General features: G+C 32.8%; 9 protein-coding genes across 22 annotated transcripts; 4 read left to right on the top strand and 5 right to left on the bottom strand.

Moving 5' to 3' along the window:
- Positions 1 to 504: 504 nt before the first annotated feature.
- On the bottom strand, positions 505 to 4,563 carry LOC109793194 (mannose-1-phosphate guanylyltransferase 1). 4 transcript variants are annotated; one of them, XM_083071372.1, is made up of 6 exons: positions 4,402 to 4,563; positions 3,381 to 3,615; positions 2,457 to 2,586; positions 1,866 to 1,928; positions 1,522 to 1,761; positions 505 to 1,446 (listed from the first exon to the last, which is right to left on the bottom strand). In XM_083071372.1, exons 3-6 carry the CDS (start codon positions 2,565 to 2,567, stop codon positions 775 to 777), a joined length of 1,086 nt encoding a protein of 361 aa, XP_082927498.1. In that variant the 5' UTR covers positions 2,568 to 2,586; positions 3,381 to 3,615; positions 4,402 to 4,563; the 3' UTR covers positions 505 to 774. The 4 variants fall into 4 exon arrangements, with proteins under 4 accessions (XP_082927498.1, XP_082927497.1, XP_020208249.1 ...); XM_083071371.1 differs by lacking the exon at positions 3,381 to 3,615 and adding an exon at positions 2,711 to 2,803; XM_020352660.3 differs by lacking the exon at positions 3,381 to 3,615 and having other exon boundaries at positions 2,457 to 2,581.
- Positions 4,564 to 10,293: 5,730 nt separating this feature from the next.
- On the top strand, positions 10,294 to 11,642 carry LOC109793192 (blue copper protein 1a). Its single transcript, XM_029270309.2, has 2 exons — positions 10,294 to 10,512; positions 10,906 to 11,642. Exons 1-2 carry the CDS (start codon positions 10,347 to 10,349, stop codon positions 11,223 to 11,225), a joined length of 486 nt encoding a protein of 161 aa, XP_029126142.1. The 5' UTR covers positions 10,294 to 10,346; the 3' UTR covers positions 11,226 to 11,642.
- Positions 11,643 to 13,105: 1,463 nt separating this feature from the next.
- On the top strand, positions 13,106 to 24,347 carry LOC114915501 (blue copper protein 1a). The gene is made up of 2 exons (XM_029270310.2): positions 13,106 to 13,514; positions 23,509 to 24,347. Exons 1-2 carry the CDS (start codon positions 13,349 to 13,351, stop codon positions 23,805 to 23,807), a joined length of 465 nt encoding a protein of 154 aa, XP_029126143.1. The 5' UTR covers positions 13,106 to 13,348; the 3' UTR covers positions 23,808 to 24,347.
- A 225-nt stretch (positions 24,348 to 24,572) lies between these two features.
- Positions 24,573 to 27,626, bottom strand: LOC109793196 (wall-associated receptor kinase-like 20). The gene is made up of 3 exons (XM_020352661.3): positions 26,741 to 27,626; positions 26,594 to 26,656; positions 24,573 to 25,838 (listed from the first exon to the last, which is right to left on the bottom strand). The coding sequence occupies exons 1-3, from the start codon at positions 27,609 to 27,611 to the stop codon at positions 24,775 to 24,777; spliced, it is 1,998 nt and encodes a 665-aa protein (XP_020208250.2). The 5' UTR covers positions 27,612 to 27,626; the 3' UTR covers positions 24,573 to 24,774.
- Positions 27,627 to 43,072: 15,446 nt separating this feature from the next.
- On the bottom strand, positions 43,073 to 49,397 carry LOC109788020 (ultraviolet-B receptor UVR8). Of its 3 annotated transcripts, XM_020346644.3 has the most exons (12): positions 49,055 to 49,397; positions 47,840 to 47,913; positions 47,667 to 47,751; positions 47,297 to 47,428; positions 46,830 to 47,054; positions 46,423 to 46,662; positions 45,966 to 46,009; positions 44,973 to 45,155; positions 44,688 to 44,778; positions 44,490 to 44,531; positions 43,849 to 43,892; positions 43,073 to 43,665 (listed from the first exon to the last, which is right to left on the bottom strand). In XM_020346644.3, exons 1-12 carry the CDS (start codon positions 49,242 to 49,244, stop codon positions 43,543 to 43,545), a joined length of 1,473 nt encoding a protein of 490 aa, XP_020202233.1. In that variant the 5' UTR covers positions 49,245 to 49,397; the 3' UTR covers positions 43,073 to 43,542. The 3 variants fall into 3 exon arrangements, with proteins under 3 accessions (XP_020202233.1, XP_020202234.1, XP_020202235.1); XM_020346645.3 differs by lacking the exon at positions 44,490 to 44,531 and having other exon boundaries at positions 49,055 to 49,396; XM_020346646.3 differs by lacking the exons at positions 43,849 to 43,892; positions 44,490 to 44,531.
- Positions 49,398 to 56,533: 7,136 nt separating this feature from the next.
- On the bottom strand, positions 56,534 to 62,201 carry LOC145956607 (uncharacterized). 2 transcript variants are annotated; one of them, XM_083072154.1, is made up of 7 exons: positions 61,440 to 62,201; positions 57,802 to 57,881; positions 57,642 to 57,719; positions 57,457 to 57,566; positions 57,257 to 57,335; positions 57,100 to 57,164; positions 56,534 to 57,006 (listed from the first exon to the last, which is right to left on the bottom strand). In XM_083072154.1, the coding sequence occupies exons 2-7, from the start codon at positions 57,817 to 57,819 to the stop codon at positions 56,832 to 56,834; spliced, it is 525 nt and encodes a 174-aa protein (XP_082928280.1). In that variant the 5' UTR covers positions 57,820 to 57,881; positions 61,440 to 62,201; the 3' UTR covers positions 56,534 to 56,831. The 2 variants fall into 2 exon arrangements, with proteins under 2 accessions (XP_082928280.1, XP_082928281.1); XM_083072155.1 differs by lacking the exon at positions 61,440 to 62,201 and having other exon boundaries at positions 57,802 to 58,622.
- A 5,006-nt stretch (positions 62,202 to 67,207) lies between these two features.
- Positions 67,208 to 74,779, bottom strand: BPM3 (BTB/POZ/MATH-domains containing protein). Of its 2 annotated transcripts, XM_020346628.3 has the most exons (5): positions 74,112 to 74,779; positions 72,711 to 73,056; positions 71,871 to 72,147; positions 68,318 to 68,335; positions 67,208 to 67,950 (listed from the first exon to the last, which is right to left on the bottom strand). In XM_020346628.3, the coding sequence occupies exons 1-5, from the start codon at positions 74,516 to 74,518 to the stop codon at positions 67,736 to 67,738; spliced, it is 1,263 nt and encodes a 420-aa protein (XP_020202217.1). In that variant the 5' UTR covers positions 74,519 to 74,779; the 3' UTR covers positions 67,208 to 67,735. The 2 variants fall into 2 exon arrangements, with proteins under 2 accessions (XP_020202217.1, XP_020202219.1); XM_020346630.3 differs by lacking the exon at positions 68,318 to 68,335 and having other exon boundaries at positions 74,112 to 74,775.
- A 7,840-nt stretch (positions 74,780 to 82,619) lies between these two features.
- On the top strand, positions 82,620 to 87,877 carry LOC109788019 (S-adenosyl-L-methionine-dependent methyltransferases superfamily protein). Of its 2 annotated transcripts, XM_020346641.3 has the most exons (9): positions 82,621 to 83,420; positions 83,797 to 83,946; positions 84,047 to 84,317; positions 84,521 to 84,631; positions 85,119 to 85,278; positions 86,187 to 86,444; positions 86,533 to 86,655; positions 86,818 to 86,895; positions 87,295 to 87,877. In XM_020346641.3, the coding sequence occupies exons 1-9, from the start codon at positions 82,773 to 82,775 to the stop codon at positions 87,500 to 87,502; spliced, it is 2,007 nt and encodes a 668-aa protein (XP_020202230.1). In that variant the 5' UTR covers positions 82,621 to 82,772; the 3' UTR covers positions 87,503 to 87,877. The 2 variants fall into 2 exon arrangements, with proteins under 2 accessions (XP_082927495.1, XP_020202230.1); XM_083071369.1 differs by lacking the exon at positions 84,047 to 84,317 and having other exon boundaries at positions 82,620 to 83,420; positions 83,797 to 83,896.
- Positions 87,878 to 93,263: 5,386 nt separating this feature from the next.
- HESO1 (Nucleotidyltransferase family protein) lies at positions 93,264 to 104,965 on the top strand. 6 transcript variants are annotated; one of them, XM_020346637.3, is made up of 10 exons: positions 93,270 to 93,419; positions 93,933 to 94,019; positions 95,107 to 95,294; positions 96,423 to 96,587; positions 97,543 to 97,721; positions 97,806 to 97,901; positions 98,514 to 98,583; positions 103,473 to 103,603; positions 103,924 to 104,034; positions 104,247 to 104,965. In XM_020346637.3, exons 3-10 carry the CDS (start codon positions 95,156 to 95,158, stop codon positions 104,727 to 104,729), a joined length of 1,374 nt encoding a protein of 457 aa, XP_020202226.1. In that variant the 5' UTR covers positions 93,270 to 93,419; positions 93,933 to 94,019; positions 95,107 to 95,155; the 3' UTR covers positions 104,730 to 104,965. The 6 variants fall into 6 exon arrangements, with proteins under 6 accessions (XP_020202227.1, XP_020202225.1, XP_020202226.1 ...); XM_029269154.2 differs by having other exon boundaries at positions 95,086 to 95,294; XM_020346638.3 differs by lacking the exon at positions 93,933 to 94,019 and having other exon boundaries at positions 93,264 to 93,419.
- The last annotated feature ends 24,070 nt before the right edge of the window (positions 104,966 to 129,035 follow it).

Here is a 129,035-nt window from a genome sequence, read left to right as displayed (position 1 = left end):
ATTCTTACATAAAATAGAAGTTCTTATTTAATATACAAGAAGTTCTTATTTAATATACAAGAGTTGATTTTCTCACGATTGTATAATCGTGTGTTTTGTCCATTTTAGTATTAAACTGTCACGATTTTATAATTTATTTGTCATTTTTGCTTTATAATTTTTTTATTCTACCGATATGAGAGGAGCTTGTTTGTATCGGAACTGATTAATCATTTATTGCTTTATTAGTTTGCTTTATGTGGACTAGGATTCAAGATATTTTCCGGATAACATCCAAATTGGGTCTCGTGTTGTGGTCCCAGGGTGGATCCTACACATAATATAATACAATGAAGTGCAGAACACGTATGCATACCCTTTGGGGCCGTAATAAGGAAATCTACCTAGTATTAGAAAAAATTCCCTTGGTCCTTCCGTTTCATGACAGAGGCCCACCATATCTGGTTCTTAGCGAAATTTATCTCAAATAATTACGTAAAAATCTCGACTAAAAAGAGAAAGGGATATAAATAACTTAATTTCTATACATAACACTGGAGATTACACGACTTAGAGACAGTATCCAAGTTTATACCCTTTACAAATACATAGACCTTTCGACATTGTAAATTATGGCATCACTCAGTTCTAATCGAAACTGACTTGTACAATATGTAGCAAAGAGAAAAGCATTGGGATGCAAGAAAAAAAGAAACCAAATTAAAAAAACAAACTCATTTCGGAATCAAGAACTTACTACCTCCTAATACATGCAAAGAATTTAAGACAGTAACCTCACATGACTATCTCTGGCTTCAGAATGTTTGACTTGATCTCCTTGTGGGGCAAAACTACACCACCATTGCTGTAAACTTCATCAGAAACATGGACATCTTCTCCAAGGATAGTCATATTCTCCACACGAGCCCATTGCCCAACAGTGGAGTGCCAGCCAATGATACTACTGGATATGCAAGTATGCTTTTTAATCCGAACTCCTCGCATGACTGTGCAGCGTGAAAGCCTGACACCTGACTCAACAATACAGCCAGGACCAATTGCAACATCCGGTCCAATGAGACATCCCTCGCCAATTTTGGCAGTCTCATGCACAATGACATTCCCCACAATGTGAGGACCACTGGCCAATTTAGAAGGATTCTTTTTCCTCAGTGAGTCCAGGTAAAGTCTCAGGCCAGAAATATAGTCCCTTGGCTGTCCAATGTCCATCCAGAATCCTGGCAGAACCATTGCATATAGCTTTTTCTCTGCTGCAATCTTTGGAAACACCTCTTTCTCGATAGAAGTGGGCCTCAGCTCAATTCGATCCAAAACTGAGGGGTTCAATAAGTAGATTCCAGCATTAATTTTGTTACCAACAAACAACTTTGGTTTCTCTACAAATTTCTCAACCTGCCCAGTAGTCTCCTCCATCACAACCACACCATATTTTGATGGCTCATCAACCTACACAAGGAGATATAAAAATATTGAAAACTCTAATGTGATATATATCTATATATTCTGTTACGATTCGGTTACCTTTGTCACCATTATGGAAGCCTCTCCTCCATGGGCTTTGTGAAATTCAATCATTTCTTTAAGCGGATACTCACTGATAACATCACTATTGAGAACAAAAAATGGCTCTCCTGAGTCATCTATCAGCTTATCCCTGGCAAGTGCCAAGGGGCCTGCAGTTCCCAGTGGTTCAGTTTCTTGAGAACAAGTGATTTTGATGCCAAGTTTTTCCTCAAAATCTTTCAAGAAATTCAACATCACCTACGAGAGGAAGTTTTACCGAAGTCAAAAATATAGAAAATTTATTTACATGAATCTCTTTGAGAGTGACTGCATGGTGTGGCAAGGAAATACAGAATTCTTACTTCTGGCTGGTAATTGATAGCTAGAACCACTTCACTGACGCCAATGGCCTTTAGAGCCTCTATCTGTAAAGCAAGTATAATTAAAAGGTAAATCAGTAGGATGCTCTACTAAGCAGTACATACACAGGTAGTGATAGGATGGTGTGGAGAACTAAAATTTAGAGAATCTATAATTTGACACACTAAAATGGTAAAAATAGGAAAATAATCAAAATTTTGATGGAAGTCAAGTTTTAGAACCATCATTAGTACCAAGATCATGATTAGAATGACAAATGTTGTTTTTCTTATCATATTTCTAGATGTGTTGCAAATCCCATAAAAAATACCAGAATGTTCACAGCATTCAGCTAGACTCAAGATGATTTGTTGGATAAGATAAAATAGTATGGACCATTCATCCATCTAAGAGTGCACAGACATGCAAATTTTGATTCAGTCAAAATTCTGGAAAAAGTAATTCTTGCTATGTAGCATTCTCCAAAAACTTTGATCAATCATCAATCCATTAAAAACAAAGAATATTTGTAATTTGCTCGTGTAACATAAGAAAGGTAAGACTTCAAGAAAAGAGACTTCAAAACGCCTTACCTGATGCAAAATCATGGGCTTGTTAGCAAAATCAACAAGAGGCTTGGGAACACTAAGTGTCAATGGCCTCAACCTTGTTCCAAACCCTCCAACCAGAATCAGCGCCTTCATTGTGATACAATGCCCTTTGCTTTTCCAACAAATTATAAATTAAAAAGCAGATCAAGAAGGAATAAGAGAGAACACAATCACAAATATGAGAAATAAATTCCACTCGGTTCTATAATAAATATGCATGCTAGGAAAGAACTTACACGGAACTCTATAGTGGCGTGTGTAAAAATAAAACTGGCATAAAATTTGCCCCCGAGTTGACGGGTGTTCAAAGGTAGGTGACACGAATACAGCTAAAGATGGTAACCGAAATGATCCGGAAAAAAAAAAAAAAAAAGAGAGTGCAGTCTGTCAAGGAAGCTCAAGAAATAAGACCCTGAAAAACTTTACACTCGTCCAGAATCCAAAAGAAGCAACAACAAGATCAAAGTTATGTGATCATTACACGAATCAAAGATCCACAAAAGAAAGTAAAGTGAAGCTGAAGGTTTATCCAGATATGAAAACAAGGACAAAATCCAGCTATACAATGACACTAGCTTTTAATGAGAAGGACAAAAAACGGTTTAACCCAGTGGAAGGTTTATCCATAAACGGTGCTATAGATAAACCGGAATCATGACGCATGGTTAACACTTGGCATTCTGCTATAATTTCAGTATGAGCATGTTTCCTTCTTTCAAATTAAGAAGATTTCCTACATAGCTTTCATGACAAAAAGATCTCCACCTAAAAAGCCTTCAAACTAAAGTGCATTGCATTAATTCTATATTAGAGAAACAAATATGCTAAAGATAGGGATATAAGTTTGGCTACTAGGAAATAAATCTTAAAAACAGCTGTGATATACTACTAATTCCAAATGTTCACCTTTTGTTGCATTGCTTGCTTTGTCAACAAATTTGAGCTAGAAACAAAATGCAAGAAATGGTGGGTGTATGTGTGTGTGTGAAGCATATTGAGCATGCTCTCTTAAGGGGAGTTAGTCTTCATCATCACCATATCTAGATGGTTGATATTGGATTTAAGGAAAATCAATCTTGACTATTCATATATAGTTATATCGTCAAGATTGGCTCTTATCACTCTTTCTTTTATAAGCCTCCTATATATATGCACATCAAACAAAAGGTCGAGTCAGGTTAGGTCAAATGTACTGGACAGCAGTAGAGCAAATATAATTGAGTATACTGACATAATCATATCAACATCGGGAAAAGGCTCCTTTATATCATTTTCAGGAATAAATTTCTCAAAAAAAACACATCTTGGAAAAAACATACAAGGGAGAGTTATTTATCTAGCTGAAGCAAGCTAGCTTTACAAATAAGCATGCACTGTATGGATCTCCTAGATCCATTGGATCCAAGCGCAATGTAACCAGCCCAATTTTGCATTGCATATCACTACAGTTTACAATTTACCCTTATCTCATGCACGGAATCAGAAATTTCACTAGTATTTCTATTTGAATAATAAAATACCACAAAAGCCTGAATTGAAGCAATGCTGCAAAGGCACCAAATCCATGAAAATGGAAATCAAATTACCAACAGATAAACCAAAAAAAAAAAAAAAAAACCGCAGGAATGAAACATTAACTCAGGCACCAGATCTGACACGTACACAATTGTTTTCACACAATTTAACACATAATGAGAGTAAAACACAATACAATTACGCAAACACCCTGTGAATTCGGAAAAAAAACCAAAACAGAGTAAACACGAATTCAAACAGGAACCGCACAATTGAGAACCAAAAGCGACGCAAATTACATTGTCAGGTAACTCATTCACAACAGCTCAATCTATGCAGAACACAAGCACCAGAAATTTATGAAAAGCAAAATAAGAAAACAAAAATCGAAAACGTAGACAGCAGAATTCACCTGGGAGAAAATCGAGATCCGTCCGCGGGCGAGTCAGAACCCACCAAACTCGAGCGAGTCAACCCAGCGAGTCAGAGTGGGTCTCGAAGAACAACCCAACGGTCCAGTATGTGAGCTGTTACGATGGCGTTGGTCACCGCTCGTCATCGTCCTTCTTTATATACGCGCCAACCATGCATCTATAATTACGCACAAGTTTTTTTTTCTTATTTATTTTAATTAATTAATTATTCATTAATTGGATTTCCTTTTGAGTCCCTCAAGGAACCTTAGGCCTTGTTTGGTGAAAGCGTCGGTGGGTACGGATTTCGCCCCCTGTCTCTTCAAAATTGGTTTTTGTTTTATGATTGGGTTGTTATTTCATTTTCTTCCTTTTTTCTATCTATTCGCAATTATATTTATGTTATTGTTTGTGATTGATTACAAAGGATATTAAGTTAGGGAAAGATACTACTAAACAAGTCATCCAACGTTATTTTAATATTTTTTAACCGCAGTGGTAAGTTTTTGGTCAACCAAGCATATTCCTAGAGATACTAGATGCTTTAATATTTTCTTGTTTATTGCCCAATGCAAAACCAGTTGCAGCTTCATTTCAAATTATTTTCAACTGTTAATTTATTTAAATTTACCTTCTTTTTTTTTACTATGATTACTTAATATAAAAAGAGTAACATTAATTACATGTATACTACAACTTATACAAGATCACTTTTGAATCTATTTCTCTCTATTATTAATAATATCTCTCTACAATAAATGAAATATTAAAAAAGATAAAAACAAAAATAATGTCTTAAGAATTATTTTATAAATTTTTTTGTATAAATAATATTATTTCAAATTAATTGTATACTAAATTTTTTAATTAAGGGAGAAAGAGAAAAACAGTTAAAATATATAATAAAAGATGAGTGAAAATAGATAGATACCTAAGATATATCTATCAAAAATTAAATATAAGAAGAACAAAATCTTATAAAACATAAACTAAAATATAAAATTTAATTAATTTTTATCATAATTAATATTATTATCTCTAAAAAAATCTTCATTTAATTAAAACCATTTTTAATTTATTTATTTTTATATATTTTTAATATTAAATTTCAATAAAGGACAGTATCAGAAAATAATATTTGTAATTCAGATTGACAATGAATTATATTAAAATAAAATTTAGTGCAAAGTTAGTTAATTTGGTTTATAACTGAATCCGAAAGAAACACTGTATAAATTGTTCTAAGTATATCATAACTTATACTTACTTGGATAAGATAAAATGCTAGTCTCAAATAACGAATTTTGATGCAAGATTGTTGTATGTAATAATAAAAATAAAAATAAATCGGTTTTTACGGAATATTCGGTAGCATGGAGAAAATCACGTAATAAGCAAACGTTTAACCAATAATTACTTTTATTTTATCTCACACTAAAAGATCTAAAATTTTGTCTTAAATTAATTTGACTTGGTCAAGATGTAATTTAATAAAGATTATTTTTATTAAGGATCTCAAAACTATTATTTTACGTGTTTTTATTGTTTTAAATGTAATAATAATAATAATAATAATTTTCCTCATTCATGAAACAGATTTTCAACAGGGTTAATATATAATTTTATATTTGAATGCTTTTTTGTGAATTTCATGAAAAATAATGTAAATTATATCGATGCTAAGATTGTGTAAAATTTACATAACTTAATATTAAACATTTTGACAAAAATGAAGAAAAGCCTTTGATGTTGCTTCATCTGAAAGACCCCTAAAAGGTAGCAAGCATCCATGGTGTCAAGTGGTTTAGACTCCAGCTATTGTTCATATTCATCCCTAAAGGCTAAAAGCCGAAGCTAGCATTTTACAAATAAGCATGCACCGAACCATTAGATTTTGACTTAACATTCGGGGGTATAATGCACTTGATTCAGAAAATTCACATGAATTAGGGTAAGGAAGTTATATATCATTCATTAGTAATAGAGATGCATAAAAGACCGATCCGATGCAATCCAACTTGACTTGTGGGGACCAATATGTTAATGTAGACTGCTTCAGTTGGATCCAATTTTTTCAATGAGTTCTTCTTTTTAACTTTTTTTAAATTCAATTGCAATCCTAATTTTTTTTTTCTTATTTTCATCCCTCCGATTTAAAGATCCTTCACTTTTGGACCTCAAAACTGTTATAATTAACATTTAATTGTGGTTACTATAAAATATGCTTTGAGATAATAATAATAATAATAATAAGCATTTTCAAATTTGAGAGATAAAAATAAAACAATTATTTTTAAAAAGATAAAACTAAATTTCTAAAATAATTTAAAGGGACGAAAACATAATTTAAAAAAAAAATGGTCAGCTAGTTATATAAGTTTCTTTTCTGTTATCTTTAAATTGCAGTCAAAGGCATCAAGGTTCATGTAAACCAAACTACGCGTTGACTTTTGGCTTTTTTCCTTTTGCAGAATAGCAAGCAAATCTTAAATCTGGCCATTCGGCAGCTTTCTTTTTACTCTGCCGCAAATATGTACAAATTAATAAATAATATTACTTAAATATTAATTAAGAAAAATAATTAAAAAAAACACTAGATAGCTAGATGCGGGAAATAAATTTGATATCTTACTTTTCATAATGTATAAATGCTAAGTATGTAGGAATGGTAAATTGGTATTGAAATTCTAGTAAATGATTGTTGAGATATAAATAAAATTTTATATTGTTTAAATAAGAGAATGGATATTAATTTATATATATATATATATATATATATAATTGTCTTTATTGATAAAAGATCTTTTATTATTGAAATACAAGTAAAGTTTTACATAATTCAAACAAAAAAATGAACATAAATTTATATATACATAATTATCTTCATTGGTAAGAGATCTTTTAAGTGATGTCCAAAAGAAAAATCAAGAGGACTTAGATTCGAAGCAAACAATATCGTGTGTGTGAAAACCTTTTAGTGCACAACAAATGATTTCAAAGTCGTTGGTTCAACTAATGACCGACTCGACGGGTGGATCTGGATATAAGATCTATTGTATTGAAAGTTTTCATAACAGTGAATCTATATATATGTGGAAGAAAATCTCCTCGATAATATGGAAGATTAGGAGGCGTGTAACACGATGGAAAGCAGCGGTGTGTAATTGAACTTTATAGGTCACTATCAAATAATACTTGTGTCGATGGTTCAATCAGGTGACTGGCTTGATGAACATAATGGAATTGACTAGTAAATTAGAGTATATGATCTTTTATATCAAAAGTCTCCCTAATAATAAGTCCATATGCTAGAGAATTTTTCTAATAACATGAAGGATTAGGAAGTGTGTTTAACTATCGTAAGTTAATATGATGATGTACTAGTAACCATGATTTAACTTTATGAACCATCATCAAATAATACTCATGAATTAGTTTTCATTGATATATATAAAAGTAAAATCATAAAGACTTTGACCTAAAATAAAAATATCTTAGTAAAATAGGGCCAATGTTTATGTGAAAACCCTATGACACAACAATCATCAACTTTTTAGAACCTTCTAGGCGTGAGTCGTGTGACAAAACTAAAGTATGGTTAATTGCACAAGACAAGGGTCTTATAATTTCAATTCAAATATTTCGAGGGCTGATAAACTTTTTGACATCCTTCAATAGAATATTTACTTCTTAAATTTGTTACACGTGAAAGTTATCCTTTTAGCTAGAATTATAAGTTTGTACAAAAAGAAATGTAAGTTTGTGGGACGTCATAAGCTCTCATTATTATTCTGAGTTAGAGAAAACTGTTGAATATACTGTGAGATGGGGCCGAAAATAATTTGAATGCCAATGATACATTTTCCAATTTTCGTGATGGAAATCTTCACGGAGGACGGGATATATAAAAAATGTGAGAAAAGTAACAATTAATTAATTAAAGGTTTGGTTAATTAGTATGGTAGAATAGTCCTCCACAAAATGATTTTAGTTACATCACTACAACAAAATTTGTTATTAATGACAATTATTTAATGACAATACTTTAATTGCCGCCATATGTAAAAATATTAATGATTAATGTATAATAGCCACTAAAAATGTATTTATATTATACTAAAGTTTACTATTAACGATAATTATTTATTAGAAAAAACTTAAGTCTCACATCAATCAGAGATAAGATAATTAAATAGTATATAAGTGAGTAATAACTATTAGCTTACAGGTTCATTTTATAGAGTTGACTCTTAATTCACTATTCTAAATTGGTATCAAATTACTCATTGTTACCAAGTTCAATAGTGCTATAAAACAATTAGAAAGCAACTTTCATCTTATAAATCTCACATCTCTTAAAAGACAAGACAATTAAAAAAATAAATTAAGAAATATATAAATAAAAGACAACTCTCATCTTACAAATCCCACATCGAGTAGAGATAAAAAAAATATATAAGTTATGGATTTAGAAAATGAAATTATAGAAATAAATTATTTAAAATAAAGGAGACAAATGAAAGAAATAACTTTTAATAGCTTTTAAAATGGTTACTAGAATTTCCACTAAAAAAAATAAGTTTTTCCGACAATTTAGTAGATTTTTACCGATATTTTATATAAATGCCAATAATAGTGTTAGCGACACTGGATACACCAGCCATTAGTTAAATGCTGGTAAAAAGAATAATAGTCATTTATATGACCGCTAAATAATAAATTAATTGTCACAAAAAACTAATTTTAGTGTAGTGGATGTTTTGTCATAACCCGTGTTTCTATTATGATTGATTTTTGTATCAAAAATGGCACACAAAAATCACCTGCAAATAAGAATTAGTCCTTAAATGTTATTTTTTGAGACTGCGTGTGGATCATATCACTAAAAAAAAATTTGTTTTTTTAACATTAATTAGAATGAAGTAACTTAATTTTCATTTTTCTAAAAAAATCACAGTAAAAAAGAAATATGAATACAGGAATTATATATATAGCATGGGGACTATTTTGCTCTCTTCTTAAATTTGAATATAATTATGAACTAATTAATAATTATGTAAATATTTTTTCAAAATATTAATCCTAAAACCCCAATGTAACATATACTTAGAATCATGATTAACTTGTTAAAATGCTTACATCTTATTAAATAACTATAATATATGTAAGAGTGTTACTATACACTTAATTAATAGTATAGTTTGATAATAAATGCTGACAAGCTTATTTATAACCAATAATCAATAGGTATTGCAAAGTATACCTATAAAAATATATGATAGTAATCTCCTCGCGGAATGAATTTGCTATTTTACCTAAGCTCAAATATATAAGCTAAACTTTTTTAAGAGAATGATTAACGAAAAAAAATTACTATTTTGATGGGCAAAAAATAAAAAATAAAAATAGAAGTCATTACATAATAAATTAGTCCTGCCTAGAATAATAATGGTTTTAAAAGGATGTAATTGGTAGAAAAAAAAATTCCATATGAAATACTTTTTGTTAACACATAAAAGTTTTATATATCTCTCTCACTTCATTTTGAATTATGTAAGAATTTGAACACAACCATATACAACTAGTTAACTGAATCTGTTTAGCTTTGAAAACAATTTGAAACATGAATGATATTGAACTGGAACTGAAAATGAATAAAGATGATCGGGAAAGTAAAAATTCATGTAAAATAAGGTCATTGTAAACAATAATAAAAATATATATATGTAGTTATGGAATAACACTAGGGTTCGACACGTACGACGTAACACTAACACACATGCACATGGTATTGGTAATGAAGTTTATTCTCTTTTCGGCATACCGTCCGTCCATTGCCGTCCGTGTCTGCTCTCTTCTTCCAACCTTTATATAATGCTCAAACGCCACATTTCATGAGCAACAAAGATAATCGATTAACAACACACAAATCAAATTTTCTTTTATGGCTCCTTCACCACTCATCATGCTTGTGGCCATTGCCACCATCTTCCTCCCATCCATTGCTATGGCCAAGGAATTTGTAGTTGGTGATAGTCATGGATGGACACTAGACTTTAATTACTCAGCTTGGGCTGCTGATAAGACCTTCCAAGTTGGCGACACTCTTAGTAAGCTCAACTCATCAAATTATTCTATATATACTTTATTTGCATAAACTAATTGTGTTCAAGAATTTAACTAAATAATGCAATTGTAAATATTTGTAATATTTTCATCTAATCATGAATTGTCACGTAAGATAATAGTAAACTTCTCCAAAAAAAAATAGGAAAGGAAAATAAAAAAGAAAAAGAAAATCATTTTTATAAGTTAAAATTAGCTTATATAATGTATAAACTATTTTGTAAAAATTTTCTTTTATTAACTTTTCTAAAATCTTTTTTTAATTCACTCTAACTTAATCCAAAAAATATAACTCTTATTATGTCATGTTATATATTGGTCTAGGTAGAGTAAAGTGTTTCATTATAATTAATAGCCGGTTCATTATGTAATTGCAGTATTCAGGTATGCTGTTGGAGAACACAACGTGTTCAAAGTGAACGGAACATTATTCCAGAGCTGCACAGTTCCTCCAGCGAGTGAAGCATTGTCAACCGGAAGTGACCATATTGTATTAGCAACTCCAGGCAGAAAATGGTACATATGTGGTGTTGAGGGTCACTGCAATGCTGGCCAAAAACTTGTTATTACTGTTCAACAACCACAAACACTGCCTCCAACACCATCACCTGCTGCTGTTCCTGCACCTTCACCTCTTCATCATCGCCGTCACTTTGGTGGATGGGTGCCTAAGAAGTTATTTAGAATTTTTCATTAAACTTCACTGTTGATTTAACTAAGTTATGAGCGATTGATGTTCTTTTATAAGCTTTTGGGAGAGTGATATTAGTGCCTTGTTAGTACCGGAGGTACTCAGAATAAATTATTATTGTTTCTAGTTCAAAGTTCAAATTGGAAGTTTGTGAATGAGCTTATAAGCGCAATCCAACTACCAGTTAAATAAAATTGAAAATTTATGTGCCATTCTGCTCTAATCTTCTTATACCATTGAATCACTATTGTAGTTTTTATTATAATTTTATCCATTTTAACAGTCACTATTCCGTTACATCCCTCATAAGCATACAGTACTCTTGGTGAACATCTTGATTTATTAAGTTAGAGTAATACATGGCATCTCTAAAATAAATGTTTTAATTTTTATCATTAGATCTGATATTTGTATATTTAAAATTGGAGAATATCTTATCCATTAATGATAAGATATTACCTATTTAATTGAGAGATCATCTTACCAATTAGGCAAAGATGATGTGTCTAACTAGATGATGATTTAGAATCTTAAGAGATAATTATGTGAAGATATTTCACTAACTGTTAGGAGTTAATATTCGTTTAGAATTTTATTTTATGATAATGGGATGAAAGTTTAACATGAACGAATAAAAAAAGAGAACAACTTAACTTATATGAGTTACATGGTGCAAAAGCCTTTTTTTTATTATTATTTTATTTACTCATCATGATCTCATAAATCGATTTTAACATGATAGATAAAAAAATGCCTGTTTTAATTTTTATAAAGGAAAAAGGTCGTATACATTGTCAAAAAGACATTGTATGTTTGCAAAAAGACTCTATATGTATCTTTCTCATTTAAAGAAAAAATTACCACTTAAAACTAATTTTAGGCCTCACATATTGTTGAGTCAACCTTATCTTTAATTTACTATCTTATTGAATTAAAGTGTTCAAAATTGAACCAACCTTATTATAAAATTAAAAGCTAATTCAAAAACCCAAAAATCGATAGAAAATAAAAAATAGTGATTTTGTTCAAATTTATTATTTCACTAAATCACACAAATCAATTTGGTTCAACTTCTGACTTAAGATCGTTAAATAGATCCAATCTGAATCATAACTTATATATAATTTTTTTTTTTTAAATATACGGTGTAGTACATGACACATTCAAAATGACATCATGGAGTTTTACCCAAAATAGTTTGATCTTTCATGTTATTTTATATACAATATATACTTATATATAAAAGTGGTTATCTATTTTCTTGTATATAAATTTTGGACTATTTATTTTAAATTTTTAAATAATAAAAAATAATATTAAAAATTAATTATTTTTACAAACCTATGACCTTGTGGTTCAAGAATTAGACATAACATCGGTTAATTCAACAAATATTAATAACTTTTAAATATATTTAAACAAATATAAAGATATTAAGTGTCTCGGCTGCACTAGTATAAAATAATTATAATAAAGTCTTAAACACATATTTTATGTTTAAAAGTTCCAAATTTACAACTGTGAATTGTGATACTAACTTGACCAGTAATCGGTAACAATTGAATTTAGTTTAAGTTTTGATGAATAAAGACTTAATTTTCTTATATTTATTTTTAGTTTTTTTTTATAACTATATAAGTGAAAGTTATTGAACTAAATTTTAGGATGAAAATTATGAATTATTTATAATATAATAATATATTTTTTTTTTACTTAATTTTTAAATAACAGATTTTTAAAATTACAAAAACTTAATCAAATTGTAAAATATTATTTTAGTTAAGTTTGAATTATTATTTTAGTTTAGTTCGAATTTCATAATAATTTAAATTGAACCTTGTATGATTTTTAAGCCAAAGATCAAGCTGACCTACACTAGAACACCCGTAACTAATAACAAATGACAAGGTGATTATAACAATGCGAAGGACACATGACACTTTATTCTTCTTTCGGCAAGCCGTCCATGGCCGTCCATGTCTGCAGTTTCCAACATAGAATCACAGCATTGGACTTATCTTCTTCCAAACTCTATATAAGTAATGCTCAAACATACACTATGCCGCATCATAACACAGATAATCTATTAACAACACATATATAATAACACAGAAATCAAGTTGTCTTTTATGGCCCCTTCACCACTCATCATGCTTGTGGTCATTGCCACCATCTTCCTCCCATCCATTGCTATGGCCAAGGAATTTGTAGTTGGGGATGATCATGGATGGACAATAGGCTTTAATTATGCAGCTTGGGCTGCAGATAAGACCTTTCAAGTTGGGGACACACTTGGTAAGCTCAACTCATCAAATTGTTTTATACTTTGCTTCAGCTAGTGTAAATATATATTTGTAATATTTTCATCTAATCATGAATCACATGTATATGATAATAATTAATATACAGTATTGATTTTTGGAATAATTACTTTAAAAGTTATATCTAGAGCAATTTCTAATCAGTACCTTTAATTGTTCATCAGTTATAATTAAATGTAAAAATTGATCACTCTTAAGTGATGTTATGGATACTAGAGTGTGAAGGATCCAGCCAAAACAACTTTCGGTGGAGCAGATTTTTTCTGAAAAAAATCTAATGGGTAAATTACGATTTTGCCCCTAAGCTTTAGGATATTTACGAGATTGTCCTTGGAGCTTCAACTATAAATAGGCCTCCCCATTTCACTTGTAAATCAACTCAGAAATTACTCAAAAACACAAGTTTCCTCTTGTAGAGTGAGTGTTTGTTGAGTGAAGAGTTCTGTATTCCCACAATTTGTGGAAGGTGGTAATAAAATATTTTCGGAGTTGGTCCCATGGATGTAGCCCTAGTGTAAGGGTGAACCACGTAAAATTCTTGTGTTGTCTACTTTCTTTTCTTTCTTTGTCTATCATCATCTAGCTAGTTTTATTTATTTGTTGCCGCCTATATGGCTGGATCCGCCTAAATGGCTGGTTTTATTAACATGTTTCTGTTTTCTTTCCCAACAACTGGTATCAAAGCCGGTTGTTTCTGCTAAACAGCTGGCGAGAGTACTGTTCAAGTAAATAGTATTTTGTGAAAAAAAAAATACTATTTACGTGAATAGTGAATAGTGCAAATTGGTCTTCATCACCAATTTGGCAGAAGTTTGCAAAAGCGATCCGAGAAGAAGCACATAAGTCATGGAGAGCAACACAGGCACCATGGTGAAATTGACGGCAACAAATTATTCATTGTGGAAGTCAATGATGGAGGATCGTCTTAATTTATTGGACCTTTACGATCCAATTGAAGGCGATGGATCGAAGCCCGAAAAGATGTCTGATGGTGATTGGAAGAAATTAAAGAAGAAGACTTTAAGTACCATCCGTCAATGGGTGGATATTACTCTCTATAATCAAGTGTCCAAAGAAACAGATCCCCAAGTTCTTTGGAAGAAGCTAGAGAGTATGTACGAGACAAAGAATGCTCAATCAAAAATATTCATGATGCGAAAGCTCATGAATTTGAAACTACAAGAAGGACGAGCCGTAGCGGAGCACCTGAATGACTTCGAAGGCCTAGTCATGCAACTAATTTCAGCAGGCTTAACGCTTGAAGATGAGATGCAAGCATTGCTACTCTTGGGGTCATTACCAGACAGTTGGGATACTTTAGTGGTATCCTTAAGTAATTCTGCACCAGAAGGCAAAGTATCATTGAATATGGTAAGAAATAGCATACTCAATGAGGAGATCCGAAGAAGAGATGCTCCCAAAAATGAGACTCATGCTCTTGTCACAGAACGCAGGAGTCGAAGTAAAAGCAGAACACCAAGAGGGCATAGAGATCATTCCAAGTCCAGGGAGAGACGCAGTTGCTACAACTGTGGCAAGCCAGGCCATCTCAAGAAAAATTGTAGATTCCTGAAGAAGGAAATCCAGGACAAGAATCAGGCAAATGACAGAAACACTGCAGCAGCAACATCAGCCAGTGATGATGAAATAACACTCTTATGTAATCAAGGAGAGTGTTGTCATATTGCAGAACCAGATGAGGAATGGATTATCGACTCGGCTGCCTCATACCATTGTGTTCTCAAGAGGGAATACTTTACCACCTACAGAAAAGGAGATTTTGGCCACGTGAACATGGGGAACAAAAGTACTTCACAAATAGTGGGAATTGGTGACATCCACTTACAAACTGGTGTTGGGTGCACATTAATACTAAAAGATGTGCGGCATATTCCAGATATACGTTTGAACCTGATTTCTGTGAATGTGCTGGACAAGGAAGGATATGAACATTCCATGAAAGGTGGCAGATGGAAACTCACCAAGGGAAGCTTGGTGGTAGCAAAAGGGAAGTTATGTTGCACGCTTTACAAGACATATGTAAAGGTGTGTAAAGGACAACTAAATGCAGTGGAAAATGATGCTTCACCTAATTTATGGCACAGACGACTGGCGCACATAAGTGAGAAAGGATTACAACTTTTGGCCAAGCAGTCCCTTATTCCTCAAGCCAAAGGAGATTTTTTGAACCCTTGTGATTATTGCGTATTCGGTAAGCATCATAGAGTATCATTCAAAAAGAGCTCCAATCGGAAAAAGAATAAGTTGGAGCTAGTACATTCTGATGTATGTGGTCCCATGGAGGTAGAATCACTTGGTGGCAATAAATACTTTGTCACATTTATTGATGATGCTTCACGAAAGACATGGGTATACCTGCTACAAGCAAAAAGTCAGGTATTCCAATGTTTTCAGCAGTTTCATGCCATGGTAGAAAGGGAAACAGGAAAACAGTTGAAGTGTATCCGAACAGATAATGGTGGAGAATACATCTCAAAGGAGTTTAAAGATTATTGCTCCAAGTATGGTATTCGTCACGAGAAAACTGTTCCTGGCACACCTCAACACAATGGCATTGCAGAACGGATGAATCGTACAATTGTGGAGAAGGTACGATGTATGCTCAGAATGGCTAAACTACCAAAGCCATTTTGGGGAGAAGCTGTACAGACTGCTGTCTATCTCATCAACAGATTACCATCAGTACCATTGGGTTTTGATATTCCAGAGAGAGTTTGGGCAGGAAAAGAAGTAAGTTACTCTCATCTGAAAGTCTTTGGCTGCAAAGCATTTATGCACGTGCCAAAGGAACAAAGATCAAAGCTGGATGATAAAGCCATTCCTTGTGTTTTTGTTGGATACGGAAATGAGGAATTTGGTTACAAGCTATGGGATCCAGAAAGGAAGAGAATTGTCAGAAGCAGAGACGTAATATTCCATGAGCACGAGACGATAGAAGATCTAAAAGGTGGGGAAGCTGCAAAACCTATGGAAGATGGTGTTAATCCAACATCTCATGTTCCATCAGAATGTGCCACTGATGGAAGACAAACCCAAGAACCAGAACATGAGACAGAAGAGCCAGTTTTTGGGGATGAAGAAAGCGTAGATGAAGAAGTTGTTGTACCTGATACAGAGGCTAATGAGCAGGGGGAGCCATCCTATACCTCTGGGCAAGTAGAACCACAAATAAGAAGATCTACCAGAGAACGCCAACCATCTACAAAGTACCCCAATTATGAATACATCCTCATTGCTGATGAGGGAGAGCCTGAAAGCTTCCAAGAAGTGCAGTCTCATAAAGACAAAGGCTGCTGGGTGAAGGCAATGCAAGAGAAGATGGATTCTTTAAAAAGGAACAATACATATGAATTAGTACAGCTGCCAAAAGGAAGAAGAGTACTCAAAAATAAATGGGTATTCAAACTAAAGAAAGATGGTGATAAGCTAGTCAGACATAAAGCGAGACTCGTGGTAAAGGGTTTCAGCCAAAAGCAAGGTATTGACTTTGAAGAAATTTTTTCTCCAGTTGTTAAAATGTGTTCTATCAGAGTCATACTAGGACTAGTAGCAAGCATGGATCTGGAGTTGGAGCAGCTTGATGTAAAGACAGCTTTTTTGCATGGTGATTTAGATGAAGAGATCTATATGGAGCAACCTGAAGGCTTTGAGGTCAAAGGAAAAGAAGATATGGTTTGCAAGTTGAAAAAGAGCTTGTACGGATTAAAACAAGCTCCACGACAATGGTATAAGAAGTTTGACTCGTTCATAAAAAGTCAAGGTTTCAAAAGAACAGATGCAGATCCTTGTGTGTATATCAACAGATATCCAAATGGTAAATTCCTTATCCTTCTCCTATATGTGGATGATATGCTAATTGTAGGCCAAGATGTTCAAATGATCAAAAATCTAAAAGTAGAATTGTCAAAGGCATTTGACATGAAGGACATGGGCGTAGCAAAGCATATCTTAGGAATGGACATCATCAGAGATAGGAAAGCAGGAAAATTGTGGTTATCACAAGAAAGATATATTGAACGGGTTCTAGAGAGGTTCAATATGAAAAATGCTAAGCCTGTTATTACACCACTTGCTGGGCATTTCAAACTCAGCAAGAGATCATGTCCAATAATAAGGGAGAAAATGTCAACAATTCCATACTCTTCAGCAGTCGGAAGCTTAATGTATGCTATGGTGTGTACAAGACCAGATATCGCTCATGCTGTTGGCGTCGTGAGTAGGTATTTATCAAATCCCGGGAAGACACATTGGGAAGCAGTAAAATGGATCTTGAGATACTTGAGAGGAACATCCAAACTGTGTTTAAGATTTGGAGGAGCCAAACCAATTCTTGAAGGCTATACAGATGCAGATATGGCTGGAGACCTTGATGATAGAAAATCCACTTCAGGATATATATTTACTTTTTCAGGGGGAGCTATATCATGGCAATCTAAGTTGCAAAAATGCATTTCCTTATCCACAACTGAAGCAGAATATGTTGCGGCTACTGAAGCTGGAAAGGAGATGTTGTGGATGAAGAAATTTCTTCAAGAATTAGGGTTGAAGCAAGAGGAATACATAGTTTATTGCGATAGTCAAAGTGCTTTAGACTTGAGCAAGAACACTATGTATCATTCTCGGACCAAACATATTGATGTAAGATATCACTGGATTAGATTGGCCATTGAAAAACAGTTATTTCAGTTAAAGAAGATTCATACAGATAGAAATGCTGCTGATATGCTAACAAAGAATGTGACCAGAGAAAAGCTCAGACAATGTATCGAGCTTGTCGGAATGACTATTTAGAATGTTTGGAAAATATGGCTGGAGGGGGAGATTTGAAGGATCCAGCCAAAACAACTTTCGGTGGAGCAGATTTTTTCTGAAAAAAATCTAATGGGTAAATTACGATTTTGCCCCTAAGCTTTAGGATATTTACGAGATTGTCCTTGGAGCTTCAACTATAAATAGGCCTCCCCATTTCACTTGTAAATCAACTCAGAAATTACTCAAAAACACAAGTTTCCTCTTGTAGAGTGAGTGTTTGTTGAGTGAAGAGTTCTGTATTCCCACAATTTGTGGAAGGTGGTAATAAAATATTTTCGGAGTTGGTCCCATGGATGTAGCCCTAGTGTAAGGGTGAACCACGTAAAATTCTTGTGTTGTCTACTTTCTTTTCTTTCTTTGTCTATCATCATCTAGCTAGTTTTATTTATTTGTTGCCGCCTATATGGCTGGATCCGCCTAAATGGCTGGTTTTATTAACATGTTTCTGTTTTCTTTCCCAACAACTGGTATCAAAGCCGGTTGTTTCTGCTAAACAGCTGGCGAGAGTACTGTTCAAGTAAATAGTATTTTGTGAAAAAAAAAATACTATTTACGTGAATAGTGAATAGTGCAAATTGGTCTTCATCACCAATTTGGCAGAAGTTTGCAGAAGCGATCCGAGAAGAAGCACATAAGTCATGGAGAGCAACACAGGCACCATGGTGAAATTGACGGCAACAAATTATTCATTGTGGAAGTCAATGATGGAGGATCGTCTTAATTTATTGGACCTTTACGATCCAATTGAAGGCGATGGATCGAAGCCCGAAAAGATGTCTGATGGTGATTGGAAGAAATTAAAGAAGAAGACTTTAAGTACCATCCGTCAATGGGTGGATATTACTCTCTATAATCAAGTGTCCAAAGAAACAGATCCCCAAGTTCTTTGGAAGAAGCTAGAGAGTATGTACGAGACAAAGAATGCTCAATCAAAAATATTCATGATGCGAAAGCTCATGAATTTGAAACTACAAGAAGGACGAGCCGTAGCGGAGCACCTGAATGACTTCGAAGGCCTAGTCATGCAACTAATTTCAGCAGGCTTAACGCTTGAAGATGAGATGCAAGCATTGCTACTCTTGGGGTCATTACCAGACAGTTGGGATACTTTAGTGGTATCCTTAAGTAATTCTGCACCAGAAGGCAAAGTATCATTGAATATGGTAAGAAATAGCATACTCAATGAGGAGATCCGAAGAAGAGATGCTCCCAAAAATGAGACTCATGCTCTTGTCACAGAACGCAGGAGTCGAAGTAAAAGCAGAACACCAAGAGGGCATAGAGATCATTCCAAGTCCAGGGAGAGACGCAGTTGCTACAACTGTGGCAAGCCAGGCCATCTCAAGAAAAATTGTAGATTCCTGAAGAAGGAAATCCAGGACAAGAATCAGGCAAATGACAGAAACACTGCAGCAGCAACATCAGCCAGTGATGATGAAATAACACTCTTATGTAATCAAGGAGAGTGTTGTCATATTGCAGAACCAGATGAGGAATGGATTATCGACTCGGCTGCCTCATACCATTGTGTTCTCAAGAGGGAATACTTTACCACCTACAGAAAAGGAGATTTTGGCCACGTGAACATGGGGAACAAAAGTACTTCACAAATAGTGGGAATTGGTGACATCCACTTACAAACTGGTGTTGGGTGCACATTAATACTAAAAGATGTGCGGCATATTCCAGATATACGTTTGAACCTGATTTCTGTGAATGTGCTGGACAAGGAAGGATATGAACATTCCATGAAAGGTGGCAGATGGAAACTCACCAAGGGAAGCTTGGTGGTAGCAAAAGGGAAGTTATGTTGCACGCTTTACAAGACATATGTAAAGGTGTGTAAAGGACAACTAAATGCAGTGGAAAATGATGCTTCACCTAATTTATGGCACAGACGACTGGCGCACATAAGTGAGAAAGGATTACAACTTTTGGCCAAGCAGTCCCTTATTCCTCAAGCCAAAGGAGATTTTTTGAACCCTTGTGATTATTGCGTATTCGGTAAGCATCATAGAGTATCATTCAAAAAGAGCTCCAATCGGAAAAAGAATAAGTTGGAGCTAGTACATTCTGATGTATGTGGTCCCATGGAGGTAGAATCACTTGGTGGCAATAAATACTTTGTCACATTTATTGATGATGCTTCACGAAAGACATGGGTATACCTGCTACAAGCAAAAAGTCAGGTATTCCAATGTTTTCAGCAGTTTCATGCCATGGTAGAAAGGGAAACAGGAAAACAGTTGAAGTGTATCCGAACAGATAATGGTGGAGAATACATCTCAAAGGAGTTTAAAGATTATTGCTCCAAGTATGGTATTCGTCACGAGAAAACTGTTCCTGGCACACCTCAACACAATGGCATTGCAGAACGGATGAATCGTACAATTGTGGAGAAGGTACGATGTATGCTCAGAATGGCTAAACTACCAAAGCCATTTTGGGGAGAAGCTGTACAGACTGCTGTCTATCTCATCAACAGATTACCATCAGTACCATTGGGTTTTGATATTCCAGAGAGAGTTTGGGCAGGAAAAGAAGTAAGTTACTCTCATCTGAAAGTCTTTGGCTGCAAAGCATTTATGCACGTGCCAAAGGAACAAAGATCAAAGCTGGATGATAAAGCCATTCCTTGTGTTTTTGTTGGATACGGAAATGAGGAATTTGGTTACAAGCTATGGGATCCAGAAAGGAAGAGAATTGTCAGAAGCAGAGACGTAATATTCCATGAGCACGAGACGATAGAAGATCTAAAAGGTGGGGAAGCTGCAAAACCTATGGAAGATGGTGTTAATCCAACATCTCATGTTCCATCAGAATGTGCCACTGATGGAAGACAAACCCAAGAACCAGAACATGAGACAGAAGAGCCAGTTTTTGGGGATGAAGAAAGCGTAGATGAAGAAGTTGTTGTACCTGATACAGAGGCTAATGAGCAGGGGGAGCCATCCTATACCTCTGGGCAAGTAGAACCACAAATAAGAAGATCTACCAGAGAACGCCAACCATCTACAAAGTACCCCAATTATGAATACATCCTCATTGCTGATGAGGGAGAGCCTGAAAGCTTCCAAGAAGTGCAGTCTCATAAAGACAAAGGCTGCTGGGTGAAGGCAATGCAAGAGAAGATGGATTCTTTAAAAAGGAACAATACATATGAATTAGTACAGCTGCCAAAAGGAAGAAGAGTACTCAAAAATAAATGGGTATTCAAACTAAAGAAAGATGGTGATAAGCTAGTCAGACATAAAGCGAGACTCGTGGTAAAGGGTTTCAGCCAAAAGCAAGGTATTGACTTTGAAGAAATTTTTTCTCCAGTTGTTAAAATGTGTTCTATCAGAGTCATACTAGGACTAGTAGCAAGCATGGATCTGGAGTTGGAGCAGCTTGATGTAAAGACAGCTTTTTTGCATGGTGATTTAGATGAAGAGATCTATATGGAGCAACCTGAAGGCTTTGAGGTCAAAGGAAAAGAAGATATGGTTTGCAAGTTGAAAAAGAGCTTGTACGGATTAAAACAAGCTCCACGACAATGGTATAAGAAGTTTGACTCGTTCATAAAAAGTCAAGGTTTCAAAAGAACAGATGCAGATCCTTGTGTGTATATCAACAGATATCCAAATGGTAAATTCCTTATCCTTCTCCTATATGTGGATGATATGCTAATTGTAGGCCAAGATGTTCAAATGATCAAAAATCTAAAAGTAGAATTGTCAAAGGCATTTGACATGAAGGACATGGGCGTAGCAAAGCATATCTTAGGAATGGACATCATCAGAGATAGGAAAGCAGGAAAATTGTGGTTATCACAAGAAAGATATATTGAACGGGTTCTAGAGAGGTTCAATATGAAAAATGCTAAGCCTGTTATTACACCACTTGCTGGGCATTTCAAACTCAGCAAGAGATCATGTCCAATAATAAGGGAGAAAATGTCAACAATTCCATACTCTTCAGCAGTCGGAAGCTTAATGTATGCTATGGTGTGTACAAGACCAGATATCGCTCATGCTGTTGGCGTCGTGAGTAGGTATTTATCAAATCCCGGGAAGACACATTGGGAAGCAGTAAAATGGATCTTGAGATACTTGAGAGGAACATCCAAACTGTGTTTAAGATTTGGAGGAGCCAAACCAATTCTTGAAGGCTATACAGATGCAGATATGGCTGGAGACCTTGATGATAGAAAATCCACTTCAGGATATATATTTACTTTTTCAGGGGGAGCTATATCATGGCAATCTAAGTTGCAAAAATGCATTTCCTTATCCACAACTGAAGCAGAATATGTTGCGGCTACTGAAGCTGGAAAGGAGATGTTGTGGATGAAGAAATTTCTTCAAGAATTAGGGTTGAAGCAAGAGGAATACATAGTTTATTGCGATAGTCAAAGTGCTTTAGACTTGAGCAAGAACACTATGTATCATTCTCGGACCAAACATATTGATGTAAGATATCACTGGATTAGATTGGCCATTGAAAAACAGTTATTCCAGTTAAAGAAGATTCATACAGATAGAAATGCTGCTGATATGCTAACAAAGAATGTGACCAGAGAAAAGCTCAGACAATGTATCGAGCTTGTCGGAATGACTATTTAGAATGTTTGGAAAATATGGCTGGAGGGGGAGATTTGAAGGATCCAGCCAAAACAACTTTCGGTGGAGCAGATTTTTTCTGAAAAAAATCTAATGGGTAAATTACGATTTTGCCCCTAAGCTTTAGGATATTTACGAGATTGTCCTTGGAGCTTCAACTATAAATAGGCCTCCCCATTTCACTTGTAAATCAACTCAGAAATTACTCAAAAACACAAGTTTCCTCTTGTAGAGTGAGTGTTTGTTGAGTGAAGAGTTCTGTATTCCCACAATTTGTGGAAGGTGGTAATAAAATATTTTCGGAGTTGGTCCCATGGATGTAGCCCTAGTGTAAGGGTGAACCACGTAAAATTCTTGTGTTGTCTACTTTCTTTTCTTTCTTTGTCTATCATCATCTAGCTAGTTTTATTTATTTGTTGCCGCCTATATGGCTGGATCCGCCTAAATGGCTGGTTTTATTAACATGTTTCTGCTTTCTTTCCCAACAGAGTGAAGTGTTTCATAATAATACCCTATTCATTTTGTAATTTGCAGTATTCAATTATGATGCTGGAAAACACAACGTGTTCAAAGTGAATGGAACATTATTCCAGAGCTGCACGGTTCCTCCAGCAAGTGAAGGATTGCACACTGGAAGTGACAGTATTGTATTGGAAACTCCTGGCAGAAAATGGTACATATGTGGTTTTGTTGGTCACTGCAATGCTGGCCAAAAACTTGTTATTACTGTTCAGCCCCAAAATCTGCCTCCAACACCTGCACCTTCACCTCTTCAACATCACCCTCATTTTGGTGGATGGGTGCCTAAGAAGCTATTTAGAATATTTCATTAAACTTCACTGTTGGTTTAACCTATGCTTTGAGCGATTGATATTCTTTTATACGCTTGGGAGAGTGATATTAGTGCTTTGTTAGTACCGGAGGTCCTCAGAATAAATTATTATTGTTTCTATTTCAAAGTTCAAATTGTAAGTTTGTGAATTAGCTAATAAGCTCAATCCAACAACCATTTAAATAAAATTGAAATTTACATTCCGTTCTGCTCTGATCTTCCTATTCCATTACATGACTGTTGTAGTTTTCATTATAATTTTATCCATTTTAACAGTCACTAGAATTTTGTCAACTTTGTTTGTTATTGATTGAATATCTGTGAAAGAAAGGAAACTAAAGAGAGGCTAGTTTCTCTCATTACTTTCTCCTACGAGAGAAGAGTGAAAAAAGAGGTTCACTGAAAATGTCCATAATCCGTAATGTACAACAGTACAAGTACTTGTCTGTTCAGTTAAAGAATTACAAGCTAACTGAACCCACTAGGCCTTATAAACTTGAATTTATTTCTCAAAGATTGCGAATCCTTTTGTTATGCACTTGTGAAACGATATCAAATGTCAAACCCAATAAATTATATGTTGCAAATCCTCCCGAATAGAGTTTAGGACAACACGTTGAACATCAGTCTCCTTGCAGTTATGCAATCCATTATCCAACACCGGTTATTGTTTGTATTTAAACAAATAAAATCAAAGCAAATGAAAAACCTTGAATATTTAATGTTTCAGCTTAACAAGACGAGGATGCAAAACAACTGTTACATATTGTGTTTCACAGCAGAACTTCTTTTCATTCAGCAAAGGTAACAATACATTTACATAATTACATATACATATACAAGTGCAAAACAAGAGAATTCCAAACATAGCCTAGCAACTACAAACACAAACACAAGTTCACAACTAAAAAAATCCAAAAACAACATGATACAACTCCAAAACTTCACCAACATGAAAAGAAACTAAACTACTTCTCCACTACCTTTGCAGAGGCAATACTAATGATATACTCAATCTCCTCTGCTACCTCTTTCATGGAAGGCCGGTTCTGTCTCCTCTCCTCCAAGCACCCCAAAGCCAGAAAAGCCACGGCCTTCATAGTTTCTAACTCAATAGTGGTAGCTCCATTCTTCAACATTGGATCAATAATATCCATCAACTTCTCCTCGGCCACAATTCTATGCACATAAACCGCCAAGTTGACATCATCCGGTGCCCTATGAAAATCTATAGCCTTCTGAGCCGTCAAAAGCTCAAGCAGCACCACCCCAAAACTATAAACATCACTCTTATCAGTCAACTGATAGTTCCTATAATACTCAGGGTCAAGGTAACCAAGGGTGCCCTGAGCACAAGTAGAGATATGACTCATATCCGTTTGAGCCAACCTAGACAAGCCAAAATCGGAAACCTTGGCACTCATCTTGTTGTCAAGGAGAATGTTGCTGGACTTGACATCTCTGTGGTAGATAGGAGGCACAGCCATGAAGTGAAGGTAAGCAAGAGCCTCAGCAGTGTGACGTGCAATTTGAAGGCGATGAGTCCAAGTGAGAAAAGCACGTCCCTTTGACATTTGATCTTGCAAATGATCAAGAAGGGTACCATTTTCTATAAACTCATAGACCAAAATAGGTTGCTCTAGTTCGACACAGCAACCAAGTAGACCAACGAGGTTGCGGTGGTTGACTTGGCACAATATGCGAACCTCGTTGAGGACTTGGTCGGTGCCTTTGGGGTTGCCAAGCTTGGCGCATTTGACGGCCACGACAGTGCCGTCTTGGAGAGTGCCCTTGTAGACTTCGCCGTAGCCTCCGACGCCGAGAAGCCTGTCGCTGGAGAAGTCGTTAGTGGCTTTCTTTATATCTCTGCCGCTGAAAAGTTTGGCGGCTCTGCCACCGCCACTGGCGTTCAGAATTCCTTCGCGCTCCTTGGCTAACCGTGCTTGTGCTTCTTTCATGCGCTTCTGCCGTTTGTAGAGGAGAATGGCGATCGTCGCCAGGATAACTGCAGCTCCAACCCCGCATACTGAACCTGCACATAGTTTATCAATAAATACTGCATACTATCATTCAAAGGAGGCCACAGGAACTGGAGTTGACATCCAAGTTTAGTGCATCATACAAAATTAGATCTTTTCTTTTCTTTTCTTTTCCTTTCCTCAATACATGAAATGTACTGCCAATTTATCAGCACTGAATTCACATCAACTTATCAGAATATACTTTTTTTTGTAATGAAAATATACATATTTATTTAGTTCTTTTTATATATAAATTAAAACTTTATCTTTTCTTATAACGTACTACTCTTCTGTAGATTCCTTTAATCAGTATTTAATCTTCAACTGCCAACTATGCAATTTATACCAATTAGACCTCCAATATTGACCAGGACTTTTAAGTTCACATAAATGATGAATTGCTTCTGGTTTTCTGACATTCTAAAATATGTTGTCTCTCAAATTTAATATCAGTTTAATGTTGGTCTCTCTAAATTAAAAAAAAAAAAACTTATTTTAGTCTCTTTGTCTAGTCTTCTAAATAAAACTCACTTGTTAATGAATTTATTCCATAAATTCACCTACTAATTTCTTTATAATTGAAAACTTCACATTAAAGCAACAGGATTAATTCCATCTATCTTTTTGTGATGTTACAAATGGTTCGAAAACTAAAGCATATTTTTTTAAAATTATAAGAAACTTACCTAGATAGACGAACAAAGAACATATTTAATTTTTTAAAATAAAAAAAAATGTAAAAGTGGAAATTAGATGGGTAGTGTACCTGCTATTATGGCGGTTGTGTTGGTTGAGTGGTCACAACCATCGGGATTCTGGCAAGTAATCTCTGCAAAAAGAAGTCAACGCAGCCACCAAATGAGAAAAGTTGAAAGAAAAAAAGTTAGGTAGAATCCCATAAAATACAACTCACTTTTAGCACAGAGCCCCTGAATAGGGTCCCAGACGAGCCCATGGTTACAGAAGCACCTCTTGATCCCACTTCCGGAAGAAGCATCGGGCCCACAAGTGGAGGTGGCAGAGTCACAATCCCCCTGGGACCCACACACAGTTTCCCTGGGCGACAACCACTGAATCTCCAAGCCCGGTTGGGGCCAGCGGTTGACGGGAAGACCCGAGTCCAGGTTAACAAAACTAGAGTAAGCACTACAGCCAGAGTCCCTCACGCGAATCCCGTAGGAGTTGCTAGAGCCGCCGGTGCGGTAGGTGCAGCAGAGGGGGGCGTGGGAGCAGGCGGAGGCGGAGGCGGTGGCGTTGATGTAGCGGTGGCAGGCGCTGGCGGCGGAGCAGTTGAGGGGGGACTGGAGGAGCGAGGTGGTGCAGTTGAGGTAGACGATGGTGTTGGAGCTGGTGATGTTGAAGGGGAGGGTGTTGTTGAGCTGGATCCCCTGGTGGGCTTTGTCGGTGGTGACGCAGGTGTTGGAGAGGAAGGGTGCGGGCTGGATGACGAGGCGTTGGGCTTTGGCGTTGATGGAGAGGATGGGGTAGGAGTTGTTGAGCGTGTCGAAGAGGAGGCTGTTGCTGCTGCTGCTGCTGCACCTTATTTTGTAGGAGGGGTCGCCGCACGAGGGGGTGGTGCTCAGGGGGAACGGCACCGTCGTGTTGCCGCAGGGTGGGCATGGGCTCCATGACCTCACGTGAGTCGCGCGTGAGAGCAGGAGAACCAGGGGTGTCAGCAAGAGGATGAGCCTCGCCATGGAACCCATTCGGTTGTACTGCGTCTTCATGCTCGTCTTCCTGCCTGTCTGTCTATATATATCTATTATATGGATGAATGCTGCCATTTTTCTTTATGTTTGTTTCACTTTTTTTTTTATGATTGGTTTTAGTGTTGGAAAATGTTTCTAAATATGGGATATACGGCTACAAAGATTTTAAGAAAAAAATATAGAACAAACAATAGCTCATTTTAAATAAAATAAAAAACTATAATTTTTTAACATGTTATATAACTTAGTTGACCACTCTTTCCATCCAAATCACGTATTTCTTTATATATATGACTTAAATATAAGATCATACTTGAGAGAATTGTGTTTGGTATTATTCATATCAACAATTTTTTTTTTTTTTAAAAAAAAATTGAATACTTCTACTATCGTTTAACACATAATAAGAGAGGAAAGAAAAAATATATTTTTTAATAATTCATCCTGTGATAAAAGAAAGACATAAAAATATAAGAAACATTGATAAAATATTTTAGAATATAAAATTTTATTAGTCTTAATTTTTTAATAATTATATTACTGGTATAAAATATTCATAAAATTCATTTATCATTTTTATTTTATGTATAATGATGACAATTTCTGGTGATATATTCTAATAAATGATTATTGGAGTGTCTTCCTTATACAAGTTCATAAAATATTAGTTGCTAATGCTTAATCATTATAGTAAGGAGTTAGGGGATAATTTACATAATTTTTTGTATTTTAATTTTGTCGTCATTATAAAAAAAAATAGTGCTTAATGTATGTAAAATAAAAATAATGTTAAATTAAAAAAGCTTTTGCAGGTGTGTTTGTATTTTTTATGAAATAGTGATAAAATGTAATTAAGAATATGAAAGTAATTTCTAATGTTTAACAAAATTTATAGTTGATTGATTAAAGAAATGAGTTACTTGAATTATAAAATAAAATTGAGTAATGTGTAATAATGGAATCTATTTAACCTAATGATTTGTAGATAAAGATAACCAAATAATTTATTTATATGAAAAGGAAAGAGAAGGGAAGATAATAAAAAGAAAAGTAACGGGTTACATTATGAGAATTGACTATACGTATTTATAATTGGTATTTTTCAATAATATAGTGCCACTATCATCTGTGTTCACCATTTTCCTGCTGTTGTTTCTTCAATTATTGTCATTACTTGCCACATACTGTAGTGTACAGTTATCTTATTGGAGGGTTACATAAAATCTGTTAAAAAAACTCAACATGTTATTTTTAAGTTTGTTTTGTTGACTAAATATGTAAGTTGATTTAATTTTTTTGAGTTGTATGAGTTATGAAGCTTTGTTTTTTTTTTTTCCAAGGAACGCGTCGAATTCAAACCTTACAAAAATGAATGTTAGGAACGACTTATTATATATATATATATAAGAGGGTTATAATTACACTGATATAACTTTTACCAAGTGTTACACTACTCAATAACTTTATATTAAATATGAATTTTGTAAATCTAACCGTTAGATTGAGTCATATCACTTTATATGTGCATATCAAATTTTGTTAAAATTAAATAATAATTTGAACGTGATCAAAGTGTTCATATTTTAGTATATTTTGAAATGAATATATTACGTCAATCTTGTTTTATAAAAATGAAATATCAAATCATCTTGGATTAATATAAAATTTTGTATATATGATCTAAGTTATATGAATTTTCAATCTAACGGTTAGATTTACAAAATTCGCATTTAATATAAAGTAATTGAGCGGTGTAACACTTAGTAAAAGTTACACCGGCGTTATTATAACCCCCTTCTATATATATATATATAAAAGAAGAATTTATTTATTCCAAAAGTCAGTCTACCTAAATTTACTTTGTTCAATAACTCATGTTCTACATCAAATTTTAACGATTTAATCGTTGAATTTAAAGTTCTTAATGCATAGATCAAGTTTGTAAATTTTTTAAGAATTTAAAAATCATTTGATACTTCATTTCATTAATTCAAATTCACACACACACACACATACACACACACACACACACACACACACACACACACACACACACACATATATATATATATATATATATATATATTTTGATGCGTAACTCAAGTTATGGGCTCTCTGTCATGATCATGCTAATTAAGCATGCGATTGACAACGACAAGCATTGGTTACTACGGAGCTCCCTATTTTAATCACGTCGAGCAAAAAATGAGTGACATTAGACCTAAAAACTCGAGAATTCTCTAACTTGGTGATACTGAGTCTCAAAGATGTGGCGCCAAGCATCATCAAGTTAGTGGATATTTGTCTAAATGACATCGAGAGTAGGTTGAGTAGTGTCAGACATGAATTAGGTAGTGTAGACCCCTAAAATTGTCCGGGTCGGAAATAAAGCTTGAAGACTCTCGAAGACTGAAGGAAGATCAGCCAGAAGGACTCCTGGAAGGCCCTAGGAGGGTTCTCTGTAGGTCTAGAGGTCTTAGAATAGCTCAAAATAAGGAAGTGGAGGGAATGAAGCCCAATACGGCCGTACTGAACTTAATACGGCCGTATTGAAGCTTCAATACGGCCGCAGTGAACTCAATACGGCGTATTGAAGTTTCTGAAACTTCAATACGGCCGTACTGAAATCAATACGGCCGTATTGAAGCTTCAATACAGCCGCAGTGAACTCAATACGGGCGCATTGAAATTTCTGAATTTCAATACGGCCGTATTGAAGTTCAAAAATTTCAATACGGCCGTATTGCTCCTGTAGGCCGTATTGCGCCTATTCCCTATAAATATGACGTCAATTGGACGTCATTCCACACTTTTGAACATAGTTTCAACCCTCTCCTTGAGTATTCTGGGGTTTTTGAGCAGTGTTCTACCCTAGAAATCACTCGGAGAGTTGATCCGACAAAGTTCTTGAGCCCCGAGCCATTTTGCTTGAGGATCGAACCTAGTCGAAGGGAAATCCTCCGGATTTCCATAGTTAAAAGTTTTTAGGAAGGAGCGAGCGAGCTTGTAGAGCGAGGGAACGCCAAAAAGCTTCCCAGTTTTACTCAATATATAAAAGCACGCTTCAAGAGGTTTCTTCTTAAATCCTTCCTTTTACTGCTTTCTGTGTGCATATTTAAACTGTCATCATGTAGATAGTTAATTTATAATTGCTTAGAATAAATAGGGGTAATTTAGTAATTTTACGCTGTTATTTTAGAAAATAATCTGTCATAGGGAACCCGAAAGGGGCGCTGTGGGGTGCTAACACCTTCCCCACGCGTAACCGACTCCCTTACCCAACTCTGGTTGTAATGGCCAAAGTTGATTTGTAAAATCAATTGCCTTATCCCTTTTTCCAATGTTTTGAGTAAAACATTGGTGGCGACTCCACGAACCCCTCCTTTTGCGAAAACCACTAATCCATGGAGGGTCCCGCTTGGGATTAATATGGATTGGTGAATCATTTAATAAAATTGCTCGTTTGACAAGGTCTCAGTTTGAGAATACGTCATTCTAGCAATCCATATTTTTAAACAAATAAACGAGTCCAACCATCCTTCGCGAATGCCGAAAGCCCGTTTGGGCCGGTGGCGACAGATGGCGACTCCACTGGGGAAGCTTCGAGAGTCAGTCCCATTTAGTGACAGATTATTTTTAACAAATGATAGTTAAAATTACTTTATTACCCCTTTGCTTGTATGATAACATGCTTTATATATTTGGCTTTAAATAACTGTTGTTTGTTTAAATTTCCGCAATTGTTTGAAATAAAAATTGCACACAAACCTTTGCACACAACAGTTCCCTCTATACCCGGGGGCATGAGTGGTAATCCATAGGGAGTGGATGTTAGTACGGCCGGTTGAATGGGTCCATAGGAGCCTACGAGACCGTTGTCGGAAAAACATCACTCAAGGTGATAACCATGAACTTGAGTCCGACAGTGCGTTGGAGCTTTCCATCGACTTACGACGAGAGGAATTGGGTCCCTATAATGGGGGCACCTTGGGGGCCTTTGACCAAGTGAGAACAGTTAGATCCTCCTTGAATATGCACTTTTCTGCAGGAGACCCCTACCTCGTGGTTCGCTCGTGACTGTTCGTGGATGAGTGAATTGTGTGTGCATTTTTATGTGACATTGTATGAGCATACATTGCACCTTTTAAACATACAACATTCTTTTTAAAATAAAAAGAATAAATAGAAATAAAGATCTTCTAGTACATGGTGTTAACATCTACCTTCATCACATTCATATAGGTAGTTTCCCTTTTCACCCAAAAAATACAAAAAATATATAAAATAAAAAATACCCAAAAAAAAGAAAAAAAAGGGTCATTTATCCAAACCAAGCAATATCATGCATCATCTTAGGGACATCCTAAAAACATGATAATGCTTAGTTGAATAAACACAATGCATGCATATTCATCGCCATCATCTCATATCATGCATTCTTATCAAAGATCATGGAGGGATCTAGATTTGCATTTCATACATCCCTCCCAATAAATCATTAATAAACATTAATAAAAAGAAAGAAATAATCGATGCGTATGTTCAAGATGGATCGCACGCCATTTGCTATTAAGTGTAAGCCAACAACCGCGCCAAGCAAGCGCACATCAACTCCGTTGTTGGTAATCAAGACGAACAAAGGGGAAGGTCCAATGCCGTTAAGGATCACTACTCCAAGGCCTTTTCCCTACGAAGCGAATAAGGCTGTGCCGTGGATATACGACATCCATTTTTCTGCCGACAGCGATATCTCCAACATCGCTGGACTTGGGGGCATGACTAGGAGTGGCAGGATCTACACTCCCGAAGATCTTCATGATAAAGCCCCCAAGAATAAAAAAAGAAGAAAAGAAAACCGAGAAAAAAGAATCCGAGGAGGAGACAGACGAGCTGTTAAAGTTTATCCGACAGAGCGAGTACTCCATCATGGATCAACTTCATAGGACGCCAGCAAAGATTACGCTGTTGTCGTTGATCCTAAGTTCCGAACCGCATCGGCAAGCTCTGTCGAAAGTCTTGAACGAGGCATATGTGTCGCACACTATCTCCCAAGACAAGTTTGAGGGGATTGTTAGTCACATCACGGCTAGTGATCACCTCACCTTCACCGATGAAGAAATCCCCGCTGAGGGACCGAACCACAACAAGCCCTTGCACATCTCTGTAAAGTGCAAGGAGTATCACATCGCCAAAGTCTTGGTAGATAATGGATCTTCCTTGAACGTGATGCCAAAAAGAACGCTCGATCAAGTGGCAATCAAGGGAGTCCAAATGCGCCCGAGCAACATGATCGTTCGAGCTTTCGACGGCTCTAAAAGAGAAGTGGTGGGAGAAGTCAATCTTCCAATCCAAATTGGACCCACCGTCTTTAATGTCGAATTCCAAGTGATGGACATTACTCCGGCATACAGCTGTCTCCTCGGCCGACCTTGGATTCATGATGCGAAAGCTGTACCCTCTACGCTCCACCAGAAAGTCAAGTTCATAGTGGGTGACAAACTGGTGACCGTGCAAGCTGAAGATGACATACTCATCAGCAAGCCATCCAACATACCTTATGTGGATGCAGCAGAGGAAGCTTTAGAAACCGCCTTCCAAGCATTGGAGATCGCCAATGTTGAGACATTTCCCCGAGAAATGAAGAAGGTAGCTCATATGCTCACAAAGAACGGATACTTGCCAGGACAAGGATTAGGCAAGGACTCCCAAGGAATCCCGGAGCTACCCATTATCAAGGACAATCCGGGGAAACAAGGGTTAGGATACAACCCTGTTAAAGATCAAAGAACGAAGAGGAATCAAGATCCTTCTCGACGTTCTTTAAGCCAGATCTTTAGGAAGGCTGGTTCACAAACGTCAAGGCCAGCTGTCGTCATCAAGTGTCCTTTTCCTTCTAATAGGGATGTGTAAATTCAGTGACTATTAGAGATCACTCCTCGGGGACAGCCCGACCCCCGAGCCTCGATAGGGCACATGTTTCCGCTGCGATTATAATAAAATCATTCTTCATTAATTCTTTATTGCTTCTTTTCTTGCTTGCAATAAAATTCTAAACCACGTTATTTAACCCTGTTTGAATAAACATAAGTGAGGTTAAAATCGTCTTAATAAAAATAAACCCGCATCTTTTTATGTGGAAGTGTGTGACAACTTGGAGCACCTTTCCTTGGCCTCAATAAGTGCCATCATGGATAAAGAAATCCTAAAGACAAAAAGCTCGGCAGGAAACCCAAAAAGGGGACTGCGCAAAAATAAGAGCAAAAGACCCGCTAGGAATCCCACAGAAGGGTGACCTAGGCAAAAATTAGGGTTACAAAATAATGAACAAAGACAAAAGCCCGCTAAGACATCACAAATAAGTGTTTTAGGCAAAAGTTAGGGCCGTCAAAAAAAAGAAAAACAAAATAAATCCATGATGGTACCATCAATTGAATTCAACAAGGAGCTCAAGAAAAGCTATCCAAGTTGTCAAAGCACAATCATTAATAACAAAGATGTGCTTAACTTCATAAGTGTTTAATCGAACAAACCTAAACACAATAAGCCTACCATTGGCCAGCCATTCTTACAAAATCCATTTTTCAAAAAATAAAATAATCCCCTCTAAAACACAAACTTTTGAAAATATATCCTTTCCTCCTTTTCTCTCTTGTCCCAACGATTTTTGAATAATCTAGTGGAAACATGGAGATATAGTGGTCAATAGGAGGGTTGACACATCTCTTAAAGAAAGGGAAGAATCATTTGGTTGATGACACCAAAATCAAAATACGCATCATTCCTCGGTAACAGAAATCGGCAGAGCACAGTCCGTCTGGAGGAATGGCAAAATCCAAACAGAAAAACGCATCGGTTAATTCTTTTGAAAAAAGAATCAAATAGAATTAGGTGCATCATACCGCATACATGCATACAGATGATAGGTGTAATGGAAGATCGCTTATTCTCTGTTTATTGAAAAAAACAAAAAATATATATATATATATATAAACTTCAGAAAAACAATACGCCCGTATCGTGTTCAGTATGCCCGTACCAAAATTAAGGTTATGAACAAATTTTCAATTCAATACGGGCATACTGAAATGAATAACGGCCGTATTGGCAATAACAGAAATCCTCCCTCACATCAATGACAAAATTCCTCCAAGAAGAAGAGGATAGGGGAAGCCATTCATTTTTTCCAAAAATAAAATAATTAAACTTGCATTTTGTGCATCGCGCACAATTAATTGCACATTCAAAGACCTCATCATGAGGCAATTGCATAAAATAGAAAAAATAGAAAAATTGCTTGTGTATGACAGCAGCAAACAAAATGCAAAGATTCAGAAAATCAACAGCGTCATACAGAATAACTGAGCCTGGAGAGGCTTGCCGAAAAAATACTCTCAGAATAACTGAGCCTGGAGAGGCTTGCCGAAACAATACTCCCACAGAATAACTGAGCCTGGAGAGGCTTGTCGAAATAATACTCTCTCAGAATAACTGAGCCTGGAGAGGCTTGCCGAAAGAATACTCTCAGAATAACTGAGCCTGGAGAGGCTCGCCGAAATAATACTCCCTCGTCATACAGAATAACTAAGCCTGGAGAGGCTTGCCGGAAAAAAATACTCTCAGAATAATTGAGCCTGGAGAGGCTTGCCGAAATAATACTCTCTCATAATAACTGAATTTAATTTCTTTGGCACTTTTAATTTCTGTACAGCAAAAGCCAAAAACATAAAAAAGGCAAAATACAGAAAAAGCCAAATCAGAAGAAAAGGCAAAATACAGAAAAAGCCGAAAATGAAAAAGGCAAGGATATAGAAAATCCAACAAAAAGATCCCGCAGAATAACCGAGCCTGGAGAGGCTTGCCGAAACAATACTCATCAGTTTGTACAGAATAACTGAGCCTGGAGAGGCTTACCAAAATACTCCTCATCCTCCACATCAAAGAATAAATGAGCCTGGAGAGGCTCGCAGAAATAATACTCCCCAGAGGGAACCTCAACTCATGCTCTTGGATTCAAAATCCCCAGCAAGAGCTATCAAGCAAGATCGTCAAAATCCCCAATGGAAGTACGATCTCCCAAGCAGAATATCCAAGTCAAAGGACTTAAACTTCCTCAGTGAAGATAGCTCTCCAACTCAAGTGTCGAGTGAGGCTAAGCCTGTAGAGGCTTCCTAAATAATACTCTGGGATACATAAGATCCCTCATTCCCCAATCGCCTACTCAGAGGCATCCCTGCAAAAGGAGAAAAATCAAAAAACATCAATAACCATTCCCCAAGCGGAATCCGGCACTCAGCCGAACACTGAACCCCATTCCCCAATCGCCTACATAAGAGGCACTCCTTCAAACGGAAAAATCATAAAAAGATCAATAATCATTCCCCAAGTGGAATCTGGCTCTCAGCCAATCATTGAACATCAAGGTGATATGCCTAACAGAAGAGGCTAATCAAAATCAACGACAAAATCCCCCAGTGGATAACAGCCTATACAGGGGCAGCAAAATCAGAAAACCAAAAGAGACACCCGAATAAGGATAAACCGGGATACTCCACCAACGTCAAAGGACGTCAGCCAAACATAAGGCATCGTTCAACTCAGAGAGAAAGAGCATCTGTGTCTATACCCCAAGGAGTCAGAAATTCCCCAAGGGTACCAACAATGCAATGCAAGTTGGGGCACAGGAACCTGTGAATGACTGCACATCCCCTAGACGGATCCCTGCGTTATCCAGCCCTCAGTGGCACAAAAATCAAAAACAATCGTCGAAGCAGCATCGTGGACTGCGGAGACAAAATCAACATCCAGAATCCCCAGCGGATAACAGCCTACACAGAGGCAGCAAAAAATCAGAAAATCAAAAAGAGTTACCCGAACAAGGATAACCGGGATACTCCACCAACGTCGAAAGGACGTCAGCCAATCATAAGGCACCGCTCACATCAGAAAGAGCATCTTTGTGTCTGCATCCCTAAGGAATCAGAAATTCCCCAGTGGGCACCAACTACGCAATGGAAAGTTGGGACACAAAAAACCTATGAGTAACTGCACATCCCCTAGACGGATCCCTGCGTTATCCAGCCCTCAGTGGCACAAAAATCAAAAAACAACCGTCGAAGCAGCATCGTGGACTGTGGAGACAAAATCATCACAAATCCCTGAAAAGGAAATATTCACGCTACCCCGTCGTCACAAACACGGAGGTATGCAGCTTCCGGCTCGAGCAATGAGCGAAGCTATCTCTGGAAAGGAGGTACTCACTGCTACCGTTTTCACAAGGGTACTTAGCTTCCGGCTCGAACAAAGAGTGAAGCTAAGCCTGGAGAGGCGGTACTCACAGCTTCCAGCTTGGGCAGCAAGCAAAGCAAAGCCTGGAGAGGCGAAACTCACACTGCTCACCGTCGTCACAAAGGTGCTTAGTTTCCGGCTCGAACAAAGAGCGAGACTAAGCCTGGAGAGGCGAAACTCACACTGCTACCGTTGTCACAAGGGTACTTAGCTTCCGGCTCGAACAAAGAGTGAAGCTAAGCCTGGAGAGGCGGTACTCACAGCTTCCAGCTTGGGCAGCAAGCAAAGTAAAACCTAGAGAGGCTACTCGACAATTTTCCACCGGAAGACGCTACAAGTCAGAAGGTCGGCGCATCACCCGGACAATTGGGTCAACTCCTTTACTTGTCAGCCGGTACACCAAAAGGCCGTCCGACTAAGTAAAGGGGGGGCAGCTGTAGACCCCTAAAATTGTCCGGGTCGGAAATAAAGCTTGAAGACTCTCGAAGACTGAAGGAAGATCAGCCAGAAGGACTCCTGGAAGGCCCTAGGAGGGTTCTCTGTAGGTCTAGAGGTCTTAGAATAGCTCAAAATAAGGAAGTGGAGGGAATGAAGCCTAATACGGCCGTATTGAAGCTTCAATACGGCCGCAGTGAACTCAATACGGCGTATTGAAGTTTCTGAAACTTCAATACGGCCGTACTGAAATCAATACGGCCGTATTGAAGCTTCAATACAGCCGCAGTGAACTCAATACGGGCGCATTGAAATTTCTGAATTTCAATACGGCCGTATTGAACTCAATACGACCGTATTGAAGTTCAAAAATTTCAATACGGCCGTATTGCTCCTGTAGGCCGTATTGCGCCTATTCCCTATAAATATGACGTCAATTGGACGTCATTCCACACTTTTGAACATAGTTTCAACCCTCTCCTTGAGTATTCTGGGGTTTTTGAGCAGTGTTCTGCCCTAGAAATCACTCGGAGAGTTGATCCGACAAAGTTCTTGAGCCCCGAGCCATTTTGCTTGAGGATCGAACCTAGTCGAAGGGAAATCCTCCGGATTTCCATAGTTAAAAGTTTTTAGGAAGGAGCGAGCGAGCTTGTAGAGCGAGGGAACGCCAAAAAGCTTCCCAGTTTTACTCAATATATAAAAGCACGCTTCAAGAGGTTTCTTCTTAAATCCTTCCTTTTACTGCTTTCTGTGTGCATATTTAAACTGTCATCATGTAGATAGTTAATTTATAATTGCTTAGAATAAATAGGGGTAATTTAGTAATTTTACGCTGTTATTTTAGAAAATAATCTGTCATAGGGAACCCGAAAGGGGCGCTGTGGGGTGCTAACACCTTCCCCACGCGTAACCGACTCCCTTACCCAACTCTGGTTGTAATGGCCAAAGTTGATTTGTAAAATCAATTGCCTTATCCCTTTTTCCAATGTTTTGAGTAAAACATTGGTGGCGACTCCATGAACCCCTCCTTTTGCGAAAACCACTAATCCATGGAGGGTCCCGCTTGGGATTAATATGGATTGGTGAATCATTTAATAAAATTGCTCGTTTGACAAGGTCTCAGTTTGAGAATACGTCATTCTAGCAATCCATATTTTTAAACAAATAAACGAGTCCAACCATCCTTCGCGAATGCCGAAAGCCCGTTTGGGCCGGTGGCGACAGGTAGAAACTATCTGACTTATTAGGACTGAGCATGAATTTTGTCACATCAGACATGAAAGAGTAGGAGGCTCTCTGTCGCAATCACACCAAGTGTAGTTAGTTTGGCGTCGAGTGTGACTGAGACAGGAAGCCCCTACTTCGATGATGTTGAGTGCCCTAGCGATGGCGCCAGGCATGAGTGTTGCATGATTTTAATGCGATGTTTTAAGTTGTTTTATGATTGAAAGATGATGATTAAGTTGTATAACGAAGATGATATGATGATAACTCATTATGTTTCAAGTTGATATACTGTATAATGATATTTATGTTGCTAAGTTGTAAACTGATAAATGATTAAGTTGTGGAGTTGTATGATGCTAAAGCTGATTAAGTTGTTAAGTTGTTAAGCATGTTATATAGATACATGTTTTTATTAAAATGTAAGTTGTGATGCTCCAAGGGCCCAATTGAGAACCTTACAGTAAGTAAACTAACTTTTGAATGAGTAGTTATTTTAAGTTATTTCTTCTAGATTTTATGTGAAATTCGTATGTGGACAAAGTTGAGAGATATATGTATAAAGTAACCAACCGAGTAAAGTACAAGTTCAACGACTTAGTCCCTAACTAAGTATTGAAAAGGGCGTACTATTTAAAGGGTAGTTGATGAGCTAATCTCATTTGAGGCTTAGTGTTCCAAGTTAATGTCATGGTAAGTTCATATCGAAGATGTTGTATCCTAACAATAGTACTAGACTTCTTAGTTTAAGTGGCAAAATTTGATAAAACAATTTTAAATTGTATACCTAGCGCTCTTTGAGGCCTAAGATTATCTATACTTGGTCTAGTTGTAATAGGTCAAACATTATAATTTAATAAGATTTAACCACTTAAATTGTTCACCTTTATTGTAGGAGATTTTCGTAGCTGATGTGTGTGATGATGCATTAGTTATATGTTGAGAATATTGTGATTATTATTATTATGTTGTTTTATGTTGCAAGTTGTATGTGTGATACTTGATGACAAGTTGAAGTTGTAAGGTGAATGAATATTGTTGTTTAAGTTATTTCAATTAATATTTAATGTTGTTATTATATGTTTATTCTTTTCACAAACTTACACTTTTCTTTTTCTTGTGGTTGAAATTATAATGATCATACTTGAATTAGCAAGTTTGCTTGGATAGATTGGTGATAAGTCATATTGGTGATGACTCTTTTATTGATATTACTCTAATACAGAATGATCCTTGTATAAATGTTAGATCAAAGACTAGTTGTTATTTTTTGAACAGTTATATAATTGATATAGATTCATATATGTGTATAGAATGTATATATTTTGTCGAGGGAATTTTCTTACTTTCAATACTATATTTTTTTGTCCAATACATGTATAAATTACATGAATAACTAGAAAACGGTTACATAATAATTTTAAAATATTTAAATATTATTTAGTACTATGTGCGTAAAAACTGAATTATAGTAAATGTAGTCCGGATACAACCAAAGAATGAATTCACCTTCATGTCGATAGCATGTTAGACAAGATAAAGGTAAATCTTCACATCTAGGGAAAAGTGACACAACAAACTATGACTAGACATAAGGAATCCACACTTCTTGCATCTTATACACTACAAAAATCATATTCATATTTTATATTAATTATAGTAAAAAAAATTAATATAATTATTAATGAAGCCCCATCTAAAATATACGATACATCCATGTAACAAAATATATATATATATATATATATATATATATATATATATATATATATATATATATCCACAAACGGCCATTTTCTAACGTGGAAGCTTCATTCAACCAATCAGTTCTTCACGAAAAAATTTCCTATCTTCCTATTGTGTACGGAAAAATATAAAAGTTATATGACCTTTTAAAGTAATTATTATAAAAATTATCAAATTTATTATTTATAATGAATTGAATGATTGGGTGAAAACTATGGACGTATGGATGTACATATCATTGTTATTAAATCCAAAATATAAAAATATAGCTATTGAGACTGACGTGTTTTTGTTGAATATGGAATAAAAGTGGTCGAGTGTGACATTGGTACACTATAATTAAATACATTTATGTATATTTTAAATTTGAGGGTTTAATCTCAATGCTTCACTCCAGATATATCTCATTTTTTAAAGTATTATTTTTATATACAAATGGTTTGATCTCCTGAAAACACTACCCGTTTTTCAAAATGAAAGTGATACATATATAAGTTGCAATTAAGATCTGCCAACCTATAATTGATTTTTTTGATGTTTTAAACTCATTTTCCAGCGCGTGATTTGTCCCTAAAAGAATCTAATTCAAATGCTGGCTTGAGGTTGACTTTGACTTCATGCATCCAGTAAATGGCCCATGTCAAAACAATTGCTATATTCAATATATAATATGAGTTATTAAATTATTTTTATAATAAACTGATTTTTCCTTTTATTTATATGTGTATATATAATAGTTTTATTCTTTAAGATGAAAAAAAAAACTGCATAAAAGGAAACTATTTAAAGTAGTTTTTAAGCCCTAAAATAAAGCTAGCTTCAGCTTATACGCGATGTATAATCATAGAAGGAATTGGGATCTTCTTGTTATAATATTTTAAGATTTTTAAATATTTCATTCTATCAAAAAGTAAATAAATTTAATATTTGGAAAATATAAAATACATTCAATATTTATAATTTATAATATAAAAAGTGATAAGTAGATATTATAACGGTTGACAACGACGTGGATCAGAAGAAACAGAGAAAAGAAGGTTGGACTCTGACCAATCGCCCGCCAAGCATCTAGAACGCTCGTTGACTAGCAAATATAATATGAGATATTATAAGGTACCCTTAAAATTTTAAAGAGTTGTAGAACTGTTGCCTGTTGGTTTTCTTTATATATATATATATATATATATATATATATATATATATATATATATATAATGTTTGATTTCTTAATATACATATATGAAATTTTTTAATTCAGTAAAGATATTTTTATGATGTTATAAATTATAAAAAAGAAATTAAAATTTTTCACATTTATGCATAAGTTATTAATACTTTTTAAAGATTATTTGTATTCTTAAGTTTCAAAATAAATCTAAGAGGTATTATGAGATGGGGTTGAATAAAAAATTCATAAAATTTCCCTTTACTTTAATTAACAAACAGAATATTAGTGTGTTTTATTCACTGTTATTTTGATTTCTATAAAAATAAAATAATTTGAAACATTTTAACTAATATTTCGTGAGAAGAAAAAGTAAGTTAACTTAAATTATATGCTTGTTAAGTATATATTACTTAGAAGTGAAAAAAGTTGTAAAAGTAAAAAATTATAAATAAAAAAATCACACATAACTTTATTTTATTCGTTTAAAAAATTGAACTTATCAAAACACCCCAATTTATATAATATCGAAATAACTTCCATATGATAATCAATGTTGAAGAGTCACTGTCTACCGGTATTATGTTAATGTTATTGAAAAAACTTCAAAATAACTAAATAAAGTATATACTTTTGCATGCATTTAATCAACTAACAAAGACATAAAGTTTGTAACAAAAAAATAACTAAGTCATAATTAAATGTCAAACTCCTAGTAAATTTGTCTTAATATTTTTTAAGACACACTGAATTTAGTTTTTATACAAATTTTTAAAATAAAAAATAAATAAATGATCATTCTTACGGTAAATATTTTTTTAGTGATACAAAATTGTTTTTAATCATTAATAATATCTTTTAAAAGATATTGAAATGCAATTTAGAAATAAAAAGTGACATATTTAAACAGATAAAAAGTTGGAAAAAAAAATTCTAGTTAACATCATAAAAATTCCTAACGGCACTATCTTTTTATGGAGCACTCAATCTAACACTAAATGAATAATCTAAATTGGACATGAAATCACAACTGAATATATCAATTTATTCATATATAAACTGATTTAGTGAGAATGAATTATACATTTTTATATTAAAAAAAAAAAGAAAAAAATGAATAACCCAGATAGAGTGTAAATTGATCCTCAACCATTGTTCACGTGATAAGATCTTGCTAATGCTAGTCTACCCTCCCTACGCAGTCACGAGAGAATATTTAACTTGGATGACAGGTATAGCCATGCCTAAACTGCGGAAAGCAGCTTCTATTATTTGACTTTGGCACCGCAGAATCAAGTTCCTTTCCGTTTCTTTATTTCTCCGTATTACTATAATTTTAGACAAATGAAATAGAGATGTGTTGCACCTAAAATACAGTAGTTTTTTTTTTTTTTTCGCGAAAAGCACGGTGCTGAAAGAAATGGAGAGATGATCTTTTTCCACAAGAACTATATCGCATGTCCTAATATCTATCACGTCACATTTATGTATAATATATAATTTGCAAATAGCAAGTACTTCAACTTTTCAAAACTGCCGGTAGTTTATTTTCCAAAGTTTACAGAGGCAAACAGATCAAAATTCAGTATCATATCTTCAAATAACTACAAATTTGCGTCATACATGAATATTCCAAGAAATCATACTATTGTCGATTGTCGATCGAACCAGAATCGTAGAATTGAGAAAAACACTGGAGATTGCATTTGAAAAAAAAATGTCTTTGCCCATACATTAGCATGGCCCTCAAAGGCCAACTTGCACGGATATATATACTAAAGCAAAAGAAACACCCCATAGGCCCATACCCCCTACAACTACACGCCATGGGACAGTACTAACTTCTAGGGTATCTAATTACATCGGTTAATTTATACAGTTAAAAGAAAATATACACTATGAAGAGTAATGTTACATATAGGTGAAAAGGAGCCAATATTTTCCTTCACAAACCACAAATCGCTATTGGATGTTGTTTAAATATTAGAGCCTGTCATGATGATTCACACCATGAAAGAATACAAGCATATATACATATGTATACCACTACTGTATGTACATACACATATGCATATGGCTTCATGATTTACCAAACAAAAGAACAGCTAACTAACAAAATTGAGTTATGAGCCTCGAGGAAGCCACATGACATCAAGTGGGTGACTCGGCCAGAAGAAGAGTATGCCACCAGCCACATGCAATGCTTTTAGCTACACAACCTTCGATGGTAACTTCAGAAGGAATATTCCGGTCAATCACGTCCCCGAGGCCCAGCTGCCAAATTCAGAAATTATAACTTAGAACAGTGTGATACCGTACCAAGAATGCCACCAATTCACAAAACAAGTATCACTTAAAATATGCATAGGGTCAAAGAGAAATTTCAACAATGTTATTGTTGATTGTTTAAAACATGAAATTAAACGACATATAAAAATGGTTGTGCAATATAAGCACCTGTCCATACTTGTTCCATCCCCAGCAGAAGACTTTTCCATTATCTTAAAGAGATAAAAACAAAAGGAGAACTAATAAGAATCTATTAATAATGAGTACGCAAATTTCTATATATTTTTAACTACTAATATAATCAAAATACAACATCAATGTGCTCAGCATAACGAGTAACTAGGTTCACAGTATCCAAGAATAATGCCAAAATGAAGATCGTGTGTGACTATTGTGAAAGCAGAAAACAGTAATGCACAGTTTAAATTTGAAGACCTGCTTTGCCATTTTATTCAATTACACTGGTAGAAATATTTTTATCTGGTGAGCTTCGTAAATAACAGAGACTACATTTAACTATCTGCAGTCAATCCTCCCCAAAGATTATTCTGTTGCAATATTTCCTATCATTGTGGACTTCATAAGATTGAAGAATATATCACCTATTAATACCATTTCACAGTGGCATCCGCACTCCATATTTTTTAAAGAGAAAAAATAAAACTACTTGTTCCATTATTTTCTGTCGTTCCAATCAGTTGTCTTGGCAAAAAGGTAATGAAATTAAAGGACAAATAGAAGTCTCAACTTTTGGACAAAGACTCTTGAGAATAAATTGTGAAAGAAAAAGGATAATGTCTAGTGCTCACTGTCAAAATTTGAACAACAGCAACAACAGCACCTTCCAGATTCTATTATAGAAAATAGATGAAGTTGAGAAATCAAGCAGATATTCAAGTCTAGCAGTATTTAGATATGCATCAAAGTGACTTTAGTCTTGGAAAGATAGCTTTGCCCATGTAGAATGAAAATGCCATAAGCAGTTGTGTGTGTTATAGTACTCCTACCAGTTATAATAGCACTGTGACGAGCCCCACAAGATATGCTCTTTACATTTACATTTTCCAAGCTCGGACAATCCAGTAGCCTTGGTATAGTCTGCTTCAAAATTCAAGATAAATATTAATATCACAGAATGACTCAATTCAACAACCTAAGAACATGACATGCATTGACAACAATAATGATATTGACTGTCATAGTGCACTGGTGAATAATATAATCACACCATTATGTTTCATTTTAAGTTTTAATGACAAAGGAGGAAAATCTATAGGATGGCAAGGGCATACCTCAGCTTGATCAGCACCAGTTCCCAGTTGCCCAAACTGGTTTCCCCCAAACGCATATACATCACCATGGGCAGATGTACACACAGTATGCCACAGTCCTGCAGCGACTCCCGCTATTCGAATACCCAACAAGGAAGATACACAAGTCGGGCTTAGTTCATCATCTGTACTTCCTTGCCCACACTTTTCCAAAAACAAGATGAAATTAATTTAGTATAACAAGCATTAGCATGCATCAACCAAGAAAGATAATTATTGTAAAGCAACGGAACAAATTATTCATTGTTAGAGTGAACCTCATCTTCAACATCTACATTGCTTTTGCCCACCATATTCTACTTTACCTACATGTTGATCCTAAAGAATAGTTAACAGTTGATGATATAGAAGGTTAATATATTTCAACCGACCAAACCCTAAAGTATAATTTAGTTAATTCATATGCAATAAAGCCTCATGCGATCTTAAGTTGATCGCTCACAATTTTACTAAGTCACAGTACCAAGGAAGTATTAGCTAGCAAAATAAACATGTGGATATGGGTGATATGCAAACTTAAGCAATTAAGTTTAAACCTAAAAGGACTATCAAAAGGAAGGTCTAACTGCAGCGAATGATACATCTTATATCAAGAAAACACATGTAGCCCGTCAAACAAATTTCCATTTTATTTCTGTATCTATTTTAGGACCCAGCAAGTGAACTTAATGGTCTGCCTCGAGAATGATTTGGAGCAGAATATGCTTTCTAATATGGGGGCCCAAGCAATCTGATTAGAAAACATTAGAGGAATTTATTTACAATTAACACTGAAATTTGCTGGGAAGGAAAAATTCTACATGTGTAGTGTTGTTAACAATATATGAAGTTAGGTAGGCACAAATGAAAAGTGATTAAGCAGGTGACAACTGGACAAATTTACATTGCCAAAGAGGATCTGCGATTTGAGTAGAGAAAAAGATTGAAAGATATCCCAAGTTCACCTTAAATTACCTGTCCATAAAGTCCCCAACCAAATGTAAGCACAACTCCAACATCTGTCAGTTCAATAGAAATATATTAGATACGAGTATATAAGTGTAAATTTCACCATAATTAGATAAGAAGAATGGTAGGAAATAATAAGCAATTGTGGAAGTTGTGTCCAATTTTCTATACTGTAAATTTTTAACTCCTCAACTCTAAATCTAGAAAGACACATTCATTGATATTTCACATATTTATTAGGATATAGTTTCCCCCATTCATCAAATCATACAATTCCTGATCTGATTGTACCATATAATGCAGAACCATTTTTCTCTATCTACACACCAATCATGATACCGGTTAGGAAAATTGCATTACAAATGAATGTGGATATTATCACTTTGGTTCCCCAAAGAAACTAATGCAGAGACTGTCTAGAAAGATATTCACTTGAGATACAAAATAGACTGATACACATTACCTGTGATTACTGCACTGTGTCGACCTCCGCAAGCAATGCCCTTTATATAATTTCCAGGAACTCTGAAATTTTGCCCATCTGAACCCATGCTTCCTCGAGCCAACGAGGCCGATATGTCTTTACCATAAGAAGAGGAATTAATACAAGGAACTAGATGAGGAGAGGACACCATTCGTATTCTACTACCCAAACCAAGCTGGCCTTCACCTCCATAGCCCCAACCCCACACCTGTCCTATATCTGAAACTTCCAGAAAATTACAATCAATGATATTTCATAGATTTCATAGCTGATCTTTCATAGAACAAAGATGATGCTTCAACCAAAAGATTATCACATTATATATGAAAATAACAAAAATAAAATTTTAGCCTAGGTTAACAAATAGTCCTAAATAAAGTCAATACCTGACAATGCTAAGGTATGGCGACCACCTGCAGCAACACTTGTTATTCTTACACCTGGATTTAGTGTGACAAGACATGGCAATGCTGTCAGGGTATCATCACTAGATGATGAGGTTTCAGCTGTTTGCTTTGTTGATGATACTCTTCTTCTCTTTGTATTTTCTTCTCCACTGGTACTAGGGGCAGTTCCTCCAACAGATTTTGAGCCTTGAGAACGAGGGCTCGCTGTTGCAAAACCACTCTACATCAGTTAGAGAGATAAAGGCCAAGTATTATTTTTTGTTCATCATAAAGGGGCAAAACTCTTTTCTTTTGGATTTTGGATTTTCAAACACTATCCTATATCATAACAGTACCTCTCATCTCACACTCCTTTTAGTACACTTTGGCTACCTTTGGTCACTTCCTAGGAGGGAGAGGTAGCTGTAGAAAAATGGCTATTGTATAGAGGTCAAACTCAAACTTACCTTGCTCCGTCAGAAATGTACTTTGCCTTCCTGGTACATCCTTTTCGGGGCTTTCCCCAGTTAATGATTCACCAAACAACTTCCCAGAGGGAATACATTCTCTCCATCCCCATGTGTAAACTTGTCCACAATCTGCATAGAAACAACAAAAAAGGTATGTGGGATGACAAAAGTAAGAAAACATTCTTGATGGACATACAATCTCTTGAATCCATTTTGAAAAATTTATTTGTGAGAATTTGCTAGTATTGGATAATTTATCCAGCAGGACAATACTACCCTAAAATTTTAGTTTAACCCTTCTCCCTTCAATCACATCATATAGTATTCCATTCCTTCCTTGGCAAGGGAGAAGGTAAATGAATCTTACCCGTCACAGAAACACAATGTGCCCATCCAGCTGCAGCTTTTACAATAGTCACTTCAGTTGGAAGAGGGAAAGGCTCTGGATTTTCCTTTACAAATAAACCAAAAAATGTTAGTTGATCGAAAAAGAGACAAGAGAGAGAAAGAGAAACAGTATCACTCTATATCGTGCATTACCCCGTGTTTGCCAGATGTGACATAGCTTTGGCCTAAATCATCCGTTGACCCCCATGTTATGAGCTTTCCAGGCTCTGATCAAGGAAGAAAGTATGAGTAATCATGAATTTTTTGCGTTAATTCAATGTAAAAAGAAAAGGCTAGATGAGAAGGTGTCTAAAGACATACAAGGACAGAAAGATGCACTGGGATAATTTCCTTCAAAAGAAAATAAATCAAAAAAGAACAAGCTTGACCTTAAGTAGTAAATACTAATACAATATCATTTAAATAAATAAATAAATAAACTACACTCATATTAAGACACTAAATATAAATACCAGCATATTACTAGAACAAACAACAACCTCCAACAAAGTGAATGGGTAAAATATTGAAGAAAATAAGTAAAACAAGTCTAAAACAGTAGTAATGAAAGGCCGACAAAAAACTACTAAGTACCTCTTCTTAGATTCGAGCAACTTGACAAAATACCGTTAATGGTGTTTTTCATCTTGTAAAATTGTCATTTTTTTTAATTCTTATCCTTGACTAAAACCCCATTTTACGTCCCTGCAAATGGTAAATACTCAAACTTCCATCTCTAGTCTTACTCTTTAGCTGATGAAAGTTTGGCATAGTTTGTAGACTGAGGGATAAAAGTTTGTATATTTACAAAAAATGCAGCGACAAAACGAGGGAGGTTTTAAAAGTCAGGACAAAATCAAAACATTGTCAATTTTACAAGCACACAAGATATCATTAACCCAAACAAAATACCAGGAACATAGAAAAAAATAAAAATAAAAGCTCCAAACGGAATAATTTAATCAAACAAAAAACTAGGTGCTTATCTGGCAAAACACAGAATCAATTCTTTAGCACAAGTTCCAAACTGAAATCCACGTGCATGTTACTATGCTTCAATTTCACCAAACTTCAAACAAAACAATACTCACACAAAGGACTTAGCCGAGAACAACATAAGTATGTAGCTCAGGCTACTGAACAACCGAGTCCAGTGAGCCCAGATTCTGACTCCATTAAAGTAGAAACGAGATAGCAAATGCAAAATTCGAAGAAAACAACACAAAGACAAATATAATGGAGAAGGAGTTTCTTCTATTTCTAGAACAAACATAAAAGGAACGTAACGACAATATTTTCCTCCACAATCTGAAATTCAAAAAGAAAATTGGAAATTAGAACTGAAAAAAAAAAAGTTAGGTAGAGTACCAGAGATAGCCATGGCGAATCCGCAGCCACCGCCGCAAACCTCCGTCCAAGAGTAGCTTGACGGCGGAACCCTAACGAGCACCGGCGTCAATAGCGGCGTCCTCTGTGGTAGAGCTCCGGGAAGATAACCCCACATGTACACCAACTTCTCCTTCTCCACTTGCATTGCTTCATTCTCCTCGCCATTCATGGCGATTCCCACCCAAAATCCACACCCCAATGGGATAACAAAAAAAAACAAAAAAATCTCGAAACCCTTCCCTTATTTTCCACGCTTCCGTTTCGCGAAGAGAATCTTATTTTATTTTATTTTTGGCAGCGAAAAGCACCCCAAATCTTTTTCACTGCTGGTGCATAAAAGGGGCGTATCATTTTCGGCGGAACGCGGGTGCCACGTTGGACGCTCACGTGCCACGTGGCGCCTTTTTGGCCGCTACCCCTTCCTTCGTTTGTAGCCACCATTTTGGCAGAACTTTCTGGAATCTCTCACCCTCTCCCCTAACTCCGTGCATCGTGGTCGCTTCCTCCTCTCGCCACGTGTTGGTTCCTCCATAAGTTCCAATCATTGCAAATTGCCACGTTTCGACCTCTCTATGGGACACGTCAGCAGTGTGATGTGATGGCGTCATGGCGATGCTGTAATTTTCTTTTCGTCATTCCGGATTTAACCCCATGGATTCCTCCTTTCTATTTTTTCTCAAAACTTAGCTGTGTCATCACGTGTTCTGCTATATCACTCTATCATCTCTTCTGCATATTCTTTTATGGAAATGAATCATGCGGGAGAATAAGTAATACTTTAAGAGTTAATTATCTCTTTAAAATTTTCTACATTGATAATTTATAATTTTTAAATTATTTTATTTTATTTTTATTTTATTAAATAAATAACTGACATAATATTATTAAAAAATATGATTTATTGTCGTATAAAAAATTTTATACTAATAGTGTATAGGTGATTAACTCATAGTTTAAATATATTTTTTAATATTTTAAATTTAAAAATAGATATTTTTAATTTATGTAATTTTAAGTTAAATTACATTTATCATTTTATTAATTAGTTCAATTCTTTATTACTAAGAAGTTTAATATGATTCCTTCATTTTTTCTTTAATAACGATACAATGTAAACGGCAATTACCATATTACAATATTTGGAAAAAAAATTAAGCAATTAAATTAAAACTTTAAATAATAGAATAAACAAATTACATAAATAATTTAGTCTATTCTCAAAATAGTTTAATATGATGCCATTAGGGTTGGTTTAATGATGAAGAAGTTGAAGTGAAATGTCTAAAATTTTAAATTTAAATACTAATGTTATCATTATAATTCTAAAAGATAAAAAAGTCACCTATATATAACATTCATAAACATATTAAATCAATTGTGTAACATTAACTGAATTTAATCTTTAATACGAAATAGATATTAATAAACAAGTTTTATGCAACAAATTTAATAATTTGTTAATATTTTTAGACAAATTTATTAATTATGTTTGAGTAAAATGATATAAATAAATTTTCTTTAAATTACATGAACTAAAAAAGTTAATTTTAAATTTAAAAATAAAAATTACAATTATCTTATACATAGCTGACAAAAAGAATATATTTAAACCTTAATTTAAAAAATATGGTCTTAATTTTTATATAAACCTTATTCTAATTATTTATGCAAAATTAAATAATCAAAATCAACTCCCTTGTACCATTTTGCAAGGTATACTTGAACGGTGAGTGTTGTTATGTGTGTGCGTATAAGTGGAATATGAGATGCATTCACGAATCGATGTTGCCTGACCAAAGTATCGTGACTTGTTTTTTTGTTTTTATTTTTTTTAGTGAAGTTGACAGTTATTAAAGGAGAGAACAAGTGTGGTATTTTGATTGGTGTGTAGCTTTTAGGCAGATGAATACCACTTGTCCGATAAATTTGGTTTTGAAATTTGGGACTTTAGCATATCCAACTTTTGTTCAACCACTTGTTTATACTTTCTTGCTTTTCTAGGTTGTACCACGAATTATGCAGAATATGCTTTTGAAAAGTAAAAATGTTGAGGATTACATTTTAAAGACTGACCGACACAAGCGGTAGAATTTTTTATCTCTTACATAAATTATTTAGAATTTAAATTGATTTTGAGTATAAAATAAAATATTCAGAACAAAATTATTTATCTTATATGCATTATGATCTTTGAGGAGAATTAATTATCACTTTTATTCTTAAATACTTTGTACATATGTTATTCTATGGTTCCTTAAAACACATTGCACCACATAAATTATAATAAAAACAATCAATTAAGTGTTTAACATGGACTTAATTCTATCGATTACTTTCTAATCATAATATATTAATAAAATATAGTTAAAATATTTTTTTTTATAATTTTACTTTATCTTTTAATCTTTGTAGTTTGAAATAGATATTTTAATTTATGAAATAGATCTATATTAAATTATAAAGACTAAGAAAGACTGAAAAATAAATATAGGAACTAAAAATATCTGTCTTAAACCATAAGAACTAAAAGGTAAAATAAGTAAAAGTATTGAAACTAAAAAAAAGTATTTTAGCCATAAAATATATTGAAACTAAAAAAAGTATTTTAGCCATAAAATACTTACTTTAATATGTTCTAAATACTTTTAAATATGAATATGGGGTAAATCTTATTATTATAAAAAAAAAAACATGATATAACTAATCATAATTCTTAAATTAAAATTTTAAAAAAAATTGTGATTAAAACTATTTTATAAATTTCTATCATCAAATTATTAATGTTTTTGTCATTATAACTACTCTACTATCATCGATGTCACAACAAGTTCACAATTCTCATTATCATATGGTGATAGTGTTTGAGAGAACAATGACAAGTGATAACTACTGTCATCTTTATTATTGTTGTCATAATCACCATGTTAAACCACTCTGATTGTTAGTGGGTAGGTAATAATAGTGATGATGATGGTGTTAGTGATTGTTATCTTTTGTTGAGACACGTTTTTGTAATTTCACATATAACATTTATTATTGATATATTTTATTGAGAAGACCTCTATTATGTCAACATAAAATTGATAATGTTATAAAAAAAAATTAATAATAAAGATTGAAAAATATATATCTTAAATTATACACTAAAAAAGTTTTAAAAAGTTAAATATATGGACTAAAAAGAGTTTATTTTAGACTATATAAATTAAAGGATGAAGTAAATAAAATTATAATAAATATTTTAACCTAATATAATTATAACCGGTGATAGTTGATTTAACAATTAAGATTATAATAAAATAAATTTATAATAATTTAATTCAGTCATTAACTTTTACAAAAGCTGTATTAAAGAACACACAAAATAATATTTTTTATTCATTAAATTTTGTAAAAAAAATTTATATTAAGAATGTATAATCATGAAACTCATATAAGATTTACCATAATAAATGATGGATTTGTTAAAACTTTAACTATTTTTTTTTAATTAAACAGTTATAATTTTATACTTTGTCTTTTATTGTGAAATTTTTATATTAACAAGAATTATAATAATAATAATAATAACAATAATAATAAAGTTTGAATTTTTTTTTTTTAAGAAAATAAAGTTTGAATTTAACAACCTGTTGAATTTTTACCACCGCTGACTGCAATTCCTCAAAGTTGATCTCAAACTATAAAAACACATATTTTTCTTTTAAGTGTGAACTAGTACTTTATTTTTTTGCTAGGTTCTCATATGGTGGGTGATTAAAACCTCCGACAATGACAGAAATCGTTACGTTAATCATTTGTAGTTGTACGGGGAGTGATGACAACGAATCTTGTGTTTGCTATTTTGGTTAGGCCTGAGCATCGGTCGGCCACAGTCGGTTTCGGACAAAAATTCTTAAAATCATCCAAAACCGATTAAGAAAAATCAGGAGCCATTTCCGACCGACGAAGAACTCGGGTTTTAGCGGGTTCAATCCGTGCGGGTTACGGTTTCATCGGATGGATTCATCGGTTTGAGAAGCTTCTTCTAGCGTCTCGTGCCGCCATCCTTCGTCACTCTTTGCCGGTCTCTGTTACTGCTTCATTTGGGAGAAATCACGGAGTTTCAGATCTCCACATCACCACCTTCATCAACCAGAACAGGGAGCTTCTCAGTGGCGGTAGCCATGGCAGGAATAAGTTGAAGAAAAGAGGATGTTTACGGAGTGAAGAAGAAGAAGAAAGAAGACACTATGAAGAAGAAGAAAGAAGCAGAAGAAAGAAGACGGAGTGAAGAAGAAGAGAAAAGAAGACGGAGTGAAGAAGAAGAAGAAAGAAGACGAAGTAAAAGAGACGGAGAAAATAAACGGTGAAGACGAACGGTCGGATTCGGGTGCATCGGATGAGAAAATTCTAACACCGAATCCGACCGTTAAAACCCGTTTGAACCCAAAATTTGCTTCAGAAAAAATCCGAAATACCTGAGAATTAATCCGCTTCACCCGATCTGATCGTCGGTTTGGCCGGTTTCGGATCGGCCGGAAGTTTTTGCCCAGGCCTAATTTTGGTTAATAACTCAAACTCAATTTTTGTACTACCTAATCATGGTTTAACCTAAACGAAAATGTTGACATTGAAAAAGTCTTTACCAAAACCTTCGAAACATCGAGAATTAGAGCCCCAAAACATGAAACTTTTCTTTTTGGTGTTTTTAACACTCACAGTGGAAGCCTGAAAGTGGAAATCAATGTCATCCCCACCACTCACCAGTAGTTATGCACATTAAAGTTGTTTCATGGTCGTGGTGGAGCACAAAAAACAAAAAATAGAGGAGAAAACAAGACACGTGCAGCTGAAAATTTCAAGAAAAAATGCTGAGAAGAAAAATAAAATTCACGCATGTCTGTTGATTTTATTATGAAAATATTCTCCGTAAAATAAAAGTGATACATTTTTTTTTCGTTAATCTTAAAAAAAATATTATATACAGAATGAGGAATTTAAGTGAAAATATTTATTTAAACATAAGAATAACTAATAACGTTGTTATATTGAAATTAAAAATAATAATATATTATTATTGTAATGACTCGACAGGTCCTACACATATCACTGTACACCGGAAATACCAGGCAGAAAGAACAAGTATATAAATATAGGATCTAGAATATAAATATATACAAAGTCCAAATCCGACTCGAGTTAGAGTGTGCCAAAAACAACCAAACCAAAACAAAATACAACATTAACCGCTACACCAAGTAGCTGAAACAACATAACAGCAACTAAGGTCATCTCCGCTTGCCCGCTGCAGACTCACCACAAGCCACACACCTATCCCTGCTCTGCTCCCGAACATAGTACGGTCATAGTAGTCCAACCACATGGAAACAACAAAGGGTAAGCTAGTATAAAAAGATCAACGTCTAGCAAGAAAAAAAAACAAAAACAACTTCAACTATCAACAAAGCATCAGTCTACATCTCATCGGTTATATAACAAATCAGCCATTAGCAAATTAATGCATCGTCACGCATATCACCTCGGAGATCTCTTACAACAACTCAGCCCTTATGGCCTACAACAACTCAGCCCTTATGGCCTACAACAACTCAGCCTTTATGGCCTACAACAACTCAGCCTTTATGACCTACAACAACTCAGCCTTTATGGCCTACAACAACTCATATCAACATTCAACACAACACAACTTTTACAACTCAACATATCAACTTGCAACACAACACAACTTTACAACTCAACATATCAACTTGCAACACAACACAACTTTACAACTCAACATATCAACTTGCAACACAATACAACTTTACAACTCAACATATCAACTTTAATCAACATATAGAAAAATCTCATCTCCGCGCCCAGCGCACTCGTGGTTGCGCCTAGAGCAGTGCAACCAGAGAGCACCAGGGGGCTAGCACGCCCAGCGCAAGCATGCCCGCGCCCGACGGGACTCAGCTAGAGAGCCCAAGGCTCTTTCGCGCCTAGCGCAATACCAATTGCGCCCAGCGCAGGCCAGGCAGAGACTCCAAGAAGTCTCACGCGCTCGGCGTACCTAACCCAGCGCCCAGCGCGGGGAAGGCAGAGACCTCCCCTTGGTCTCGCGCCCAGCGCAATTCAAATTGCGCCCAGCGCCCACAAGGCAGAGACTCCCAAGGAGTCTCACGCCCAGCGAGACAAGGGTCGCGCTCAGCGCAGAACCAAAAACCCCAAAACATGTTTCAACTGGTATCGCGCCTAGCGCAGGCCAGTCAGAGACCCACATTCTCAAGTCCGCCCAGCGCATTCATCATTGCACCCGGCGAGCTTGGCTAAATGGGGTCCCCTGGTGGCCACGCGCCCGGCGCGAAGAACTACGCTCAGCACGAGGCTCAGCAGCAACACTCCATTTTCGAAAAACTTAACCAAATCCTACAAAAATCCACCATTTCAACACATGCAAACCATTCAAGATGCCACATTTCCAACCAACAGCTCAAAAACACCGACCTTTTTCCCATGCAACCATAAAACAATCAAAAGACCCAAAATTTGTCAAACCCACAAAAACCCCCAAAACTTCTAATGTCAGCAATTCAACAAAAATCATCAAACGTCAACCAACTTCAACAGCTAATGAGTTTACAACAACTCATTCTCAACCAAAATCAACCACAAAACTAACTTTCCTTACCTCGGTGAAGAATCCGAGCTTCCGGGAACTTGAATGGAGGAAAAGAGTGAAAAAGAGCTTGAACGAAAGGGGAAAAGGAGGAAGAAGAGATCCGCACCCACCAGCTACAATCCAACTACTCAGCACCTAACCCAAAGAGATCACCACCAAGAATCAAGAATGGAGTAGAGAATTTTGAGATAGAAAGGGTATGAGAGTGAGTGAGGGTGTCGAGGAGTAGAAAGTAAAAGAAAGGGTCTCACAATTATAATTCTTATTGATGCAAAAAAAATTTGAACAGAGACAAAGTATTGAATTATAACTGTTTAATTAAAAAGTAATAGTTAAACTTTTAACAAATTCATCATTTATTATGGTAAATGTTATATGACTTTAATGATTATATATTTTTAATATAAAAAATATTTATGCAATTCTATCAATAAAAAATTATCGTGTGTTTTTTAATATAACTTTTTGTAAAAATCAATGACCGGATTAAATTATGGTAAATCTATTTTTTTATAATCTTAATCGTTACATCAACTATCACGGATTATAATTGAAAAAAAAATTTTAAGGTGTACTTTAAAAATAATTAATTAAAATAATATTTTATTTTTATTGATATCAAATCCTTTTTTTTTTTTGTGAAAAATGTGTTGGAATGAAAAGACATTCTCAATACTAGCGGGGCCGAGGCACTTCGTGCCTCTATATGAATTTTATCTCTAAATTTAAAATCACGCATAGATTGAATGAATTTATTCTTGACATATAATTGTATAAATAATTTTACACAATATAATATGATTAATTTAATCATTGTTCATTAATGAAGTGCATAATAATTAAAATATAATAAAAGTCAAATTCATATAAAAGAAAAATTTATATTCTACATAGTTATATTTGTAATGATGGATTGAAATAATATATACTAGCGGGGCCGAGGCACTTAGTGCCTCTATATGAATTTTATCTCTAACTTTAAAATCACGCATAGATTGAATGAATTCATTCTTGACATATAATTGTATAAATAATTTTACACAATATAATATGATTAATTTAATCATTGTTCATTAATGAAGTGCATAATAATTAAAATATAATAAAAGTCAAATTCATATAAAAGAAAAATTTATATTCTACATAGTTATATTTGTAATGATGGATTGAAATAATATATATAATAATCACGTGCAATTTTTCATCATAATTTTTTTTAATAGGAAGATCAAATAATAATTTTGCTTCAGGACGACTTTTAGCTTCCCTGCAAATTATGAACGAAATTAACGAAATTAAATGTCAATAAATAGTAAACAACATTTTAAATAATTAATAATTAAATTGCATAATGTCATACCTTTCGAGAATAAATTTTAATTCTTTATAAAATATATCATCCATAATTTCTTTAACTTTAAAAAACTGCATAAACAAATAATAGAGTGTCAAGTATCAATATGAGAGATTTAATATTTGATGTAAATTTTTGTAGGTTATAAAAAAATTACCACAACCTCAAAAATGGAGATATCTTGTTTTGCATGAAAGTTGTTAATATGACAGATATTAGTCGATCTTGCATTTTCAAGTGTCCTATTATTGTTAAAAATATGAGTTAGAACTTATTTAAATTAGGTAATAATACAACTATATTTTTATACATATGAAATTATATCACATATAAAATATTTTTAGAACCATATTATTATATTACCTTTCTAATTTTTGAGACAACAATTCTTTTTTCACCATTTTCCAAAGTTCGATTTTATCTACTATTACTGTAGAACTCCACCCAATAGAATATACTTTTAAACGACAAACCTGCTACAAAGAAAATACAATTTAAATAGATAAGTAATAACAAAATATGAAGACTAACCATGAATTAAATTGAACCTTGTTGTCAATGAGAGAAATTGTTGAGAGTGAATACTTGTCCTTCCAAATGTTCCATAATTTTTCAAAGTCATCCTCCTAGTAAATATAAGTAATATAATGAAAAATAGATAATAATAAAGTTTCATAATAAAAAGTGAATAAATATGTTAACACTTACCTCTTTGTCAAAATACATATTCAAATTCTTTCTATTGATCTCTTCATATAACTGGAGAATCTCCTTGAATCTTAATTTGACTATAGATAAAAAAAATAAAAGAAACAAATTTTAGTTTTTGTATATCATTATCAAGTATTAATCTAAATCCATCATTAATATAAATTAAAAGGGGTAACACCTGATTTTGAGATAACAAAATTTCTTTAAAAATAATATTTTTCGTAAAGTTTCCATCTTCCCCTTCAAGTTTTCCTTCTTTAATAAGAATTTTCGTTGAAGCTTGAGAAACACCTCTTGACAAAGCAACATATAATTGACCATGACTAAAAACATTATTAACGCGTTCACGATTCACGAATTAGAGTCTCATTCACGCTACTAAAGTAATTCTTCCATTTCTTTTCTTCTACTTTTTATTCCATTGATATTTTCTATTATTTATTTTGCATATAAGAAGGATTTTAAATAAAAGTCACCATTGAGAATTAATATATTCATGATTCACGTTAAATTTCAAAACTTTCCTTTAATTTTATTTAACAACCATAATATGTGTCATTAAATAATAACACTAATTTTTTTTATAATTAAATTAATTACATGCGTTTATGTAATTAATAAACTCAATGTATTTATCAAGTTTAGTCCTTTTTTTACAATGTTTTTTTTGTATTATTTTTACAAAGAATTTAATTTTACTCAAGTTATTAAAAATTTAAATTTAAAATATCTCTGTTTTCTGAATTCATTTTTTCCCTTTGAAATTATAAAAAAATCATATTTAAACTTACTATCTTAATAGATTTAAAAATATAAATATATAACTATATTTTATTAAAAATTCAAATTTAATATATGCCTAATTCTAAATTCTAAATTCTAAGTTTTAAGTTTTAAGTTTTAAGTTTTAAGTTTTAAGTTTTAAGTTTTAAGTTTTAAGTTTTAAGTTTTAAGTTTTAAGTTTTAAGTTTTAAGTTTTAAGTTTTAAGTTTTAAGTTTTAAGTTTTAAGTTTTAAGTTTTAAGTTTTAAGTTTTAAGTTTTAAGTTTTAAGTTTTAAGTTTTAAGTTTTAAGTTTTAAGTTTTAAGTTTTAAGTTTTAAGTTTTAAGTTTTAAGTTTTAAGTTTTAAGTTTTAAGTTTTAAGTTTTAAGTTTTAAGTTTTAAGTTTTAAGTTTTAAGTTTTAAGTTTTAAGTTTTAAGTTTTAAGTTTTAAGTTTTAAGTTTTAAGTTTTAAGTTTTAAGTTTTAAGTTTTAAGTTTTAAGTTTTAAGTTTTAAGTTTTAAGTTTTAAGTTTTAAGTTTTAAGTTTTAAGTTTTAAGTTTTAAGTTTTAAGTTTTAAGTTTTAAGTTGAAATTCTAAATTCTAAATTCTAAATTCTAAATTCTAAATTCTAAATTCTAAATTCTAAATTCTAAATTCTAAATTCTAAATTCTAAATTCTAAATTCTAAATTCTAAATTCTAAATTCTAAATTCTAAATTCTAAATTCTAAATTCTAAATTCTAAATTCTAAATTCTAAATTCTAAATTCTAAATTCTAAATTCTAAATTCTAAATTCTAAATTCTAAATTCTAAATTCTAAATTCTAAATTCTAAATTCTAAATTCTAAATTCTAAATTCTAAATTCTAAATTCTAAATTCTAAATTCTAAATTCTAAATTCTAAATTCTAAATTCTAAATTCTAAATTCTAAATTCTAAATTCTAAATTCTAAATTCTAAATTCTAAATTCTAAATTCTAAATTCTAAATTCTAAATTCTAAATTCTAAATTCTAAATTCTAAATTCTAAATTCTAAATTCTAAATTCTAAATTCTAAATTCTAAATTCTAAATTCTAAATTCTAAATTCTAAATTCTAAATTCTAAATTCTAAATTCTAAATTCTAAATTCTAAATTCTAAATTCTAAATTCTAAATTCTAAATTCTAAATTTTAAATTTTAAATTTTAAGTTTTGAATCCAATACATATAGATTGCATAAAAAGTATTGCGAGAATACACAAGACATGATCGAGAACAAAGGGACCCACAACAATGAAATGAAACCACGATTCAAAAAGAAAAAAATAATAAATAACTATTACGCTTAAGTGGAGTTTTGCATTTGGGAAAAGTGTGGGTGGTTTTCCTTTTGGGTGTGGAAAAATAATTGTTTTGTTGCGCGTCTTTGTCTATTCTAATCTTATGTGTTGCTTTGTGTGTGTCTGGCATGAGAAAGTTGCATGTTTTTTGAAAGGGTTATTATAATATTCATCGAGTAGAATAAAAACCATCAGCGAAGAAAGGAAAGCAAGGAAAGCACGAAAACAGAAAATAATTCCGATAATATAAAAAGACGAAATTGGAAATGAAAACTTGCAATGTAATTGACCCAACAAACCGTAAAAACGTAAATGTGAATGAAAAATTGAAATGGTTACAAAGAAAGAGAGAAGGTGTTGCAATCAATGAATGGGTCTCGAAATTTTGAAACATTGATAGTATGAATGAATTATACAGAAAAAAATACTAAAAGATTTCACCCGGGTATCAGGTTGGACGAATTTGAACTTATATATGTCGAAACACCTTTAATTGAAGATAATAAATCATCACAACAATAAGTCAGAAGGAAGAAATAACAATCCGCATGAATTTTTAGGATAGGTTTTGGTTTGCCCAAACCCCCAAAAAATTGTAACGTACAATGAGAAGTTATCTGGAGTTCTAGAGAAGTTATGAATGTGAGAGTAGTGGGTTGGTTTGAAAAGTGAAGGAGATGAAAGGCACATGTCTAATTTTAAAACCCAAATTTTTCTATTGCCGGTTATATCCATATAGATTAAGAAAGATAACATATTAATAATGGGTACATTAGTCATGAAATTTGTGGAAACCAAACTGAAGTATCCCCTTTATCTATTGTTATAGAATAGATATAGATTATAGATTATAGATATAGATATAGATTATAGATATAGATTATAGATAGATTTATTTTTTAAAAAATAAATATATCCATCATTACAAAATTTACAAAAATAAAAATAATAATGATTGTAGAACCTAAAAAAATTAAATAAAAAATATAATTTAGAAACTTCAAATTTAACTATATCAAAAGAAAAAATAATAAATAGTTTAAAAATAAATAGTAAAGAACAAATCTCATGAATGAATATAGAATTATCCGGAAAAATTAGTTAAAAAAAACTTTTTTTATATCTTGTTAAAATACAATATAGATTTCTAAATATCCAATAAACTAAAAACAAATATCGCTTTTATATAGAATTTTGAAAACTACAATTAATTAAACATGCAGTTAATTCATACTAATAGAAAGCATTTAAAGAAGAAAAAAAATAGTTGAACATATACTCAAATTCGTCAAAGAATCAATGTAATCTTCTCATCATTCTAACTACTCCAAAAAAAAAAGAAGGAAGTGTTGATAATGAAACAAAAGGTTTCACTCGTTCTTTATACTTCTTACAAATAGAATTTTATAGTGAAAAGAAGAATTTATAGAGAAAAATGTAGTGAGATTTTAACAAAGTACGAAGCTTTAGAACAAATCACTAAAAACATAGTAGTTGAAAAATCATTAAGAAAAATAAAATCAACCATTAAAAACAAATCTTAAAACTCACATTGATAACCCAGTCACCTTGCCATAATCTTGGTCGATCCGATTTTTGCTCATTAGGAATCAAAGAAAAGAGACTTTACAATGTAAAACTTATAAAGCAAACAAAAATGAGAGATAAAAGGGGTAGTAGTGCATACGAAGTAAGGTTGAATTAAATAACAAAGTTATTTAGAATTAGCGGAGAAGAAAATGGTTCAAGAGTAAGAAAAAGGGAAGCATGAGAAACGGGATGGTTATATGTAATGAGTTCTTAATAATAAGAAGAGTGAGCGGTTACTATGGGGTCACATTTGGAGTAAATTATTTTTTTTTCATTTTTTTATCTTTTAGATGCTACATCAAAGAGTGGTTATGTGCGGTTATATTTGGAGTGGATTGATTAAAACAATTTCTTTTTCTATTTTATCCTTTAAATGGTAGATTGATAAAATACATCGTAACATAATTGAAGAATACAAATGTCTAACAGAAAAGTGGAAACCAAAATAACGTATTCCCTTTATCTATTGTTATAGATTATTAGATAGAATACGAATACCAAGTGGAACTGTCAATAGAAACTCATTTGAAATATTACTCCTAATAATATTTAATTTTAATTAACAACAAATATTTTATATGTACCAAACTATAAAAAGTGTATATACAATGAGGTACAACCAACTAATATTAAATCAGATTACGCGATTGAAAAAAAAAAAAAATTATGTGACTCATAATTTATGTTTGATTTAATTATTTTATTAATTTAATTAATTATGTGATTAAAATTATTATATAATAATAATCAACTATTAAAAGTCATAATTTATATATTTTATTGATTCTTAATAGAAGATTATTATGTTAATAATATAAAGATTATTATGTTATATATATATATATATATATATATATATATATATATATATATTAGTTAGTTTCTACTAAAAGACTCCTATATTCACTTATTATATGTGTATAAAATCAAATGATACTAAGTATTATTATCATTTTATGATTGAATATATTCCTAGTTCTTTAAATTTTTTAGTTTTTTTAAAATACATTTCTAAATTATAAAAAATTTGCAATTGAATTCTTAATATTTTTAACTGAGTTAATATCCTATTTATAAACTTTCAACTTTAATATAATATTCTTTGTTTTCTCATGAATCATGATCCCTAAGACTTAATTACAAAAATTAAAAAAAAAAACTTAATTATATTTTTTCATAGTTTAAAGAACTATTTAAAAACCTTAAAATTTTGAAGCACTAATGAATATATAATTTTTTTAGAAAAAAAATTTATTTTCTATGTGTTCACAATCTCTAAAAGAAAATAATAATTATTTTTGATGATGAATAGTTTGTAGTAATATAATAATTATCTAAAAAAAATATATAAAGTTTATTTTATTTAATAATTTTCTTAAAAATATGAAACTAAATTGAATTATTTGACGTGATATAGTTGGAAATAAAAATGTGGGTGAATATCAAATAGTCCAAGACCCACCTGAGCATTACGTTACATCAATTGAGTTCCAATGCAAAGTGTAAAAGCAAATAGCGGAACCTCATAGCCACAGCCACAGGGCTTTAAATCGGTGGAAAACGAAAGCAACTATTGGATCCCTTTAGGCCCAACCCAACTAAAACACATGCAGACACGTTGCCCCTAATCATGAATCAGAACTGAAACTCCATGCCACTCAAATTTTTGTGGCACAAACAAACACATCTCACAACACCACTTTCCAAAATTTTAATGTATGGGAGTTAACAAGCCACCTCTACTGGGAAATACCGTGCCAAAAAAAAATGCTTTATGAATTGGGCCCGCTTTCACGATGGGCCCGTGGTCGTGTGGCTATGAAGCCATCGCTTATAATTGTACGGACTGGGCTTGTAGGTTGAGAAGTGGGAGGGGTAATAATGGAGTGTGGTGGGGCCCAGGGTAAGGTGATGGACAAATGCTTCTTAATCGTCCATTATATACGAGTCACAGACAAAAGTTATGTAGAATATATAACCCATGAAATGATGACCACATTGAACCGTTGGATGCTTGTATTCATAATCATTGGATATGAGATCGTGTGGTGAGGAAATTATTTGGCGTAGTGACATAAAACTGAGGTGTTTGGTGTTTGTGTTATTTTATCATTGATTAATGGTTATCAATCATTGTTGTTCAAGTCTTTATCGTTATGAGGAAAATCGGGGCAGGAAAATTTGAGAGGGAAGTTAGTTTTTTGGTTCATCAAAAAATTAAGAGAAGAGAATGACTTCTCAATAATATATATATATATATATAAGATATGAGTAAATTTATCTAAATTTATTTTGATTAATAATTCATAATTTATACCAAATTTTAACCATTAAATTGTTGAATTTAAAGTTTTTAATGTATATATCAAGTCTGTAATTTTTTAAAAAATTTAAAAATTATTTGATATAGGTTTCATTGAAAAAGAAATTCATGAATATATCTAAAGATAAAAAGGAAAAGAATGTATATACCAAATAATAACTACTCTTTTAAAAAATAATATATATCAACTTATTTAAAAAATATTTATTTTTTCTCAAAGATTAAGAGTTTCTTTTCATTGTTAATAATATAGTATTTTGATATAGTCCTTTTAACACAATATCTTGTCATTTTTTGAAATTCACATGAAAAATATAAGATGAAGTATCTCTCACTTTATTTAATGAGCCTCTTAAATTTAAATTAATAACATATCATGTAACAAATCACTTTTTTTTTTAGAACTTAACAAATTACTATTATTCCTCCTTTTCTATCTCACTAATCACACTAAATTTTGAGGCGAGTCGATCCAAAATTATAAAAAATAAAAATAAAAAAGAGATTCATATTTGTATTGTAATTTGTAAATTATAATATGTTGATTATTTTAACTAAATGGAAAAATATCTTTTTAATTATGATATTTTCAAACATGCTATTTGTATTTTGAAATTTAGTTTCAACACCCTATTACAACCAGAATATGACTTAAGAATTTTGTAGTGAGAGTAACATAACTGTTACACTTTTTGTTATATATAGATTTGTTTTTTCTTACGTCAGAAATTTATATAATATAATAAGTATTTACAATTTTTTATCAGGTCCAACTTATCATTAAGAAAATACACAAATTTACAAATGTAAAAATCAAACATAATAAAATTTATTCCCACCTTTTCTCGTACCCCTTTGGTTAACTTATATGTGATTTAAAATATTTTGGCATGCATTTCAATTATGTTAAATAACTTATAATTGATTCTATTAAACTCCAACTTTGTTTAACTACAAAACAACGGGAAATGCATGACCTTTGTGAGTTTTTTTACGTGGAATTATTACACTTTAGAGAGTAGAGAAAAGGAAATGTGTACGAAATATTGCATCAATTAATTTGGCTCCATAGTAGTATTTGTAGAAGAAATAAAGATAGTTGATAACATTTAATTGGTATTTCTTTACTAAGTTTTCTTAATCATTGACCTTAGGTCGTACAGTGACTTACAAAGGTCCGTTTCATTCAGCATTATAAAGTGAATTAATTATTAAAGGTTCAGAGTCCATTATTTATCTACATTTTCACAAAGGGTTTTAGTGTCATGTGTGACAATATGACAATGACAAACCATCCTTCGCGGGGAAGGAGTAATGTCATATTTTTTAAAAGAAAATATTAAATAATATATATATATATATATATATATATATAATCTTATTAATACTTTTATATTTAATAAGAAGATTATTGTTAAAAAAAACGTGTTGTAGGAAAACGTAGAATTAATCTTAAACATTTTGATTTGACAAAAAGAATAATCTTACATCTTCATAGAAATCTTTCTAATATTTATAAATATATATATATATATATATATATATATAATTAAAAATATTTAATATTTTAAAAACATAAAATATATTCAATAACAAGTATCATGGAGTGCAGAATTAATTGACACGAGATTGTTTTAGTTTAACTAGTAATCTCATATTTAAGTTATAAATATGCAATTGCGTTAATGAGAGAAGTTTTGTTACTTACAATAGTATTACTTAACTCAAGAAGAATTTACCTTCAACAGATGATACATATAATTTGTACAAAAAAGAAAAAATAAAAAAAATAAGGATATAAAAAAAATTTAACTTGTTAAATTTGTGCAAATGACTAATATTTTCTTTAAGAAGAAATATACATTCTCATTTTTTTCTTAGTTTAATTACTCATTTTGTCCCTATTTAACACAAAATTTATCTTTTAGTCCTTACATCTAAAAACTACTTATTTTGATTTTTATACGAACACAATCTTTATGATTTAATCTTTGTTGTCAAATATCATGTAACATTGTTTTTATCGTGTGTTGTAATCTTCATGCTTGCACTATTTTTTCATTTTGTCTCTACACCTGCATAATATTTATGTTTTAGTTCCAATATGAATATTTTTATTTTGATAATGTTTTAATCTCTATCAACACTTTTCCCCCCTTTATTACCTTATCATTTTTTTTTCTTTATCAACACTTCCAAAATTTAAATAGTCTTGCATCAACTAAATTTTTATTGACCCCAAATCTAAAAGTATGGAGAATGCACATTTCAAGCATGTTTATTGAACAAGACGAGGTAGCTTACAAGTAAATTTGTACATACACTATTTGCAGTGATAGTGACTTGCTACACTGTTTCAATATTGTTGCATCAAACTCTTGAAAAAATGAAGGTTGAAGTTTTATTTGTTTTTCCTACATCACAAATTAGCATGATAAAAGATGATCTCACAAATGACTACTTCCAAGCTACCTCAAATTGTTCAAGAAACACATCTGATGTGAGAAGATTTAGGAGGAAAAACAAAATCTCACAAATTAAAAGTAGAAAAGAAGCGTTGATAAGGAAAAAAAAAAGTAGAAAATCTAACAGAAAATTTAATAGGACTAAAACATTAAAATAATAATAATAATATAAAGATTAAAATGTAAAACACAAACAAGTCAAGACACACCATCACCGCGTTAACTAAGTTAAATTGTATAATGACAAAAAACTAAAATGTAAGACCTAGCCCATTTAAAGACTAATACGAGTATTTTTTTAGATATTGAAACTAAGGCTTAAATGTTATCTATGTATAAAGACTAAAGTAATTAAACCTTTCTTTTTCATCTCTCTTTTAATTTCATTTCTTTATCTCTTTATTCCTTTTTCATTAGATCATGAATTACATTGATCATATTCTCATCTCTCGTATTTCTCTCTCTTCTTTCCATTCATGATTTTGGAGTGTAATTTTCAGTACTGTTTCTCTAAATTGACCTATACGTTATTCGTTGTCCAAGTGCTCACTGCTCCATTATTAACTTCCTGCTAAATGCTTGGTGATACAGGCATAGGCCGACACCCTAACCCTAGCTAATATAAAATTCCTCTTCCTATACAAAGAAAAAATGTAACGGATGCCAATCGTACAAAGATAAAGTACTAGTGCTTTTTCTTTTTCCAAAATAATAAAAGTGCATACAAAAAATAGGGTCATAAAAATAAATAAGAAAGAATGAGCTAAAGGACGGAACCCAATTCGGTAGCCATGTTTAACATACGAGTGTTAAGATTGACAGCTGCTTTTGTTTGAGCCAAGTTCCCTCTTGACCGAGTACAGGAACAAGAAATAGCTGTAGTTTAGAATTGCTACTACTTAGGTAGAAGATACCTTGAAACCACACCTTATCCGCAATCATTCAAGGAAAAGAAAAAATCTCTCTTAAATTATACTGTTCAGCTACTTTGTATCAGAATACTGCACATATACACAAACGGCGAGATAGGTCTAAAAAATTTAGATATGCCGGGAACGACCAACAGATTGAATCATACACATAAACCCAGTGGTTCAAGTTTGGAACCTTCACTCCAAATCCAGGCATTTGGGGAGAAACAAGTTCTATCATCCATCTATTTTCCCCATAAAAAGGAAGAGTGTTTTCTTCTAAGGCATGATTATAAAAAAACAAATATATCAGCTATTTACTTTTTATTACTGCCATCAAACATGATATACCCTACATTAGAACTGCTCTAATGTCAAACTACCATTGAAAATGCTGTCCAAAGTAGCCCATTGAGACAAGGTGGGAAGGCCAGAAACTTCACATATAGAATCTGAGGGATCAGGTGAAATGAAAATTGTGAATCACTTATATTGACAGGGAACTTCATGGCTAGGGGGTTATCTATATCACACTTCAACGGTTGCAGACTCAGATGCTTATGTCCGCCTCCTTACTCGCCTGCCAATTGGATTGACTGATTCAGCAGCTGCCCCATCTGCTAAATCTTGACCATATATGCTACTGCCACTTCTCTTTCTGCTCAATGTTTGGCCTGAATTATCATCCACTGATGCAAATGTCTCCAGCAATTCCAACAACATTGAGGGGCAGCTCTCTTTCAAATGCACAAAAGCTTCGGACTGCATAACAGCTGCACAGGGTGTAATAATATATCACTGAGTCTTCAAAGGTTGAGAGTTCAAGGGCTCCAAAAGTAACTAACAGTTGAGAAATAAACTCCCGAAGAGTATAAAGTGAGCTAAATTTAAGCGACAAGTCAAAAAAACCAGAAAAGTATTAAGTTTCTGAAAATTACACTGAGAAAACAAAGTCCAAGTAGAAACCCACAGACATCAATTTAGTGAGCATTGTAAGTAGAAACAAGGAGGCGGAAACCTTAAATTACCCCCATAATTTCAAGTAATGGAGATTAAAAGATTGAATTTCAAACAGATTTTCAAAATCAACCAACTATGTACATGAAGCTTGATATTTCATGCATTCGAAATTGGAATTACCTTCTGAAAATGCTCCATCTGGAAACGAAAAATGAAAAGCTTAGGAGTGGCGGATAATTTTCATAAATACAGCAAATTGAATCACTATGTCAATTCACTTAACAAACCAATTGTTAAAAGTAAAGTCAATACACAAATTATAAATATGGATAATTGACACACCACCATTTCCTTTTATCCTAACATTGATTAACTATAACAAGGGAAATGAATTGAAATTATAAAAGAAAAGTACATCAATTGAAAAAGTGACACGGAACAAAATTAAATTATCCCTGTGTGTGTAGAGAGAGAGAGAGATACAAGTTTAAATTAAGTGTAAAATGAAAATCGACAGAAGCTGCAAAAATAACAAGGTAACACAACAAATAAACAAAATTACTTTCTCAAACTACAAAGTACAAGGAGCACCAAAAGGTAAGAAAATATCTATGAAGCCTGGATACTTAGTATGACACGGGTACGATACGACATGGATACGGAGATGCAACAACTTTTTGAAATTTAGGATACGACATGTTTTGGATATGTTACTAAAAAACTATAGGAAAATTTGTGTAGATGTATAATATTGGTAAAGAAATACACATTATCATTTCACATTAATTCATAATTATGATGATCAAAATTCACAAAAAAGATATTTGTGATCATAACAAAAGAACATATAGAACACAGTTTCTGCTCATACCATAACCAATTTTAGTTCACTATATCGATAACAGCATCTTTGGTAGCACTTAAAACAAATATGAGCTCTATACAATAGCCTAAGACTCAAGCATCATTACTAATGCTATTTGTATCTTCTAAGTCTGGTTTTTCCAGAGACAATTGTGTCAATTCAAAAAGCCTAGCACCATTAGCAAGTGGATGATGTATATCTCTACTAACGTACCACAACCTTGCCTTTCCTTTTTATACCCTTCATCATAGACAAAAGTTGATGGTTCAAACACCATAAATCAAATATCCTACCCATTTTGTATCAACTTTGTTTTTCTTCAAAGAATGAATAGAGGAGTGTGTACTCTAATTTCTCTCAAGCATGCGAAAGAATATGGTTGCACAAGAAGCTTAAGACAAGCTTTTTGGATACTTCTCAGATACGTATCCAAGAAGTATCCTAGAAAAAAAAAGTTAAAAGTTAAATAAAAAAAAGATTGGGTACTTTTAGGATACATATCCGGAAGTATCTGAGGAGTATCGGTATCTGACATAGGTACGACATCAATACTTTTCCATTTTTGAAGCATCTAGGCATCATAGGAAAATATTTCCTGAACTTTGAATACTAAAGTTACGTACACCCTTCTCACCAAATAAGCAACGAAGTAATTTCATTATTTGAATGAGCAATGTAGTAATCTTATTATGAGAAATACTTCCACATTTATAGTGTAAATATCACAGAACAGAAAATGCCTAACTCTGAATCCCAACTCATTATATATATATATATATGTGTGTGTGTGTGTGTATGTGTTTGAGGAAAGACTCACTCATGTTTTACATCAAATTTCAACCATCCAAACATTGAATTAAAGAAATTTAATGCATAAATTACCTATGCAAATTTTAAAAAAATTTGACAATTATTTGATACTTCAGTTCACTAATTTAAAATTGATGGGTAATTGTAAAATCATTTAATACGTTGATTTGCAAACTTGGTCCATGCATCAAAGACTTTTAATTCAATAGTTGGATCATTAAAATTTGATGTAAAATATAAGTTATTAAGTGAAATAAGTCTAAACAGACTTACTCTTGAAATAAGTGAATCCCTCTTCTCTCTCTCTCTCTCTATATATATATATATACACACACACACAAGTTGGGGTTCGTTGTCACAAGGTATAAGTCTAAAAACTTACACCAAATCTGATAACTTTAATAACTTTTTGTGTAATACAAATTTGACTGATCCAACCATTAAATTATGTAGTATTATGCTTAAGATCATGTATATCAAATTTCACATAATTTCGAAATTATTTAGTTGTTCATCACATTGCTTTATTTTAACATATAGGTATGATATTTAAAATATGTATAACTATCTATTTTTGGATAACATCCAAAAAAGTTCAAGTCATATTAAATTTGATATACATGATCTTAAGTATAATATCACATAATTCAACAGCTAGATCAGTTAAATTTGCATTATACAGAAAAGTTATTGAAGGTATAAGATTTGATAGTGAAGTTTTTAGACTTACATTTTGTATCAACGGATCTTGGCTATATATATACATAAAAGCCAAACAACACATTTAACTCAAGCAAATTCAACACATCAATAATGAGTGTGTTAGTTTATTCACAAAAACAAGGGATAAAAATATTCATGCCCAAAATTGATATAAAAGTTGTGTTTTATGTGCATAAATGCGCACAAACAGACACTTAGAGAACCACATCCTTTTCATAAATTATTTACTTATGCTTACTTCAATTGTTCCCTTGCCTCCATATCATTCCCTTTTCCCTATCTTAAACAGAGAAAACTATGGGGCAAGTGGGAAGAAATCTTTTAAAAGATGAACAGAAATAAAAATTAAATTTAAAACTTAGAATGAAGGAATCAGATTCAAAAGGATTTCAAGTTATAATTATCTTTGAAAGCCAGTGTACATATTAATGAATAATGAAAGAGAAATTTCACATTAATACTAGCAAAACAAAGTAACCAAACCCCCTTGCATTATTGTTAGAAACACAGAATAAATCATAACCCAGTTAAAAGATTGCCTCTAAAGAACACAAGCCATCCGCATCAGCGTCAATGACGTCAATGTTATTTATTTCCCAAAAAATGTAGTTTTAGCAAACAGATAAAAATCATATTAATAAATTGTAGCAAAGCTTATGTGAGAAGGGGTAAGAAGCATACCGAGATTCAGTGTGTCTGAATTATTAGTGTTTGTGCCTTTAGGTAGTTATGGATCTGAATTATTATTTGTGTTTAAGCAGTTATTGAATGGTGTGACCATTGCTGCATGATGCTTTTTATGTATGGGGCTAGGAGGTGGTTGTTCATTGAGTAGTTTCACTAATTGTTTAATGCAGAAGGAGACTCCTTGTTAGATGGAAACCCTGTGCTATGATTGTCTCCAGTAATACAGAAATATTTTGGTGCGCTTAATCTTGATATTAACATGAGCAAACCAAAAGCCCCAAAAAAGATGAAGTTGGAGTCAAGCTCTTCTCAATTCGCAACTTCCAAAAAGTTATCAAATTATGGAAATGCATCACAATAAGTAACAAGAAAAATAAACTATTGTTTCCACCGTCTAGTACCTTAAAACCAAGAATCACAAACAATATAAAAATGGCTATACCAAATGAAGTTCTAATAGCTAATCGACACTCAAAATGATATTTAACAATATAACATACCCTATCAACTTAAAGAGACTAAGAAACAAGATATATTTAATTTGGAAATGTCAGGAAGCAAGACTATATTACATATTATGCTACTTGCCAAAAGAATCTTTAGTTAAAACAACTATTCATTTTTACATTCATATTCTAAAATACGCACCTCCCAAATTTGCTGGATTTGCAATAAATTTCAAACAGACTGCCTTAAGCTGTGGACAGTGGTGTTGTTCTGCCAGGGCAAGTGTTGTGGCCACATTGTCAGTATTGATTTCATCACACAAGTTTGATTCGCATAACAGTTTTAGCCGATCAAGATTGTAGAGATCAGCAGCAGCTAAGAGATGCTGCACCATGACAGTAGTTGAGCACATGGGCATTGAGTCTGTAACGTCATAGATGTTGGGAAGTTTGTCAGAGTAAATGAAGAGAAGCATTGCCTGGAAAAAACAGATGAAAGGATTTTCACTTAATCAATCTGCTTAACAAGATAATATGAAGGAAAAAAAATACTCCAGCTAAAAATTGTAAGCAAGCATATAACATGATGGAAGACTTTGGCAGTAGGAACTATCGATATCTGAAAAATGCATCCAGAATTCTCTAAGTATCAGAATGTAATGAGATCATAATTGACATAAACAATTTTCATTAAAATACTCATGCAAACTAGCCATGTTTTTAACATGTAACATCTCCACACTAAAATAACGAAATTTGAAAGACACAAGCAAAGTTGTTAATTAAACAACTTAATTTGTTCCACCACAGAAAACTATTTTGGTAAGATACACTCAGTTCCAACTGACTACTTCACAAACAAAAGCAAACACGAATGGGTGAAAGACCCTGGAACTAATCAATTAAAAAAATTGAAATTTTGCTGTTCATATGCCACAAATGGGAGTAAGAAGGCTATTTATTATGATGTAAGAATGAACTCAATTATTTCACTGTTAAGATATTAGAAAATGAAATTGGTAGAATTGAAGTTGAAAATTACCTTGAAGATAAAGGGCTCAATATCCTCTACCACTACTTCCTCTAAGCTAGGATCCCCAACAAGTCCAAAAAATTGTGCTCTAAACACAGGAGATCGGGCAGCAAGTATCAACTTATGAGCTTTGAAGCTTTCATTTTTTACCTTGAAAACTATGTCACAACCAACCTCAGATTCCAACAAGTCCTTAAAATCTTGGCCCATATCTGACTGTGGCACAATAACACCCTGTTTAGATCCCTCAAAACGAGTTTTGACAACCCCGACAGTGCAATGCATGACAAGGCAATCATCTTTTAGATACTCCGAAGTTTCCAGTAATGTTCTCCTGAAGAAACGCTTGTAACCCCTGTAATGAGCAAAGAAATGTCAATTTGCAGAAATCACCCACGGTCACAGACAACAATATTCTGTCCACCATCCCAAACAAATTAAAATGACAAATATAGATAACTAAAATTACAATAACTGTTTTTAAATGCATCGCTCCTTGCAGAAATTATTCTCACTCAAACACCATGTTAGATAGCACATGACTCAAACCTCAAATAAGCGACTATTCCAAGTTTACTATCACATTGATAATAACGCCAAAACAAAAACCAAAGAATGATGGAAAAATTCAAGGCACCAAAAGCTACCATTGTTCTTCAACATGTAAGAACCGCTCTCAAGAGGGTGATCAAAATATTAATAGCAGGAACCACCAATACTAGAGATAACATGACAAACTTCTGCCGTCCGGCTCAAAAAACATAAAAGCCAAATACTGATAACCAAAATTATAAAAACTATATTTAAGTATAAATAAGTAACTCAGCCAATCCCATTAATTACTACTAATCACCATCAATCTAGTCATGAATTGTGTTCACGTGAAAATCAGTACCACTCTGCCTCAATTTAGTCCTTTCAAGGAATTAAAGTGAAACGCAAAAAAAGGAGACACGTGATTCAAGCTCAAAAAATCAAGAAATACACATAAGCAAATTAAGGGATTAAGTTGTTTCCTGGCAGGGATACTTTACACCATAAAGTGCAATTTTTTCGGGTCCTGCCACGAATATCCTCCGTCCATTGGGCCAAAGAATAATCCATTCGCAGTGCTCTTGACTGTCACTCGCCCAAGGAGTTTTCACACAGGGCAGGAAATTATAATTATAACCATTAATTAAAAATTCAATAGTTGAGTTTACAATTACAATTAAATATTATGCACAGATATAACAAATTACGAAGCTTTCAAAACCCCATCAATCGATTATACCATGATCACCCAATCCAAACCCTAAACCCCAAAAAAATTCTCTATAGCACCACCCTTGCCAACAGCCAACCCATCATTCCAAGTTCATAATGGGTTCAATTCCAAAAAGGAAGAGTGAAGGAATTGATGGTACCAACCACATGCTGCCTCTGTACTTCAAGGTATAAGGTCCACTCTCGAGGGGGCGATCGAAATGGCTATGAACCTTATCATTCCCCTTCTCACTCTGATCCACCAGCGTCAACTTGAAGAGAGCCCTAACATCGGTCCCGTCGCTAGCGAGCGCTATGAAGACGGAAACGTACATGGAATTGTCCTCGGGGTTCTTGCCATCAGGGTAGAAATAGATGGCCCAATCGTAGCCACCGACGCTGAAAGTGTCGCTCATGATGTACTTCCCCGCACCCATCCCTTTCGCCAGAGAATAACCCTTTATCGTGAATTGGTGAGAGCCGTTCACCGTTTCGCTGATCGAACGGGAGCACGAAGAACCCTCGGAGAAGGGCTTGAAATCCCCCACCTGCTCCTCCTCCAATTCCGCCATCGCAAACCCTAGCGACGGTGGCGGTGCAGCATCCACGGGCAAAACCCTAATTCTCCGAATTGGAGGAGAGGGGAATCGGAATTGAGGGCGGAAATAGAGAAGCGGAGGAGAAGAGACAATTTACGTTATGAAAACGGAACTTATTGTGTTGTGTTGCGTTGCGGTTTGGGGTTTTAGAAAAGGAGAAAGAGTTAATGGAGGTTAGAGAGAGGATGGTAAAGATGACAACATAACTCAACACCGAAATGTTATGAAACCCCGTTGTCGTATTTATAGGATTCTACTGCTGCCACGGGTAACACCTTGTAACACGCTACCTCACTTTCCTTTTCACCCCCACTTGGCACTTGGCTTCGCTTGGTGTTCAAAATTTAGTTTATAGTCTAAATATTTCTCCAATAACACCACTCACCAAGTTTTGGACAAAGCATCCCCCAGGTTTTAGTTTGAGCGACCTCATGTGTTTCTTTTATCTATTTTTCAATTTTTAATCTTTTATTCAACAGAATACTTACCTAACATAAGTTTTCCTCACTTCTAAATTCTAATGTCTAATGTTAATACACATCCTATCAATAACAACATTAACATTGCACTCCACCCAAAATAATAATCCACGCTTTCATGAGATCATGATAGTTATATATATTTTTTTTTTAAATTATATTTATACTATTTCTCTTCCTTAATTAATATTTATTTATCATCTAACCAATTTGGAGTATATGTCCTATGTTATTTATCTCTTCTAATTAGTACCCATAATCAGGTAGAGTGTATGTCTTATATTATTTACCTCTTTTAATTAATACATTTTTCTTGATACTACTCTTTGAATAATGTATAATTAATGCGTTTTACTAAATTGAGATAACACACATTAATTAAGGATTTTTAATCTAAAAATAATTAATATATGAGATAATATTAATCTAATCTTATATGAAAGAACAAATAATTGTTTTATATTTGGTATTATAAATAGAAATGGAGGGAGTAATAAAATAATAATACTTTAAAATATGCAAAGTATTGTGTTAGCATAAATATAATTAAATATGTATATTTTTTACTAAAATAAAATATGTATATTTGTTTATTCATGAACATGATTTATGCAGTATTTCAAAATTGATAACTAAGAATTAGTATGCACTCATGAGGCCGGACTTTCGTTGGTCAAACATAATTAAATATATGTATATAATAATAATAATAATAATAATAATAATAATAATAATAAAATGTTTTAAAAATATGCATTGTATCATGTTGGCATTAATATAACTAATTGTATAATTTTTTATGAGTAAAAACTAAAACTATTAAGTAAGGAGCCAATAACATGTTGGAGATCATAGATCAAACATCATTGTTCACTTAGTGGTTAATTGAAATTCAAAAGATCACTTTGAGTAGATATGTTCACCAAAGTAATGTTATAATGATTGCAGCAAGTGTTGAACTTGAACCTATGTCATGAGGAATGTAAGCTTGGAGTAAATCCTAACCATTTGTGTCAACCCATAATGACTTAACTATGTACATAAAATAATAAAATTAATAAATTTTATAAAAATATGCATTTTATCATAATACGAAGTAAATTAAATTTGCTTTGAAAAAGAATACTACTAGTTTCAACTTTTTATTTTCTTATCCTTAAAAAAATATAATTAAGTCTATTTAATTTAATTTTTACCTATATATAAAGGTGATTCTTTATTTTTGTATTCACCTTATTTTAGACAAATTTAACTCCTTATAAAATTATACAATAATAATTAATAAAAAAAGGTTTTTTTTATATATTAGTTTTTTTTATTTCTTAATAACTATCCACTACCTTCACTAACATGTGTATTCATAGATAAACACATAAAACATTTTACCTATTAATATTATTAATGTAAATTGCATTTTTTCTCTTATAAGATAAAAGTATTTCATTAGGTTTCCTTTACACGTTGAAATGTAAAATAAATTACAAATTTTTTTAGATGTGAGAATTGCTAAAGAATTTAAAAGAACAAAAGTATTTGAAATATTTCCAAAATGGTCCCGTCTCCTTTTAAACATTCTCTTAAACTTTTAAGGTGAAAGTAACTTTGATTATTAATGTGACTTATATTTTATATATATATATATATATATATATATATATATATATATATTATAAAAGTGTAACGACTCATCATATCTTTTATCTTTAATAGTTTAATAATTAGTAATAAAATAATCATTATTACCTAATATTTTATCATACATTAAATACTTAAAAAAATATCATGATATATACATATAATCCTCTAAAATATTTAACAATTGGGAATCATAAAAGTAGGAATATACATATATATATATATATATATATATATATATATATATATATATATATATGAGTTAATCACCTATACACTGTTAGTGTAAAGTTTTTTTACACTAACAACCAATTATATTTTTTAATTGTGTAATGTTACTGTTAAAAATAAATATGTTTACAGTGACATGACATAATTAAAAGATATAATTGGTTGTCCGTGTAAAAAAACTTTACATCGACAGTGACAGTGTATAGGTGATTAACTCTATATATATATAGTTGTCTCTTAAAAGACCTCAAAAGCGCATATCCTTAAGTCTATTCTTGCTCTGCTTTATATCGAATATGATCATCATAGTCCAATCACACAAAAATTAGATAATGGTAAGCTAAGCTAGGGTTCAAAAAATGAGCATATACAACATAGAATATGAGTGACTATCATATTAACATCATTTTATGTTCAACTTATTACTTAACTCAAATCAACGTTTTCAACATAGCATATGCAACATACAACACAACAACACAATCATCACAAGTCAACATCTCATACAAACAATACAACTCAATCAACACATCATATGCATAACTCAATAATTATATGTGTCGTCACGTATTTCAACTATAAAGATATCCTACAACATGAATAGGTTGTCTAAGTGACTTAACTCTACAAAATCAACAATCCAATTTTTCAATCTAGTTAGATCAACAACCAATTAGAATATTAATCCCTAACAACATAGTTTCTTTTAAAATAATGGATTTTAGTCTAATTCAACCCTATAAAATAGACTTGTAAGGTGAGGATTGCTCTCTATTTATATTATTTAATTGTCTTATCTTTATTCAATGTGAGACTTAGGTTTTTTTAATAGTTTCTTAGATGTTCTCACTTAAAACTAGGAGGTCTAGTATTCTTGTCAAAGTAGAACAATTCGAGTGTGAGACTACCATGATATTAACTAGCATAACCAAGCCACTTATGAGATTAACCCGTCGACTACCCTCCAAGTAATATGTTTTTCCAATACTTAGTTAGGGATTCTACTCTCTGATCTTGTACCTTACATTGATTTGGTCGCTTTATATATATGTGCCTCGACCTTGTTCACATACAAATCAACATTGGTCGCTTGTAGTCGATATGTCTTGACTTGGTCTACATACCGTATCAACCAAGGTTTTAGATGAGACACAACTATCCACTTCAAAAGTTAACTTTTCAATAAGGATTTTTCAACAAATTGGACTCACAGAGTATCACAAAACAATATCCTCATAATAGAAGGTGCAACTTTGAAAAAAAAAACGCTTATCATTTAGTCAAAGATCAATCAACACAATACAACTTTAATGTCAAAACATTATCAACACAACTACTCAACTAAACAACATGTAACTCAATTCAATTTTCAACCATTTAATCAGTTATACACTATCCTAGATCAATATATATATATATATATATATGTGTGTGTGTGTGTGTGTGTGTGTGTGTGTGTGTGTATGTGTATATATATATAGAGAGAGGAGTGATCATTTTACTCTAGGAGTAAGTCTACCTAGACTTACTCCGTTCAATAACTCATGTTCTACATCAAATTTCAATGATCCAACCGTTCAATTTAAAGTTCTTAATGCATAGATCAAATATGCAAAATTTTTAGAAAATTTGAAAATCATTTGATATTTCGTTTCATTAATTCGAATCAATGTATAAAATAATCTTATGATTATATGTCAATTTGAATTAATGAAATGAAGTATCAAATGATTTTCAAATTTTCTAAAAATTTGCAGATTTGATCTATGCATTAAGAATTTTAAATTGAACGGTTAGATCGTTGAAATTTGATGTAGAACATGAGTTATTAAACGAATTAAGTATAGGTAGACTTACTCTTGGAGTAAAAGGATCCCTCCTCGTATATATATATATATATATATATATATATATATATATATATATATATATATTCAACATCATACATCAACATACAACACACAACAAAACTTAATTATCATACAACACGTAATAGATACAACTATTCTATACATGTTCACCAATTTCACCATAAAGCAACAAGTTAAATTAAAGCAACATGCACCTAACGTCATCAAGGCAAGGAGCCCTCTACCTTACCCACGCTTAGCGTCATACAACTTGCGTCTAACATGTATATATAAAATAAAAAGGAAATGTTTAAAAACACACTATGTATCAAGTTGATACTAATATAATACCAAGATTAGGGTGCATTGCTTTCATATTTCACATTGTTCCACACTTTTTAACCATTAGATCAATTTAATATTCACGATAATATAATGGTGCTTATCCCACACTAAATCACACCTCATTCTCTTTTTCTTCAAAAGCACTAAGAAGTGGATAAGTACTCCACTTTCTCCCATCGTGCTTGTCCACAACGACACTTGTTAACCATCACAAAACTATTTATACTCCTAGTTACCATTGCAAACTCATTGTCGATGGAGAAGATCAACCCAACTTTACCACAATCACAAACAATGTTGGACTCACAATTCCGATGTGAGGAAGGACAAGAGCACTAACCCTTCACCCACAAGAAGTTAAACATAAATAGGTTTACCCGCACCCCACGCAAGCCATGTGCATTGCTTTCCTCAAAAGTGAAAACATTAAGGTTAGTCATTTTGTCATTAGCGATTTTTTCCTTGCCATGAAGATTGGGAGCCCCCCATCATACGCTTTAAACAACAGGCTCTTATGACCATTAGACATTCCTTGTTAGGGACACCATAAGTCATGTGCAGTACAAGAGATTTGGCAAATGACATGGAGTTAGGGTGGAGGGATAGTGACAAAGTTAGGGTGGAGAAAAGGGACGACAAAGTTAGGATGGAGCAAGTGAAGAGTTGTGAAAAGTTGGAGGAATGAATACTCTAGTACAACAAATGTAGCATACAATCTATAAGATAAAATTAATGGTTAAACATTATGGACCACCATAGACCAATTAGAGGTAGTCTACCCTACACTTAGTCTTAATATAATACTACATTTGTTTCTATATATAGGATCAAATTATCTAGTTTATTAAAATCAAGAAAAATAGTTAATTTAGTTGATAACAATAAATTTATCCTATTTACATTTTTTTAAACTTCTCTTGTACTACTTTTCTTTTTCTAATTAATGATTATATATTTTATAACCAATTAGAGTGCGTGTTTTATACTATTTATCTCTCTTAATTGGTACTCATATTCTTCCTAATCAATTAGAGTACTTGCTCTTTAAAAGTTTATAATAAATACATTTTATCAAATTAAGATAACACAATTTAACTAAGGATATTTTACTTTTAATTTAAAATAATCAATATATAAGACAATGTGAAGTAAATTTTATATAAATGAACAAATAATTATTTTAAGTTAGATCTTATAAATAGAAACAGAAATAATAATTATATATATTACTTATTTTTAAATAAAAATCTAACTATGCAAAATATATTTTTAAAATATAAATTTTATTTTATTTTATTTATCTAATTTCACTATATCAAACAATTATAAATTCTATTATATTACTCTCTACTTCCTTTCAAATCAATTTTCAATTTTCACCTATTCTCTTACATTCTGTTTAACTCATCTTTCTCTATAAGATAAAGCATTACAAAAATTTATGTTATTTTTACGCATACTCTTAACTTTTCTTTCATTCATTTTCTATTTTTTTACCAAATAATTAAATAATCATCTAATTTTTTTATTCATATTCTTTTCTTCTCAGTTTCTTTTCTTTATCTTTCTTTTAGAAGTCAAACAATGTGTAAATAGTTATGCTATAAAAAAGTATAAATAAATATTTCATCAACCAGTAGCATTATAAAAAAGTGTAAAATTGTGTACCGTACTAATTTGCTGCAAAAATTCACACTCATGCATAGGGGTGGGCAAAATGAATTGAACTGAACTGAACTTATAAAAACTGTACTGAACTTAAAAATAGTTCTCATAAACTGAACTAAACTAAATATTAGTTCAGACGAACTGAACTGAACTATTTTTTTGTATCATTAAACTAAACTGAACTATACTATAAAAACTTGAACTGAACTGCAATTTAAATTGCACTGAACTGTTATGATATTTTGAATTGAACAATTTTGACTCATTGATCTATCAAAATAGGACACATTTGCCAACATTACTTTATTTTCCATTTTATTTAAATTTTTCAAAGAAAAAAATATAAAATTAAGTCAAACAAACTCAGTAAATTTTAAGCCTAAAAATAAGTAGTCCAACATAGCTCAATTGATCCGTTAGATTTGACAAAATTGATAGAATTTTTTTTGGATCACTTTTTTTTTCTTCTAAAGTTTTGGTTATTAGACTATCGAGTTAATCCATTAAGACATAACATGTTAGACACATTTAATTTTTACCTTTTATAAAAATAGTTCAATTTTTATAATTCAGTTCAGTTTTATAATTCAATACAGTTAACTTTTATCATATTTCAAATAAAATATTTTTTTATACAATTTAAAAAAGAATTATCATGCAAATTAGACAAAGATTTGCAAATATATTAAAAAAATTTAATTATTAACTTATTTAAAAATTTAAATTTATTGACCTATTTAACAATTAACATTCTTAATATAAGATAGATTTTTAAATAAACTAATATTAAAATATATTTTAAATAAATTAATAAGTATTGTTAGATTTTAAAAGGTCAAGTAAAATTTATGATAAATAATAAATCAAATTTAAACTTTTATTTTATAAAACAAGCTATATATACTAAATCTAATCTAACTTATTCCCACTTTTATATACAAGTAGAAACTTATAATCATTTATTCTATAAAATAGCATAATTAATTATACTAATTAATATAATTGATTATACTACTTTGATATGTAAATATAGAAATAAGAATACAATAATAATTTTATATATTATTTATTTTAAATAAAAATTTAATTATATAAAATATAATTTTTAAAATACTATTTTTTTTTTCACTTTGTCAAATAATTATCAAATTTTATTTGTTTTCAAATCAATTTTGATTTACTCTCTCCCATTTCTTTTTATTACTCTCTCTCCTCCAATTGAACATTTATATCATACATATTTTCAAACAACTAAATAATTATTTCATTTTTATTTGTCTATACTCTTTTTCTCACATTTTTATTATTATTTTTATTAATCAAACAAATAATAATGCTATAAAAAAATAAGGTTTAAATATGTTTTTAGTTCCTTAAATTTAAGGTAAATATGTTTTTGATCTCTCAAATTTAAAATTGTTGTTTTTAGTCCCTATAATTTCAAAAAAAAATTATTTTAATCCTTATATTCAAATTTTGTTAATAAATTTATCAAATATTATTACATAAAATCTACCTATTGGTATCTCTATTAGTGAAAATATCATATTTAATCCGATTGATATTGCATAACTGTTTTAATTAGTCACTTTCAAATATATTATTGGTGATCTAAGAAACTAAAATAAAATTTTTGAAAATTACAAGAACTAAAAATAGCAATTTTAAATTTGAAGAACTAAAAATAAATTTATCTTAAATTTAAGAAACTAAAAACATATTTAAGTCAAAAAATAATTATTTTATCAACAAGTAGTGCTATTTATTTTTATTCATGTTGTCATCATCCATTACTTAAAAAAAAAAAAAAAAAAAAACTCCGTTTATACTGCCACGCTGTCCTAACAAAAATAAAACTCTGTACTAATTTCCTGCAAAATCTTACAAACGCGGTCATACTCACTGGCACTGCACACACTTTCAAGTTCCATCTTCAGATGTGAATAGCTGCTTCGAAAGGAGGCATTCTGAATCGCACCCTTCATTTGCGGATCCATGAATTGAATCGAGAAATCCCCAATGGCAGGCGATTTTCTCCGAACACCCCTCACTCTCAAGATCGCCGCTTTCTCTCTCATTGCCGTCACATTCTTCTACTTCGGCAAGCACTGGTCCGATGGCTACCAGCAGCTCGTGTTCTTCACCACCCAACGCTCCGACCCGGATCCAAGTCCCAACCCTAACCCTAATTCCGTCGTGTCCACGTCACCCAATTACGGCAAATCCTTCAACCTCTCCGCTTTGATCGATCAGAACACCACCCAGCTGGAAAATGCGCTGCCGGTGCCGGCGCCGCCAGCAGACTCGGACTTAATTGAGAAACTGGGAGTTGTGAGTGAGAATGGCACTATGTCCGATGACTTTGAGGTGGGGGCTTTGGATCCGGGCATGGTGGAGCAATGGGTGAACGAGACGCAGGTTGAGGGCGAGGGTTCTTCTTCTTCTAATTTGGGATTTGCGATTAAGAAGTTTGGGTTGTGCCCGCCCGAGATGCGCGAGTATATACCGTGTTTGGACAACGAGGACGCGATTCGGAAGCTGCAATCGACGGAGAAAGGGGAGAGGTTCGAGCGGCATTGCCCTGAGGAAGGTCAAGGGTTGAATTGCTTGGTTCCTGCACCCAGAGGGTACCGAACCCCAATTCCGTGGCCCAGAAGCCGAGATGAGGTCAAAATGTTGCCCTTTTGATTCTCTCTTCCAATTGAGACTAATGGGGGTTTGGACTATTTTGAATTACCTTGTTTTGGAAAAAAAACTTAAATGCAGTTTCATGAGAGCTTTTGGTGTTCTAAGATAAGAAATAGAGTTATACCTCGCCGATCCACTTAACAAAGGTTTCCATGAAATGTTAACTTGGATTATTGAGGTGAAACTTCAATTTTGACTAGAGAACAATAACAAAAGCACCTGTACTATTTAACTTTTCCTTTTTTTAAGGTTTTCATAAGTACAAGGTTTCTTTTTTGCTTTTGGTGTAGGTATGGTACAATAATGTTCCTTTTTAAAGATTTGCATAAGTGCAAGGTTTTTTATTTTGGTGTAGGTATGGTACAATAATGTTCCTCATACACGTCTTGTTGAAGATAAAGGTGGCCAAAACTGGATTTCCAGAGACAATGATAAGTTTAAGTTCCCGGGAGGAGGTACGCAGTTTATACACGGGGCAAATGAATACTTGGACCATATTGCTAAGGTTATTATTATATTGCTTTTGTATGCTTTGCTTTTGGTTTTATTGGGGGTAATGTAGGTGCATCTTATAGAAATCTGATCTTGGACATTTGCATTTGTAGATGATTCCTGATATTACATTTGGTAAGCATATAAGGGTTGTTCTTGATGTTGGCTGTGGAGTTGCTAGTTTTGGTGCGTACTTACTGTCACGGAATGTGGTTGCCATGTCTGTTGCTCCCAAGGATGTTCATGAGAATCAGATTCAGTTTGCTCTTGAGCGAGGTGTACCAGCAATGGCTGCAGCATTTGCGACTAGACGATTGTTATATCCAAGTCAAGCTTTTGACTTGATACATTGTTCACGCTGTAGAATTAATTGGACTCGAGATGGTGTGTGTTTTTCTCTCTTGTATGATGTGCAATAGTTATTGGTAATAATGAATAAAAAATGATATGGAGAGGTCTATAACAGTTAATTAACTAATAGAAACTAGAGAATGCATGTTGGAACTGCCACTTTTCTTGCTAGTGTGATATGTAAACATCATTATTTGTGTAATGAATTTTTATGTTTAAAACTTATTCTGATGTAGATGGGATACTGCTGCTTGAAGTCAATAGGATGCTCAGAGCAGGAGGGTACTTTGTCTGGGCTGCCCAGCCAGTTTATAAGCATGAAGAAGTTTTAGAAGAACAATGGGAAGGTATAGTTAATTTTTTTTAGCCTTTTTGCCTATGGAGTTAGTGTTTTTAAGGATAGCTCAAATTTGTACCTCTTTGTATTAATGTTAGCTTTGTATGATGTGCTGTGCACACTAAATGGTTTTCACAAGTGTCTCCAGATGATAGAGAATTAACATTCAACCTGTTAATCATCAATCTTTGACTTTGACCTTTCTCAATGATTTGTTTGTTATTCAAAGCAAAAGTTTGATCTTTTCCACATTCCCTTCTAATGTTTATAATTCATTTGTTATTTTCAGTCTTATATGCTATGACTTAAAAATATGCTCAAGAAGAAGCATCTTAAACTATTGTCAAATACATTCTTATCTACTCCTTTCAGTTTTAAGTCATTTATGCTATTTTCATTCAACAGTCAATCGATTATTAGGGTTTGTCTAACTCATTATTACTAAGAATACTGTCTGCACCTATGACAAATGTAATATTTGATTTTGTTATCTGCAGAGATGCTTAATCTCACCACTCGACTCTGCTGGAAGTTTTTGAAAAAAGATGGATACATTGCAATATGGCAAAAACCTACTGACAATATTTGCTATCTAGACCGTGAGGCAGGAACTAAACCTCCACTTTGTGACCCAAGTGATGACCCAGACAATGTTTGGTATTGTGTTCAGGCCTTCCTTATACTTTGATGATTATATACATTTTCATCAATCCAGATGATTATTGCCAAATGTGATGTGTAAAGTTATTATCAATCTTATATGTGATAGAGCTTTCCTGGAAAAAATCAGAGAGTAGGAAATAGATGCCTTTTGCCAATATGTAGGTTTAAGACTTTAAGCACCCTAAAGAAGTAGAAAGAAGCAGAATGGGATGTTCCTTCGTCAATGTTAAACTATGTTTTCCATCAAAAAGAAAGTGGAACATAATATTGTTCAGATGAATTTGATGAAGCTTTGGCTCAATTCTAAATTAGGACTATAAAAATGACTGTGGACTACCTTGCCCTGGTCAATAGTTAATAGCGGCCTTTATGTCATCAATTTCTAATTTTCAATGTGTACTTTCTTCTAATAGTTTACAAACAACTTAATCCTTCTCCACTAACCCTCCTTGGGAAAAAATAGAGAAACAAGACGAGATAAGAAGGAAAAGGGAAAGAGAATTACATGGTGGTCAACAACAACAAAAAAATGGTTATTTCACTGTAAATATGTGTTTTTATTTGTTAGATTGTATTATCTCATAATAAAATGTGGAATTCTGTGATGATGCAAAAGAGTTGGCTGTGCTGCCCCCTGGTTATATGTGTCTATTTTTTATTTCTATCTGCAAAGTTGTAGAATGCCTTTTCTGGTTCCACACTTGAAACTTATGCTTCTTATAAAAAAGAAAACTATGAGCGAGTTATACCAAAAAATTTGGGTGAAGCCTATTGATAGATTTTTTTTTTGCTGAATATTGTGGGCAAAGAAGCCTATTGATATATTTTCATACATCGTAGTGTTATTACTAAAATTTAATGGTTCATTATTGGTAATTTTGTTAATTACTTGATTAATCTAGGTATGTTGATCTAAAAGCATGCATCTCTGAATTGCCTAAAAACGGATATGGAGCAAATCTTCCTGAATGGCCTGCACGTTTGCAAGCCCCACCAGATAGGCTTCAGAGCATAAAGCTAGATGCTTTCTCATCCAGAAATGAGCTTTTTAGGGCAGAATCTAAATACTGGAATGACATAATAGCAACCTATGTTCGTGCTTTACGCTGGAAGAAAATGAGATTAAGAAATGTTATGGACATGCGAGCAGGTTTTGGAGGGTATTGTTTATGTCTTATATACTTTCTTGTATAAATTTGCATTTGGCACTTTTCGATAGACAATCTTAATTTATTCAGTGTTTTACAGATTTGCAGCAGCATTGATCGATCACAATCTTGACTGCTGGGTTATGAATGTCGTTCCTGTTAGTGGTCCAAACACCTTGCCTGTTATTTATGACCGTGGATTGATTGGAGTTATGCATGACTGGTATTTCACTAAGCTTATTTAAGATATATTAGATACAAGTGTTCTCAGTTTTGTGCTGTGGTTTCTTAATTCCACATACTGAACAATTTCCCTTTGTCCAAATCCTCTAAATTATTGTCAACTTGTCAGCACGCTGTAACATCTTCATGATTTATAATTTAGGTGTGAGGCATTTGACACCTACCCAAGAACCTATGATTTACTGCATGCAGCAAACCTACTTTCCGTTGAGAGGAAAAGGTATTTTCTCCATCTACTTACCAGCAATTTATCTGTCTTGCCAATTATTATTGTCTTTGTGCCAATAAAAAGAATAATGAGTATTTTTCTGTATTGCATTGTGGTTTGGATATTAGTCTTTCACGTCTCTCAAGTAAGTGATCTGTTTATGGATATCCGATCATCTATTATCCTTTTTAGCCTTATATACTACAAATAAGCATATATTAATGTTATTAAATTTTAAGGCTGTAATTAAACAAGCATATATACTATATCTCAAACTATTCATGCATCCTGAAACAACTCGAATTTGCAATTTCATATTTCATCGTTCATTCACAGCATGTATTGCAAATAAGAAACATGTTGTATGATGTCTATTTTTTACTTACTATCTGTTGCATTCCTCTCTATCAGATGCAATGTCTCAACCATTATGCTTGAGATGGATCGGATACTAAGACCCGGTGGACGTGTATACATCCGTGATTCTCTTGAAATCATGGATGAACTTCAAGAGGTTGCCAAGGCAATAGGCTGGCACACGATGTTGCGAGACACAGAGGAGGGGCCTCATGCAAGTTATAGGGTGTTGGTTTGTGATAAGCACTTGCTACGTTCTTGAGGCTGAATGGGCTATATCACATGAGTTTTTGTTTGACCGTGCAAGTGGAAGTCTACATAACTGTCATTTGAGAAGTGCTGGAAAAGGCAAGTGAAAGTACTAGTTTACTATACTAGGCATTTGAGAAGTGCAGGAAGATGCAAGTGCACTTCCTTACTAACGTCAAGAGGTGGTCAGCATTTATTCATTGATGCTACTATTCATGAGATCCCTATAGCTGGATAGATCACGTGCATCATCTAACTTATTTGTAAAATTCAATTTATTTGTATATTTCTAAAGCTCCACGTGGCTCGAATATTTTTCCAGTTCCCATGAATGTAAGCACATTCACTGTTGATCTTCATAAATATATTTGCCGGTTTGTATCTCTCATTTCTTACAAAGTCCCTTTTGGAAGCAAGAACCTGGGATACAGATCAACCAAAAGAGTTGAATGAAATACTCGTATTTATAAACACAAAGTATAATTAAGTTGCTCTGCGTCAAGTGTACGTTATATTATTCAATGATGCTTGTTGCTTACTCCAGATGTATGAATATCGTTGAATTTTTTAACCGAAGATATTTGTGAGATTTTGATCTTTTAATATCTAAATATGCATCCTTAATGTTAATGTAATGCCATTGATTCTGATGAGGTTTTTCATTAACTATAAGTTATGTTACTTAGTTTTACTTGGGAGTAAATTAGAAGTGTATTAACAATGATGTGGTTCAATGGTCTATAAAATAAAATTTGCAAACCGCTGTACATTAAATGATAACTGTTTTTTCTTTTTCCTTTCTTTTTTTAGTTTTCAAATTTTTGTCTAACTTATTGATCTATTTTTTAAGTGATTTTGGAATGCTTTTCGATCTGAACACCCTTGTTTACCATATCCGCAATTGTTTGCAGTTTGCAAGCTGCAATCCAAGCAAAGGTTGTGAAAAAGTCTATACCGAACTAAATCAATTCAGATAATAAAAATCAGTATGATTAACTAAACCAATTTTAGAAAATGCGGATTCGGTTTAGATTTTTAAAAAATTCGATCCATAAACAGCCATTAAGAACTGAGCCTCTCTCGTAGGCATAAATAGTACTGGTCTTCTTATCACAAAACTAGTTTCACAATTATTAGTGCTAGACATCAAAATTATATTCGGACCTGCGAGTATTCTTCTGTTTCGACTCGATTTTGATAAAAAAAAAAATGTTTCAATTGGGTTCAAATTTTCTTTAAATCGTAACAAATTTTGAGTTAATTGGATTTGAGTTTACTGGTTATTTGGTTCCGATGAAATTTTTTTCTAGTAGTGAAAATAGACATAATTTTCATGCGTGTTTGATTCGCATTAAATAAGCGATGAAATACATCCGGCTGAAATGAATAGAAAAAGCAAACTATTAGATCATAATTTCAAATTTTATAATAATTAATTAAAGGATAAAATAAAAAATAAATTGTTGACACTAAAATGATATATTTTTATTACTTTTTATTATTATTATGTTTTTATTAGTATATATATATTATAATTATTTATAAATATCATGTTATTAAATGTTACGTTATTTAAATGGTAATAAATTTTGAGTTAATGTTAAGATTTAACTGTTAATGAATATTCAATTAATAGTAAAATCAAAATTCCTTATGTTTAAACTTAGGAGACTAAATTTGTAGATTGACAAATATAAGAAATTAAAGATGTAATTTATTCTATTTTTAATTTTTTATTAATGTTTCAAAAACATTTTTATATTACAATATAAATTATTTATTATAAATTTTAATTATAATATAATTTATATATTTTAAATTATATAAAATAAATATTTATCTTATACATTACACAAATTAAAATAATAGGTTTTGATATGAATTTTATATTTATATTTATATTTTTTAATAAACAATATGTTGAAAAAAATCAATAAAGAAAAGAAAATTTAGATATAATGTTATATATAATTTACTTTGATACTATGTATTGATATTTAATAAAATTCTTTATTATATTATTGTAACGATCCGTCATGATCACTACATTTCGTGAAATCATCAACTAACCGCAAAATTACTCATATGCTTGAGATTTTAGAATTTAGGTATACAATATGTGTACAATCATCTAGTATAAAATGATATAAAATTCTAAGTGTCGGTCAAACACTACTATACAAACTATCAAAAGTAGTCCAAAACTACACCATCAAAATGCCCTACAACATCTTATAGAAGCTTGCTCTGGCTAATTCTACCTTGCTCCCATGAAATCATGATCTTCGCAATCCAAACCACTTGGAAAATACATAAGGGTAAGTTAAATTTTAAAAATATATTAGTATAAGAAGGAACATCTATACTACTATTTAACATGTAAACCAACCAAAAATACACCTCATGGTTTACAACATTCACCAAACAACCCAATACCAATATGTTTGAGAGCTACACACCAAGACATATCATACAATAATATATTCATCCAATACATATGAACACACCAATCAACAACACATCATATGCATATATCTCAACTAATGAATCGTTATGCATTTACCTACGAAGATTTTCTAACATACTAAAGTAGTCTAAGTGACTTGACCTTACAAACCAACTCAATCATTTTCACACCAAAATGCACCTGCTCGATCATAACTAAAATGAGGGTACCAATTCGTAATTTCTGATTTTTCAAGTGTCACCACTTATACTAGAAAAGTCTAATTTCACTGTTAAGAATAATATAGCTGGGTATATGCATCTCACAACCTTGACATGCATTACCAAGTCACATGTGGAGTTAACCCACCAACTATCTACAAGGAACCACACAATCTTTTTCAATGACTAGTTAAGGGTTGTAGCCCTGAACTTTATAATTTACTCCATATTGATTAAGGACTTAAAGGAGACTCAACAAAATTCACTCTAAGAATTTCACATATACTTAATGAGGGTTTTTAATAATTGGCCTCCTAGAGCACCAAAACAAAAGTCTCTATATGAGATCTTCAACTTTCTAAACAACACCCTTTCCACTAATCTTAAGTCAATCAATATGTTTTAATGTCTGCAACATTCTTAACATCAACACCTTAACACACATCTTCTATATAGATTACCTTAGGTTAATGCATATAGAGATCGAACCACACAATTATGTATAACATACAAATGCTTAACACCTCAACCAATAATAGCATATCAATACTCAACTATTCATTCAAAAATAACATATAAATGCTTATTCAACACTTATCAATCATACAAAACATATGAATACTCATCACCATATTTATCATCATTTAGCCATAAAACAATTATAACAATAAGTGTTTATCACACAATTCATTCATCAAGTAACCAACTAACTCAACTACAAAAGAAAATATTTTACCATGTTTCCACGTTGAGCGTGGCATATCGCGCTAAGCATTAGGCTTTTAGAGAGTTGTATAAGAAAATTTTCAAGTTCCCACGTTGAGAGTGAAATCTCATGCTTAGTATCAACCTTCCAAAGGCACACCTAGTTCTCACGTTAAACGTGAAACTCACACTTAGACTTACTCTTCTACTAACACTTTCCAATTCTTACACTAAGCGTGAAAATCCATGCTTAGCCTCATAAACTCAAAAACTCCAACATAGTTGAAGAACACCCCAAATGGGGATGTCAAAAAAATTTGTACCCACAGGTATCCATGGATAAAATCTGCAATGAGTAAAAAATGGATATTGTAAACGAGTACTTGTAGGTTATGGGTACGAATATTTTTTATACTTGCATGTTAATAGGGAGGGTACGAGTATCATAGTATATGTACCCGCGAATACCCATACTCGCTAATATTCAAATTGTCTGGACTTGTATGAATTCATTTTTTTTAATTTGTATAAATTTGATTTTATTTGGACTTTGTTTGGACTTATAATAGTTAAATATTGTATTTTATTATCTTTTATTTGAATTTTATTTTTATAATCTTCCAACTTTTTTTATGCAAATTTTATTTAAATTTTAGTTATAAACTTCAAACTTTTTTTTATGCATATTTTTTCTTAGAAAAAAAATTGTTACAAATAACTAAGATGTATGTTTAAGATATTTTGTTGAATATTTTCAAGATATATTCTTTAGCAAATATTCACGAGTGCTAGTGAATATCTACAGGTATTGAATAAATATGCGAATATCCGCTTAATAGATACCTGTACGGATATGAGAATGGGTATGTGACAGATATTTATTCGATTGGTAGATTAGTAGGAAGCTACTACTTGTATCTGTCCCGCCCTGTTGATATCCCTAACCCTAATAACTATGAACACCACCCAAATCTCCAAGATTCTCTCATTTTATGCAACAATCCATGCATGCAACCTCAAGACCTTCTAATTAGCATAACATGCAACTCAAAAATCAAAGAAGAATTGACATGCATCAACAACATATCAAGTGGGTTATTAATTCTCAATGTTTCGCCAATAACAACAAAAATTCCCAATTTGTTTAATCTTCCACCTCAGAACCTCTTAGCCACAAAAATGAAAGTTTTCAAGCAAATGTACTACATTGATCAATTAGAATTTGGGTTCTAGCTTCCTTTACCTCAATTTTGAACTTTTGAAGTAAGGAGAGAGAGGAAAAAGAAGAAATGAGATTTCGAGTTTCCGACATCCACTAGCTTTGCACCTCACCACAAATTGTGATCTTTCAAGGTTTTAAGCTCTCCCACCAAGTTTCTAGCAACAAACTCCCTTCTTAAAGAGCTTGAACGCTAAAGAAGAGAAGGAGAAACTTCAATTGATTTTTCCCAGAAAATCGAATAAGATAATAAGAAGCTCAACATTACAATTATGAAAAAATTTATGATAATACTAATGAAAAGGAAGACATTCCATGCTTCTGTGGTATTTTACTTTGATAATGAGGATAGTATATTAATGAGGATAAAAGATAAAAAATTCATACAAAAATATCTTTTTATCTATTATTAATTATTATCATACGATTTATGTTGTTTTTATAAAGATTAAAATTATAAAAAATAATATCAAAATAAAATAAATCACCTTTATATAACTTTTATGAAAATCACATTCTTCTATTATGTGATCTACATCTATTTAAACATGTTATTTCTCATATATATATATATATATATATATATATTTTTTTTAAAATTGATTTTCCCGCAAAAGCAAAGCGAAGCCTGGACCCGTTACTTTTTTCCCGCTTCTAAATCCAACGAATGAAAAAGATGTCAAACTTAAAAAAAAAATAAAAAAAATAATAAAAGGAGATGTCAACCTAAAAAGCCTCTTTTAATAAAAAAATATTATATAAAACATTAATATTTATAAATTTAAACGATTTCCTTTTTTCTTTTCCTAACATGTAAGATGAAATACTGTAAAAAAAAAATATAAAATGAATTCATTCTAGATATATTAAACATGAAGCTTCATCTAAAGGTAAATTTGAAACAAAATTCATTAATTATAGAATAATCTTTTCCATACTCAATAAAGTTCTAGAATATTTGATAAAAATAAAACAAATTAAAGTAATAGTCACCTTACATCTTTTTTACTTTTCTTAAGAAAATTATAAAAACGAGAAAATTATTTTTTAACAAAGTTTTAAATTACCCATCAAAATTATACGAGTCAAGTGTTGAAACTGGAAACATTTTCTTGTAATTTTTGACTTATATATATATATATATATATATATATATATATTTATTTATCTTTTTTACGAGTCATAATAATTTGCCACCACCACTATTCGCAGATTCAGTGTCTTAAAAAGTTGCATTGCGTAATAATTCGAAGTAGAAAACCCCTCCCCCTAAGTTTGCTCACTGCTACTTCATACTCACTCCCAAGTTTCCTCCTTTCTCGCAATAAACAATGCCAACGTAAGTTTCACCAATCACCCTTCATTTCTTTTCCCCCGAAATCTGAATGGTTTCTCTTGATTGTGCGTTTTCTATTCATCTTTGTCCTTTTCTTCATTACTCGCTGTTTTCTTTCTCTCTTGTATTATCTGGGTATTCATTAGTTGCTCTTTACTCTTGCTGCTTTCTATTGGGTCATGGGTATGGGTAGTTGAATTGGATAACGGAAATATGTGAATGAATTTTGTGAAATTTCTGTTCATGCTTTTCTGCTTTGAGTTAGATGGTGCTTCTGTGGCGCTGTGTTTGTCAATTATTAATTGTTTACGGATAGCTAGTTGTGCTTGTTTCTGATGCTTGAGCTAGGGCACTGAAATTGACCAAAACCTTCTTGTGTTAGTATCTTGATGTGGGTAACCAACAAGATTTGATCTTGAAGGAGATTTATGGATTATCAATTAAGAAGAATTGTTTTAATTTCTCATCAGCCTTTGTAAGTTGAAGGCTTAGTATGTTACTATGTTTGCATTGTAGGTAATTGCTATCACCTGTGCAACAAGATTTTGAAGGAGTTTATGGATTATCAATTAAGAAAAATAGTTTTAATTTCTCACAGCCTTTGTAAGTTGAAGGCCTTGGATGTTACATGTTTGCATTGTATGCAATTGCTGTCACCCATGCATCAAGATTTGATTTTGAAGGAAATTTATGGATTATCAATTAAGACAAATGGTTTTAATTTATCATCAGCCTCTGTAAGTTGAAGGCCTAGTATGCTATTGTGTCTGTAGTGTGTGTAATTGTTATAATCTATGAAGTCTGGATACTCTATAAATGCAAAATTATTTGTGTTCAACACATGTTTGACATTGATATCATTCCAAACGCCTTCATGTATATGTATCCAAAAGGTATCCATTAATTTTTCTTTTTCAAAATTACCCAATACGGATAATATATGTTTGAACAACTCAGGATATGGCTCCATTTCGAATAGATATGTACTATAATTTTTTATTGTCAAGTTTCCTTTACTGGTGTACAATGTGGCATTGAGGTTAGAACCTAAGACCTCATGTAAATTACCCAAACCCCTAACTGTAGGGCCAACCCTTGTGGTTGTGGCTTATTGTTAAATTTCTTTTAGTCTTTTATATTCCAAGTTGTTCTAAATTGTATGTGCTGTATAAAGGAGTGCCAATCCTAGTGCTAGGGTTTGCAAATGGCAAGCTGCTGATACCAAATGTGTCTCCCTTCTCGTTCGCTCTTCCATTCTAGCCATGCACCTTAGCCATCCAACCACTGTGCTTTGCCTCCAAACCTGTAAATAATCTCCTACTAGCAGCCATCTGCATTCTGCAGTTGCTGGTGGTTCTAGCTCCTCTTTTGGTTCTTGCTCCTTCCTAGATGCTGGGCCGATGTTCTCCAAGTTGCTATTGGTTCTACTACTCTTCTAGTTTCTAGTCTTTCAATTTGTGCAGAGTTGGTTCTAGTTAACATATATTAGCTGTGTTCTAGATTCTTAAAAAAAATTCTGTATCCCTGTATTTCTTTTGTATTATGTATACGGGCTTCTTAGGTTATCACTTTACATAAACTTGCACTAGGACACATGCTGCTGCTCCAAGGCTTTCAATACACTCATATTAAAGTTTGTGATCCTCTTGTCTTCATCTTTTCCATTTAGTGTTGAAAACCATTATTGCAGCTGCCTCATCGATACATCTACTACAACTCAGAGTTATTGAGGGGCAAAAATGAGTACATATAGTATGTTGGATATTGTTTTAAATCATATACTTCGGGTGGTCACACCATTACAAGAAGATTGGGAGATACGGTTTGCAATTATTAATGATTTAAGAAGCATTGTTGAATCCGTGGAAAGCCTGAGAGGTGAATTTTCCAACTCTGCTCTCTGTTCTTTATTAAATTACAATTTCTGTGGATTAAAATATTTGCTGGCTTGAAGTGGATATCACTTGACGTAAAGTAGCTTATTCTAGACCCATCTGAAGGTGTAATTTCTGTATATGGTGAATGAAGAAGATCCAAGAAGGGACTAATTACATTCTTCTAAATGTTTTGATTAGCATTAGTTCTTTCTATGCATATAATTGAATAGTTCTTTTTATATTTATGATTGAATTGAATGTATGAGATTCATGAATTACTTTACTGTATCTCTCTGCTATGAACCAGTAACAGGGTAGACCTGTTTCAGTATGTTGTAGGGAATGCCGGAGGCCTCCCAATTTTTTGAACTTCTCTATTTTTCTTTTTGTATATATAATGTTCCCCATCCAAAAGTTTGGTTTTTTCTTAACTGCCCTTAATCAAATTATGTTTATCCCTCCAGTAATTTAATTCCATCTCTTTCTTGATTACTGTCAAAATAATGTGTGCTACATCTAACTGAAAGCTTTTTAAATTTAAATGGATTGAGTTATTCATATTTTATTCATTTATTAGTTAAAAATAAACGATTTTTCTGTGGGAGAAGCATATCATTCAATCTATGTTACAGTTTTATCACCATTACAATTACATGGTTTTACTAAGTTGTTTTCTTTTTCTCTCCTCATCCAAAGAAGGGAAAAATAAAAGATGCCAACATGTGGGGGCAAGCTTCACACTAGATTGAAGGTTTCTCCATTAAATAATGGAAATTAAGATGAATTTTATTATCCTTTACATATGACAACTTATCCAGCATCTGATTTTTGTTGTTTACCTTGAGTACCACAAATGTAGAAATGATGGATTCAAGTGACTTATTGTTAGGATATAGAATAAAGGGAATTAGAGTAGTTATTAATTAGAAGGATATCATTTGCCTGGCCCATCATATCCATAAATAGGAGGTTACTTGGTAGAATAGGAAGCATTCATATCACAAAATTTTCTGCTCTATATGAAGTCATGTTATAAGATGATTCAGGCTCCCATATCTTTTATATAAATTTTTAATTCATTCGGTTATGAAATTTAAGTATTTAAAGTTGTACTTAATTTATGGAACAGGAGCAACTGTTGAGCCATTTGGGTCATTTGTATCTAGTCTCTTCACACGATGGGGTGACTTGGATATTTCAATTGAGCTATCAAATGGTTTGCATATTTCATGTGCTGGGAAAAAGCAAAAACAGACTTTATTGGGGGATCTTTTAAAAGCTTTGAGAATGAGAGGTAACATTCTTATACTTGAATGCCACTTGGAAGTTAGTATAGAGCTGTTTATTTGTTAACCGTTAACCATGTAGCAAATTTGATTTGATTTGCTTCCAATTTGCACTTTTTTTTTTAATCTTCATCTTCTCATAGTTCAAGCATTAGGATGTAAAGCTTAGTTGTTATTTTTTTTCCTATTGAAGTGAAATGCAATTAGGTATTATAAATATCGATGCAAGAAATTGTAGTGATGGGTGAAAACCACTATATATTCATCAGATGATTATTAATGTGTACTCATCTAAATTTACTGATACAACTAGGATATGTATCAACTGAAAATATATTATTTGGTTATTTTTGTAGAGCATTTATTAGTGGCTTGCACTTTGAAATTGTTATTTGCATGTAACTTTACAAATACAATTAAAATAGGTAGGATAATGTAGTTACATGACTACTGTTGAAGATTAGGATATGGTGAGATGATTTCCCTTCAGAATTTTGACTGGATTGGTGTCACATTTTCATATATGCCTTTTGTGTTGACTTGCACTAAATCTGAACAAAAATTATGCGTCAGTAACTAGAGAAAATACAGGGTGAATCATCTTATATGGTTGAGTTTCTCTATAATGTTTGTTTTAAATTTATGATTGAGTCATGCTGGATAGCATGATAATTTCACATACGTTATAAAACCATGTGATTACTCATTGAACCAATCAATCCAATCATGATTTTTATTTTTTTATCATTCCATGTCAGTTTTGATACTGGTTATCAGAGGTTTATTTTATTTGACTAAATTTTTCCTTTATATTTTAGAGTTACATTAGTAGTGCTTATTAAGCTTATCATTGCTTTCTCATACTTTCAAGTCTTACAACCATAATTAGCATAGGGAAATTTATGAAATTTGTTAGTTTCTTTAGATGTTCTTAATACATTCTGTAATAACGTTAATTTGCAGGTGGGTGGAGCAACTTGCAGTTTATCTCCAATGCACGAGTTCCCATTTTAAAATTTAAAAGCAACCAGCAGGGTGTATCTTGTGACATTTCAATTAATAACCTGCCCGGTCAAATGAAATCTAAGATTTTGCTTTGGATCAGCAAGATAGATGGCCGCTTTCATGATCTGGTTTTACTGGTACATTCTTGAGGCCAAAGAAAGGTTGCTGTGTTTGGAATTTCAAATTTCATCTGTTTGATTCATTCTTCCTGGTTTGTGTAGGTCAAGGAATGGGCCAAAGCACATAAAATCAATAGCTCTAAAACTGGAACTTTCAACTCCTATTCCCTCAGTTTACTTGTTTTATTTCATTTTCAGGTATTATTTCTCCTTTTTCATAATTCTTTATTGTGGTGATATTTTTCCCTCCTTTTTTGGGCTTTTGGGGGTGGGGATACTTTCAACTTTCTAGGAATTATTTTATTGATTTTGCTTATATGTTATCTCATCCATCTTATTTATTTTGGATTGGGTTTTGCTAAGTTGTCATATGCATTCTGCTCTTTTTCATCTTTCTACATAAACTCCAACTTCAAGCATTTAAGGGTGTCTTCGATCTCCCTGTCTTGAAAAATTTACCAAGTGCTCATTTCAGTTTGTTTCTGGCTTTCATAAATAATTACAAAGAAGCCACCTTATTTTTATCTATTTTTACTTCATTAATTGATTTCTATAGGAAATGATACTTTGCCCTTGTCATTTATTATGCAAATATTTGAAAAGAGGAAACTTAGTGAAAGTAAGGTGACATTTTTGTAATTATATTTTAATACATATAATAGTAACAAAAAATGTTCTCTCAAACCAAAAAAACCCTACAATAATGGGCACCTCTACTATAATATGTTTTAACTGTCAGTGGTCTTTTCTCTGAAGATAATAAAAGGATCTTCGTCCTCTGATGCATTCAATGTTTCCCTTCATTTTCAGACATGTGTTCCTGCAATTTTACCACCACTTAAAGAAATATACCCTGGCAATATGGTTGATGATCTAAGAGGTACATTTTATCTCTAATTTTGAGCATGAAATGTCATTATTCTAGCATTTGAGATATTGAGGTGAGCTTTGTATAAACTGAACCTGTTCGTAGAAAGCTAAAATATTTTCTCTCGTGTATGTTCAGGTTGAGTGCATGCTTCCATGTAAAGAATTCTGAAAATTCCTGCAACTTATTTCAATGCCTAGACTTCAACACATTAATGCTCATGCTATTTCTTTTACTATGCACATTACTTTACACTTTCTGTTTAGTTTTCTTTTTTACATGTATTTGAAGAAATAATCCTCTTTATTAAAGGTGTGATCAATATGTTGATGGGATTAGTTTCAGTTTCAGTGGTCTTCAGATAATCTTTGCAAAAATGATAATGGATTGTAGGTTTGGGGCTGATAATGATAATGCAAAAATGATAATCTTTGTTCATTACTTTTTGTTCTCGGCCATCTTTTTTAATCTTTTAGGGCTTCAAAAAATGGGGTGGGGGAAACCCTTTAACTATCCTTTTCCCTTTGCTCTCAATTGAAAGGAACTGTTTTTATTTTAAATTATCAAGGGTTACAGCATGTGTACCCATATATACACACAAATGTAATTGCTATCTTTTATCTGTGGGAACCAAAGATGAAAGAATTTTTTTTTCCTATCCTAAATATCAGTTGTATTAACAACACTCTTCTTTAAGTTGTTGGACGAATATTAATCATTCCCAACTTACAATAAGTTTCTTAATCTTGTTGTAAGGGGCCCCTTTGTGAACACATATGCCAATTGGATCCCTACAGGAACATGTGTTGTGGCACTATAAGATCATTGTTCAATTTTCCTTCGATCAAGTGTATGTCAATCTCTTCGTGTTTTGTCCTGTCATGCTGGACTGGATTATGGGCAATACTAATAGCTAAAATGCTATCACAAAATAGCCTTATTGTAACGACCTATCGTGGTCACTACATTATGTGGAATCACTATTACTAGCATCTGAAGCTAAGTTACTAGAATGCACAAGATTAATGGAGGAAACATACCATACATATATATATATATATATATATATATATATATATACACACATATATCATGAGTATATAAGTAAACAACCAAACTAATTTAAACAAAATATGTATACAATCATCCCAAAATAATCCTACATCCTTGTGTTGATCAAGCACACCTATACAAGGTACATTAGTAATATCGCCATCAAAAGGTCACAACACCTATTGCAGTAGCTCCTTAAGCCTATAGAAAATATGATTATTGCAATCCAAACTATCATGGAAAATAGAGAGGGTAAGTTAGAGTTCGAATACATGTATATATAAAAAACAAATTTATAATATACAACAAGCCATATATCATACATGAAAGCTAATTACATCCAAAGCAAACATGTACCTTACCCAATCATGTTCCAAAAAACATCAACAATGCACATTAACACACCTCAACATACATCATATGCAACACATCAACCAATGTATCATCACGCATTCACCTACGGGGATCTCCTAACAATATGAGCAATTTAAGTGATTTTCACCCTTCCAAACCAGCCAATCATCCTCACGCCTGAAGCGTCGGCTCGCTCACAACAAAATGGGATATCAATCCTAGGAAAGTCCGATTCTATCGTCAGGAGTAGTATAACTGGGTATAGGCTTACCACGACCTTGACATGCATTACCAAGTCACATATGAAATTTGTCCATTGATTATCTTCAAGGAACCACGCAACCTTTTCAAGTACTTGATTAAGGGTTATAACCCTCGATCTCCTACCTTACTCAATCACTAAGAATTTAGAGGAGACTCAACACACCTTAAAACCTACTCTAAGAGACACACCTTCTCAAGTAGGGTTTTTTAAATAGTGGCCTACCCGAGTACTACTACAAGATACCTCATGTGGGATCTCCAATTTTCAAAATAATTTTCTCTCCTCAAGTCCAAAGTTAGCCATCATGTTTTAATGCCACATCACATTCTCAACATCAACACCTCACCATGCATTTACTATATACATCACATCCAATCAATGCATATAGAGATTAATAGTATCAATCATATATTGTTGTGATTCAGGAATTGTGTGTATTGTTGTACACATACCAATCTTATTTATAGAGTGAATACAATAAATGATAGAGATACTAATCTCTAATATTATGGAAACTAATCTAATCATATCCCTAATTGATAGTGAGGATAATAGCCCATAATATATGTATCCACAATATCTGTAATATATTCACAATATCTGTAACACTCCCCCTCAAGCTGGAGCATATATATCATATGCACCAAGCTTGTTACAAATGTAATCAATCCGAGGTCCTTTAAGCGATTTTTGTGAACATATCTGCTAACTGGTCACCGGAGGCAGCCGGAGGTAGCAGTCAGAGGCGGCGATCGGAGGCAGCGACCGAAAGCGGCGATCGGAGGCGACGGCCACTTGAAGCGACGGTCGGAATCAGCGACTGGAAGCGGTTGTAGGTGGCGACCGGAAGCGGCGGTCGGAGTTGGCGACCAGAAGCAGCGACCGGAAGTGGCGGTCGGAGTCGGCGATCGGAAGCGATGACTGGAGGCGGCGGTCGGAGTTGGCGATCGGAAGTGGTAGTCAGAGGTGGCAATCGGAAGCGACAGTTGGAGGCGGCGACAGGAAGCGACCAATGACGACGGTGTGACGACTCGAGTTGGCGGTTGGAGGCGACAACTGAAGGCAGCAACCAGAGGCGACGGTCGGCAGCGTGGCAACTGGCGGCACGACGACCGGAGGCGGCGGTCGGCGGTGCGACGACCGGAGGTGGTAGCCGCCGGCGCAGCGGCCGACGACGGTCAGAGTGGGCGACCGGAAGCGGTGGTCGGCGGCGTAGCGATCGGAGGCGGTAGCCGCCGGCGCGGCGGCCGGCGGCAGCCGGTGGTGGCAGCAAGGGCCTTTGCAAGAAGAGAGAAAAATATATTTTAAAAGAAAAACCTAAGCTCTGATACCATGTTGTGATTCAGGAATTGTGTGTATTGTTGTACACATACCAATCTTATTTATAGAGTGAATACAATAAATGATAGAGATACTAATCTCTAATATTATGGAAACTAATCTAATCATATCCCTAATTGATAGTGAGGATAATAGCCCATAATATATGTATCCACAATATCTGTAATATATTCACAATATCTGTAACATATATAATATACCAATGCACCATCATTCATTCAACAATAGCATATCAATCATACAAAGCATATCAATGCTCATCACCATTTCAACTACACAAAGATAGCATACAACATGCAATAGGCACAAGTATTCTATTCATGTTCACCAAATTCACCCATCATACAAAATGTATCAACATTCAACTCATCAAAATCTCGTCTTACACTGACAATCTTTGCATAAAACAACCTATAGGGAGTTCTATTACTCCTATTATGTTCATCTTTATCTCATATGAAAGACAAGAATATTTTTTACAACTTTCATGAAGAACTCATGTTCTAATTCCCTCATTTACCATGTTAAAAATTGTAAAAACTGCAATAGTTTGCCTAAATGTTGACAGCTTGACTTTTGTTCACTAAAAAAGTAATAATTGGAGTTCTAGACCTCATTTTTAGGTGATTCCAACGCCATTGAAAAGCTAACATCCAAGACTATAACTTTAATGAAAACAATAAAGTCTAATTTGGAAAGCATTAAACTGCCTAGCGCTTCTTAAAGCGCTCAACACTTTGCCTCTAGGGATCTCCCTGTCACGCAGCTCCCAAAGGGCTCAGACCTTTCAAATGGCTCAACCCTTTCAAAAGCCCTCTGCCATTTCCAAACGGCTCAACCCTTTGCCTACAGGGATTTCCCTTGTCACGTGGCCCCCAAAGGGCTCAACCCTTTCAAATGGCTTAGCCTTTTGCCTACATAGGGCATCCCTGTTCTTCATCATTTTTGGACTTCTGCACCTGAAACTTGGAAAAATTCAACATGTAATGGAAGAAATAGCATCCATGCACCAAAAACAACTCAATTCAAGTCCCAGAAACAACATGCAACCATGAATTTTCCCCAAGATCATCAATTCACCTCACATGCAACAAAACCTCAAAACCCCCAATATTCAACATGTAACCCCTTGAATCCATCTCCACAGTTGTAGATTTAAGAGATTTTATCAACAATAAGCTTTTAATTCATTCAATAGTTCAATGATTCAACCAAAAATCCAATGTTCTAACTTCCCTTATCTCGAAACGAAGTGAAACTGAAGAACTCCGAGGTAGAAGAAGAACAACCGGCTCTGCATGAATTCAACGGCTTGATTTGAGGTTTCTACTACCTGAATCACATCAACACCACTAATAAATTGGGAAGAAGAGAAGAAGATTGAGAGAAAAAAAGTTCACGGATCAAAGACCTTCTCTCTAGAATTCTCTCTCTAGAAAAGCTAAGGGAAAGAGTTTATAAGGTTCTATTCAAAACAGAAACCTTATATACTCTTTCCTCCAGGGTCAAATTGAGTATCTGCCCAGAGAACCCCCACTCAAGTTAGACCTCACACATATAGCTATCTTTTTATCCATGGGAATAACAGATGAAAGACAAATTTTGCTACTCTAAATATCAACTGTGTTTCTAACTCTCCTTCAAGGCAACGCTACTTGGTCTAAATAAAGCTTGGTAAAAAGTACAAAAAAACTTGTTCAACATGATTACAAGGCAGCAACCCTTTGCCAATTTTTTGTTTGATTTATGAATTTGAAATGTTATAGTGCCAGAATTAGAATTGTCATTTTACTTGTATATATTAAAAAGGACAGATCCACCTTTTGAATTGTCTAGTTACCTTGTACAAGAGTTGTGTAACCTTTATCTCTTGATGTAATTTTTGCAGGTGTTAGAGCTGATGCAGAGAATCTTATTGCAGAAACATGTGATGCTAATATAAATCGGATCATATCAGACAGATCAAGGTCAATTAACCGAAAATCTTTGCCTGAACTTTTTGTTGAATTCCTAAGGAAGGTAGATCATTCTTTTCTTAATTTTATACTTTCAATTGGATTTGGTAAAATATGTTTGAATGCTCTCTGCGTTTAATATCTGGTATTTTTCCATGCACTTGATCATACAGTTCATAGCTGATAATTTTAAAAGCTATATGTCCTCTTTTCCCCATACCTCGGGTATCATGTATTCATTGGCCCAATTTTTGTTTGATTTATGAATAGCTAACATTTTATATATATATTGAGGCTCTATGGCAATGGATTTCATCAATCTATAGTACTTCTACGCATTATTTACATAAAATATCGATTACAGCATGTTGTATGTTCCTGCAGTTTGCTCAGATGGATTCATGGGCATCGGAGCTAGGAATATGCCCGCATACTGGTCAATGGGAACAGATAAAGAACAACATGAGATGGCTACCCCAGACTTATGCAATATTTGTAATACCCAGCTCACTTTAACAATTTGTTACTCTCTACTTCTTTATGGTGATTCCATGGTTTTGTTTTGGGGGATATAGGCTATGTTTAGTTATTGCCACAATAATACTTGATTCCTTTTAGGCTTTCCTATGATCCAATGCTAGATTCTATCATACAAATGTTCTCTTGCTCTGCTATTGATATTTGTAACCGACTTTTTGATTGGTTAGGTTGAGGATCCTTTTGAGCAGCCACAAAATACTGCGAGATCTGTCAGTGCAGGACAGCTGAAGAAGATATCTGAGGCATTTTTAAGGACGTACAGCTTGCTTATCTCAAAAAATCAGAATCAAAATTCACTTTTGGCCACCTTAGCACCACCATATGTATTAAGATGTCTCACAAAACCTCCCAACAGAAATTACAACGGTCCTATCAGAAATTACAGTGGAGGTTACTTTCAACGAACGCAACCACAAGTGCAGAGATTCATACGCCCACCACCGCCATTGCAACGTCATGTTCAAAATGCCAGTCAAGGAACAAGCTCCAATGGTTCATCGTCAAAAGGACCGGTGCAGGCACAGGCACAGGTGCAAAATGCCAGTCACGGAACAAGCTCCAACAGTCTGTCGTCAAAAGGACAGGTGCAGTTGCAGGCACAGGGACAGGCGCAAATATGGAGGCCAAAGAGTCAAAAGGAATCTCTATAGCACTGAGAACAACATGGTTTTAGCTTCAGCAGGTTTTGACTATTGCCTTTCAGTTTACTTGTTAATGTCAAGTGATTGGAAGAAATGGGATTTTGATTTTTTTTTTGCCCTTGGGAATCAGTAAGTGATTAACCGTGTTTGGTGGGCATTATCTTATTATAACTCTGATGTACTTGTGGTAACATTCGGAAGGTGCAACTTTGCATATGAATCAGATAAGTTGATTTGTTCGTTTACTAAGTTGCCTTAGAGTAGTATTCGCAACCAACAAAGATTAAGGTTATGTTTGGTGTCACGTTTGAAACTTGTAATCCGAGTTAGTTTGTCCTCAAACGCATTGTCACTGTCTGCATTAGGAGTGGGGAAAAAATTAAATTAAATTTTGAACTTTGTTTAAAAAAGTGAACTAAATTGTTTATAAAAAATTTGACGGAACAGTTTGAAAATTGAATTAAATTAAATTACAAAAGATGAACTATTTTTATAAAAAGATAAAAACCAGATGTTTAAAATGGTCTGTCTTGATGGGTTAGTCCCAATAGTTTGACAACCTAGGCTTTGAAAAAAGTGACTTAAAAAAATTGGGTCAATTTGGTTGAATCTGGTTGACTAATTAGATTATGCTAGGTGACTAATTTTTTTACTTGAAATCTATTGGGTTTATTTGGCTTTATCTTTATATATATAATTCCTTTGAAAAATTTAAATAAAATAAAAATTAAAGTTGACGAATTTATCCTATTTTGATGGATCATTGGGTAAAAATAGTTTAACTAAAAATATTATAATAGTTAAATGTCATTTGAATTGTAATTTAGTTTTAATTCAGTTTAATAAAAAATAATTTATTTTGTCTAAACTAAAATGTAGTTTAGTTTAGACGAATTTCTTTTAAGTTCAGGATAAGTTTTGTAAGTTTAGTTGAATCAAAAGTTAGAAAGGTGTTATTTTTTTTTAAGTAAGTTTAAAAAGTTATGTTAAATTTATCTTAATTTTATAACTATAATCCAATAAGAACACGTAAAGAGAACGAGAAACGGCAACAATATACTTTTTTGACACACTGTTATTTTTTATGATTTGGTGAATATTAAAGAGGCTAGTATTAGTATTCAGTTTTTACTTACAAGAAATTGCGTTTTCTTTCTGGTCGACACTCGACAAGAAATTACGAGCACAGTTGTCTATTGGGCTTAGAAACATTATAAACATTTTTTTCTTTAAAAACAAACCCCATTTTTTACTTTGGGCTATTGTCTCTTACTCTTTCAGGACGAGTTAATGGCAGTCTGCTGCTCTCTAGTGACAAGCTTACACTTTTAATGTCTTTTTATAAATTTTAAATTATATCAAATGAATCATCGTATTGAAACTCGAAAGATTTCATGAAATTTATGAAGTATATAAAATTTTATATAATTTAACAACTAATTAATATCTTATCATTTCATTTTATTTTAACATATAATGCTCTTAAAAATAACCAAAGTTCTGTAATTAGATTAGATTACTAATCCACAAGTTTCTAACTTAATTGTGTACATGAATCAAGTATGTGGATTAAGTAGTACAGAATTCCAAATTGATGAGTTGTATTTTGAATATATCGTTGTTTTAAATACTTAAATAGAGTTTTTTCTTTTATAGTAGACTCATTCAACTCGAAAAAAATTATCTTTTGTGAAAAATATTTTCATTTGCAAAAAAAAAAATCGTTAGGAAAGAATCATGATACAGATATTGAATTGATAAAACTAACATTTTAAAAAAATAAAATACAAACTTGCCACTTTTGTTAATTAATCCTATCTTTTTATACGTAAAATAACATTAAACAATTTGAAAGTTTCAAAGCCTTTATATTTCTTCAGTAAGTATAAACTAAAGTTGAATCTTTAGAAAGTAGAAACACAATCTGTCTTAATTTACTTACGTGCAACACTTGACCCAACAAAACATGTGACAGAATCAAATAATGACTAAAATTTGTCAGTGAAGCGATGGGATAATAAGAGTTGTCTTTGACATGCATCCTGCTAGAATCAGATACTCCATACGCCTAACCAAATATAGCTCTTCAAATGTGTGTTTTTATTTTTTTATTTGATGAAATTAATTTGGAGATGATTGACTAGTTTTTTTTTTTTTTTTTTAATGAATTCTAAAGTCTCAAAAACTCTAAACAATGGAGGAGGAGAGGCACGCTACTTCAATGAGAAGATGAATAAGAGTCACAAACAGGATTCCTTAATAAAAATTCATAAGAAAAAATTTCTACAAAAGAGAAAATTAACACTTTTGGAAGAGAACAAATATGATTTATATATAAAATGCAAAAAATTAGATCTAAGCAACAAAAATACTATAAGATATATAAAAATCACTAGACAACACAAAAAAGTGAAGAGAAAACTTTCATGGAAGAACCAAAACTCATGATACCAAATATGATAAATTTAGTTTGGAGATAATTGGAGAATCTCTTCAACTAGTTTCTTTTATGCTCCTTATCTTCTTCCATGGATCCTAAAGCTTTAAAAACTCTAAACAACGGAGGAGGAGAAGAGGTGAGAAGATAAACATGTAAGAAAAAACTTGCCACAAAGAGAAATTTTTTGATAAAAGTTCATAAGGAGAGAATTTTTCCAAGAGAAAGAACTAAGACTTTTAAAAAAGAACAAATCTGAATTTTTTCTCAAATGGCTTAAAAATACACGCCAATGTAGGTTACAAGTATATATAGGATTTGGTAGCTTGTGGTGTAAGTTAAGCTAATTTAAATTGAATTAACTTGAACTCAAGAATACTAACCCTAGTTTAAAATTCAAATATGGCCAAGCTCCCTCCAAATGTCATTATCTTAGATCTAGAATGGTTAGTGAGAGCTTGTCACATGGCGAGACAACGAAAGTGTGACTCATGCAACCATCCTAAATCTAGAAGAGCCAATGGAAGGTTGCCACTTAGCATGGTGTGTAAAGTGTGACTAAATAAGACTATGTGATATATTGACTTCTTAAATGGCTTAGGAGACATCCTTGTCCCCTTTAGGTTGGACGTTTAACACACTTGCATAAACAAGTGAACGTCCCACAAGAACCAAGATAGGATGCTCTTTGACCATTCAAGTCCAACAAGTCCAAATAGTCTTTTCTAGTTACACCTCGCTTAAATTACTATTTATTTTCCTAAAATAAAAATACAAGGACACACTATTTGACTACAAATACAAGATAAAAAATAAGAAAAATATTTACAAGAAAAAATATACAAAAAGAGAAAATGGACTAAGTAATTAACTTTCAACTCAAAAGGAGCTTAGACTTTCTACCTTCACTATTAACCCATTAGTCTTGTATCTTCCTTGATATTATCCTTATGATAGGTCATTTGTAAGACAATATGTCATCATTAATTAACTAATTTTGGATGGAGAATCTTTTTTAGTGTTAATCAAGTATCAACAAGTTATTAATTCAAATGATATTACTATTATTCTCAATTTTTTTTAAATAAAGTATCAAATTCAAATCTTGAAAGAAAAAAAAGAAGAAATATTGATGAAAAAAAGAACTAATTAAAAGTTGTGAGTTGGTAAAAACAATGTTAGCCACATTATTTCTAAACTCTTGTAACTTTTTCTCTTTTATTGGCTAACAATAACGTGTTTGAAAGGAGTGTCTGCATATTCTTCTTTAACTGTTATTCCCCACACGCGTAATGTTTATGACATTATTCGTTGTGGATATTATATTCACGAAATCTCATAAGTGAAGCATTCGTGGTCAATCTCAGCATATATTAGTGGTTGAATTTGTAACACCATGCTTCGGGGAATAAAAACTCGTCCACTCTTTCTGCCGAATTCATTTCTTTTCAATCTTTCACAATGTTTAAAATCGTGAACATTTTTCTTCTAATAACAACATGTGGACTCTGCATTTTTTTTATATTACATATATACATTTCTTGCTAAACAGTTAACAGTATCGGATTCTTGTTGATTTCCCACATGCACAAACAAATAAATAAATAAATATATATATATATATATATAGATATATATATAATTTCCATTTTGGTATGTTAATACTTGATTGGGACATGTTGTAGTAGTGAACTGCTGAAGAAAACTATTTAGCATTATGATTGATTATATGCCAAAGTTTGGATAGGATAACATTATTGTAGGTTACATCTTATCCGATTCCTAGGTCAAAATGGCATATGCAAAATGGAAATATTATGGTTTGTACATGGTCCGATATGCTTACCCTTGTGTACTCATTCATTTCTACCTTACCTCAGATTTATAGTATCTAATAATGGCCACTTAAAAGAAGGCGAATCTCATATTTTAAGGAGAAATGTTGTATTTGAGCATGAGCTCAAGTAGCAAGCTATATATAATGAGTCAGTATGCTAAAACTTAAAAAAATATTATAAAATAACTCATAAAAATTATTACTTCAAGTGATTTTCCGTTTATGGTTTTTGACCAAGGATTAGAATTCAATCCTTAACCAAATAAATTCTATCTCCTTAACCAAGAAGCTGATAAAATTTGCTTTTAATAATAAAACAGAAATGGCATATTTTGAACTAAACAGTTTAGACAAACATATTAAAAATATAAAAAAAACTACTTATTTTATTAAAAAATGCTTTTTTCTTAATTTTTCTTAAACAAATAGATCCAATATTACAAGATAAAAAATGTTCTGTAAAATATTGAAGTCACATTTGCATATAGCTCAATTTTAGTTAGGTTGTACTTACTAAAATTCTTCAATAAATTAAGAATAATGTTACATGTACAACAAAAATTGTAACACCACTTTTGTATCTATCTTTCTCAACCACTTCATTTATTATGAAAAGAAATATTATTAATGATAAAGAGAGATATACAAAAGTGATGTTGTATAGTTTTTGTTGTACATGTATAATTACTTATACATTAATATATATTAATGCAATAATCGTAACATATTATATAGTTTTGACCTTGTATGAGATCATATCTTGCTATAATATAAACTCTATATCAAAAGCAGAATTGGATTGGCTACTTTGTTGAACTATGAATAAGGGGAAACACAACAATATCTTTAAAAGTAGAGAAATCATATTTGTATAATAGTTTTGTGTAACTTTTTTTAATAAGAGATAGGAAGATAAGAGAGAAATATGAGATAAAATAAGTGATACTTGTAACATTCTTCAAATTTAACGTCTCAACAACTCCACTTCATGATACTTCACATAGTGACACTTCAAACAACTCTTCATTGGTCAGAACCCTTCATCGGTCAGAAGTCAAAATCCTATGTGGATAGTCTTTTTTGAGATGTCCTGCTTTTAAGATCAACAATTGACCTCACAAACTAACACAAAACTTTTTAGTATATTTTTTCTCACTCGCACACTTTTTGGAAAACTTCTCAAAAGGTTAGTCATCCCTAAATTGCTCCAAGTCAAGCACACTTAACTATGATGTTCTTATGTGATGAGTTACTGAAAAGTAGATGCATTTTATTGATCTTGGTAGTAAAAATTAATTACTTTAAGTCATCTTCAACTGCATAATCTCACACTTGTACAAATTTATGGATCTCTTTCATTCTAGTGTGCTCAGATTGTTACAAGCCCATAACTCTCGCCTGGTTTATCCCCAAACCACATCAGATTGGGAGAAAGGACCTACTCTGATACCATTTTATAACATCCCTCAAATTTAACGTTTTAATGACTTCACTCCACTACATTTCGCATGGTGACACTTCAAACGACTCTTCATTAGTTAAAACCCTTCACTAGTTAAAATCGTTCGTGGGTAACCCTTTATGAAATATTTGTCTGCTTTTAGGATTAACGATTGACCCCCACAAATCAACACAAGACTTTTCTACATGTTTTGTACTTACTCACGCTTTTTGAGAAACTTCCTAGAAGGTCACCCATCCCTAAATTGCTCCAAGCCAAACATGCTTAACTATGGAGTTCTTATGTGATGAACTACCAAAAAGTAAATGCATTTTATTAATATAAGTAGTATAAATTAATTCCTTTAAATTATCATCAACTGCACAATTTTATATTTATACAAATCTCTAGATCCTCTTATTTTAATATGTTGGAACTATTACAATACTTATAATAGAGAGGAAAAAATGTTGCATGAATTTTCGTAAAATATTATTATATGGATATTATTTTTAGACTGTGGCTTGGCATTACAAAAGCCTATGAGGCTGGAAAGTTGGCTGGCCTATGTTCATTAGGTAGGAAATATGTCACACGGTATGTTTAGATAAATTTATTGATAAACACTTCTAGAAAAAGAAAATAAAAACAAAAATAAAATAAGTTTATTTAAAAATTAAAATTAATCTTATATATATATATATATATATATATATATATATATATATATATATATATATATATATATATATATATATATATATATATATATATATATATATATATGGGATAGGCTAATAAAATTATATAATTAGACTTTTCTATATTACCTTACGTGTAAAATTTGGGATTATTAAAGTCTTTTTAGTAACATTATCTTTTTAGTTTTTTAACATTTTTAATTTAAAAATAAAATTTATTTAGAATCCTAACTGAATTTTAATGCGTATTCAACTGTATGAAGACAACATATATATTAAAGACAAGTAAGATCCAAACTTTAATTCTATGACTACAAAACTAATTATCAATCTACTTAAAAAATTTACGTATAACAATATTCATTTTTATTTTATTTTGCTATTATAGTTAATATCATGTCAGACAAATAATATTTTTATATAAATTTTATAATATTGCATATATATATATATATAATATGAAATATGCTAACAAATTTGTGTTATTAGAATTCTGTATATTATGTCACACACATATATATAATGAAATATGCTAACAAGTTTGTGTTATTAGAATTCTGAATATTATGTCGTCTGGAAAAATTGGGATTACTAATTTTTTTTAGTAACACTTGTTAGTTTTTTTTTAATAAAATTAGTACCAACTAGATGATATCACAAATAGAAACAAAGTATTGTTATTATTGACTCTTAATAGACATATTATAATAATGTAACTTAGAAATAGTCTCAAGCAATGCATACTCAAATGCTTGGAGACAATCTACATTAAAAATAAGTTGGAGTAAAAATTTATTTAATGACTACAAAATCAATTATCAATTCTTTTAAAAAAAATTATACATAATAATATATATTTTTTAATTTGTTATTATAGTTGATATCATGTCAGCCATAAATATTTTTATACAAGTTTTATAATATGTACATACTAAATATATAAATACACACATATAGTATGTCATGTGTAAAAATTGAAATTACCAAAAAAAAAAATTAGTAACATTTAAAAAAAAAATTATCAATTTTTTAGTAAAAAATAACACTAACTAGATGATAATATAAATAGAAACATTGTTATTGTTATCCTTAATAGGCATATTATAAACTAACTTTAAAAATTTTGGTATAATGACAACCTATATTAAAGATAAGATCAAGGTCAAACTTTAGTTTTATGACTATAAAACTAATTGTCAATCATAATAGCAAAACATAGTTTGATGTCAAACTTTAACACTAACTAGTTGATACCATAAAAAGAAATAAAATATATACATTGTTGACTCTTAATAGACATTATAAATTATAGAAATGTCTTAAATAATACATATTCAAACGTATGAACACAACCTATATTAAAGATAAATCAAGGTTAAACTTAAATTCTATGACTACAAAATAATTATCAATTTTCTTTAAAAATTTATTCATAATAATATACATCTTTTATTTGTTATTGTAGTTGATATCATGTAAGCTAAATAAATGCTTTTATACAAATCTTATAATATTGTGCACATATATATATATATATATATATATAGAGAGAGATCCGTTTACTTTAAGAATAAGTGTACCTAAACTTACTTCGTTCAATAACTCATGTTCTATATCAAATTTCAATGATCCGATTGTTGAATTTAAAATTTTTAATATATAGATCAAGCTTGCAAATTTTTTAAAAAATTGAAAACTATTTAACACTTTATTTCATTAATTCAAATCAACATATAAAATACTTTTATGATTATCCGTTAATTTGAATTAATGAAACAAAGTATTAAATGATTTTCAAATTTTTTAAAAATTTGATCTATGTATTAAAAATTTTAAATTCAACGGTTGAATCACTGAATTTTGATGTAAAATATAAGTTATTAAACGGAATAAGTTTATGTAGACTTACTCCAACGATAAATGGATCCCTCCTATATATATAATATAATATGCTAGATATTTCATGTTATTAAACTTCTCTATAATATTCCACATGTAAAAATTAGAATTATTAAAGTTTTTTTTAGTAATATTTGTTTTTTTTTAGTTTTTAAAATTTTTTAAAGTAAAATTTAGCACCAAAGTAGATGATATTATAAATAGAAACAAAATATTTTCATTGTTGATTCTTAATAAACATATTATAAAGTAACTTTATAAATGTCTCAAGCAATGTATATTCAAAGGTATAAAGAAAATCTATATTAAAGATAAGTTCGAGTTAAACTTTAGTTTTATGAGTACAAAATCAATTATTAATTTTCTTTAAAAATTTATGTATAATAGTATACAATTTTTTTATAATATTTTTCTATTATAGTTGATATCATGTCAATCAAATAAATACTTTTATACAACTTTTATAATATTGTATGTATCAACTATAGTGGAGTTGAGACACTTTGTATCTCTATATTTTTTTTAAAAATTTAAAATAAAATAAAAATTGAGATTAAATAATAAAATAAGTGGTTAACAATTTGAGGATTTGAATGGTTAAAAGTAGTTAACTTATTTGAGTGGTAAAAATAAAAATAACTTCCAATATTATTTTTTATTATTTAAAGATTTAGGTATAAAATTGTCTAAAAAATATGGAGACAAAAAACTATTACAAACTAATATACCCCTTTATATATATAGTGTAAAAATTAAGATAACTAAATTGAGATTTTAGGAACATTTGTTTTTTTTAGTAAAATTTAACATCAACTATACAATACAATAAATAGAAACAAAAGTATTGTCATTATTGACTCGTATTAGATATATTATAAACTAACTTAATAAATGCTCCACTGTCAAGTAATACATATTTAAAGGTTTGAAGATAATCTATATTAAAGATAAGTTGAGATCAAACTTTATTTTAGTGACTACAAAATCAATTGTCAATCATCTTTAAAAAATTGTATATAATAATATACATTTTTATTTATTTATTTTGATATTATGGTTAAATCATGTCAGACAAATAAGTAGTTTTATACAAGTTTTATAATATTGTACTTACCAATAATAATATAGCTATATTAATTGTGCAAAGGACAATTAATATTAAACATAAGTTGATTCAAACTTTAACTCTATAAGTAGAAAATCAATAATTAATAGTATTGAAGAATTATCAATAATGCGATGAAACTAAAATTTAAGAAATCTATATATAAAAGAACTAAATTTATAAAATTTAAATGCTTATTTATTTATTTTATTTACAAAATAGCCATAAAATATATTATTTTTGTTAGCATAGTTTCAATTATTTTGTTAATAGACTTGACTCATTTATCTAACTACATAAAGGATAGTACTTACATTTTGCATGATATTATATATTCTTCGATTAAATTTTTAACCGAAGATTGAATGATCAATTTTTGTAATATTACAATAATTCATGAATATAAACTTCATTTATGCCTAATATAAAATTTTGCATCATATTTTTTTCTTCTTTATACACATTTTCATCTTATTATTTTATTTTGTTTTAATGTATATATATAAGTAAATTTTTAAATAATATTTATTTCACAAGTAATTAAGTAAAGAAAAACATGTATTCATACACACAAGTTACTTACTAGTTTATACATAAATTAATTTATAAAATTTTTCTCATTTAAACTTTTTTAAAAGTTAATTTTTAATTATAAAAGCTAATTTTAAATAATAAACAAATTTAATTAATTTATTTTTATTTTATTTTTCTAAAAATATTTGTAGAAAAATTTGTCTAGACTCTTAAAATATTAAGCACATGACAATAACAACTACCCATTTAAACTAGATAACAACTTATATAGTATTTCAAAAACAGATAAATCATATTCACAATTGCGATTTTTAAAACTTGGATATAGCGTTATGAGCTGCAGACTCCTATAGTATTGCAATTTAAGTATGTTTTGAATAAGTTCTCCATACATATTTTTAAAAAATAAAAATAAATAAATTTAATCAAAAATTAAAATTATTTTATGTATCACTTAATTTATAGAATTGTATCATACTAGCCTTTTTCAAAATATAATTTATATAAATTAATTTTAACTTGTGAAAAAGATAAATAAAAAAAATCCTTTTAATATTGTTCACGGAGAAATTCTAAATCGAAAGTCAGAGTCATTATAATTGAATTGTCTACCATTTCCAAGAAGTTCTACATTTAATATCATCCTTCAATTCTACCAAGTGAATAGTGTACCATTGTAAGTGAATTGTCTACCACTGTTAGAGTTTGTTGATGTGAAATACATGATCACTTCCTCAAGGAGTTTGAAAAGAGAATATGTCTCTCAAAAGTATCTCATCAAAACATTTTGGGTAGAAACCTACCAAAACCAACTCTGTTTTTGTTCTTTAATTGCTCGTCTCTAACAGTTCTTCAAACATTTTAAAACTGATAGGCACTACATAATAATTTGTCAAAATTTATATATTTTTTATGGTATCAAAATTGTAGTGGGTAATAACCAAAATTGATATTAACCAAGAACATCTAGAAAGTCTAATATTCTTAACTATATATTGAAAAAGTCACGTGTTTGGATGGAGAATTTAAATGGAGTAATTCATTTATTTGAAGAATTTTAAATTTTTTGAGGTAAAATACCTTGTTTGGATGAAGAATTTATAAGAAATTTAAAATTCAAGCATTTGTGAAATTCCTTAAAAAAGTAGAATTTTAAATTCTCCTAAAAAAGTAAGAATTTGAAATTTCTCATATTTTTTTCTTATTTCAAATATATATTTTATCTTATCTATTATCTGTTCATGTTTTTAATTATTGAATATTCAAAAATATTTTTAAAATTATTAAATATTATCTAATATTAAAATTTAAAATTATTAAATATTTAAAATTAGTTAATATTTATTTTTATAAAATTTAATTTAAAAATCTCAAACATATAAATATATTTTTAAAATTAATTTTACCATGGTGGAATCAAATTATCATATCCAACCCAACAATTTAAAATTTGAGAAATTTGAATTGACTTATCCAAACAAAATATTTTAAGAATGATAGAAACTGAAATCAAAATAATTCAAATACCAAGAATTTAAAATTTCTTGAATTTATAAAATTCCTCATCCAAACACACCATTAAGCTAATTTTAAAATGACCAGAAATCCACTTACTTTAAGAGTAAGTCTTGTTAGACTTATTCTATTTAATAATTCATTTTCTACATTAAATTTTAATAATCAAATCGCTGAATTAAAAACTCTTGATGTTTAAATTAAGTCTAATTTTTTTTTTTAAAATTGAAAATTATAAGATATTTCGCTATGTAAATTCAAATCCGTGTATAAATTATTTTTATGATTATCCATCAATTTGAATTAATAAAATAAGATATCAAAGAGTTTTAGTTTTTTTTTAAAAAAAATTATAAACTTGATCTATACATTAAAAACTTTTAATTTAACTGTTGAATTACAAAAATTTAATGTAAAATATGAATTATTGAGTGAAATTGTAACATTCATGTTTTAAGGTGTCTATTTTATGTGAGTTATGTTATGTTTTAGGTTGGGTCGGCAAAAGAAAGATATAAAAAGGGGTTCCCTTAAGTTTTGAGTTCATAACTCAAGTTTTTAGAAATCTAGAGAGTGAGCAAATCTTCTTCCTTTCTTCCTTGGTTGAGAACCATTTTTCTCCTTTCTTGTAGTCAATCAAAGTTGTTGAATTGAGGATTCAGAGCTTGTGCCTTAGAGGGCTTGGTTTGGAGTTGAACGAAGTCACTTTCTTTCTCTTCTCTTGCGAGTTTGGTTCTAAAAGAGTTAAAGGAAGTTGGATCCTTGATTTTCAGATGGGTTGTTTGGTTGTTTATTAATTGGTGAAGCTAAATGTTGTTTAAGTCCCTTAAAATTCCTGGTTGTGTTGGTTGAGTTTGAGTAGAGTGCATGTTGAAGTTGGGGTCTTCATGTTCTTGGTGAAGAAGGAAATGTTGGATGATCCGTTTGGTGTGTTGTTGTTGCATGTCTCCTTTTATTCAATTTATAAGTTGCATGTTGTTATAACTAGAAGATTATGAGCTTGCATGCATGTATTATTGTATGGGTTCAGAGGATTTGAGGTTGTCCTTGAGTTGTTGGGTTTTCTCAAAGTCATGCATGTTTTTTGAGTTTGGTTGCTTAAAGCGCCCATAGGGGTCGTTCAAAGTGAGCTTGGGTGGCTGGTTAGAAATGCTCTTTAACTTAGGTCGCTTAGAGTGAATTTTAGTTACTTAGAGAGAATTTTGGTCACTCCGAGTAAACTATTAGGTGTTTTAAGCAAATTTTGGCCACTCAAAGTGACCAATAGCTCACTTTGAGGTCACTTTGAGAGAGTTGTCCGGTAGTTCTGAGCTAGAGGTTGGTGGCTCCAAACTAGGTGTTTGGTAGCTCCAAGCTAGTTGTTGGTAGCTTTGAGCAAGTTATTGGTAGCTTCGAGCTAGGTGTTGGTAGCTTTGAGCTAGGTGTTGTGGCTTCGAGCTAGGTGTTTGGTAGCTTTGAGATAGTTGTGGATAGCTCTAAACTAGATGTTGGTAGCTCCGAGCTAGCTATTGGTAGCTCAGAACTAGTTGTTGGTAGCTCCAAACTAGTTGTTGGTAGTTTCAAACTAGTTGTTGGTAGTTTCAAACTAGTTGTTAGTAGCTTCAAGCTAGGTGTTGGTTGTAACGACCCGTCGTAGGTCATCACATCAATAACCAATAGGGATGACAAACATACCCGTACCCGCGGATAATACCCGAACCCGTCCCGACTTTGACGGGGAATACCCGGTTTGACCGGGTACGGGTACGGGTACGGGTAAAACCCGATATATTAAATCAGGTACGGGTACAGGTATGTACTTACCCGCCCCGTACCCGTACCCGTACCCATACCCGTACCCGTTCTCATTTTTAATTTAATACTCACTTTCAATTTAATTATTTTAAAAAAAATTAATATTTTTTTATGTGTAATTATTTATTATAATATAAGATAAAAAAATAACTTAATTATAATTATAATTAATAAAAAAAATAATTTAAAAATATATATTTTTTTACAAAAATAAAAAATAAAAAAATTGAGGGGTACGGGTATACCCGATACCCGACGGGGACGGGGATGGGGATGAAAATCCATACCCGACGGGTATGGGGACGGGGACGGGGATGGATTTAACTCGCGGGGACGGGGACGGGTATCATGAAACCCGTACCCGACCTGCCCCGTTGCCATCCCTAATAACCAATATGACAACTAAAATAAAATAATATATAATTAAGAAAAGAGAGCAAAGGCCAGCTACACTAGAGTGTAAATATAAAATGGTGTATATATTTTTTTTCCATAATATAAAACATAATTTTATAAAAGAGTCATCATTTGTAAGGTTATACAATCATCCAAAAAGATAATGAATATACAACGTCATGAAGACATCAAAATAAGACACCCTAGGTGCTGGTCAAGCTCTAAGCCTAGCCACTTCTCAAAGCAGCTACCAAAAAACTCCTTGCTATCCCAAAGCCTCACACCTGATCTGCTCCCCCACATAGTGAGATCATCACAGTCCACATCATGGAAATATAAGGGTTAGCACATATAAAACCAACCATAGTACAATATAAAGAAATATCATTAAACTAGATATTCATCAACAGTATGTATCCATACCAAAGAAATGAACATTATAAACAGTTATTTTCATGCCAAATATAAACCAATCTAGAATCTAATGTATACACATCCATGCCAATGCATACATATTTTATGATAATCAAGAATCCATAACCAATGTATACAATCCATACCATATGTATACATATTCCACATCCAAAACAAAGTCACACCACTGTTTAATCCATGATGTAACCAACACATCCAAACCAAATGTTGGCCTCAACACATCCAAACCAAGTGTTGATTCGGTGAAACATGACATCAACCCATGTCACACACATAATCTCTCATGGAAAATATACAGTTGGATTACGTCGTCACGTAACCCTGGTGATCGTGGCCATTTCATCCATCGGTATGACTCGGCCTTGCCCCCATACCGGTAGCAAATAGAATACTTAGAGGAGTACTTCAGAATCCACCTAACATCTAAAGTGGTTTATTATATAATCTTTGGAAAAGTTCCATATTGGAATCCTCACCATGGGATTCCCAAATTCCATATTTTTCCAAAGATTATATCTTGATCTCACCAAGAGATCTAATCCATACCATAACCTTACTCCTCTAAGTTCTATTAGCTTTCCAAACCACACACATATAGCATATTCCATAATTACATACAACTTTTCCATAACGATGCCAAATCATTCAATATGATAACATAAATAATTAAACACCCAAAACAACTATCAATTTAACCAATTTACCCTTTGTGAAATGGAAATCTTCACATAAAATAGCATATCAAGAGTTATACTACTCCTATCATGGTCATCTTTATCTCATATGAACGATAAGAAGATTTACTACAACTCTTATGAAGACATAAAGTCCTAATTCCATCATCTACTTTGTTAAAAATTCTAAGAACCGCAACAGCTATAACCAATGCTGACAGCTTGACCCCTGTTCACTAAAACAGTCATATATGGAGTTCTAGACCTCCTTTTTGGGTTATTCCAACGCCATTGGAAAGATAACATCCAAGGCTACAACTTTCATGAAGACTTCAAGACCAACATACGTACGCCCGGCGCACTAAGATCCCGACAAGCGCAAAACTTAAATAGAGACCTCGATTTTAAATTGCATTTGGCAATGATGGTCTCTGATGAATTCAAGCCCGGCGCTAAGAATTGCGCCCGGCGCACTCGCTATCAGAAACCCTCGAAAACCTAAAAAATTCCTTCCAATCATGAATCCAATCCAAATTACACGAGTTCGAACCATTACAAAACATAAACACTATCCAAAAATAACATATTAAGCGATAAAATCAAGTATTAACCATTAATTCATGGAAATCATAGGGAAACCCTACCATAACCCTTTCCACTCAATCCAACCTTAATCATGCATAAAACATGGAATCACTGTGATATTTCAAACCCATACATACTAGGTTAAGTCTTATAAGTACTACCCTTACCTTAGAAATCTCAGGAATGTAAGATTTAGACAAAACCCTCAAATCTCAACTCAAACTTTAATCCACCTTTTCAAGGCTTTAGAGGCCAAATCTCTTGAAACTCCAGTTGTGAAGATTGATCCTGGCTTGAGAAGCTTCCCAAATATGTCCTCAGCTTCCCTCCGGACCAGAGCCCCTCTCTCTACTTTCTCTCTCTAGAACTGTCTCTGTCTGACAAATGAGACCCTCCGGTCCTAAGTCCCTATATATAGCCATTTTCCAAAATTTTCAAATTTCACCCTTAGCACCTATTCACCTCAAATATCCTATTCCTTGAAGTATTTCAACTCCCTAAGCTCTAAAACAACCTCAAATTCACTCAAAAAGACCAGATTTATCTTATGTTCCTATCCATCCTATTCCTTTCCATGCAATACTCTTAACTCACCACCATATGAAATGTAACATTTTTCAACATACAAACAAACATCACTTTCAGATAAATATGCTTGGAATAATGAGTTGCATGTCATAATACTTCACTTAACCAAGATGAGAAGGAAGGTGATCAATCTTCTTCCCTCTTAGTACCAATTCAGTATAATGGTGTACAATGCATCATTCACCAAATTCTTGCACACACATGCCTATATAAACCTCTCAAAACATCAACCTCTCATCTCATACTACAAAGTCACTACTATGCTTAAACAACTAATCAAAACCACATCAACATACAACATGCACAGAGGTAAGTACATTTCAAATCCACATCCCATAATCCAATCCAAATTCATATAAAAAACATATACATACATGCATACACACATACATATATCTATATAGAGTATATCTATCAAATAGCTCGGTATTTCCATGGCGTTACAACTCTCCCCAACAACAAAATTTTCTTCCCCGAAAATTCACTTACTCAAAAAGAGATATGGGTATTGATCCTTCTTCTATCTTCCAACTCCCAAGTGGCTTCATTAGTAACCTCATCCCAAATAACCTTTACCAAATTGATAGATTTACCCCGCAACTGTTTAACTTTCTTATCTACCACTGAGATTGGATGTTTCTCAAAAGTTAAATTCTCCTTAACTTGCACTGCCTCTGATTCCAAGACATGACTCGGATCATGAATATACTTCCTCAGTTGTGAAACATGGAACACATCATGTAAATTAGACAGGAATGGAGGTAATGCAATCTGATATGCCACTGATCCAATCCTCTTGAGAATTTGATACGGCCCAATAAACTTAGGATTCAACTTCTTAGCTTTAATAGTTCTTCCCACACCCGTGGTAGGAGTTACCTTCAAAAACACATGTTCTACCTCTAAAAACTCCAAAGGTTTTCTTCTCTTGTCTGCATAAGACTTTTGCCGACTCTGAGCAGCTTTCATTCTTTCCTGAATTTGTTTCACTTTTTCGGTAGTGTGTAAGATGATCTCTGGCCCCACCATCATTGATTCTCCCTCTTTAAACCAACATAGAGGTGTCCGACACTTCCTCCCATATAGAGCCTCAAAAGGTGTCATTCCTATACTTGCATGAAAACTGTTATTATAAGTGAACTCGACCAAAGGCAACATTTCTTCCCAACTCCCTAGATGATCCAAAATACAAGCCCTCAACAAGTCCTCCAAAGATTGGATAGTCCTCTCAGACTGCCCATCAGTCTGTGGGTGATAAGCAGAACTGAGTCTCAACTTAGTTCTTAATGCCTGGTGCAAACTCTGCCAAAATCAGGATGTAAAAGGAGGATCCTTATCAGAAATGATACTGGAGGGTACACCATGTAATCTAACTATCTCTTTAACATACAATTGAGTTAACTTTTCCAAGGACCACTTTATATTCATTGGAAGAAAATGAGCACACTTAGTTAATCTATCCACGATCGCCCAAATAGAATCACAATTCTTAGCAGACCTTGGCAAACCAACAACAAAATCCATGGCGATATTATCCCATTTTCATTCTGGCACTTCCATCATCTGTAACAAACCTCTTGGTTTTTGATGTTCTACTTTAGCTTTCTGACACACAATGCAAGATGCAACATACTCGGCTACCTCCCTCTTCATACCATTCCACCAAAACATTTTCTTCAAATCTTGATACATTTTTGTCATACCCGGATGTACACTCAACTTGCTTTTATGACCTTCCTCAAGTATCAACTTCTTCAACTCCTCATCTTGTGGAATACAAATTCTGCCCTTGTACCACAAAACTCCATCCATATCTTGTTCAAATCCTTCAGCTTTCTCAGAACCCAACAACTCTCTAACTTTATTCAAACCCGCATCCTGAACTTATTTTTGTTTCACCATCTCCAAGAAATCACTAGTAATGGTAGTCATACCACAACTAATAAAATCTGGGGCAACCACAACATTAAGATTCATATCCCTAAATTTCTCTACTAACTCCATCTCTTTAACCATCATGTAAGACATATGAAGAGATTTTCTACTCAAAGCATCTGTCACCACATTCGCTTTACCTGGATGGTACATTAACTGAAAGTCATAATCTTTCAAAAACTCAATCCACCTCCTTTGCCTCATATTTAACTCTTTCTGATCAAACAAATATTTCAGACTCTTATGATCACTGAACACATCAAACTTTGCTCCATAGAGATAATGCCTCCAAATCTTCAAAGCAAAAACCACCGCAGCCAACTCTAGATCATGTGTAGGATAATTCCGTTCATGAGTCTTTAACTGCCTAGATGCATAGGCCACAACCTGTCTGTTTTGCTTAAGAACACATCCTAAACCTTGATGAGATGCATCACAATAAACCTCAAAAGATTTATTAGGATCTGGCAGAATTAATACTAGAGACTGTTGAGAATTCCGTTGAAACACTTTTGTTAATATTTGTAAATTTGTTTAATTCTATCAACGGTCTCAAACACGGCAAGTATACCGGCCGTTCAAGTAGTAAAAATATCGTATCCACAGGGATTAGAAGGTAATATAAGCATTTATTGACTATTCGTGACTAAAGAATAATTCCAATTTCATAGTTTGTGCAGTGAATGCAAAGTTGTGACTATTGGAATGAAAGCTGTAAATAAATATTGGTTTGTGAGTGGAAAAGGTAGAAATGATTTTATGGTTTTGTGAGATTGTGGGGGTCAGATTTCACCAAACGTAACACTAATGTATCCTTAATCTCTTGTTGAATTTATTGCTTAGTCAACCCATAAGTTTACTCAAACCTAATCCCTTAGAGCAAGAGCCTAGATGTGGATATTGAATATCAATCCCTTGAGTACCCAATATCTACATCCGCATTACGGGCTAGGGTTTAAGACTACTAATGGGCTAAGCTCCATTCCTAGATACATTTCCCACTAGGCATTTGTTTCAGAGCTAGTTTCAAGGGTTATTTTCCAATACCCAATGGAACCTATATCATGCAATGAGATTAAATCCAAAGCAAGCATTAAGAATAGAAACAAACACAACAACGAATAAAACAACATGTATATATATCATTAAACCCGTAAAGATTACAATAGAGTACGTTGGTTACATCTAACCCCACAAAATGGGTGAAACCACTCAACAAAGAGGGCAAATACAAAATAGAGATGGAAGAGGAAGTGAAGAACCGAAGGAAAGATCCGCACACGGACGATCCCAAGCCCTGGGAATCCCTTCCGCAGCTCCTGGAGGCGCCCAATGTGTGAATGGGGGTTTCTCCCCCGAAAATGGCTTCAAATACGAGCTTGGGGAGTCAGATTAGGGTTTCGCGCCCGGCGCATAAGTCTTCGCGCCCGGCGCGGGGCCTTCCAGATACTCTCTGCCTTAGGACAAGCCCGGCGCAATTCACATTACGCCCGGCGCAATGGCTCCCAGAGGTGAGATACTCTGTTTTGCTCGCCTGGCGCGGATCACCTTGCGCCCGGCGCAGAACCTCTTCTCTGCTCCTTAGCTTCTTAGATTTCCAATCCTAAGAGTCTTCAACTTTCCACTCTTCCTCAATACCTGCACAAAAAATGAGGTGGATTAAGGTATTGTTAGATGAATTTGGGTTAGTTATATCTGCACACAAAATGAACCAAAAAGAGAACAATTATATTGCAATGGTTCAAAGGATGAGTGGAATTTGTTCAATAAGCCTCATCCAAAAAGAGGTAAAATTGAGACTTAACAACTCCCCCAAACTTAGAACCTTGCTTGTCCTCAAGCAAAAGGTAATTAATCTAGCAGATAACAAACAATGCAAGTGAGTCAATTTCTACATCCTAGTTCACTTGTATCTTCTTTTCGCAAGCATGAACCTCAGATGAATTTCCAATCACAATTATTGCAATAGAACATGACAAGGTGCAAACAAAGGTTTCAAAAGAGATCAAAGAGCTGAGAAGAGTAATGACTATCTGTGTATGCATCCTCACTAGGAAAATGTTTCTCTCTATGCACACTAGTGTATCAGGGTGAGTGTTTCTCTCTAGTCTACTACTCACGCCACATAATTCAACTTTGCTCTTCGTTTCCAAATGAAACCAGTGGTAAAACAAATGCAGACACTTATCACAAGGTCTTTATTAGGGCAATCTGGGTCAAGCAGGGTCAAGCGGTAGCAGTTTTATGGTTTTTCAAGGATTGAAGGTGCTATAGCTTAAGAGAGCAAATAAGATTTTACAATGATGTCCCTCTCCATACCCCATTACAACAATTTGGCACATGCCCTTTACCTGATCCAAGCCATTAGCCTTTATGAGATGCATATTTACATTTTTGCATCTTAATATTTTTGTTTTTGTTTTGCTTTGTTTTTTTTTTTTTTTTTTTTTTTTTTTTGTAATGGCTGACCACATACTTTCTTCTTCCCAAAATTCCCCATTCTTCAACTCCCCCAAACTTATTTGATGTCATCAGTTTGCTCTCTTAACCAAAACAAGGGTTATGGTTAATTTTTCATGGTTTGGGACAAGTGGAAGGTGTGGTGTTTAGGCTTAGAAAGGTATGGGTCAAGTGAAGAGTGGAGATGGCTTTTTGGCTTAGATGGTTAACAAAAGATGGAAATGTGAATGCCTTGATCATATAAGTGCACAACATAAGCAAACCACCAGGGAAACTCAAGCAAAGTCTATCATGCAACCTAAGTGTAGTTCACTCATAGGTATTTAGGCTCACACCTCACCTGGCTATGCATGCACAACTATCAAACTCAGCTTAGTTCTATGATCAACATTGAAACCCGTATGCAACTAGTTATGAACTAAAGATCTAATGTGACTTGAAAATGTCTAAGGTACACACACCATAAACATCAAGCAAACTATAATCCAGAATCGATCACAAGCAGAACAAGTATCAACAAGATTAAAAACCATGCTAAGGCAGACTATTCACAAAAGAACCAACAAAGTAATCATCAAAAAGACTATATATAAAAATAGTTAAATACTGAAAATAAAAGACAGAAGAATAAATTGCAATAGACAAAGGTAAACTAAGGTAGGCTCCATCTGCTTCCATCTATGGGGTCTGGTCATCATCATCTCCAAGAGCTGCTCCACCATCATCAACTCCATCAACCTCAGCAGCTCCACTCCCCCAAACTTAGGAGCCTGGTCCCCAGGCCAACCAGTATACGCCTGAAAGTCCTGGTAACCAGAAGTGATTGCAGAGTGTACTCATGAAAGAACATGGTGAGCACAAAATTTATACACAGTGATGACCAAGCAAATATAGCAAAAATGGAGAATATCCTTAGACCAAAATTAAGCACAACATGCATGCACACGGAAATGAACTATAACAATGCAACATAAAGCACACAAACATACAACATACAACAGAACATAAAGAAACATGATTGAAAACAGATAAATATGGGCTGTCAGGAATGTGGTGCGCCGGGCTTAACACAGATGCGCCGGGCTTAATATCAGTAAAAATCAATGAGGTTTCAAAATCTGATATCGCGCCGGGCGTGCGTTAAACGCGCCCGGCGTGGTGGGTTCCAGAGACCACAATTCGAGTCTTGCGCTGGGCGCGAGGTGAAGCGCGCCGGGCGCATAACCCTGATATGGTCAGTTTTGCCTAAATTTACTTTGAGATAAGGCCTGATTTCCACCTAGATACAGAGTTACCTCTTCCTCACACTCCCAACAAGATGTACCCTATATTTACCCACTCAAGCATGATTCTAACAATCAACATCTAACACAAAATAATACATACCACAAACCAACATATAACACAAACAACGTGTACACAAAACAATCATGCATAACAAACATTAACACTAAAATCTACAACAGAATGAAAGGACAAACACATAAACAAAGTCAGATCTCTGGGTTGCCTCCCAGGAAGCGCTTGTTTACTGTCCCGAGCCTGACAGTGACCAACTTGAAGTGCTCTACTCTCCTTCTCCTCCTGTTGCTCTTGTTCCTCCTTGCTTTGTGCTCAATCTGAGGATTGCTCAGCAACTGCTCAGAGGAATTGGTCAATCTACTTCACAGTTCCTTGCATACAAGAGAAAGTAGAGGACTAGAGCGCACAGGTTAGCTTCAACAATTCATTACCAACACACAAATAAAAATAACAATAAAAACAAAGAATAAGTCACAAATAGCTACAAATACTAAATCGCCATTCTAATCCCCGGCAACGGCGCCAAAAACTTGTTGAGAATTCTGTTGAAACACTTTTGTTAATATTTGTAAATTTGTTTAATTCTATCAACGGTCTCAAACACGGCAAGTATACCGGCCGTTCAAGTAGTAAAAATATCGTATCCACAGGGATTAGAAGGTAATATAAGCATTTATTGACTATTCGTGACTAAAGAATAATTCCAATTTCATAGTTTGTGCAGTGAATGCAAAGTTGTGACTATTGGAATGAAAGCTGTAAATAAATATTGGTTTGTGAGTGGAAAAGGTAGAAATGATTTTATGGTTTTGTGAGATTGTGGGGGTCAGATTTCACCAAACGTAACACTAATGTATCCTTAATCTCTTGTTGAATTTATTGCTTAGTCAACCCATAAGTTTACTCAAACCTAATCCCTTAGAGCAAGAGCCTAGATGTGGATATTGAATATCAATCCCTTGAGTACCCAATATCTACATCCGCATTACGGGCTAGGGTTTAAGACTACTAATGGGCTAAGCTCCATTCCTAGATACATTTCCCACTAGGCATTTGTTTCAGAGCTAGTTTCAAGGGTTATTTTCCAATACCCAATGGAACCTATATCATGCAATGAGATTAAATCCAAAGCAAGCATTAAGAATAGAAACAAACACAATAACGAATAAAACAACATGTATATATATCATTAAACCCGTAAAGATTACAATAGAGTACGTTGGTTACATCTAACCCCACAAAATGGGTGAAACCACTCAACAAAGAGGGCAAATACAAAATAGAGATGGAAGAGGAAGTGAAGAACCGAAGGAAAGATCCGCACACGGACGATCCCAAGCCCTGGGAATCCCTTCCGCAGCTCCTGGAGGCGCCCAATGTGTGAATGGGGGTTTCTCCCCCGAAAATGGCTTCAAATACGAGCTTGGGGAGTCAGATTAGGGTTTCGCGCCCGGCGCATAAGTCTTCGCGCCCGGCGCGGGGCCTTCCAGATACTCTCTGCCTTAGGACAAGCCCGGCGCAATTCACATTACGCCCGGCGCAATGGCTCCCAGAGGTGAGATACTCTATTTTGCTCGCCTGGCGCGGATCACCTTGCGCCCGGCGCAGAACCTCTTCTCTGCTCCTTAGCTTCTTAGATTTCCAATCCTAAGAGTCTTCAACTTTCCACTCTTCCTCAATACCTGCACAAAAAATGAGGTGGATTAAGGTATTGTTAGATGAATTTGGGTTAGTTATATCTGCACACAAAATGAACCAAAAAGAGAACAATTATATTGCAATGGTTCAAAGGATGAGTGGAATTTGTTCAATAAGCCTCATCCAAAAAGAGGTAAAATTGAGACTTAACAGAGACGACGTCAGCTTCTCCTTTAAATCTTGAAAACTCTTCTCACACTCCTCCGTCCATACAAAAGGATGATCCTTCCTAGTCAGTTGTGTCAAAGGCATAACTATTTTAGAAAATCCTTCTATGAATCTTCTATAATAGCCAGCCAATCCCACAAAACCTCTAACTTCAGTAACTGGTTTCGGACGCTCCCACCTCAAAACTGCTTCCACCTTAGTAGGATCAATTGCAATTCCTTGTGCAGAAATCACATGACCCAAGAACTTAACTTCAGATAGCCAAAACTCACATTTTGACAACTTTGCAAATAATTGTTTCTCCTTCAATACCTGCAAAACTATCCTTAGATGTTCTCTATGTTCCTCCATAGATCCAGAATAAACCAAAATGTCATCAATGAACACCACAACAAACTTATCCAGAAATGGTCTAAAAATCATGTTCATATAATCCATGAAAATAGCTGGAGCATTCGTCACTCCAAAAGGCATAACAACATACTCATAATGGTCATACCGAGTCCTAAAAGCAGTCTTTGGTATGTCCTCCTCCTTTACCCGAATCTGGTGATACCTAGACCTCAAATCAATCTTGGAGAAAACAGAAGCTCCCCTCAACTGGTTCATTAAATCATCTATCCTTGGCAATGGATACTTATTCTTGATTGTCAACTTATTTAACTGCCTGTATTCCACACATAACCTCACACCACCATCCTTCTTCTTTACCAATAATACGGGTGCTCCCCACGGAGAGACACTAGGTCTGATCATCTGCTTCTCCAAAAGTTTCTCAACCTGCTTCTTCAATTCAAACAACTCCGCTGGT

Source organism: Cajanus cajan, chromosome 3 (assembly GCF_000230855.2).
Source record: "Cajanus cajan strain Asha chromosome 3, NIPB_CcT2T_4, whole genome shotgun sequence".
Taxonomy (NCBI): domain Eukaryota; kingdom Viridiplantae; phylum Streptophyta; class Magnoliopsida; order Fabales; family Fabaceae; genus Cajanus; species Cajanus cajan.
Note: the sequence above shows the minus strand (reverse complement) of the source record. Positions and strands in the feature narration are given on the sequence as shown.

Excerpts from the sequence above, each read along its gene's own strand:
- LOC109793192 (XM_029270309.2), top strand. The coding sequence starts at position 10,347 with ATGGCTCCTTCACCACTCATCATGCTTGTGGCCATTGCCACCATCTTC. Across the intron at positions 10,513-10,905 it reads CCAAGTTGGCGACACTCTTA|TATTCAGGTATGCTGTTGGA; the intron begins GTAAGCTCAACT and ends ATGTAATTGCAG.
- LOC109793196 (XM_020352661.3), bottom strand. The coding sequence starts at position 27,611 with ATGGCAGCATTCATCCATATAATAGATATATATAGACAGACAGGCAGG. Across the intron at positions 26,657-26,740 it reads TCAGGGGCTCTGTGCTAAAA|AGATTACTTGCCAGAATCCC; the intron begins GTGAGTTGTATT and ends TTCTTTTTGCAG. Across the intron at positions 25,839-26,593 it reads CACAACCGCCATAATAGCAG|GTTCAGTATGCGGGGTTGGA; the intron begins GTACACTACCCA and ends AACTATGTGCAG.
- LOC109793194 (XM_083071372.1), bottom strand. The coding sequence starts at position 2,567 with ATGAAGGCGCTGATTCTGGTTGGAGGGTTTGGAACAAGGTTGAGGCCA. Across the intron at positions 1,929-2,456 it reads AGCCCATGATTTTGCATCAG|ATAGAGGCTCTAAAGGCCAT; the intron begins GTAAGGCGTTTT and ends CTTGCTTTACAG. Across the intron at positions 1,762-1,865 it reads CTATCAATTACCAGCCAGAA|GTGATGTTGAATTTCTTGAA; the intron begins GTAAGAATTCTG and ends TTCCTCTCGTAG.
- HESO1 (XM_020346638.3), top strand. The coding sequence starts at position 95,156 with ATGAGTACATATAGTATGTTGGATATTGTTTTAAATCATATACTTCGG. Across the intron at positions 96,588-97,542 it reads AAAAGCTTTGAGAATGAGAG|GTGGGTGGAGCAACTTGCAG; the intron begins GTAACATTCTTA and ends GTTAATTTGCAG. Across the intron at positions 97,722-97,805 it reads TTCATGATCTGGTTTTACTG|GTCAAGGAATGGGCCAAAGC; the intron begins GTACATTCTTGA and ends TGGTTTGTGTAG.
- LOC145956607 (XM_083072154.1), bottom strand. Across the intron at positions 57,567-57,641 it reads TTTCTCTCATTGACAACAAG|GTTTGTCGTTTAAAAGTATA; the intron begins GTTCAATTTAAT and ends TCTTTGTAGCAG. Across the intron at positions 57,165-57,256 it reads AAGATATCTCCATTTTTGAG|TTTTTTAAAGTTAAAGAAAT; the intron begins GTTGTGGTAATT and ends TTGTTTATGCAG.
- BPM3 (XM_020346628.3), bottom strand. The coding sequence starts at position 74,518 with ATGGCGGAATTGGAGGAGGAGCAGGTGGGGGATTTCAAGCCCTTCTCC. Across the intron at positions 73,057-74,111 it reads AAGTACAGAGGCAGCATGTG|GGGTTACAAGCGTTTCTTCA; the intron begins GTTGGTACCATC and ends TGCTCATTACAG. Across the intron at positions 72,148-72,710 it reads TTGAGCCCTTTATCTTCAAG|GCAATGCTTCTCTTCATTTA; the intron begins GTAATTTTCAAC and ends TGTTTTTTCCAG.
- LOC109788019 (XM_020346641.3), top strand. The coding sequence starts at position 82,773 with ATGGCAGGCGATTTTCTCCGAACACCCCTCACTCTCAAGATCGCCGCT. Across the intron at positions 84,318-84,520 it reads AATTAATTGGACTCGAGATG|ATGGGATACTGCTGCTTGAA; the intron begins GTGTGTGTTTTT and ends ATTCTGATGTAG. Across the intron at positions 84,632-85,118 it reads TTTAGAAGAACAATGGGAAG|AGATGCTTAATCTCACCACT; the intron begins GTATAGTTAATT and ends TGTTATCTGCAG.
- LOC109788020 (XM_020346644.3), bottom strand. The coding sequence starts at position 49,244 with ATGAATGGCGAGGAGAATGAAGCAATGCAAGTGGAGAAGGAGAAGTTG. Across the intron at positions 47,752-47,839 it reads TCACATCTGGCAAACACGGG|GAAAATCCAGAGCCTTTCCC; the intron begins GTAATGCACGAT and ends TTATTTGTAAAG. Across the intron at positions 47,055-47,296 it reads TACATTTCTGACGGAGCAAG|CGAGCCCTCGTTCTCAAGGC; the intron begins GTAAGTTTGAGT and ends GTTTTGCAACAG.
- LOC114915501 (XM_029270310.2), top strand. The coding sequence starts at position 13,349 with ATGGCCCCTTCACCACTCATCATGCTTGTGGTCATTGCCACCATCTTC. Across the intron at positions 13,515-23,508 it reads TCAAGTTGGGGACACACTTG|TATTCAATTATGATGCTGGA; the intron begins GTAAGCTCAACT and ends TGTAATTTGCAG.